We start from the raw sequence: 144,179 nt of genomic DNA on the forward strand, positions 1-144,179 counted from the left end.
TAACCACTGATATGTAACAACATTGATGGCAAAGGCCACAATGGCCATCATTAATACTCATTCAAAACAATCCTTTCCGATTGGTTTATGTACTGTCAGTCAACAGTTTTCTATTTTACTACTTTTGATGGGACCATCATGCAATAGTCTTCAACCAGGAAGCCAATTGGTCAAGAATATTCTTGTTATCAACCATCTTTGGCTGGTTTTGAAGGTTTTCAATTAGACTAGGGTGAGGAAGGACCTAAGTAAGTTATGGAGAGCAAATAAATTCCTTATGCAAATTAGTTTGGAAATTAGACCATCTGATTGGCTGATGCAATTCTCATTAGGGATGGCCATCGGCCATCGATGTTTATAAACCATCGATGGGTTATGGTCGATGTTCCTTAGTTTTGACATCGATCGGGTTGAACCAGATGGTTTCACACAATCAATGTCAAGCTCAAACTACTAGTTTTGTTTTGCTATTTCCTGGGACATGGAGCATAGCTCCACCCACGACACCAGTGAAGCCCCGCCCCCGTATTCTGATTGGCCCACAGGCCAGTCAGTCAAATATAATGAATGACCACTGATATGTAACAACATTGATGGCAAAGGCCACAATGGCCATCATTAATACTCATTCAAAACAATCCTTTCCGATTGGTTTATGTACTGTCAGTCAACAGTTTTCTATTTTACTACTTTTGATGGGACCATCATGCAATAGTCTTCAACCAGGAAGCCAATTGGTCAAGAATATTCTTGTTATCAACCATCTTTGGCTGGTTTTGAAGGTTTTCAATTAGACTAGGGTGAGGAAGGACCTAAGTAAGTTATGGAGAGCAAATAAATTCCTTATGCAAATTAGTTTGGATATTAGACCATCTGATTGGCTGATGCAATTCTCATTAGGGATGGCCATCGGCCATCGATGTTTATAAACCATCGATGGGTTATGGTCGATTTTCCTTAGTTTTGACATCGATCGGGTTGAACCAGATGGTTTCACACAATCAATGTCAAGCTCAAACTACTAGTTTTGTTTTGCTATTTCCTGGGACACGGTGCATAGCTCCACCCACGACACCAGTGAAGCCCCGCCCCCATATTCTGATTGGCCCACAGGCCAGTCAGTCAAATATAATGAATGACCACTGATATGTAACAACATTGATGGCAAAGGCCACAATGGCCATCATTAATACTCATTCAAAACAATCCTTTCCAATTGGTTTATGTACTGTCAGTCAACAGTTTTCTATTTTACTACTTTTGATGGGACCATCATGCAATAGTCTTCAACTAGGAAGCCAATTGGTCAAGAATGTTCTTGTTATCAACCATCTTTGGCTGATTTTGACTGTTTTCAAATAGACTAGGGTGAGGAAGGACCTAAGTAAGTTATGGAGAGCAAATAAATTCCTTATGCAAATTAGTTTGGAAATTAGACCATCTGATTGGCTGATGCAATTCTCATTAGGTATGGCCATCGGACATCGATGTTTATAAACCATCGATGGGTTATGGTCGATGTTCCTTAGTTTTGACATCGATCGGGTTGAACCAGATGGTTTCACACAATCAATGTCAAGCTCAAACTACTAGTTTTGTTTTGCTATTTCCTGGGACATGGAGCATAGCTCCACCCACGACACCAGTGAAGCCCCGCCCCCGTATTCTGATTGGCCCACAGGCCAGTCAGTCAAATATAATGAATGACCACTGATATGTAACAACATTGATGGCAAAGGCCACAATGGCCATCATTAATACTCATTCAAAACAATCCTTTCCGATTGGTTTATGTACTGTCAGTCAACAGTTTTCTATTTTACTACTTTTGATGGGACCATCATGCAATAGTCTTCAACCAGGAAGCCAATTGGTCAAGAATGTTCTTGTTATCAACCATTTTTGGCTGGTTGTGAAGGTTTTATATTAGACTAGGGTGAGGAAGGACCTAAGTAAGTTATGGAGAGCAAATAAATTCCTTATGCAAATTAGTTTGGAAATTAGAACATCTGATTGGCTGATGCAATTCTCATTAGGGATGGCCATCGGCCATCGATCTTTATAAACCATCGATGGGTTATGGTCGATGTTCCTTGGTTTTGACATCGATCGGGTTGAACCAGATGGTTTCACACAATCAATGTCAAGCTCAAACTACTAGTTTTGTTTTGCTATTTCCTGGGACACGGAGCATAGCTCCACCCACGACACCAGTGAAGCCCCGCCCCCGTATTCTGATTGGCCCACAGGCCAGTCAGTCAAATATAATGAATGACCACTGATATGTAACAACATTGATGGCAAAGGCCATCCTTAATACTCATTCAAAACAATCCTTTCCGATTGGTTTATGTACTGTCAGTCAACAGTTTTCTATTTTACTACTTTTGATGGGACCATCATGCAATAGTCTTCAACCAGGAAGCCAATTGGTCAAGAATATTCTTGTTATCAACCATCTTTGGCTGGTTTTGAAGGTTTTCAATTAGACTAGAGTGAGGAAGGACCTAAGTAAGTTATGGAGAGCAAATAAATTCCTTATGCAAATTAGTTTGGAAATTAGACCATCTGATTGGCTGATGCAATTCTCATTAGGGATGGCCATCGGCCATCGATGTTTATAAACCATCGATGGGTTATGGTCGATGTTCCTTAGTTTTGACATCGATCGGGTTGAACCAGATGGTTTCACACAATCAATGTCAAGCTCAAACTACTAGTTTTGTTTTGCTATTTCCTGGGACACGGAGCATAGCTCCACCCACGACACCAGTGAAGCCCCGCCCCCATATTCTGATTGGCCCACAGGCCAGTCAGTCAAATATAATGAATGACCACTGATATGTAACAACATTGATGGCAAAGGCCACAATGGCCATCATTAATACTCATTCAAAACAATCCTTTCCAATTGGTTTATGTACTGTCAGTCAACAGTTTTCTATTTTACTACTTTTGATGGGACCATCATGCAATAGTCTTCAACTAGGAAGCCAATTGGTCAAGAATGTTCTTGTTATCAACCATCTTTGGCTGGTTTTGTCTGTTTTCAAATAGACTAGGGTGAGGAAGGACCTAAGTAAGTTATGGAGAGCAAATAAATTCCTTATGCAAATTAGTTTGGAAATTAGACCATCTGATTGGCTGATGCAATTCTCATTAGGGATGGCCATCGGCCATCGATGTTTATAAACCATCGATGGGTTATGGTCGATGTTCCTTAGTTTTGACATCGATCGGGTTGAACCAGATGGTTTCACACAATCAATGTCAAGCTCAAACTACTAGTTTTGTTTTGCTATTTCCTGGGACACGGAGCATAGCTCCACCCACGACACCAGTGAAGCCCCGCCCCCATATTCTGATTGGCACACAGGCCAGTCAGTCAAATATAATGAATGACCACTGATATGTAACAACATTGATGGCAAAGGCCCCAATGGCCATCATTAATACTCATTCAAAACAATCCTTTCCAATTGGTTTATGTACTGTCAGTCAACAGTTTTCTATTTTACTACTTTTGATGGGACCATCATGCAATAGTCTTCAACTAGGAAGCCAATTGGTCAAGAATGTTCTTGTTATCAACCATCTTTGGCTGGTTTTGACTGTTTTCAATTAGACTAGGGTGAGGAAGGACCTAAGTAAGTTATGGAGAGCAAATAAATTCCTTATGCAAATTAGTTTGGAAATTAGAACATCTGATTGGCTGATGCAATTCTCATTAGGGATGGCCATCGGCCATCGATCTTTATAAACCATCGATGGGTTATGGTCGATGTTCCTTGGTTTTGACATCGATCGGGTTGAACCAGATGGTTTCACACAATCAATGTCAAGCTCAAACTACTAGTTTTGTTTTGCTATTTCCTGGGACACGGAGCATAGCTCCACCCACGACACCAGTGAAGCCCCGCCCCCGTATTCTGATTGGCCCACAGGCCAGTCAGTCAAATATAATGAATGACCACTGATATGTAACAACATTGATGGCAAAGGCCATCCTTAATACTCATTCAAAACAATCCTTTCCGATTGGTTTATGTACTGTCAGTCAACAGTTTTCTATTTTACTACTTTTGATGGGACCATCATGCAATAGTCTTCAACCAGGAAGCCAATTGGTCAAGAATATTCTTGTTATCAACCATCTTTGGCTGGTTTTGAAGGTTTTCAATTAGACTAGAGTGAGGAAGGACCTAAGTAAGTTATGGAGAGCAAATAAATTCCTTATGCAAATTAGTTTGGAAATTAGACCATCTGATTGGCTGATGCAATTCTCATTAGGGATGGCCATCGGCCATCGATGTTTATAAACCATCGATGGGTTATGGTCGATGTTCCTTAGTTTTGACATCGATCGGGTTGAACCAGATGGTTTCACACAATCAATGTCAAGCTCAAACTACTAGTTTTGTTTTGCTATTTCCTGGGACACGGAGCATAGCTCCACCCACGACACCAGTGAAGCCCCGCCCCCATATTCTGATTGGCCCACAGGCCAGTCAGTCAAATATAATGAATGACCACTGATATGTAACAACATTGATGGCAAAGGCCACAATGGCCATCATTAATACTCATTCAAAACAATCCTTTCCAATTGGTTTATGTACTGTCAGTCAACAGTTTTCTATTTTACTACTTTTGATGGGACCATCATGCAATAGTCTTCAACTAGGAAGCCAATTGGTCAAGAATGTTCTTGTTATCAACCATCTTTGGCTGGTTTTGTCTGTTTTCAAATAGACTAGGGTGAGGAAGGACCTAAGTAAGTTATGGAGAGCAAATAAATTCCTTATGCAAATTAGTTTGGAAATTAGACCATCTGATTGGCTGATGCAATTCTCATTAGGGATGGCCATCGGCCATCGGCCATCGATGTTTATAAACCATCGATGGGTTATGGTCGATGTTCCTTAGTTTTGACATCGATCGGGTTGAACCAGATGGTTTCACACAATCAATGTCAAGCTCAAACTACTAGTTTTGTTTTGCTATTTCCTGGGACACGGAGCATAGCTCCACCCACGACACCAGTGAAGCCCCGCCCCCATATTCTGATTGGCACACAGGCCAGTCAGTCAAATATAATGAATGACCACTGATATGTAACAACATTGATGGCAAAGGCCACAATGGCCATCATTAATACTCATTCAAAACAATCCTTTCCAATTGGTTTATGTACTGTCAGTCAACAGTTTTCTATTTTACTACTTTTGATGGGACCATCATGCAATAGTCTTCAACTAGGAAGCCAATTGGTCAAGAATGTTCTTGTTATCAACCATCTTTGGCTGGTTTTGACTGTTTTCAATTAGACTAGGGTGAGGAAGGACCTAAGTAAGTTATGGAGAGCAAATAAATTCCTTATGCAAATTAGTTTGGAAATTAGACCATCTGATTGGCTGATGCAATTCTCATTAGGTATGGCCATCGGCCATCGATGTTTATAAACCATCGATGGGTTATGGTCGATGTTCCTTAGTTTTGACATCGATCGGGTTGAACCAGATGGTTTCACACAATCAATGTCAAGCTCAAACTACTAGTTTTGTTTTGCTATTTCCTGGGACACGGATCATAGCTCCACCCACGACACCAGTGAAGCCCCGCCCCCGTATTCTGATTGGCCCACAGGCCAGTCAGTCAAATATAATAAATGACCACTGATATGTAACAACATTGATGGCAAAGGCCATCCTTAATACTCATTCAAAACAATCCTTTCCGATTGGTTTATGTACTGTCAGTCAACAGTTTTCTATTTTACTACTTTTGATGGGACCATCATGCAATAGTCTTCAACCAGGAAGCCAATTGGTCAAGAATATTCTTGTTATCAACCATCTTTGGCTGGTTTTGAAGGTTTTCAATTAGACTAGGGTGAGGAAGGACCTAAGTAAGTTATGGAGAGCAAATAAATTCCTTATGCAAATTAGTTTGGAAATTAGACCATCTGATTGGCTGAAGCAATTCTCATTAGGGATGGCCTTCGGCCATCGATGTTTATAAACCATCGATGGGTTATGGTCGATGTTCCTTAGTTTTGACATCGATCGAGTTGAACCAGATGGTTTCACACAATCAATGTCAAGCTCAAACTACTAGTTTTGTTTTGCTATTTCCTGGGACACGGAGCATAGCTCCACCCACGACACCAGTGAAGCCCCGCCCCCGTATTCTGATTGGCCCACAGGCCAGTCAGTCAAATATAATGAATGACCACTGATATGTAACAACATTGATGGCAAAGGCCACAATGGCCATCCTTAATACGCATTCAAAACAACCCTTTCCGATTGATTTATGTACTGTCAGTCAACAGTTTTCTATTTTACTACTTTTGATGGGACCATCATGCAATAGTCTTCAACCAGGAAGCCAATTGGTCAAGAATATTCTTGTTATCAACCATCTTTGGCTGGTTTTGAAGGTTTTCAATTAGACTAGGGGAGGAAGGACCTAAGTAAGTTATGGAGAGCAAATAAATTCCTTATGCAAATTAGTTTGGAAATTAGACCATCTGATTGGCTGATGCAATTCTCATTAGGGATGGCCATCGGCCATCGATGTTTATAAACCATCGATGGGTTATGGTCGATGTTCCTTAGTTTTGACATCGATCGGGTTGAACCAGATGGTTTCACACAATCAATGTCAAGCTCAAACTACTAGTTTTGTTTTGCTATTTCCTGGGACATGGAGCATAGCTCCACCCACGACACCAGTGAAGCCCCGCCCCCGTATTCTGATTGGCCCACAGGCCAGTCAGTCAAATATAATGAATGACCACTGATATGTAACAACATTGATGGCAAAGGCCACAATGGCCATCATTAATACTCATTCAAAACAATCCTTTCCGATTTGTTTATGTACTGTCAGTCAACAGTTTTCTATTTTACTACTTTTGATGGGACCATCATGCAATAGTCTTCAACCAGGAAGCCAATTGGTCAAGAATGTTCTTGTTATCAACCATTTTTGGCTGGTTGTGAAGGTTTTATATTAGACTAGGGTGAGGAAGGACCTAAGTAAGTTATGGAGAGCAAATAAAATCCTTATGCAAATTAGTTTGGAAATTAGAACATCTGATTGGCTGATGCAATTCTCATTAGGGATGGCCATCGGCCATCGATCTTTATAAACCATCGATGGGTTATGGTCGATGTTCCTTGGTTTTGACATCGATCGGGTTGAACCAGATGGTTTCACACAATCAATGTCAAGCTCAAACTACTAGTTTTGTTTTGCTATTTCCTGGGACACGGAGCATAGCTCCACCCACGACACCAGTGAAGCCCCGCCCCCGTATTCTGATTGGCCCACAGGCCAGTCAGTCAAATATAATAAATGACCACTGATATGTAACAACATTGATGGCAAAGGCCATCCTTAATACTCATTCAAAACAATCCTTTCCGATTGGTTTATGTACTGTCAGTCAACAGTTTTCTATTTTACTACTTTTGATGGGACCATCATGCAATAGTCTTCAACCAGGAAGCCAATTGGTCAAGAATATTCTTGTTATCAACCATCTTTGGCTGGTTTTGAAGGTTTTCAATTAGACTAGAGTGAGGAAGGACCTAAGTAAGTTATGGAGAGCAAATAAATTCCTTATGCAAATTAGTTTGGAAATTAGACCATCTGATTGGCTGATGCAATTCTCATTAGGGATGGCCATCGGCCATCGATCTTTATAAACCATCGATGGGTTATGGTCGATGTTCCTTAGTTTTGACATCGATCGGATTGAACCAGATGGTTTCACACAATCAATGTCAAGCTCAAACTACTAGTTTTGTTTTGCTATTTCCTGGGACACGGAGCATAGCTCCACCCACGACACCAGTGAAGCCCCGCCCCCGTATTCTGATTGGCCCACAGGCCAGTCAGTCAAATATAATGAATGACCACTGATATGTAACAACATTGATGGCAAAGGCCACAATGGCCATCATTAATACTCATTCAAAACAATCCTTTCTGATTGGTTTATGTACTGTCAGTCAACAGTTTTCTATTTTACTACTTTTGATGGGACCATCATGCAATAGTCTTCAACCAGGAAGCCAATTGGTCAAGAATGTTTTTGTTTTCAACCATCTTTGGCTGGTTTTGAAGGTTTTCAATTAGACTAGGGTGAGGAAGGACCTAAGTAAGTTATGGAGAGCAAATAAATTCCTTATGCAAATTAGTTTGGAAATTAGACCATCTGATTGGCTGATGCAATTCTCATTAGGGATGGCCATCGGCCATCGATGTTTATAAACCATCGATGGGTTATGGTCGATGTTCCTTAGTTTTGACATCGATCGGGTTGAACCAGATGGTTTCACACAATCAATGTCAAGCTCAAACTACTAGTTTTGTTTTGCTATTTCCTGGGACACGGAGCATAGCTCCACCCACGACACCAGTGAAGCCCCGCCCCCATATTCTGATTGGCCCATAGGCCAGTCAGTCAAATATAATGAATGACCACTGATATGTAACAACATTGATGGCAAAGGCCACAATGGCCATCATTAATACTCATTCAAAACAATCCTTTCCAATTGGTTTATGTACTGTCAGTCAACAGTTTTCTATTTTACTACTTTTGATGGGACCATCATGCAATAGTCTTCAACTAGGAAGCCAATTGGTCAAGAATGTTCTTGTTATCAACCATCTTTGGCTGGTTTTGACTGTTTTCAAATAGACTAGGGTGAGGAAGGACCTAAGTAAGTTATGGAGAGCAAATAAATTCCTTATGCAAATTAGTTTGGAAATTAGACCATCTGATTGGCTGATGCAATTCTCATTAGGTATGGCCATCGTCCATCGATGTTTATAAACCATCGATGGGTTATGGTCGATGTTCCTTAGTTTTGACATCGATCGGGTTGAACCAGATGGTTTCACACAATCAATGTCAAGCTCAAACTACTAGTTTTGTTTTGCTATTTCCTGGGACACGGAGCATAGCTCCACCCACGACACCAGTGAAGCCCCGCCCCCGTATTCTGATTGGCCCACAGGCCAGTCAGTCAAATATAATGAATGACCACTGATATGTAACAACATTGATGGCAAAGGCCACAATGGCCATCATTAATACTCATTCAAAACAATCCTTTCTGATTGGTTTATGTACTGTCAGTCAACAGTTTTCTATTTTACTACTTTTGATGGGACCATCATGCAATAGTCTTCAACCAGGAAGCCAATTGGTCAAGAATGTTTTTGTTATCAACCATCTTTGGCTGGTTTTGAAGGTTTTCAATTAGACTAGGGTGAGGAAGGACCTAAGTAAGTTATGGAGAGCAAATAAATTCCTTATGCAAATTAGTTTGGAAATTAGACCTTCTGATTGGCTGAAGCAATTCTCATTAGGGATGGCCATCGGCCATCGATGTTTATAAACCATCGATGGGTTATGGTCGATGTTCCTTAGTTTTGACATTGATCGGGTTGAACCAGATGGTTTCACACAATCAATGTCAAGCTCAAACTACTAGTTTTGTTTTGCTATTTCCTGGGACACGGAGCATAGCTCCACCCACGACACCAGTGAAGCCCCGCCCCCGTATTCTGATTGGCCCACAGGCCAGTCAGTCAAATATAATGAATGACCACTGATATGTAACAACATTGATGGCAAAGGCCACAATGGCCATCCTTAATACGCATTCAAAACAATCCTTTCCGATTGATTTATGTACTGTCAGTCAACAGTTTTCTATTTTACTACTTTTGATGGGACCATCATGCAATAGTCTTCAACCAGGAAGCCAATTGGTCAAGAATATTCTTGTTATCAACCATCTTTGGCTGGTTTTGAAGGTTTTCAATTAGACTAGGGTGAGGAAGGACCTAAGTAAGTTATGGAGAGCAAATAAATTCCTTATGCAAATTAGTTTGGAAATTAGACCATCTGATTGGCTGATGCAATTCTCATTAGGGATGGCCATCGGCCATCGATGTTTATAAACCATCGATGGGTTATGGTCGATGTTCCTTAGTTTTGACATCGATCGGGTTGAACCAGATGGTTTCACACAATCAATGTCAAGCTCAAACTACTAGTTTTGTTTTGCTATTTCCTGGGACATGGAGCATAGCTCCACCCACGACACCAGTGAAGCCCCGCCCCCGTATTCTGATTGGCCCACAGGCCAGTCAGTCAAATATAATGAATAACCACTGATATGTAACAACATTGATGGCAAAGGCCACAATGGCCATCATTAATACTCATTCAAAACAATCCTTTCCGTTTGGTTTATGTACTGTCAGTCAACAGTTTTCTATTTTACTACTTTTGATGGGACCATCATGCAATAGTCTTCAACCAGGAAGCCAATTGGTCAAGAATATTCTTGTTATCAACCATCTTTGGCTGGTTTTGAAGGTTTTCAATTAGACTAGGGTGAGGAAGGACCTAAGTAAGTTATGGAGAGCAAATAAATTCCTTATGCAAATTAGTTTGGAAATTAGACCATCTGATTGGCTGATGCAATTCTCATTAGGGATGGCCATCGGCCATCGATGTTTATAAACCATCGATGGGTTATGGTCGATGTTCCTTAGTTTTGACATCGATCGGGTTGAACCAGATGGTTTCACACAATCAATGTCAAGCTCAAACTACTAGTTTTGTTTTGCTATTTCCTGGGACATGGAGCATAGCTCCACCCACGACACCAGTGAAGCCCCGCCCCCGTATTCTGATTGGCCCACAGGCCAGTCAGTCAAATATAATGAATGACCACTGATATGTAACAACATTGATGGCAAAGGCCACAATGGCCATCATTAATACTCATTCAAAACAATCCTTTCCGATTGGTTTATGTACTGTCAGTCAACAGTTTTCTATTTTACTACTTTTGATGGGACCATCATGCAATAGTCTTCAACCAGGAAGCCAATTGGTCAAGAATGTTCTTGTTATCAACCATTTTTGGCTGGTTGTGAAGGTTTTATATTAGACTAGGGTGAGGAAGGACCTAAGTAAGTTATGGAGAGCAAATAAATTCCTTATGCAAATTAGTTTGGAAATTAGAACATCTGATTGGCTGATGCAATTCTCATTAGGGATGGCCATCGGCCATCGATCTTTATAAACCATCGATGGGTTATGGTCGATGTTCCTTGGTTTTGACATCGATCGGGTTGAACCAGATGGTTTCACACAATCAATGTCAAGCTCAAACTACTAGTTTTGTTTTGCTATTTCCTGGGACACGGAGCATAGCTCCACCCACGACACCAGTGAAGCCCCGCCCCCGTATTCTGATTGGCCCACAGGCCAGTCAGTCAAATATAATGAATGACCACTGATATGTAACAACATTGATGGCAAAGGCCATCCTTAATACTCATTCAAAACAATCCTTTCCGATTGGTTTATGTACTGTCAGTCAACAGTTTTCTATTTTACTACTTTTGATGGGACCATCATGCAATAGTCTTCAACCAGGAAGCCAATTGGTCAAGAATATTCTTGTTATCAACCATCTTTGGCTGGTTTTGAAGGTTTTCAATTAGACTAGAGTGAGGAAGGACCTAAGTAAGTTATGGAGAGCAAATAAATTCCTTATGCAAATTAGTTTGGAAATTAGACCATCTGATTGGCTGATGCAATTCTCATTAGGGATGGCCATCGGCCATCGATGTTTATAAACCATCGATGGGTTATGGTCGATGTTCCTTAGTTTTGACATCGATCGGGTTGAACCAGATGGTTTCACACAATCAATGTCAAGCTCAAACTACTAGTTTTGTTTTGCTATTTCCTGGGACACGGAGCATAGCTCCACCCACGACACCAGTGAAGCCCCGCCCCCATATTCTGATTGGCCCACAGGCCAGTCAGTCAAATATAATGAATGACCACTGATATGTAACAACATTGATGGCAAAGGCCACAATGGCCATCATTAATACTCATTCAAAACAATCCTTTCCAATTGGTTTATGTACTGTCAGTCAACAGTTTTCTATTTTACTACTTTTGATGGGACCATCATGCAATAGTCTTCAACTAGGAAGCCAATTGGTCAAGAATGTTCTTGTTATCAACCATCTTTGGCTGGTTTTGTCTGTTTTCAAATAGACTAGGGTGAGGAAGGACCTAAGTAAGTTATGGAGAGCAAATAAATTCCTTATGCAAATTAGTTTGGAAATTAGACCATCTGATTGGCTGATGCAATTCTCATTAGGGATGGCCATCGGCCATCGGCCATCGGCCATCGATGTTTATAAACCATCGATGGGTTATGGTCGATGTTCCTTAGTTTTGACATCGATCGGGTTGAACCAGATGGTTTCACACAATCAATGTCAAGCTCAAACTACTAGTTTTGTTTTGCTATTTCCTGGGACACGGATCATAGCTCCACCCACGACACCAGTGAAGCCCCACCCCCGTATTCTGATTGGCCCACAGGCCAGTCAGTCAAATATAATGAATGACCACTGATATGTAACAACATTGATGGCAAAGGCCACAATGGCCATCATTAATACTCATTCAAAACAATCCTTTCCGATTGGTTTATGTACTGTCAGTCAACAGTTTTCTATTTTACTACTTTTGATGGGACCATCATGCAATAGTCTTCAACCAGGAAGCCAATTGGTCAAGAATGTTCTTGTTATCAACCATTTTTGGCTGGTTGTGAAGGTTTTATATTAGACTAGGGTGAGGAAGGACCTAATTAAGTTATGGAGAGCAAATAAATTCCTTATGCAAATTAGTTTGGAAATTAGAACATCTGATTGGCTGATGCAATTCTCATTAGGGATGGCCATCGGCCATCGATCTTTATAAACCATCGATGGGTTATGGTCGATGTTCCTTGGTTTTGACATCGATCGGGTTGAACCAGATGGTTTCACACAATCAATGTCAAGCTCAAACTACTAGTTTTGTTTTGCTATTTCCTGGGACACGGAGCATAGCTCCACCCACGACACCAGTGAAGCCCCGCCCCCGTATTCTGATTGGCCCACAGGCCATTCAGTCAAATATAATGAATGACCACTGATATGTAACAACATTGATGGCAAAGGCCATCCTTAATACTCATTCAAAACAATCCTTTCCGATTGGTTTATGTACTGTCAGTCAACAGTTTTCTATTTTACTACTTTTGATGGGACCATCATGCAATAGTCTTTAACCAGGAAGCCAATTGGTCAAGAATATTCTTGTTATCAACCATCTTTGGCTGGTTTTGAAGGTTTTCAATTAGACTAGAGTGAGGAAGGACCTAAGTAAGTTATGGAGAGCAAATAAATTCCTTATGCAAATTAGTTTGGAAATTAGACCATCTGATTGGCTGATGCAATTCTCATTAGGTATGGCCATCGTCCATCGATGTTTATAAACCATCGATGGGTTATGGTCGATGTTCCTTAGTTTTGACATCGATCGGGTTGAACCAGATGGTTTCACACAATCAATGTCAAGCTCAAACTACTAGTTTTGTTTTGCTATTTCCTGGGACACGGAGCATAGCTCCACCCACGACACCAGTGAAGCCCCGCCCCCGTATTCTGATTGGCCCACAGGCCAGTCAGTCAAATATAATGAATGACCACTGATATGTAACAACATTGATGGCAAAGGCCACAATGGCCATCATTAATACTCATTCAAAACAATCCTTTCTGATTGGTTTATGTACTGTCAGTCAACAGTTTTCTATTTTACTACTTTTGATGGGACCATCATGCAATAGTCTTCAACCAGGAAGCCAATTGGTCAAGAATGTTTTTGTTATCAACCATCTTTGGCTGGTTTTGAAGGTTTTCAATTAGACTAGGGTGAGGAAGGACCTAAGTAAGTTATGGAGAGCAAATAAATTCCTTATGCAAATTAGTTTGGAAATTAGACCATCTGATTGGCTGAAGCAATTCTCATTAGGGATGGCCTTCGGCCATCGATGTTTATAAACCATCGATGGGTTATGGTCGATGTTCCTTAGTTTTGACATCGATCGAGTTGAACCAGATGGTTTCACACAATCAATGTCAAGCTCAAACTACTAGTTTTGTTTTGCTATTTCCTGGGACAAGGAGCATAGCTCCACCCACGACACCAGTGAAGCCCCGCCCCCGTATTCTGATTGGCCCACAGGCCAGTCAGTCAAATATAATGAATGACCACTGATATGTAACAACATTGATGGCAAAGGCCACAATGGCCATCCTTAATACGCATTCAAAACAATCCTTTCCGATTGATTTATGTACTGTCAGTCAACAGTTTTCTATTTTACTACTTTTGATGGGACCATCATGCAATAGTCTTCAACCAGGAAGCCAATTGGTCAAGAATATTCTTGTTATCAACCATCTTTGGCTGGTTTTGAAGGTTTTCAATTAGACTAGGGGAGGAAGGACCTAAGTAAGTTATGGAGAGCAAATAAATTCCTTATGCAAATTAGTTTGGAAATTAGACCATCTGATTGGCTGATGCAATTCTCATTAGGGATGGCCATCGGCCATCGATGTTTATAAACCATCGATGGGTTATGGTCGATGTTCCTTAGTTTTGACATCGATCGGGTTGAACCAGATGGTTTCACACAATCAATGTCAAGCTCAAACTACTAGTTTTGTTTTGCTATTTCCTGGGACATGGAGCATAGCTCCACCCACGACACCAGTGAAGCCCCGCCCCCGTATTCTGATTGGCCCACAGGCCAGTCAGTCAAATATAATGAATGACCACTGATATGTAACAACATTGATGGCAAAGGCCACAATGGCCATCATTAATACTCATTCAAAACAATCCTTTCCGATTGGTTTATGTACTGTCAGTCAACAGTTTTCTATTTTACTACTTTTGATGGGACCATCATGCAATAGTCTTCAACCAGGAAGCCAATTGGTCAAGAATGTTCTTGTTATCAACCATTTTTGGCTGGTTGTGAAGGTTTTATATTAGACTAGGGTGAGGAAGGACCTAAGTAAGTTATGGAGAGCAAATAAATTCCTTATGCAAATTAGTTTGGAAATTAGAACATCTGATTGGCTGATGCAATTCTCATTAGGGATGGCCATCGGCCATCGATCTTTATAAACCATCGATGGGTTATGGTCGATGTTCCTTGGTTTTGACATCGATCGGGTTGAACCAGATGGTTTCACACAATCAATGTCAAGCTCAAACTACTAGTTTTGTTTTGCTATTTCCTGGGACACGGAGCATAGCTCCACCCACGACACCAGTGAAGCCCCGCCCCCGTATTCTGATTGGCCCACAGGCCAGTCAGTCAAATATAATGAATGACCACTGATATGTAACAACATTGATGGCAAAGGCCACAATGGCCATCATTAATACTCATTCAAAACAATCCTTTCTGATTGGTTTATGTACTGTCAGTCAACAGTTTTCTATTTTACTACTTTTGATGGGACCATCATGCAATAGTCTTCAACCAGGAAGCCAATTGGTCAAGAATGTTTTTGTTATCAACCATCTTTGGCTGGTTTTGAAGGTTTTCAATTAGACTAGGGTGAGGAAGGACCTAAGTAAGTTATGGAGAGCAAATAAATTCCTTATGCAAATTAGTTTGGAAATTAGACCATCTGATTGGCTGAAGCAATTCTCATTAGGGATGGCCATCGGCCATCGATGTTTATAAACCATCGATGGGTTATGGTCGATGTTCCTTAGTTTTGACATCGATCGGGTTGAACCAGATGGTTTCACACAATCAATGTCAAGCTCAAACTACTAGTTTTGTTTTGCTATTTCCTGGGACACGGATCATAGCTCCACCCACGACACCAGTGAAGCCCCACCCCCGTATTCTGATTGGCCCACAGGCCAGTCAGTCAAATATAATGAATGACCACTGATATGTAACAACATTGATGGCAAAGGCCACAATGGCCATCATTAATACTCATTCAAAACAATCCTTTCTGATTGGTTTATGTACTGTCAGTCAACAGTTTTCTATTTTACTACTTTTGATGGGACCATCATGCAATAGTCTTCAACCAGAAAGCCAATTGGTCAAGAATGTTTTTGTTATCAACCATCTTTGGCTGGTTTTGAAGGTTTTCAATTAGACTAGGGTGAGGAAGGACCTAAGTAAGTTATGGAGAGCAAATAAATTCCTTATGCAAATTAGTTTGGAAATTAGACCATCTGATTGGCTGAAGCAATTCTCATTAGGGATGGCCTTCGGCCATCGATGTTTATAAACCATCGATGGGTTATGGTCGATGTTCCTTAGTTTTGACATCGATCGAGTTGAACCAGATGGTTTCACACAATCAATGTCAAGCTCAAACTACTAGTTTTGTTTTGCTATTTCCTGGGACACGGAGCATAGCTCCACCCACGACACCAGTGAAGCCCCGCCCCCGTATTCTGATTGGCCCACAGGCCAGTCAGTCAAATATAATGAATGACCACTGATATGTAACAACATTGATGGCAAAGGCCACAATGGCCATCCTTAATACGCATTCAAAACAATCCTTTCCGATTGATTTATGTACTGTCAGTCAACAGTTTTCTATTTTACTACTTTTGATGGGACCATCATGCAATAGTCTTCAACCAGGAAGCCAATTGGTCAAGAATATTCTTGTTATCAACCATCTTTGGCTGGTTTTGAAGGTTTTCAATTAGACTAGGGGAGGAAGGACCTAAGTAAGTTATGGAGAGCAAATAAATTCCTTATGCAAATTAGTTTGGAAATTAGACCATCTGATTGGCTGATGCAATTCTCATTAGGGATGGCCATCGGCCATCGATGTTTATAAACCATCGATGGGTTATGGTCGATGTTCCTTAGTTTTGACATCGATCGGGTTGAACCAGATGGTTTCACACAATCAATGTCAAGCTCAAACTACTAGTTTTGTTTTGCTATTTCCTGGGACATGGAGCATAGCTCCACCCACAACACCAGTGAAGCCCCGCCCCCGTATTCTGATTGGCCCACAGGCCAGTCAGTCAAATATAATGAATGACCACTGATATGTAACAACATTGATGGCAAAGGCCACAATGGCCATCATTAATACTCATTCAAAACAATCCTTTCCGATTGGTTTATGTACTGTCAGTCAACAGTTTTCTATTTTACTACTTTTGATGGGACCATCATGCAATAGTCTTCAACCAGGAAGCCAATTGGTCAAGAATGTTCTTGTTATCAACCATTTTTGGCTGGTTGTGAAGGTTTTATATTAGACTAGGGTGAGGAAGGACCTAAGTAAGTTATGGAGAGCAAATAAATTCCTTATGCAAATTAGTTTGGAAATTAGAACATCTGATTGGCTGATGCAATTCTCATTAGGGATGGCCATCGGCCATCGATCTTTATAAACCATCGATGGGTTATGGTCGATGTTCCTTGGTTTTGACATCGATCGGGTTGAACCAGATGGTTTCACACAATCAATGTCAAGCTCAAACTACTAGTTTTGTTTTGCTATTTCCTGGGACACGGAGCATAGCTCCACCCACGACACCAGTGAAGCCCCGCCCCCGTATTCTGATTGGCCCACAGGCCATTCAGTCAAATATAATGAATGACCACTGATATGTAACAACATTGATGGCAAAGGCCATCCTTAATACTCATTCAAAACAATCCTTTCCGATTGGTTTATGTACTGTCAGTCAACAGTTTTCTATTTTACTACTTTTGATGGGACCATCATGCAATAGTCTTTAACCAGGAAGCCAATTGGTCAAGAATATTCTTGTTATCAACCATCTTTGGCTGGTTTTGAAGGTTTTCAATTAGACTAGAGTGAGGAAGGACCTAAGTAAGTTATGGAGAGCAAATAAATTCCTTATGCAAATTAGTTTGGAAATTAGACCATCTGATTGGCTGATGCAATTCTCATTAGGTATGGCCATCGTCCATCGATGTTTATAAACCATCGATGGGTTATGGTCGATGTTCCTTAGTTTTGACATCGATCGGGTTGAACCAGATGGTTTCACACAATCAATGTCAAGCTCAAACTACTAGTTTTGTTTTGCTATTTCCTGGGACACGGAGCATAGCTCCACCCACGACACCAGTGAAGCCCCGCCCCCGTATTCTGATTGGCCCACAGGCCAGTCAGTCAAATATAATGAATGACCACTGATATGTAACAACATTGATGGCAAAGGCCACAATGGCCATCATTAATACTCATTCAAAACAATCCTTTCTGATTGGTTTATGTACTGTCAGTCAACAGTTTTCTATTTTACTACTTTTGATGGGACCATCATGCAATAGTCTTCAACCAGGAAGCCAATTGGTCAAGAATGTTTTTGTTATCAACCATCTTTGGCTGGTTTTGAAGGTTTTCAATTAGACTAGGGTGAGGAAGGACCTAAGTAAGTTATGGAGAGCAAATAAATTCCTTATGCAAATTAGTTTGGAAATTAGACCATCTGATTGGCTGAAGCAATTCTCATTAGGGATGGCCTTCGGCCATCGATGTTTATAAACCATCGATGGGTTATGGTCGATGTTCCTTAGTTTTGACATCGATCGAGTTGAACCAGATGGTTTCACACAATCAATGTCAAGCTCAAACTACTAGTTTTGTTTTGCTATTTCCTGGGACAAGGAGCATAGCTCCACCCACGACACCAGTGAAGCCCCGCCCCCGTATTCTGATTGGCCCACAGGCCAGTCAGTCAAATATAATGAATGACCACTGATATGTAACAACATTGATGGCAAAGGCCACAATGGCCATCCTTAATACGCATTCAAAACAATCCTTTCCGATTGATTTATGTACTGTCAGTCAACAGTTTTCTATTTTACTACTTTTGATGGGACCATCATGCAATAGTCTTCAACCAGGAAGCCAATTGGTCAAGAATATTCTTGTTATCAACCATCTTTGGCTGGTTTTGAAGGTTTTCAATTAGACTAGGGGAGGAAGGACCTAAGTAAGTTATGGAGAGCAAATAAATTCCTTATGCAAATTAGTTTGGAAATTAGACCATCTGATTGGCTGATGCAATTCTCATTAGGGATGGCCATCGGCCATCGATGTTTATAAACCATCGATGGGTTATGGTCGATGTTCCTTAGTTTTGACATCGATCGGGTTGAACCAGATGGTTTCACACAATCAATGTCAAGCTCAAACTACTAGTTTTGTTTTGCTATTTCCTGGGACATGGAGCATAGCTCCACCCACGACACCAGTGAAGCCCTGCCCCCGTATTCTGATTGGCCCACAGGCCAGTCAGTCAAATATAATGAATGACCACTGATATGTAACAACATTGATGGCAAAGGCCACAATGGCCATCATTAATACTCATTCAAAACAATCCTTTCCGATTGGTTTATGTACTGTCAGTCAACAGTTTTCTATTTTACTACTTTTGATGGGACCATCATGCAATAGTCTTCAACCAGGAAGCCAATTGGTCAAGAATGTTCTTGTTATCAACCATTTTTGGCTGGTTGTGAAGGTTTTATATTAGACTAGGGTGAGGAAGGACCTAAGTAAGTTATGGAGAGCAAATAAATTCCTTATGCAAATTAGTTTGGAAATTAGAACATCTGATTGGCTGATGCAATTCTCATTAGGGATGGCCATCGGCCATCGATCTTTATAAACCATCGATGGGTTATGGTCGATGTTCCTTGGTTTTGACATCGATCGGGTTGAACCAGATGGTTTCACACAATCAATGTCAAGCTCAAACTACTAGTTTTGTTTTGCTATTTCCTGGGACACGGAGCATAGCTCCACCCACGACACCAGTGAAGCCCCGCCCCCGTATTCTGATTGGCCCACAGGCCAGTCAGTCAAATATAATGAATGACCACTGATATGTAACAACATTGATGGCAAAGGCCACAATGGCCATCATTAATACTCATTCAAAACAATCCTTTCTGATTGGTTTATGTACTGTCAGTCAACAGTTTTCTATTTTACTACTTTTGATGGGACCATCATGCAATAGTCTTCAACCAGGAAGCCAATTGGTCAAGAATGTTTTTGTTATCAACCATCTTTGGCTGGTTTTGAAGGTTTTCAATTAGACTAGGGTGAGGAAGGACCTAAGTAAGTTATGGAGAGCAAATAAATTCCTTATGCAAATTAGTTTGGAAATTAGACCATCTGATTGGCTGAAGCAATTCTCATTAGGGATGGCCATCGGCCATCGATGTTTATAAACCATCGATGGGTTATGGTCGATGTTCCTTAGTTTTGACATTGATCGGGTTGAACCAGATGGTTTCACACAATCAATGTCAAGCTCAAACTACTAGTTTTGTTTTGCTATTTCCTGGGACACGGAGCATAGCTCCACCCACGACACCAGTGAAGCCCCGCCCCCGTATTCTGATTGGCCCACAGGCCAGTCAGTCAAATATAATGAATGACCACTGATATGTAACAACATTGATGGCAAAGGCCACAATGGCCATCCTTAATACGCATTCAAAACAATCCTTTCCGATTGATTTATGTACTGTCAGTCAACAGTTTTCTATTTTACTACTTTTGATGGGACCATCATGCAATAGTCTTCAACCAGGAAGCCAATTGGTCAAGAATATTCTTGTTATCAACCATCTTTGGCTGGTTTTGAAGGTTTTCAATTAGACTAGGGTGAGGAAGGACCTAAGTAAGTTATGGAGAGCAAATAAATTCCTTATGCAAATTAGTTTGGAAATTAGACCATCTGATTGGCTGATGCAATTCTCATTAGGGATGGCCATCGGCCATCGATGTTTATAAACCATCGATGGGTTATGGTCGATGTTCCTTAGTTTTGACATCGATCGGGTTGAACCAGATGGTTTCACACAATCAATGTCAAGCTCAAACTACTAGTTTTGTTTTGCTATTTCCTGGGACATGGAGCATAGCTCCACCCACGACACCAGTGAAGCCCCGCCCCCGTATTCTGATTGGCCCACAGGCCAGTCAGTCAAATATAATGAATGACCACTGATATGTAACAACATTGATGGCAAAAGCCACAATGGCCATCATTAATACTCATTCAAAACAATCCTTTCCGATTGGTTTATGTACTGTCAGTCAACAGTTTTCTATTTTACTACTTTTGATGGGACCATCATGCAATAGTCTTCAACCAGGAAGCCAATTGGTCAAGAATATTCTTGTTATCAACCATCTTTGGCTGGTTTTGAAGGTTTTCAATTAGACTAGGGTGAGGAAGGACCTAAGTAAGTTATGGAGAGCAAATAAATTCCTTATGCAAATTAGTTTGGAAATTAGACCATCTGATTGGCTGATGCAATTCTCATTAGGGATGGCCATCGGCCATCGATGTTTATAAACCATCGATGGGTTATGGTCGATGTTCCTTAGTTTTGACATCGATCGGGTTGAACCAGATGGTTTCACACAATCAATGTCAAGCTCAAACTACTAGTTTTGTTTTGCTATTTCCTGGGACACGGAGCATAGCTCCACCCACGACACCAGTGAAGCCCCGCCCCCATATTCTGATTGGCCCACAGGCCAGTCAGTCAAATATAATGAATGACCACTGATATGTAACAACATTGATGGCAAAGGCCACAATGGCCATCATTAATACTCATTCAAAACAATCCTTTCCAATTGGTTTATGTACTGTCAGTCAACAGTTTTCTATTTTACTACTTTTGATGGGACCATCATGCAATAGTCTTCAACTAGGAAGCCAATTGGTCAAGAATGTTCTTGTTATCAACCATCTTTGGCTGGTTTTGACTGTTTTCAAATAGACTAGGGTGAGGAAGGACCTAAGTAAGTTATGGAGAGCAAATAAATTCCGTATGCAAATTAGTTTGGAAATTAGACCATCTGATTGGCTGATGCAATTCTCATTAGGTATGGCCATCGGACATCGATGTTTATAAACCATCGATGGGTTATGGTCGATGTTCCTTAGTTTTGACATCGATCGGGTTGAACCAGATGGTTTCACACAATCAATGTCAAGCTCAAACTACTAGTTTTGTTTTGCTATTTCCTGGGACACGGAGCATAGCTCCACCCACGACACCAGTGAAGCCCCGCCCCCGTATTCTGATTGGCCCACAGGCCAGTCAGTCAAATATAATGAATGACCACTGATATGTAACAACATTGATGGCAAAGGCCACAATGGCCATCATTAATACTCATTCAAAACAATCCTTTCTGATTGGTTTATGTACTGTCAGTCAACAGTTTTCTATTTTACTACTTTTGATGGGACCATCATGCAATAGTCTTCAACCAGGAAGCCAATTGGTCAAGAATGTTTTTGTTATCAACCATCTTTGGCTGGTTTTGAAGGTTTTCAATTAGACTAGGGTGAGGAAGGACCTAAGTAAGTTATGGAGAGCAAATAAATTCCTTATGCAAATTAGTTTGGAAATTAGACCATCTGATTGGCTGAAGCAATTCTCATTAGTGATAGCCATCGGCCATCGATGTTTATAAACCATCGATGGGTTATGGTCGATGTTCCTTAGTTTTGACATCGATCGGGTTGAACCAGATGGTTTCACACAATCAATGTCAAGCTCAAACTACTAGTTTTGTTTTGCTATTTCCTGGGACATGGAGCATAGCTCCACCCACGACACCAGTGAAGCCCCGCCCCCGTATTCTGATTGGCCCACAGGCCAGTCAGTCAAATATAATGAATGACCACTGATATGTAACAACATTGATGGCAAAGGCCACAATGGCCATCATTAATACTCATTCAAAACAATCCTTTCTGATTGGTTTATGTACTGTCAGTCAACAGTTTTCTATTTTACTACTTTTGATGGGACCATCATGCAATAGTCTTCAACCAGGAAGCCAATTGGTCAAGAATGTTTTTGTTATCAACCATCTTTGGCTGGTTTTGAAGGTTTTCAATTAGACTAGGGTGAGGAAGGACCTAAGTAAGTTATGGAGAGCAAATAAATTCCTTATGCAAATTAGTTTGGAAATTAGACCATCTGATTGGCTGAAGCAATTCTCATTAGTGATAGCCATCGGCCATCGATGTTTATAAACCATCGATGGGTTATGGTCGATTTTCCTTAGTTTTGACATCGATCGGGTTGAACCAGATGGTTTCACACAATCAATGTCAAGCTCAAACTACTAGTTTTGTTTTGCTATTTCCTGGGACACGGAGCATAGCTCCACCCACGACACCAGTGAAGCCCCGCCCCCATATTCTGATTGGCCCACAGGCCAGTCAGTCAAATATAATGAATGACCACTGATATGTAACAACATTGATGGCAAAGGCCACAATGGCCATCATTAATACTCATTCAAAACAATCCTTTCCAATTGGTTTATGTACTGTCAGTCAACAGTTTTCTATTTTACTACTTTTGATGGGACCATCATGCAATAGTCTTCAACTAGGAAGCCAATTGGTCAAGAATGTTCTTGTTATCAACCATCTTTGGCTGGTTTTGACTGTTTTCAAATAGACTAGGGTGAGGAAGGACCTAAGTAAGTTATGGAGAGCAAATAAATTCCTTATGCAAATTAGTTTGGAAATTAGACCATCTGATTGGCTGATGCAATTCTCATTAGGTATGGCCATCGGACATCGATGTTTATAAACCATCGATGGGTTATGGTCGATGTTCCTTAGTTTTGACATCGATCGGGTTGAACCAGATGGTTTCACACAATCAATGTCAAGCTCAAACTACTAGTTTTGTTTTGCTATTTCCTGGGACATGGAGCATAGCTCCACCCACGACACCAGTGAAGCCCCGCCCCCGTATTCTGATTGGCCCACAGGCCAGTCAGTCAAATATAATGAATGACCACTGATATGTAACAACATTGATGGCAAAAGCCACAATGGCCATCATTAATACTCATTCAAAACAATCCTTTCCGATTGGTTTATGTACTGTCAGTCAACAGTTTTCTATTTTACTACTTTTGATGGGACCATCATGCAATAGTCTTCAACCAGGAAGCCAATTGGTCAAGAATATTCTTGTTATCAACCATCTTTGGCTGGTTTTGAAGGTTTTCAATTAGACTAGGGTGAGGAAGGACCTAAGTAAGTTATGGAGAGCAAATAAATTCCTTATGCAAATTAGTTTGGAAATTAGACCATCTGATTGGCTGATGCAATTCTCATTAGGGATGGCCATCGGCCATCGATGTTTATAAACCATCGATGGGTTATGGTCGATGTTCCTTAGTTTTGACATCGATCGGGTTGAACCAGATGGTTTCACACAATCAATGTCAAGCTCAAACTACTAGTTTTGTTTTGCTATTTCCTGGGACACGGAGCATAGCTCCACCCACGACACCAGTGAAGCCCCGCCCCCATATTCTGATTGGCCCACAGGCCAGTCAGTCAAATATAATGAATGACCACTGATATGTAACAACATTGATGGCAAAGGCCACAATGGCCATCATTAATACTCATTCAAAACAATCCTTTCCAATTGGTTTATGTACTGTCAGTCAACAGTTTTCTATTTTACTACTTTTGATGGGACCATCATGCAATAGTCTTCAACTAGGAAGCCAATTGGTCAAGAATGTTCTTGTTATCAACCATCTTTGGCTGGTTTTGACTGTTTTCAAATAGACTAGGGTGAGGAAGGACCTAAGTAAGTTATGGAGAGCAAATAAATTCCGTATGCAAATTAGTTTGGAAATTAGACCATCTGATTGGCTGATGCAATTCTCATTAGGTATGGCCATCGGACATCGATGTTTATAAACCATCGATGGGTTATGGTCGATGTTCCTTAGTTTTGACATCGATCGGGTTGAACCAGATGGTTTCACACAATCAATGTCAAGCTCAAACTACTAGTTTTGTTTTGCTATTTCCTGGGACACAGAGCATAGCTCCACCCACGACACCAGTGAAGCCCCGCCCCCGTATTCTGATTGGCCCACAGGCCAGTCAGTCAAATATAATGAATGACCACTGATATGTAACAACATTGATGGCAAAGGCCACAATGGCCATCATTAATACTCATTCAAAACAATCCTTTCTGATTGGTTTATGTACTGTCAGTCAACAGTTTTCTATTTTACTACTTTTGATGGGACCATCATGCAATAGTCTTCAACCAGGAAGCCAATTGGTCAAGAATGTTTTTGTTATCAACCATCTTTGGCTGGTTTTGAAGGTTTTCAATTAGACTAGGGTGAGGAAGGACCTAAGTAAGTTATGGAGAGCAAATAAATTCCTTATGCAAATTAGTTTGGAAATTAGACCATCTGATTGGCTGAAGCAATTCTCATTAGTGATAGCCATCGGCCATCGATGTTTATAAACCATCGATGGGTTATGGTCGATGTTCCTTAGTTTTGACATCGATCGGGTTGAACCAGATGGTTTCACACAATCAATGTCAAGCTCAAACTACTAGTTTTGTTTTGCTATTTCCTGGGACATGGAGCATAGCTCCACCCACGACACCAGTGAAGCCCCGCCCCCGTATTCTGATTGGCCCACAGGCCAGTCAGTCAAATATAATGAATGACCACTGATATGTAACAACATTGATGGCAAAGGCCACAATGGCCATCATTAATACTCATTCAAAACAATCCTTTCTGATTGGTTTATGTACTGTCAGTCAACAGTTTTCTATTTTACTACTTTTGAAGGGACCATCATGCAATAGTCTTCAACCAGGAAGCCAATTGGTCAAGAATGTTTTTGTTATCAACCATCTTTGGCTGGTTTTGAAGGTTTTCAATTAGACTAGGGTGAGGAAGGACCTAAGTAAGTTATGGAGAGCAAATAAATTCCTTATGCAAATTAGTTTGGAAATTAGACCATCTGATTGGCTGAAGCAATTCTCATTAGTGATAGCCATCGGCCATCGATGTTTATAAACCATCGATGGGTTATGGTCGATGTTCCTTAGTTTTGACATCGATCGGGTTGAACCAGATGGTTTCACACAATCAATGTCAAGCTCAAACTACTAGTTTTGTTTTGCTATTTCCTGGGACATGGAGCATAGCTCCACCCACGACACCAGTGAAGCCCCGCCCCCGTATTCTGATTGGCCCACAGGCCAGTCAGTCAAATATAATGAATGACCACTGATATGTAACAACATTGATGGCAAAGGCCACAATGGCCATCATTAATACTCATTCAAAACAATCCTTTCCGATTGGTTTATGTACTGTCAGTCAACAGTTTTCTATTTTACTACTTTTGATGGGACCATCATGCAATAGTCTTCAACCAGGAAGCCAATTGGTCAAGAATATTCTTGTTATCAACCATCTTTGGCTGGTTTTGAAGGTTTTCAATTAGACTAGGGTGAGGAAGGACCTAAGTAAGTTATGGAGAGCAAATAAATTCCTTATGCAAATTAGTTTGGAAATTAGACCATCTGATTGGCTGATGCAATTCTCATTAGGGATGGCCATCGGCCATCGATGTTTACAAACCATCGATGGGTTATGGTCGATGTTCCTTAGTTTTGACATCAATCGGGTTGAACCAGATGGTTTCACACAATCAATGTCAAGCTCAAACTACTAGTTTTGTTTTGCTATTTCCTGGGACACGGAGCATAGCTCCACCCACGACACCAGTGAAGCCCCGCCCCATATTCTGATTGGCCCACAGGCCAGTCAGTCAAATATAATGAATGACCACTGATATGTAACAACATTGATGGCAAAGGCCACAATGGCCATCATTAATACTCATTCAAAACAATCCTTTCCAATTGGTTTATGTACTGTCAGTCAACAGTTTTCTATTTTACTACTTTTGATGGGACCATCATGCAATAGTCTTCAACTAGGAAGCCAATTGGTCAAGAATGTTCTTGTTATCAACCATCTTTGGCTGGTTTTGACTGTTTTCAAATAGACTAGGGTGAGGAAGGACCTAAGTAAGTTATGGAGAGCAAATAAATTCCTTATGCAAATTAGTTTGGAAATTAGACCATCTGATTGGCTGATGCAATTCTCATTAGGTATGGCCATCGGACATCGATGTTTATAAACCATCGATGGGTTATGGTCGATGTTCCTTAGTTTTGACATCGATCGGGTTGAACCAGATGGTTTCACACAATCAATGTCAAGCTCAAACTACTAGTTTTGTTTTGCTATTTCCTGGGACATGGAGCATAGCTCCACCCACGACACCAGTGAAGCCCCGCCCCTGTATTCTGATTGGCCCACAGGCCAGTCAGTCAAATATAATGAATGACCACTGATATGTAACAACATTGATGGCAAAAGCCACAATGGCCATCATTAATACTCATTCAAAACAATCCTTTCCGATTGGTTTATGTACTGTCAGTCAACAGTTTTCTATTTTACTACTTTTGATGGGACCATCATGCAATAGTCTTCAACCAGGAAGCCAATTGGTCAAGAATATTCTTGTTATCAACCATCTTTGGCTGGTTTTGAAGGTTTTCAATTAGACTAGGGTGAGGAAGGACCTAAGTAAGTTATGGAGAGCAAATACATTCCTTATGCAAATTAGTTTGGAAATTAGACCATCTGATTGGCTGATGCAATTCTCATTAGGGATGGCCATCGGCCATCGATGTTTATAAACCATCGATGGGTTATGGTCGATGTTCCTTAGTTTTGACATCGATCGGGTTGAACCAGATGGTTTCACACAATCAATGTCAAGCTCAAACTACTAGTTTTGTTTTGCTATTTCCTGGGACACGGAGCATAGCTCCACCCACGACACCAGTGAAGCCCCGCCCCCATATTCTGATTGGCCCACAGGCCAGTCAGTCAAATATAATGAATGACCACTGATATGTAACAACATTGATGGCAAAGGCCACAATGGCCATCATTAATACTCATTCAAAACAATCCTTTCCAATTGGTTTATGTACTGTCAGTCAACAGTTTTCTATTTTACTACTTTTGATGGGACCATCATGCAATAGTCTTCAACTAGGAAGCCAATTGGTCAAGAATGTTCTTGTTATCAACCATCTTTGGCTGGTTTTGACTGTTTTCAAATAGACTAGGGTGAGGAAGGACCTAAGTAAGTTATGGAGAGCAAATAAATTCCTTATGCAAATTAGTTTGGAAATTAGACCATCTGATTGGCTGATGCAATTCTCATTAGGGATGGCCATCGGCCATCGATGTTTATAAACCATCGATGGGTTATGGTCGATGTTCCTTAGTTTTGACATCGATCGGGTTGAACCAGATGGTTTCACACAATCAATGTCAAGCTCAAACTACTAGTTTTGTTTTGCTATTTCCTGGGACACGGAGCATAGCTCCACCCACGACACCAGTGAAGCCCCGCCCCCATATTCTGATTGGCCCACAGGCCAGTCAGTCAAATATAATGAATGACCACTGATATGTAACAACATTGATGGCAAAGGCCACAATGGCCATCATTAATACTCATTCAAAACAATCCTTTCCAATTGGTTTATGTACTGTCAGTCAACAGTTTTCTATTTTACTACTTTTGATGGGACCATCATGCAATAGTCTTCAACTAGGAAGCCAATTGGTCAAGAATGTTCTTGTTATCTACCATCTTTGGCTGGTTTTGACTGTTTTCAAATAGACTAGGGTGAGGAAGGACCTAAGTAAGTTATGGAGAGCAAATAAATTCCTTATGCAAATTAGTTTGGAAATTAGACCATCTGATTGGCTGATGCAATTCTCACTAGGTATGGCCATCGGACATCGATGTTTACAAACCATCGATGGGTTATGGTCGATGTTCCTTAGTTTTGACATCGATCGGGTTGAACCAGATGGTTTCACACAATCAATGTCAAGCTCAAACTACTAGTTTTGTTTTGCTATTTCCTGGGACATGGAGCATAGCTCCACCCACGACACCAGTGAAGCCCCGCCCCCGTATTCTGATTGGCCCACAGGCCAGTCAGTCAAATATAATGAATGACCACTGATATGTAACAACATTGATGGCAAAAGCCACAATGGCCATCATTAATACTCATTCAAAACAATCCTTTCTGATTGGTTTATGTACTGTCAGTCAACAGTTTTCTATTTTACTACTTTTGATGGGACCATCATGCAATAGTCTTCAACCAGGAAGCCAATTGGTCAAGAATGTTTTTGTTATCAACCATCTTTGGCTGGTTTTGAAGGTTTTCAATTAGACTAGGGTGAGGAAGGACCTAAGTAAGTTATGGAGAGCAAATAAATTCCTTATGCAAATTAGTTTGGAAATTAGACCATCTGATTGGCTGAAGCAATTCTCATTAGTGATGGCCATCGGCCATCGATGTTTATAAACCATCGATGGGTTATGGTCGATGTTCCTTAGTTTTGACATCGATCGGGTTGAACCAGATGGTTTCACACAATCAATGTCAAGCTCAAACTACTAGTTTTGTTTTGCTATTTCCTGGGACACGGAGCATAGCTCCACCCACGACACCAGTGAAGCCCCGCCCCCGTATTCTGATTGGCCCACAGACCAGTCAGTCAAATATAATGAATGACCACTGATATGTAACAACATTGATGGCAAAGGCCACAATGGCCATCCTTAATACGCATTCAAAACAATCCTTTCCGATTGATTTATGTACTGTCAGTCAACAGTTTTCTATTTTACTACTTTTGATGGGACCATCATGCAATAGTCTTCAACCAGGAAGCCAATTGGTCAAGAATATTCTTGTTATCAACCATCTTTGGCTGGTTTTGAAGGTTTTCAATTAGACTAGGGTGAGGAAGGACCTAAGTAAGTTATGGAGAGCAAATAAATTCCTTATGCAAATTAGTTTGGAAATTAGACCATCTGATTGGCTGATGCAATTCTCATTAGGGATGGCCATCGGCCATCGATGTTTATAAACCATCGATGGGTTATGGTCGATGTTCCTTAGTTTTGACATCGATCGGGTTGAACCAGATGGTTTCACACAATCAATGTCAAGCTCAAACTACTAGTTTTGTTTTGCTATTTCCTGGGACATGGAGCATAGCTCCACCCACGACACCAGTGAAGCCCCGCCCCCGTATTCTGATTGGCCCACAGGCCAGTCAGTCAAATATAATGAATGACCACTGATATGTAACAACATTGATGGCAAAGGCCACAATGGCCATCATTAATACTCATTCAAAACAATCCTTTCCGATTGGTTTATGTACTGTCAGTCAACAGTTTTCTATTTTACTTCTTTTGATTGGACAATCATGCAATAGTCTTCAACCAGGAAGCCAATTGGTCAAGAATGTTCTTGTTATCAACCATCTTTGGCTGGTTTTGAAGGTTTTCAATAAGACTAGGGTGAGGAAGGACCTAAGTAAGTTATGGAGAGCAAATAAATTTCTTATGCAAATTAGTTTGGAAATTAGACCATCTGATTGGCTGATGCAATTCTCATTAGGGATGGCCATCGGCCATCGATGTTTATAAACCATCGATGGGTTATGGTCGATGTTCCTTAGTTTTGACATCGATCGGGTTGAACCAGATGGTTTCACACAATTAATGTCAAGCTCAAACTACTAGTTTTGTTTTGCTATTTCCTGGGACACGGAGCATAGCTCCGCCCCCGTATTCTGATTGGCCCACAGGCCAGTCAGTCAAATATAATGAATGACCACTGATATGTAACAACATTGATGGCAAAGGCCACAATAGCCATCCTTAATACTCATTCAAATCAATCCTTTCCGATTGGTTTATGTACTGTCAGTCAACAGTTTTCTATATTACTACTTTTGATGGGACCATCATGCAATAGTCTTCAACCAGGAAGCCAATTGGTCAAAAATGTTCTTGTTATCAACCATCTTTGGCTGGTTTTGAAGGTTTTCATTAGACTAGGGTGAGGAAGGACCTAAGAAAGTTATGGAGAGCAAATAAATTCCTTATGCAAATTAGTTTGGAAATTAGACCATCTGATTGGCTGATGCAATTCTCATTAAGGATGGCCATCGGCCATCGGCCATCGATGTTTATAAACCATCGATGGGTTATGGTCGATGTTCCTTAGTTTTGACATCGATCAGGTTGAACCAGATGGTTTCACACAATTAATGTCAAGCTCAAACTACTAGTTTTGTTTTGCTATTTCCTGGGACACGGAGCATAGCTCCGCCCCCGTATTCTGATTGGCCCACAGGCCAGTCAGTCAAATATAATGAATGACCACTGATATGTAACAACATTGATGGCAAAGGCCACAATGGCCATCCTTAATACTCATTCAAATCAATCCTTTCCGATTGGTTTATGTACTGTCAGTCAACAGCTTTCTATATTACTACTTTTGATGGGACCATCATGCAATAGTCTTCAACCAGGAAGCCAATTGGTCAAAAATGTTCTTGTTATCAACCATCTTTGGCTGGTTTTGAAGGTTTTCAATTAGACTAGGGTGAGGAAGGACCTAAGTAAGTTATGGAGAGCAAATAAATTCCTTATGCAAATTAGTTTGGAAATTAGACCATCTGATTGGCTGATGCAATTCTCATTAGGGATGGCCATCGGCCATCGATGTTTATAAACCATCGATGGGTTATGGTCGATGTTCCTTAGTTTTGACATCGATCGGGTTGAACCAGATGGTGGTTTCACACAATCAATGTGAAGCTCAAACTACTAGTTTTGTTTTGCTATTTCCTGGGACACGGAGCATAGCTCCACCCACGACACCAGTGAAGCCCCGCCCCCGTATTCTGATTGGCCCACAGGCCAGTCAGTCAAATATAATGAATGACCACTGATATGTAACAACATTGATGGCAAAGGCCACAATGGCCATCATTAATACTTATTCAAAACAATCCTTTCCGATTGGTTTATGTACTGTCAGTCAACAGTTTTCTATTTTACTACTTTTGATGGGACCATCATGCAATAATCTTCAACCAGGAAGCCAATTGGTCAAGAATGTTCTTGTTATCAACCATCTTTGGCTGGTTTTGAAGGTTTTCAATTAGACTAGGGTGAGGAAGGACATAAGTAAGTTATGGAGAGCAAATAAATTCCTTATGCAAATTAGTTTGGAAATTAGACCATCTGATTGGTTGATGCAATTCTCATTAGGGATGGCCATCGGCCATCGATGTTTATAAACCATCGATGGGTTATGGTCGATATTCCTTAGTTTTGACATCGATCGGGTTGAACCAGATGGTTTCACACAATCAATGTCAAGCTCAAACTACTAGTTTTGTTTTGCTATTTCCTGGGACACGGAGCATAGCTCCACCCACGACACCAGTGAAGCCCCGCCCCCGTATTCTGATTGGCCCACAGGCCAGTCAGTCAAATATAATGAATGACCACTGATATGTAACAACATTGATGGCAAAGGCCATCCTTAATACTCATTCAAAACAATCCTTTCCGATTGGTTTATGTACTGTCAGTCAACAGTTTTCTATTTTACTTCTTTTGATGGGACCATCATGCAATAGTCTTCAACCAGGAAGCCAATTGGTCAAGAATGTTTTTGTTATCAACCATCTTTGGCTGGTTTTGAAGGTTTTCAATTAGACTAGGGTGAGGAAGGACCTAAGTAAGTTATGGAGAGCAAATAAATTCCTTATGCAAATTAGTTTGGAAATTAGACCATCTGATTGGCTGAAGCAATTCTCATTAGGGATGGCTATCGGCCATCGATGTTTATAAACCATCGATGGGTTATGGTCGATGTTCCTTAGTTTTGACATCGATCGGGTTGAACCAGATGGTTTCACACAATCAATGTCAAGCTCAAACTACTAGTTTTGTTTTGCTATTTCCTGGGACACGGAGCATAGCTCCACCCACGACACCAGTGAAGCCCCGCCCTCGCATTCTGATTGGCCCACAGGCCAGTCAGTCAAATATAATGAATGACCACTTATATGTAACAACATTGATGGCAAAGGCCACAATGGCCATCATTAATACTCATTCAAAACAATCCTTTCCGATTGGTTTATGTACTGTCAGTCAACAGTTTTCTATTTTACTACTTTTGATGGGACCATCATGCAATAGTCTTCAACCAGGAAGCCAATTGGTCAAGAATGTTCTTGTTATCAACCATTTTTGGCTGGTTTTGAAGGTTTTCAATTAGACTAGGGTGAGGAAGGACCTAAGTAAGTTATGGAGAGCAAATAAATTTCTTATGCAAATTAGTTTGGAAATTAGACCATCTGATTGGCTGATGCAATTCTCATTAGGGATGGCCATCGGCCATCGGCCATCGTTGTTTATAAACCATCGATGGGTTATGGTCAATGTTCCTTAGTTTTGACATCGATCGGGTTGAACCAGATGGTTTCACACAATCAATGTCAAGCTCAAACTACTAGTTTTGTTTTGCTATTTCCTGGGACACAGAGCATAGCTCCACCCACGACACCAGTGAAGCCCCGCCCCCGTATTCTGATTGGCCCACAGGCCAGTCAGTCAAATATAATGAATGACCACTGATATGTAACAACATTGATGGCAAAGGCCACAATGGCCATCATTAATACTCATTCAAAACAATCCTTTCCAATTGGTTTATGTACTGTCAGTCAACAGTTTTCTATTTTACTACTTTTGATGGGACCATCATGCAATAGTCTTCAACTAGGAAGCCAATTGGTCAAGAATGTACTTGTTATCAAACATCTTTGGCTGGTTTTGACTGTTTTCAAATAGACTAGGGTGAGGAAGGACCTAAGTAAGTTATGAAGAGCAAATAAATTCCTTATGCAAATTAGTTTGGAAATTAGACCATCTGATTGGCTGATGCAATTCTCATTAGGGATGGCCATCGGCCATCGGCCATCAATGTTTATAAACCATCGATGGGTTATGGTCGATGTTCCTTAGTTTTGACATCGATCGGGTTGAACCAGATGGTTTCACACAATCAATGTCAAGCTCAAACTACTAGTTTTGTTTTGCTATTTCCTGGGACACGGAGCATAGCTCCACCCACGACACCAGTGATGCCCCGCCCCCGTATTCTGATTGGCCCACAGGCCAGTCAGTCAAATATAATGAATGACCACTGATATGTAACAACATTGATGGCAATGGACACAATGGCCATCATTAATACTCATTCAAAACAATCCTTTCCGATTGGTTTATGTACTGTCAGTCAACAGTTTTCTATTTTACTACTTTTGATGGGACCATCATGCAATAGTCTTCAACCAGGAAGCAAATTGGTCAAGAATATTCTTGTTATCAACCATCTTTGGCTGGTTTTGAAGGTTTTCAATTAGACTAGAGTGAGGAAGGACCTAAGTAAGTTATGGAGAGCAAATAAATTCCTTATGCAAATTAGTTTGGAAATTAGACCATCTGATTGGCTGATGCAATTCTCATTAGGGATGGCCATCGGCCATCGATGTTTATAAACCATCGATGGGTTATGGTCGATGTTCCTTAGTTTTGACATCGATCGGGTTGAACCAGATGGTTTCACACAATCAATGTCAAGCTCAAACTACTAGTTTTGTTTTGCTATTTCCTGGGACACGGAGCATAGCTCCACCCACGACACCAGTGAAGCCCCGCCCCCGTATTCTGATTGGCCCACAGGCCAGTCAGTCAAATATAATGAATGACCACTGATATGTAACAACATTGATGGCAAAGGCCACAATGGCCATCATTAATACTCATTCAAAACAATCCTTTCCGATTGGTTTATGTACTGTCAGTCAACAGTTTTCTATTTTACTACTTTTGATGGGACCATCATGCAATAGTCTTCAACCAGGAAGCAAATTGGTCAAGAATATTCTTGTTATCAACCATCTTTGGCTGGTTTTGAACGTTTTCAATTAGACTAGAGTGAGGAAGGACCTAAGTAAGTTATGGAGAGCAAATAAATTCCTTATGCAAATTAGTTTGGAAATTAGACCATCTGATTGGCTGATGCAATTCTCATTAGGGATGGCCATCGGCCATCGATGTTTATAAACCATCGATGGGTTATGGTCGATGTTCCTTAGTTTTGACATCGATCGGGTTGAACCAGATGGTTTCACACAATCAATGTCAAGCTCAAACTACTAGTTTTGTTTTGAAATTTCCTGGGACACGGAGCATAGCTCCACCCACGACACCAGTGAAGCCCCGCCCCCGTATTCTGATTGGCCCACAGGCCAGTCAGTCAAATATAATGAATGACCACTGATATGTAACAACATTGATGGCAAAGGCCACAATGGCCATCATTAATACTCATTCAAAACAATCCTTTCCGATTGGTTTATGTACGGTCAGTCAACAGTTTTCTATTTTACTACTTTTGATGGGACCATCATGCAATAGTCTTAAACCAGGAAGCCAATTGGTCAAGAATGTTCTTGTTATCAACCATCTTTGGCTGGTTTTGAAGGTTTTCAATTAGACTAGGGTGAGGAAGGACCTAAGTAAGTTATGGAGAGCAAATAAATTCCTTATGCAAATTAGTTTGGAAATTAGACCATCTGATTGGCTGATGCAATTCTCATTAGGGATGGCCATCGGCCATCGGCCATCGATGTTTATAAACCATCGATGGGTTATGGTCGATGTTCCTTAGTTTTGACATCGATCGGGTTAAACCAGATGGTTTCACACAATTAATGTCAAGCTCAAACTACTAGTTTTGTTTTGCTATTTCCTGGGACACGGAGCATAGCTCCGCCCCCGTATTCTGATTGGCCCACAGGCCAGTCAGTCAAATATAATGAATGACCACTGATATGTAACAACATTGATGGCAAAGGCCACAATGGCCATCCTTAATACTCATTCAAATCAATCCTTTCCGATTGGTTTATGTACTGTCAGTCAACAGTTTTCTATATTACTACTTTTGATGGGACCATCATGCAATAGTCTTCAACCAGGAAGCCAATTGGTCAAGAATGTTCTTGTTATCAACCATCTTTGGCTGGTTTTGAAGGTTTTCAATTAGACTAGGGTGAGGAAGGACCTAAGTAAGTTATGGAGAGCAAATAAATTCCTTATGCAAATTAGTTTGGAAATTAGACCATCTGATTGGCTGATGCAATTCTCATTAGGGATGGCCATCGGCCATCGGCCATCGATGTTTATAAACCATCGATGGGTTATGGTCAATGTTCCTTAGTTTTGACATCGATCGGGTTGAACCAGATGGTTTCACACAATCAATGTCAAGCTCAAACTACTAGTTTTGTTTTGCTATTTCCTGGGACACGGAGCATAGCTCCACCCACGACACCAGTGAAGCCCCGCCCCCGTATTCTGATTGGCCCACAGGCCAGTCAGTCAAATATAATGAATGACCACTGATATGTAACAACATTGATGGCAAAGGCCACAATGGCCATCATTAATACTCATTCAAAACAATCCTTTCTGATTGGTTTATGTACTGTCAGTCAACAGTTTTCTAATTTACTACTTTTGATGGGACCATCATGCAATAGTCTTCAACCAGGAAGCCAATTGGTCAAGAATGTTTTTGTTTTCAACCATCTTTGGCTGGTTCTGAAGGTTTTCAATTAGACTAGGGTGAGGAAGGACCTAAGTAAGTTATGGAGAGCAAATAAATCCCTTATGCAAATTAGTTTGGAAATTAGACCATCAGATTGGCTGAAGCAATTCTCATTAGGGATGGCCATCGGCCATCGATGTTTATAAACCATCGATGGCTTATGGTCGATGTTCCTTATTTTTGACATCGATCGGGTTGAACCAGATGGTTTCACACAATCAATGTCAAGCTCAAACTACTAGTTTTGTTTTGCTATTTCCTGGGACACGGAGCATAGCTCCACCCACGACACCAGTGAAGCCCCGCCCCCGTATTCTGATTGGCCCACAGGCCAGTCAGTCAAATATAATGAATGACCACTGATATGTAACAACATTGATGGCAAAGGCCACAATGGCCATCCTCAATACTCATTCAAAACAATCCTTTCCGATTGGTTTATGTACTGTCAGTCAACAGTTTTCTATTTTACTACTTTTGATGGGACCATCATGCAATAGTTTTCAACCAGGAAGCCAATTGGTCAAGAATATTCTTGTTATCAACCATCTTTGGCTGGTTTTGAAGGTTTTCAATTAGACTAGGGTGAGGAAGGACCTAAGTAAGTTATGGAGAGCAAATAAATTCCTTATGCAAATTAGTTTGGAAATTAGACCATCTGATTGGCTGATGCAATTCTCATTAGGGATGGCCATCGGCCATCGGCCATCAATGTTTATAAACCAGCGATGGGTTATGGTCGATGTTCCTTAGTTTTGACATCGATCGGGTTGAACCAGATGGTTTCACACAATCAATGTCAAGCTCAAACTACTAGTTTTGTTTTGCTATTTCCTGGGACACGGAGCATAGCTCCACCCACGACACCCGTGAAGCCCCGCCCCCGTATTCTGATTGGCCCACAGGCCAGTCAGTCAAATATAATGAATGACCGCTGATATGTAACAATATTGATGGCAAAGGCCACAATGGCCATCATTAATACTCATTCAAAACAATCCTTTCCGATTGGTTTATGTACGGTCAGTCAACAGTTTTCTATTTTACTACTTTTGATGGGACCATCATGCAATAGTCTTCAACCAGGAAGCCAATTGGTCAAGAATGTTCTTGTTATCAACCATCTTTGGCTGGTTTTGAAGGTTTTCAATTAGACTAGGGTGAGGAAGGACCTAAGTAAGTTATGGAGAGCAAATAAATTCCTTATGCAAATTAGTTTGGAAATTAGACCATCTGATTGGCTGATGCAATTCTCATTAGGGATGGCCATCGGCCATCGGCCATCGATGTTTATAAACCATCGATGGGTTATGGTCGATGTTCCTTAGTTTTGACATCGATCGGGTTGAACCAGATGGTTTCACACAATCAATGTCAAGCTCAAACTACTAGTTTTGTTTTGCTATTTCCTGGGACACGGAGCATAGCTCCACCCACGACACCAGTGAAGCCCCGCCCCCATATTCTGATTGGCCCACAGGCCAGTCAAATATAATGAATGACCACTGATATGTAACAACATTGATGGCAAAGGCCACAATGGCCATCATTAATACTCATTCAAAACAATCCTTTCCAATTGGTTTATGTACTGTCAGTCAACAGTTTTCTATTTTACTACTTTTGATGGGACCATCATGCAATAGTCTTCAACTAGGAAGCCAATTGGTCAAGAATGTTCTTGTTATCAACCATCTTTGGCTGGTTTTGACTGTTTTCAAATAGACTAGGGTGAGGAAGGACCTAAGTAAGTTATGGAGAGCAAATAAATTCCTTATGCAAATTAGTTTGGAAATTAGACCATCTGATTGGCTGAAGCAATTCTCATTAGGTATGGCCATCGGCCATCGATGTTTATAAACCATCGATGGGTTATGGTCGATGTTCCTTAGTTTTGACATCGATCGGGTTGAACCAGATGGTTTCACACAATCAATGTCAAGCTCAAACTACTAGTTTTGTTTTGCTATTTCCTGGGACACGGAGCATAGCTCCACCCACGACACCAGTGAAGCCCCGCCCCCGTATTCTGATTGGCCCACAGGCCAGTCAGTCAAATATAATGAATGACCACTGATATGTAACAACATTGATGGCAAAGGCCACAATGGCCATCATCAATACTCATTCAAAACAATCCTTTCTGATTGGTTTATGTACTGTCAGTCAACAGTTTTCTATTTTACTACTTTTGATGGGACCATCATGCAATAGTCTTCAACCAGGAAGCCAATTGGTCAAGAATGTTTTTGTTATCAACCATCTTTGGCTGGTTTTGAAGGTTTTCAATTAGACTAGGGTGAGGAAGGACCTAAGTAAGTTATGGAGAGCAAATAAATTCCTTATGCAAATTAGTTTGGAAATTAGACCATCTGATTGGCTGAAGCAATTCTCATTATGAATGGCCATCGGCCATCGATGTTTATAAACCATCGATGGGCTATGGTCGATGTTCCTTAGTTTTGACATCGATCGGGTTGAACCAGATGGTTTCACACAATCAATGTCAAGCTCAAACTACTAGTTTTGTTTTGCTATTTCCTGGGACATGGAGCATAGCTCCACCCACGACACCAGTGAAGCCCCGCCCCCGTATTCTGATTGGCCCACAGGCCAGTCAGTCAAATATAATGAATGACCACTGATATGTAACAACATTGATGGCAAAGGCCACAATGGCCATCATTAATACTCATTCAAAACAATCCTTTCCGATTGGTTTATGTACTGTCAGTCAACAGTTTTCTATTTTACTACTTTTGATGGGACCATCATGCAATAGTCTTCAACCAGGAAGCCAATTGGTCAAGAATATTCTTGTTATCAACCATCTTTGGCTGGTTTTGAAGGTTTTCAATTAGACTAGGGTGAGGAAGGACCTAAGTAAGTTATGGAGAGCAAATAAATTCCTTATGCAAATTAGTTTGGAAATTAGACCATCTGATTGGCTGAAGCAATTCTCATTAGGGATGGCCTTCGGCCATCGATGTTTATAAACCATCGATGGGTTATGGTCGATGTTCCTTAGTTTTGACATCGATCGGGTTGAACCAGATGGTTTCACACAATCAATGTCAAGCTCAAACTACTAGTTTTGTTTTGCTATTTCCTGGGACACGGAGCATAGCCCCGCCCCCGTATTCTGATTGGCCCACAGGCCAGTCAATCAAATATAATGAATGACCACTGATATGTAACAACATTGATGGCAAAGGCCACAATTGCCATCCTTAATACGCATTCAAAACAATCCTTTCCGATTGATTTATGTACTGTCAGTCAACAGTTTTCTATTTTACTACTTTTGATGGGACCATCATGCAATAGTCTTCAACCAGGAAGCCAATTGGTCAAGAATATTCTTGTTATCAACCATCTTTGGCTGGTTTTGAAGGTTTTCAATTAGACTAGGGTGAGGAAGGACCTAAGTAAGTTATGGAGAGCAAATAAATTCCTTATGCAAATTAGTTTGGAAATTAGACCATCTGATTGGCTGATGCAATTCTCATTAGGGATGGCCATCGGCCATCGATGTTTATAAACCATCGATGGGTTATGGTCGATGTTCCTTAGTTTTGACATCGATCGGGTTGAACCAGATGGTTTCACACAATCAATGTCAAGCTCAAACTACTAGTTTTGTTTTGCTATTTCCTGGGACATGGAGCATAGCTCCACCCACGACACCAGTGAAGCCCCGCCCCCGTATTCTGATTGGCCCACAGGCCAGTCAGTCAAATATAATGAATGACCACTGATATGTAACAACATTGATGGCAAAGGCCACAATGGCCATCATTAATACTCATTCAAAACAATCCTTTCCGATTGGTTTATGTACTGTCAGTCAACAGTTTTCTATTTTACTACTTTTGATGGGACCATCATGCAATAGTCTTCAACCAGGAAGCCAATTGGTCAAGAATATTCTTGTTATCAACCATCTTTGGCTGGTTTTGAAGGTTTTCAATTAGACTAGGGTGAGGAAGGACCTAAGTAAGTTATGGAGAGCAAATAAATTCCTTATGCAAATTAGTTTGGAAATTAGACCATCTGATTGGCTGATGCAATTCTCATTAGGGATGGCCATCGGCCATCGATGTTTATAAACCATCGATGGGTTATGGTCGATGTTCCTTAGTTTTGACATCGATCGGGTTGAACCAGATGGTTTCACACAATCAATGTCAAGCTCAAACTACTAGTTTTGTTTTGCTATTTCCTGGGACACGGAGCATAGCTCCACCCACGACACCAGTGAAGCCCCGCCCCCATATTCTGATTGGCCCACAGGCCAGTCAGTCAAATATAATGAATGACCACTGATATGTAACAACATTGATGGCAAAGGCCACAATGGCCATCATTAATACTCATTCAAAACAATCCTTTCCAATTGGTTTATGTACTGTCAGTCAACAGTTTTCTATTTTACTACTTTTGATGGGACCATCATGCAATAGTCTTCAACTAGGAAGCCAATTGGTCAAGAATGTTCTTGTTATCAACCATCTTTGGCTGGTTTTGACTGTTTTCAAATAGACTAGGGTGAGGAAGGACCTAAGTAAGTTATGGAGAGCAAATAAATTCCTTATGCAAATTAGTTTGGAAATTAGACCATCTGATTGGCTGATGCAATTCTCATTAGGTATGGCCATCGGACATCGATGTTTATAAACCATCGATGGGTTATGGTCGATGTTCCTTAGTTTTGACATCGATCGGGTTGAACCAGATGGTTTCACACAATCAATGTCAAGCTCAAACTACTAGTTTTGTTTTGCTATTTCCTGGGACACGGAGCATAGCTCCACCCACGACACCAGTGAAGCCCCGCCCCCGTATTCTGCTTGGCCCACAGGCCAGTCAGTCAAATATAATGAATGACCACTGATATGTAACAACATTGATGGCAAAGGCCACAATGGCCATCATTAATACTCATTCAAAACAATCCTTTCTGATTGGTTTATGTACTGTCAGTCAACAGTTTTCTATTTTACTACTTTTGATGGGACCATCATGCAATAGTCTTCAACCAGGAAGCCAATTGGTCAAGAATGTTTTTGTTATCAACCATCTTTGGCTGGTTTTGAAGGTTTTCAATTAGACTAGGGTGAGGAAGGACCTAAGTAAGTTATGGAGAGCAAATAAATTCCTTATGCAAATTAGTTTGGAAATTAGACCATCTGATTGGCTGAAGCAATTCTCATTAGTGATGGCCATCGGCCATCGATGTTTATAAACCATCGATGGGTTATGGTCGATGTTCCTTAGTTTTGACATCGATCGGGTTGAACCAGATGGTTTCACACAATCAATGTCAAGCTCAAACTACTAGTTTTGTTTTGCTATTTCCTGGGACACGGAGCATAGCTCCACCCACGACACCAGTGAAGCCCCGCCCCCGTATTCTGATTGGCCCACAGGCCAGTCAGTCAAATATAATGAATGACCACTGATATGTAACAACATTGATGGCAAAGGCCACAATGGCCATCCTTAATACGCATTCAAAACAATCCTTTCCGATTGATTTATGTACTGTCAGTCAACAGTTTTCTATTTTACTTCTTTTGATTGGACCATCATGCTATAGTCTTCAACCAGGAAGCCAATTGGTCAAGAATGTTCTTGTTATCAACCATCTTTGGCTGGTTTTGAAGGTTTTCAATAAGACTAGGGTGAGGAAGGACCTAAGTAAGTTATGGAGAGCAAATAAATTCCTTATGCAAATTAGTTTGGAAATTAGACCATCTGATTGGCTGATGCAATTCTCATTAGGGATGGCCATCGGCCATCGATGTTTATAAACCATCGATGGGTTATGGTCGATGTTCCTTAGTTTTGACATCGATCGGGTTGAACCAGATGGTTTCACACAATTAATGTCAAGCTCAAACTACTAGTTTTGTTTTGCTATTTCCTGGGACACGGAGCATAGCTCCGCCCCCGTATTCTTATTGGCCCACAGGCCAGTCAGTCAAATATAATGAATGACCACTGATATGTAACAACATTGATGGCAAAGGCCACAATAGCCATCCTTAATACTCATTCAAATCAATCCTTTCCGATTGGTTTATGTACTGTCAGTCAACAGTTTTCTATATTACTACTTTTGATGGGACCATCATGCAATAGTCTTCAACCAGGAAGCCAATTGGTCAAGAATGTTCTTGTTATCAACCATCTTTGGCTGGTTTTGAAGGTTTTCAATTAGACTAGGGTGAGGAAGGACCTAAGTAAGTTATGGAGAGCAAATAAATTCCTTATGCAAATTAGTTTGGAAATTAGACCATCTGATTGGCTGATGCAATTCTCATTAGGGATGGCCATCGGCCATCGGCCATCGATGTTTATAAACCATCGATGGGTTATGGTCGATGTTCCTTAGTTTTGACATCGATCAGGTTGAACCAGATGGTTTCACATAATTAATGTCAAGCTCAAACTACTAGTTTTGTTTTGCTATTTCCTGGGACACGGAGCATAGCTCCACCCACGACACCAGTGAAGCCCCGCCCCCGTATTCTGATTGGCCCACAGGCCAGTCAGTCAAATATAATGAATGACCACTGATATGTAACAACATTGATGGCAAAGGCCACAATGGCCATCATTAATACTCATTCAAAACAATCCTTTCCGATTGGTTTATGTACTGTCAGTCAACAGTTTTCTATTTTACTACTTTTGATGGGACCATCATGCAATAGTCTTCAACCAGGAAGCCAATTGGTCAAGAATGTTCTTGTTATCAACCATCTTTGGCTGGTTTTGAAGGTTTTCAATTAGACTAGGGTGAGGAAGGACATAAGTAAGTTATGGAGAGCAAATAAATTCCTTATGCAAATTAGTTTGGAAATTAGACCATCTGATTGGTTGATGCAATTCTCATTAGGGATGGCCATCGATGTTTATAAACCATCGATGGGTTATGGTCGATATTCCTTAGTTTTGACATCGATTGGGTTGAACCAGATGGTTTCACACAATCAATGTCAAGCTCAAACTACTAGTTTTGTTTTGCTATTTCCTGGGACACGGAGCATAGCTCCACCCATGACACCAGTGAAGCCCCGCCCCCGTATTCTGATTGGCCCACAGGCCAGTCAGTCAAATATAATGAATGACCACTGATATGTAACAACATTGATGGCAAAGGCCATCCTTAATACTCATTCAAAACAATCCTTTCCGATTGGTTTATGTACTGTCAGTCAACAGTTTTCTATTTTACTTCTTTTGATGGGACCATCATGCAATAGTCTTCAACCAGGAAGCCAATTGGTCAAGAATGTTTTTGTTATCAACCATCTTTGGCTGGTTTTGAAGGTTTTCAATTAGACTAGGGTGAGGAAGGACCTAAGTAAGTTATGGAGAGCAAATAAATTCCTTATGCAAATTAGTTTGGAAATTAGACCATCTGATTGGCTGAAGCAATTCTCATTAGGGATGGCCATCGGCCATCGATGTTTATAAACCATCGATGGGTTATGGTCGATGTTCCTTAGTTTTGACATCGATCAGGTTGAACCAGATGGTTTCACATAATTAATGTCAAGCTCAAACTACTAGTTTTGTTTTGCTATTTCCTGGGACACGGAGCATAGCTCCACCCACGACACCAGTGAAGCCCCGCCCCCGTATTCTGATTGGCCCACAGGCCAGTCAGTCAAATATAATGAATGACCACTGATATGTAACAACATTGATGGCAAAGGCCACAATGGCCATCATTAATACTCATTCAAAACAATCCTTTCCGATTGGTTTATGTACTGTCAGTCAACAGTTTTCTATTTTACTACTTTTGATGGGACCATCATGCAATAGTCTTCAACCAGGAAGCCAATTGGTCAAGAATGTTCTTGTTATCAACCATCTTTGGCTGGTTTTGAAGGTTTTCAATTAGACTAGGGTGAGGAAGGACATAAGTAAGTTATGGAGAGCAAATAAATTCCTTATGCAAATTAGTTTGGAAATTAGACCATCTGATTGGCTGATGCAATTCTCATTAGGGATGGCCAACGGCCATCGGCCATCAATGTTTATAAACCAGCGATGGGTTATGGTCGATGTTCCTTAGTTTTGACATCGATCGGGTTGAACCAGATGGTTTCACACAATCAATGTCAAGCTCAAACTACTAGTTTTGTTTTGCTATTTCCTGGGACACGGAGCATAGCTCCACCCACGACACCCGTGAAGCCCCGCCCCCGTATTCTGATTGGCCCACAGGCCAGTCAGTCAAATATAATGAATGACCGCTGATATGTAACAATATTGATGGCAAAGGCCACAATGGCCATCATTAATACTCATTCAAAACAATCCTTTCCGATTGGTTTATGTACGGTCAGTCAACAGTTTTCTATTTTACTACTTTTGATGGGACCATCATGCAATAGTCTTCAACCAGGAAGCCAATTGGTCAAGAATGTTCTTGTTATCAACCATCTTTGGCTGGTTTTGAAGGTTTTCAATTAGACTAGGGTGAGGAAGGACCTAAGTAAGTTATGGAGAGCAAATAAATTCCTTATGCAAATTAGTTTGGAAATTAGACCATCTGATTGGCTGATGCAATTCTCATTAGGGATGGCCATCGGCCATCGGCCATCGATGTTTATAAACCATCGATGGGTTATGGTCGATGTTCCTTAGTTTTGACATCGATCGGGTTGAACCAGATGGTTTCACACAATCAATGTCAAGCTCAAACTACTAGTTTTGTTTTGCTATTTCCTGGGACACGGAGCATAGCTCCACCCACGACACCAGTGAAGCCCCGCCCCCATATTCTGATTGGCCCACAGGCCAGTCAAATATAATGAATGACCACTGATATGTAACAACATTTATGGCAAAGGCCACAATGGCCATCATTAATACTCATTCAAAACAATCCTTTCCAATTGGTTTATGTACTGTCAGTCAACAGTTTTCTATTTTACTACTTTTGATGGGACCATCATGCAATAGTCTTCAACTAGGAAGCCAATTGGTCAAGAATGTTCTTGTTATCAACCATCTTTGGCTGGTTTTGACTGTTTTCAAATAGACTAGGGTGAGGAAGGACCTAAGTAAGTTATGGAGAGCAAATAAATTCCTTATGCAAATTAGTTTGGAAATTAGACCATCTGATTGGCTGAAGCAATTCTCATTAGGTATGGCCATCGGCCATCGATGTTTATAAACCATCGATGGGTTATGGTCGATGTTCCTTAGTTTTGACATCGATCGGGTTGAACCAGATGGTTTCACACAATCAATGTCAAGCTCAAACTACTAGTTTTGTTTTGCTATTTCCTGGGACACGGAGCATAGCTCCACCCACGACACCAGTGAAGCCCCGCCCCCGTATTCTGATTGGCCCACAGGCCAGTCAGTCAAATATAATGAATGACCACTGATATGTAACAACATTGATGGCAAAGGCCACAATGGCCATCATCAATACTCATTCAAAACAATCCTTTCTGATTGGTTTATGTACTGTCAGTCAACAGTTTTCTATTTTACTACTTTTGATGGGACCATCATGCAATAGTCTTCAACCAGGAAGCCAATTGGTCAAGAATGTTTTTGTTATCAACCATCTTTGGCTGGTTTTGAAGGTTTTCAATTAGACTAGGGTGAGGAAGGACCTAAGTAAGTTATGGAGAGCAAATAAATTCCTTATGCAAATTAGTTTGGAAATTAGACCATCTGATTGGCTGAAGCAATTCTCATTATGAATGGCCATCGGCCATCGATGTTTATAAACCATCGATGGGCTATGGTCGATGTTCCTTAGTTTTGACATCGATCGGGTTGAACCAGATGGTTTCACACAATCAATGTCAAGCTCAAACTACTAGTTTTGTTTTGCTATTTCCTGGGACATGGAGCATAGCTCCACCCACGACACCAGTGAAGCCCCGCCCCCGTATTCTGATTGGCCCACAGGCCAGTCAGTCAAATATAATGAATGACCACTGATATGTAACAACATTGATGGCAAAGGCCACAATGGCCATCATTAATACTCATTCAAAACAATCCTTTCCGATTGGTTTATGTACTGTCAGTCAACAGTTTTCTATTTTACTACTTTTGATGGGACCATCATGCAATAGTCTTCAACCAGGAAGCCAATTGGTCAAGAATATTCTTGTTATCAACCATCTTTGGCTGGTTTTGAAGGTTTTCAATTAGACTAGGGTGAGGAAGGACCTAAGTAAGTTATGGAGAGCAAATAAATTCCTTATGCAAATTAGTTTGGAAATTAGACCATCTGATTGGCTGAAGCAATTCTCATTAGGGATGGCCTTCGGCCATCGATGTTTATAAACCATCGATGGGTTATGGTCGATGTTCCTTAGTTTTGACATCGATCGGGTTGAACCAGATGGTTTCACACAATCAATGTCAAGCTCAAACTACTAGTTTTGTTTTGCTATTTCCTGGGACACGGAGCATAGCTCCACCCACGACACCAGTGAAGCCCCGCCCCCGTATTCTGATTGGCCCACAGGCCAGTCAATCAAATATAATGAATGACCACTGATATGTAACAACATTGATGGCAAAGGCCACAATTGCCATCCTTAATACGCATTCAAAACAATCCTTTCCGATTGATTTATGTACTGTCAGTCAACAGTTTTCTATTTTACTACTTTTGATGGGACCATCATGCAATAGTCTTCAACCAGGAAGCCAATTGGTCAAGAATATTCTTGTTATCAACCATCTTTGGCTGGTTTTGAAGGTTTTCAATTAGACTAGGGTGAGGAAGGACCTAAGTAAGTTATGGAGAGCAAATAAATTCCTTATGCAAATTAGTTTGGAAATTAGACCATCTGATTGGCTGATGCAATTCTCATTAGGGATGGCCATCGGCCATCGATGTTTATAAACCATCGATGGGTTATGGTCGATGTTCCTTAGTTTTGACATCGATCGGGTTGAACCAGATGGTTTCACACAATCAATGTCAAGCTCAAACTACTAGTTTTGTTTTGCTATTTCCTGGGACATGGAGCATAGCTCCACCCACGACACCAGTGAAGCCCCGCCCCCGTATTCTGATTGGCCCACAGGCCAGTCAGTCAAATATAATGAATGACCACTGATATGTAACAACATTGATGGCAAAGGCCACAATGGCCATCATTAATACTCATTCAAAACAATCCTTTCCGATTGGTTTATGTACTGTCAGTCAACAGTTTTCTATTTTACTACTTTTGATGGGACCATCATGCAATAGTCTTCAACCAGGAAGCCAATTGGTCAAGAATATTCTTGTTATCAACCATCTTTGGCTGGTTTTGAAGGTTTTCAATTAGACTAGGGTGAGGAAGGACCTAAGTAAGTTATGGAGAGCAAATAAATTCCTTATGCAAATTAGTTTGGAAATTAGACCATCTGATTGGCTGATGCAATTCTCATTAGGGATGGCCATCGGCCATCGATGTTTATAAACCATCGATGGGTTATGGTCGATGTTCCTTAGTTTTGACATCGATCGGGTTGAACCAGATGGTTTCACACAATCAATGTCAAGCTCAAACTACTAGTTTTGTTTTGCTATTTCCTGGGACACGGAGCATAGCTCCACCCACGACACCAGTGAAGCCCCGCCCCCATATTCTGATTGGCCCACAGGCCAGTCAGTCAAATATAATGAATGACCACTGATATGTAACAACATTGATGGCAAAGGCCACAATGGCCATCATTAATACTCATTCAAAACAATCCTTTCCAATTGGTTTATGTACTGTCAGTCAACAGTTTTCTATTTTACTACTTTTGATGGGACCATCATGCAATAGTCTTCAACTAGGAAGCCAATTGGTCAAGAATGTTCTTGTTATCAACCATCTTTGGCTGGTTTTGACTGTTTTCAAATAGACTAGGGTGAGGAAGGACCTAAGTAAGTTATGGAGAGCAAATAAATTCCTTATGCAAATTAGTTTGGAAATTAGACCATCTGATTGGCTGATGCAATTCTCATTAGGTATGGCCATCGGACATCGATGTTTATAAACCATCGATGGGTTATGGTCGATGTTCCTTAGTTTTGACATCGATCGGGTTGAACCAGATGGTTTCACACAATCAATGTCAAGCTCAAACTACTAGTTTTGTTTTGCTATTTCCTGGGACACGGAGCATAGCTCCACCCACGACACCAGTGAAGCCCCGCCCCCGTATTCTGCTTGGCCCACAGGCCAGTCAGTCAAATATAATGAATGACCACTGATATGTAACAACATTGATGGCAAAGGCCACAATGGCCATCATTAATACTCATTCAAAACAATCCTTTCTGATTGGTTTATGTACTGTCAGTCAACAGTTTTCTATTTTACTACTTTTGATGGGACCATCATGCAATAGTCTTCAACCAGGAAGCCAATTGGTCAAGAATGTTTTTGTTATCAACCATCTTTGGCTGGTTTTGAAGGTTTTCAATTAGACTAGGGTGAGGAAGGACCTAAGTAAGTTATGGAGAGCAAATAAATTCCTTATGCAAATTAGTTTGGAAATTAGACCATCTGATTGGCTGAAGCAATTCTCATTAGTGATGGCCATCGGCCATCGATGTTTATAAACCATCGATGGGTTATGGTCGATGTTCCTTAGTTTTGACATCGATCGGGTTGAACCAGATGGTTTCACACAATCAATGTCAAGCTCAAACTACTAGTTTTGTTTTGCTATTTCCTGGGACACGGAGCATAGCTCCACCCACGACACCAGTGAAGCCCCGCCCCCGTATTCTGATTGGCCCACAGGCCAGTCAGTCAAATATAATGAATGACCACTGATATGTAACAACATTGATGGCAAAGGCCACAATGGCCATCCTTAATACGCATTCAAAACAATCCTTTCCGATTGATTTATGTACTGTCAGTCAACAGTTTTCTATTTTACTTCTTTTGATTGGACCATCATGCAATAGTCTTCAACCAGGAAGCCAATTGGTCAAGAATGTTCTTGTTATCAACCATCTTTGGCTGGTTTTGAAGGTTTTCAATAAGACTAGGGTGAGGAAGGACCTAAGTAAGTTATGGAGAGCAAATAAATTCTTTATGCAAATTAGTTTGGAAATTAGACCATCTGATTGGCTGATGCAATTCTCATTAGGGATGGCCATCGGCCATCGATGTTTATAAACCATCGATGGGTTATGGTCGATGTTCCTTAGTTTTGACATCGATCGGGTTGAACCAGATGGTTTCACACAATTAATGTCAAGCTCAAACTACTAGTTTTGTTTTGCTATTTCCTGGGACACGGAGCATAGCTCCGCCCCCGTATTCTTATTGGCCCACAGGCCAGTCAGTCAAATATAATGAATGACCACTGATATGTAACAACATTGATGGCAAAGGCCACAATAGCCATCCTTAATACTCATTCAAATCAATCCTTTCCGATTGGTTTATGTACTGTCAGTCAACAGTTTTCTATATTACTACTTTTGATGGGACCATCATGCAATAGTCTTCAACCAGGAAGCCAATTGGTCAAGAATGTTCTTGTTATCAACCATCTTTGGCTGGTTTTGAAGGTTTTCAATTAGACTAGGGTGAGGAAGGACCTAAGTAAGTTATGGAGAGCAAATAAATTCCTTATGCAAATTAGTTTGGAAATTAGACCATCTGATTGGCTGATGCAATTCTCATTAGGGATGGCCATCGGCCATCGGCCATCGATGTTTATAAACCATCGATGGGTTATGGTCGATGTTCCTTAGTTTTGACATCGATCAGGTTGAACCAGATGGTTTCACATAATTAATGTCAAGCTCAAACTACTAGTTTTGTTTTGCTATTTCCTGGGACACGGAGCATAGCTCCACCCACGACACCAGTGAAGCCCCGCCCCCGTATTCTGATTGGCCCACAGGCCAGTCAGTCAAATATAATGAATGACCACTGATATGTAACAACATTGATGGCAAAGGCCACAATGGCCATCATTAATACTCATTCAAAACAATCCTTTCCGATTGGTTTATGTACTGTCAGTCAACAGTTTTCTATTTTACTACTTTTGATGGGACCATCATGCAATAGTCTTCAACCAGGAAGCCAATTGGTCAAGAATGTTCTTGTTATCAACCATCTTTGGCTGGTTTTGAAGGTTTTCAATTAGACTAGGGTGAGGAAGGACATAAGTAAGTTATGGAGAGCAAATAAATTCCTTATGCAAATTAGTTTGGAAATTAGACCATCTGATTGGTTGATGCAATTCTCATTAGGGATGGCCATCGATGTTTATAAACCATCGATGGGTTATGGTCGATATTCCTTAGTTTTGACATCGATTGGGTTGAACCAGATGGTTTCACACAATCAATGTCAAGCTCAAACTACTAGTTTTGTTTTGCTATTTCCTGGGACACGGAGCATAGCTCCACCCATGACACCAGTGAAGCCCCGCCCCCGTATTCTGATTGGCCCACAGGCCAGTCAGTCAAATATAATGAATGACCACTGATATGTAACAACATTGATGGCAAAGGCCATCCTTAATACTCATTCAAAACAATCCTTTCCGATTGGTTTATGTACTGTCAGTCAACAGTTTTCTATTTTACTTCTTTTGATGGGACCATCATGCAATAGTCTTCAACCAGGAAGCCAATTGGTCAAGAATGTTTTTGTTATCAACCATCTTTGGCTGGTTTTGAAGGTTTTCAATTAGACTAGGGTGAGGAAGGACCTAAGTAAGTTATGGAGAGCAAATAAATTCCTTATGCAAATTAGTTTGGAAATTAGACCATCTGATTGGCTGAAGCAATTCTCATTAGGGATGGCCATCGGCCATCGATGTTTATAAACCATCGATGGGTTATGGTCGATGTTCCTTAGTTTTGACATCGATCAGGTTGAACCAGATGGTTTCACATAATTAATGTCAAGCTCAAACTACTAGTTTTGTTTTGCTATTTCCTGGGACACGGAGCATAGCTCCACCCACGACACCAGTGAAGCCCCGCCCCCGTATTCTGATTGGCCCACAGGCCAGTCAGTCAAATATAATGAATGACCACTGATATGTAACAACATTGATGGCAAAGGCCACAATGGCCATCATTAATACTCATTCAAAACAATCCTTTCCGATTGGTTTATGTACTGTCAGTCAACAGTTTTCTATTTTACTACTTTTGATGGGACCATCATGCAATAGTCTTCAACCAGGAAGCCAATTGGTCAAGAATGTTCTTGTTATCAACCATCTTTGGCTGGTTTTGAAGGTTTTCAATTAGACTAGGGTGAGGAAGGACATAAGTAAGTTATGGAGAGCAAATAAATTCCTTATGCAAATTAGTTTGGAAATTAGACCATCTGATTGGCTGATGCAATTCTCATTAGGGATGGCCATCGGCCATCGGCCATCAATGTTTATAAACCAGCGATGGGTTATGGTCGATGTTCCTTAGTTTTGACATCGATCGGGTTGAACCAGATGGTTTCACACAATCAATGTCAAGCTCAAACTACTAGTTTTGTTTTGCTATTTCCTGGGACACGGAGCATAGCTCCACCCACGACACCCGTGAAGCCCCGCCCCCGTATTCTGATTGGCCCACAGGCCAGTCAGTCAAATATAATGAATGACCGCTGATATGTAACAATATTGATGGCAAAGGCCACAATGGCCATCATTAATACTCATTCAAAACAATCCTTTCCGATTGGTTTATGTACGGTCAGTCAACAGTTTTCTATTTTACTACTTTTGATGGGACCATCATGCAATAGTCTTCAACCAGGAAGCCAATTGGTCAAGAATGTTCTTGTTATCAACCATCTTTGGCTGGTTTTGAAGGTTTTCAATTAGACTAGGGTGAGGAAGGACCTAAGTAAGTTATGGAGAGCAAATAAATTCCTTATGCAAATTAGTTTGGAAATTAGACCATCTGATTGGCTGATGCAATTCTCATTAGGGATGGCCATCGGCCATCGGCCATCGGCCATCGATGTTTATAAACCATCGATGGGTTATGGTCGATGTTCCTTAGTTTTGACATCGATCGGGTTGAACCAGATGGTTTCACACAATCAATGTCAAGCTCAAACTACTAGTTTTGTTTTGCTATTTCCTGGGACACGGAGCATAGCTCCACCCACGACACCAGTGAAGCCCCGCCCCCATATTCTGATTGGCCCACAGGCCAGTCAAATATAATGAATGACCACTGATATGTAACAACATTGATGGCAAAGGCCACAATGGCCATCATTAATACTCATTCAAAACAATCCTTTCCAATTGGTTTATGTACTGTCAGTCAACAGTTTTCTATTTTACTACTTTTGATGGGACCATCATGCAATAGTCTTCAACTAGGAAGCCAATTGGTCAAGAATGTTCTTGTTATCAACCATCTTTGGCTGGTTTTGACTGTTTTCAAATAGACTAGGGTGAGGAAGGACCTAAGTAAGTTATGGAGAGCAAATAAATTCCTTATGCAAATTAGTTTGGAAATTAGACCATCTGATTGGCTGAAGCAATTCTCATTAGGTATGGCCATCGGCCATCGGCCATCGATGTTTATAAACCATCGATGGGTTATGGTCGATGTTCCTTAGTTTTGACATCGATCGGGTTGAACCAGATGGTTTCACACAATCAATGTCAAGCTCAAACTACTAGTTTTGTTTTGCTATTTCCTGGGACACGGAGCATAGCTCCACCCACGACACCAGTGAAGCCCCGCCCCCGTATTCTGATTGGCCCACAGGCCAGTCAGTCAAATATAATGAATGACCACTGATATGTAACAACATTGATGGCAAAGGCCACAATGGCCATCATCAATACTCATTCAAAACAATCCTTTCTGATTGGTTTATGTACTGTCAGTCAACAGTTTTCTATTTTACTACTTTTGATGGGACCATCATGCAATAGTCTTCAACCAGGAAGCCAATTGGTCAAGAATGTTTTTGTTATCAACCATCTTTGGCTGGTTTTGAAGGTTTTCAATTAGACTAGGGTGAGGAAGGACCTAAGTAAGTTATGGAGAGCAAATAAATTCCTTATGCAAATTAGTTTGGAAATTAGACCATCTGATTGGCTGAAGCAATTCTCATTATGAATGGCCATCGGCCATCGATGTTTATAAACCATCGATGGGCTATGGTCGATGTTCCTTAGTTTTGACATCGATCGGGTTGAACCAGATGGTTTCACACAATCAATGTCAAGCTCAAACTACTAGTTTTGTTTTGCTATTTCCTGGGACATGGAGCATAGCTCCACCCACGACACCAGTGAAGCCCCGCCCCCGTATTCTGATTGGCCCACAGGCCAGTCAGTCAAATATAATGAATGACCACTGATATGTAACAACATTGATGGCAAAGGCCACAATGGCCATCATTAATACTCATTCAAAACAATCCTTTCCGATTGGTTTATGTACTGTCAGTCAACAGTTTTCTATTTTACTACTTTTGATGGGACCATCATGCAATAGTCTTCAACCAGGAAGCCAATTGGTCAAGAATATTCTTGTTATCAACCATCTTTGGCTGGTTTTGAAGGTTTTCAATTAGACTAGGGTGAGGAAGGACCTAAGTAAGTTATGGAGAGCAAATAAATTCCTTATGCAAATTAGTTTGGAAATTAGACCATCTGATTGGCTGAAGCAATTCTCATTAGGGATGGCCTTCGGCCATCGATGTTTATAAACCATCGATGGGTTATGGTCGATGTTCCTTAGTTTTGACATCGATCGGGTTGAACCAGATGGTTTCACACAATCAATGTCAAGCTCAAACTACTAGTTTTGTTTTGCTATTTCCTGGGACACGGAGCATAGCTCCACCCACGACACCAGTGAAGCCCCGCCCCCGTATTCTGATTGGCCCACAGGCCAGTCAATCAAATATAATGAATGACCACTGATATGTAACAACATTGATGGCAAAGGCCACAATTGCCATCCTTAATACGCATTCAAAACAATCCTTTCCGATTGATTTATGTACTGTCAGTCAACAGTTTTCTATTTTACTACTTTTGATGGGACCATCATGCAATAGTCTTCAACCAGGAAGCCAATTGGTCAAGAATATTCTTGTTATCAACCATCTTTGGCTGGTTTTGAAGGTTTTCAATTAGACTAGGGTGAGGAAGGACCTAAGTAAGTTATGGAGAGCAAATAAATTCCTTATGCAAATTAGTTTGGAAATTAGACCATCTGATTGGCTGATGCAATTCTCATTAGGGATGGCCATCGGCCATCGATGTTTATAAACCATCGATGGGTTATGGTCGATGTTCCTTAGTTTTGACATCGATCGGGTTGAACCAGATGGTTTCACACAATCAATGTCAAGCTCAAACTACTAGTTTTGTTTTGCTATTTCCTGGGACATGGAGCATAGCTCCACCCACGACACCAGTGAAGCCCCGCCCCCGTATTCTGATTGGCCCACAGGCCAGTCAGTCAAATATAATGAATGACCACTGATATGTAACAACATTGATGGCAAAGGCCACAATGGCCATCATTAATACTCATTCAAAACAATCCTTTCCGATTGGTTTATGTACTGTCAGTCAACAGTTTTCTATTTTACTACTTTTGATGGGACCATCATGCAATAGTCTTCAACCAGGAAGCCAATTGGTCAAGAATATTCTTGTTATCAACCATCTTTGGCTGGTTTTGAAGGTTTTCAATTAGACTAGGGTGAGGAAGGACCTAAGTAAGTTATGGAGAGCAAATAAATTCCTTATGCAAATTAGTTTGGAAATTAGACCATCTGATTGGCTGATGCAATTCTCATTAGGGATGGCCATCGGCCATCGATGTTTATAAACCATCGATGGGTTATGGTCGATGTTCCTTAGTTTTGACATCGATCGGGTTGAACCAGATGGTTTCACACAATCAATGTCAAGCTCAAACTACTAGTTTTGTTTTGCTATTTCCTGGGACACGGAGCATAGCTCCACCCACGACACCAGTGAAGCCCCGCCCCCATATTCTGATTGGCCCACAGGCCAGTCAGTCAAATATAATGAATGACCACTGATATGTAACAACATTGATGGCAAAGGCCACAATGGCCATCATTAATACTCATTCAAAACAATCCTTTCCAATTGGTTTATGTACTGTCAGTCAACAGTTTTCTATTTTACTACTTTTGATGGGACCATCATGCAATAGTCTTCAACTAGGAAGCCAATTGGTCAAGAATGTTCTTGTTATCAACCATCTTTGGCTGGTTTTGACTGTTTTCAAATAGACTAGGGTGAGGAAGGACCTAAGTAAGTTATGGAGAGCAAATAAATTCCTTATGCAAATTAGTTTGGAAATTAGACCATCTGATTGGCTGATGCAATTCTCATTAGGTATGGCCATCGGACATCGATGTTTATAAACCATCGATGGGTTATGGTCGATGTTCCTTAGTTTTGACATCGATCGGGTTGAACCAGATGGTTTCACACAATCAATGTCAAGCTCAAACTACTAGTTTTGTTTTGCTATTTCCTGGGACACGGAGCATAGCTCCACCCACGACACCAGTGAAGCCCCGCCCCCGTATTCTGCTTGGCCCACAGGCCAGTCAGTCAAATATAATGAATGACCACTGATATGTAACAACATTGATGGCAAAGGCCACAATGGCCATCATTAATACTCATTCAAAACAATCCTTTCTGATTGGTTTATGTACTGTCAGTCAACAGTTTTCTATTTTACTACTTTTGATGGGACCATCATGCAATAGTCTTCAACCAGGAAGCCAATTGGTCAAGAATGTTTTTGTTATCAACCATCTTTGGCTGGTTTTGAAGGTTTTCAATTAGACTAGGGTGAGGAAGGACCTAAGTAAGTTATGGAGAGCAAATAAATTCCTTATGCAAATTAGTTTGGAAATTAGACCATCTGATTGGCTGAAGCAATTCTCATTAGTGATGGCCATCGGCCATCGATGTTTATAAACCATCGATGGGTTATGGTCGATGTTCCTTAGTTTTGACATCGATCGGGTTGAACCAGATGGTTTCACACAATCAATGTCAAGCTCAAACTACTAGTTTTGTTTTGCTATTTCCTGGGACACGGAGCATAGCTCCACCCACGACACCAGTGAAGCCCCGCCCCCGTATTCTGATTGGCCCACAGGCCAGTCAGTCAAATATAATGAATGACCACTGATATGTAACAACATTGATGGCAAAGGCCACAATGGCCATCCTTAATACGCATTCAAAACAATCCTTTCCGATTGATTTATGTACTGTCAGTCAACAGTTTTCTATTTTACTTCTTTTGATTGGACCATCATGCAATAGTCTTCAACCAGGAAGCCAATTGGTCAAGAATGTTCTTGTTATCAACCATCTTTGGCTGGTTTTGAAGGTTTTCAATAAGACTAGGGTGAGGAAGGACCTAAGTAAGTTATGGAGAGCAAATAAATTCTTTATGCAAATTAGTTTGGAAATTAGACCATCTGATTGGCTGATGCAATTCTCATTAGGGATGGCCATCGGCCATCGATGTTTATAAACCATCGATGGGTTATGGTCGATGTTCCTTAGTTTTGACATCGATCGGGTTGAACCAGATGGTTTCACACAATTAATGTCAAGCTCAAACTACTAGTTTTGTTTTGCTATTTCCTGGGACACGGAGCATAGCTCCGCCCCCGTATTCTTATTGGCCCACAGGCCAGTCAGTCAAATATAATGAATGACCACTGATATGTAACAACATTGATGGCAAAGGCCACAATAGCCATCCTTAATACTCATTCAAATCAATCCTTTCCGATTGGTTTATGTACTGTCAGTCAACAGTTTTCTATATTACTACTTTTGATGGGACCATCATGCAATAGTCTTCAACCAGGAAGCCAATTGGTCAAGAATGTTCTTGTTATCAACCATCTTTGGCTGGTTTTGAAGGTTTTCAATTAGACTAGGGTGAGGAAGGACCTAAGTAAGTTATGGAGAGCAAATAAATTCCTTATGCAAATTAGTTTGGAAATTAGACCATCTGATTGGCTGATGCAATTCTCATTAGGGATGGCCATCGGCCATCGGCCATCGATGTTTATAAACCATCGATGGGTTATGGTCGATGTTCCTTAGTTTTGACATCGATCAGGTTGAACCAGATGGTTTCACATAATTAATGTCAAGCTCAAACTACTAGTTTTGTTTTGCTATTTCCTGGGACACGGAGCATAGCTCCACCCACGACACCAGTGAAGCCCCGCCCCCGTATTCTGATTGGCCCACAGGCCAGTCAGTCAAATATAATGAATGACCACTGATATGTAACAACATTGATGGCAAAGGCCACAATGGCCATCATTAATACTCATTCAAAACAATCCTTTCCGATTGGTTTATGTACTGTCAGTCAACAGTTTTCTATTTTACTACTTTTGATGGGACCATCATGCAATAGTCTTCAACCAGGAAGCCAATTGGTCAAGAATGTTCTTGTTATCAACCATCTTTGGCTGGTTTTGAAGGTTTTCAATTAGACTAGGGTGAGGAAGGACATGAGTAAGTTATGGAGAGCAAATAAATTCCTTATGCAAATTAGTTTGGAAATTAGACCATCTGATTGGTTGATGCAATTCTCATTAGGGATGGCCATCGATGTTTATAAACCATCGATGGGTTATGGTCGATATTCCTTAGTTTTGACATCGATTGGGTTGAACCAGATGGTTTCACACAATCAATGTCAAGCTCAAACTACTAGTTTTGTTTTGCTATTTCCTGGGACACGGAGCATAGCTCCACCCATGACACCAGTGAAGCCCCGCCCCCGTATTCTGATTGGCCCACAGGCCAGTCAGTCAAATATAATGAATGACCACTGATATGTAACAACATTGATGGCAAAGGCCATCCTTAATACTCATTCAAAACAATCCTTTCCGATTGGTTTATGTACTGTCAGTCAACAGTTTTCTATTTTACTTCTTTTGATGGGACCATCATGCAATAGTCTTCAACCAGGAAGCCAATTGGTCAAGAATGTTTTTGTTATCAACCATCTTTGGCTGGTTTTGAAGGTTTTCAATTAGACTAGGGTGAGGAAGGACCTAAGTAAGTTATGGAGAGCAAATAAATTCCTTATGCAAATTAGTTTGGAAATTAGACCATCTGATTGGCTGAAGCAATTCTCATTAGGGATGGCCATCGGCCATCGATGTTTATAAACCATCGATGGGTTATGGTCGATGTTCCTTAGTTTTGACATCGATCGGGTTGAACCAGATGGTTTCACACAATCAATGTCAAGCTCAAACTACTAGTTTTGTTTTGCTATTTCCTGGGACACGGAGCATAGCTCCACCCACGACACCAGTGAAGCCCCGCCCTCGCATTCTGATTGGCCCACAGGCCAGTCAGTCAAATATAATGAATGACCACTTATATGTAACAACATTGATGGCAAAGGCCACAATGGCCATCATTAATACTCATTCAAAACAATCCTTTCCGATTGGTTTATGTACTGTCAGTCAACAGTTTTCTATTTTACTACTTTTGATGGGACCATCATGCAATAGTCTTCAACCAGGAAGCCAATTAGTCAAGAATGTTCTTGTTATCAACCATTTTTGGCTGGTTTTGAAGGTTTTCAATTAGACTAGGGTGAGGAAGGACCTAAGTAAGTTATGGAGAGCAAATAAATTTCTTATGCAAATTAGTTTGGAAATTAGACCATCTGATTGGCTGATGCAATTCTCATTAGGGATGGCCATCGGCCATCGATGTTTATAAACCATCGATGGGTTATGGTCGATGTTCCTTAGTTTTGACATCGATCGGGTTGAACCAGATGGTTTCACACAATCAATGTCTAGCTCAAACTACTAGTTTTGTTTTGCTATTTCCTGGGACACTGAGCATAGCTCCACCCACGACACCAGTGAAGCCCCGCCCCCATATTCTGATTGGCCCACAGGCCAGTCAGTCAAATATAATGAATGACCACTGATATGTAACAACATTGATGGCAAAGGCCACAATAGCCATCATTAATACTCATTCAAAACAATCCTTTCCAATTGGTTTATGTACTGTCAGTCAACAGTTTTCTATTTTACTACTTTTGATGGGACCATCATGCAATAGTCTTCAACTAGGAAGCCAATTGGTCAAGAATGTACTTGTTATCAAACATCTTTGGCTGGTTTTGACTGTTTTCAAATAGACTAGGGTGAGGAAGGACCTAAGTAAGTTATGGAGAGCAAATAAATTCCTTATGCAAATTAGTTTGGAAATTAGACCATCTGATTGGCTGATGCAATTCTCATTAGGGATGGCCATCGGCCATCAATGTTTATAAACCATTGATGGGTTATGGTCGATGTTCCTTAGTTTTGACATCGATCGGGTTGAACCAGATGGTTTCACACAATCAATGTCAAGCTCAAACTACTAGTTTTGTTTTGCTATTTTCTGGGACACGGAGCATAGCCCCGCCCCCATATTCTGATTGGCCCACAGGCCAGTCAGTCAAATATAATGAATGATCACTGATATGTAACAACATTGATGGCAAAGGACACAATGGCCATCATTAATACTCATTCAAAACAATCCTTTCCGATTGGTTTATGTACTGTCAGTCAACAGTTTTCTATTTTACTACTTTTGATGGGACCATCATGCAATAGTCTTCAACCAGGAAGCAAATTGGTCAAGAATATTCTTGTTATCAACCATCTTTGGCTGGTTTTGAAGGTTTTCAATTAGACTAGAGTGAGGAAGGACCTAAGTAAGTTATGGAGAGCAAATAAATTCCTTATGCAAATTAGTTTGGAAATTAGACCATCTGATTGGCTGATGCAATTCTCATTAGGGATGGCCATCGGCCATCGATGTTTATAAACCATCGATGGGTTATGGTCGATGTTCCTTAGTTTTGACATCGATCGGGTTGAACCAGATGGTTTCACACAATCAATGTCAAGCTCAAACTACTAGTTTTGTTTTGCTATTTCCTGGGACACGGAGCATAGCTCCACCCACGACACCCGTGAAGCCCCGCCCCCGTATTCTGATTGGCCCACAGGCCAGTCAGTCAAATATAATGAATGACCACTGATATGTAACAACATTGATGGCAAAGGCCACAATGGCCATCATTAATACTCATTCAAAACAATCCTTTCCGATTGGTTTATGTACTGTCAGTCAACAGTTTTCTATTTTACTACTTTTGATGGGACCATCATGCAATAGTCTTCAACCAGGAAGCAAATTGGTCAAGAATATTCTTGTTATCAACCATCTTTGGCTGGTTTTGAAGGTTTTCAATTAGACTAGAGTGAGGAAGGACCTAAGTAAGTTATGGAGAGCAAATAAATTCCTTATGCAAATTAGTTTGGAAATTAGAACATCTGATTGGCTGATGCAATTCTCATTAGGGATGGCCATCGGCCATCGATGTTTATAAACCATCGATGGGTTATGGTCGATGTTCCTTAGTTTTGACATCGATCGGGTTGAACCAGATGGTTTCACACAATCAATGTCAAGCTCAAACTACTAGTTTTGTTTTGAAATTTCCTGGGACACGGAGCATAGCTCCACCCACGACACAAGTGAAGCCCCGCCCCCATATTCTGATTGGCCCACAGGCCAGTCAGTCAAATATAATGAATGACCACTGATATGTAACAACATTGATGGCAAAGGCCACAATGGCCATCATTAATACTCATTCAAAACAATCCTTTCCAATTGGTTTATGTACTGTCAGTCAACAGTTTTCTATTTTACTACTTTTGATGGGACCATCATGCAATAGTCTTCAACTAGGAAGCCAATTGGTCAAGAATGTACTTGTTATCAACCATCTTTGGCTGGTTTTGACTGTTTTCAAATAGACTAGGGTGAGGAAGGACCTAAGTAAGTTATGGAGAGCAAATAAATTCCTTATGCAAATTAGTTTGGAAATTAGACCATCTGATTGGCTGATGCAATTCTCATTAGGGATGGCCATCGGCCATCGGCCATCAATGTTTATAAACCATCGATGGGTTATGGTCGATGTTCCTTAGTTTTGACATCGATCGGGTTGAACCAGATGGTTTCACACAATCAATGTCAAGCTCAAACTACTAGTTTTGTTTTGCTATTTCCTGGGACACGGAGCATAGCTCCACCCACGACACCAGTGAAGCCCCGCCCCCGTATTCTGATTGGCCCACAGGCCAGTCAGTCAAATATAATGAATGACCACTGATATGTAACAACATTGATGGCAAAGGCCACAATGGCCATCATTAATACTCATTCAAAACAATCCTTTCCGATTGGTTTATGTACGGTCAGTCAACAGTTTTCTATTTTACTACTTTTGATGGGACCATCATGCAATAGTCTTAAACCAGGAAGCCAATTGGTCAAGAATGTTCTTGTTATCAACCATCTTTGGCTGGTTTTGAAGGTTTTCAATTAGACTAGGGTGAGGAAGGACCTAAGTAAGTTATGGAGAGCAAATAAATTCCTTATGCAAATTAGTTTGGAAATTAGACCATCTGATTGGCTGATGCAATTCTCATTAGGGATGGCCATCGGCCATCGGCCATCGATGTTTATAAACCATCAATGGGTTATGGTCGATGTTCCTTAGTTTTGACATCGATCGGGTTGAACCAGATGGTTTCACACATTAATGTCAAGCTCAAACTACTAGTTTTGTTTTGCTATTTCCTGGGACACGGAGCATAGCTCCGCCCCCGTATTCTGATTGGCCCACAGGCCAGTCAGTCAAATATAATGAATGACCACTGATATGTAACAACATTGATGGCAAAGGCCACAATGGCCATCCTTAATACTTATTCAAATCAATCCTTTCCGATTGGTTTATGTACTGTCAGTCAACAGTTTTCTATATTACTACTTTTGATGGGACCATCATGCAATAGTCTTCAACCAGGAAGCCAATTGGTCAAGAATGTTCTTGTTATCAACCATCTTTGGCTGGTTTTGAAGGTTTTCAATTAGACTAGGGTGAGGAAGGACCTAAGTAAGTTATGGAGAGCAAATAAATTCCTTATGCAAATTAGTTTGGAAATTAGACCATCTGATTGGCTGATGCAATTCTCATTAGGGATGGCCATCGGCCATCGATGTTTATAAACCATCGATGGGTTATGGTCAATGTTCCTTAGTTTTGACATCGATCGGGTTGAACCAGATGGTTTCACACAATCAATGTCAAGCTCAAACTACTAGTTTTGTTTTGCTATTTCCTGGGACACGGAGCATAGCTCCACCCACGACACCAGTGAAGCCCCGCCCCCGTATTCTGATTGGCCCACAGGCCAGTCAGTCAAATATAATGAATGACCACTGATATGTAACAACATTGATGGCAAAGGCCACAATGGCCATCATTAATACTCATTCAAAACAATCCTTTCCGATTGGTTTATGTACGGTCAGTCAACAGTTTTCTATTTTACTACTTTTGATGGGACCATCATGCAATAGTCTTAAACCAGGAAGCCAATTGGTCAAGAATGTTCTTGTTATCAACCATCTTTGGCTGGTTTTGAAGGTTTTCAATTAGACTAGGGTGAGGAAGGACCTAAGTAAGTTATGGAGAGCAAATAAATTCCTTATGCAAATTAGTTTGGAAATTAGACCATCTGATTGGCTGATGCAATTCTCATTAGGGATGGCCATCGGCCATCGGCCATCGATGTTTATAAACCATCAATGGGTTATGGTCGATGTTCCTTAGTTTTGACATCGATCGGGTTGAACCAGATGGTTTCACACATTAATGTCAAGCTCAAACTACTAGTTTTGTTTTGCTATTTCCTGGGACACGGAGCATAGCTCCGCCCCCGTATTCTGATTGGCCCACAGGCCAGTCAGTCAAATATAATGAATGACCACTGATATGTAACAACATTGATGGCAAAGGCCACAATGGCCATCCTTAATACTTATTCAAATCAATCCTTTCCGATTGGTTTATGTACTGTCAGTCAACAGTTTTCTATATTACTACTTTTGATGGGACCATCATGCAATAGTCTTCAACCAGGAAGCCAATTGGTCAAGAATGTTCTTGTTATCAACCATCTTTGGCTGGTTTTGAAGGTTTTCAATTAGACTAGGGTGAGGAAGGACCTAAGTAAGTTATGGAGAGCAAATAAATTCCTTATGCAAATTAGTTTGGAAATTAGACCATCTGATTGGCTGATGCAATTCTCATTAGGGATGGCCATCGGCCATCGATGTTTATAAACCATCGATGGGTTATGGTCAATGTTCCTTAGTTTTGACATCGATCGGGTTGAACCAGATGGTTTCACACAATCAATGTCAAGCTCAAACTACTAGTTTTGTTTTGCTATTTCCTGGGACACGGAGCATAGCTCCACCCACGACACCAGTGAAGCCCCGCCCCCGTATTCTGATTGGCCCACAGGCCAGTCAGTCAAATATAATGAATGACCACTGATATGTAACAACATTGATGGCAAAGGCCACAATGGCCATCATTAATACTCATTCAAAACAATCCTTTCCGATTGGTTTATGTACTGTCAGTCAACAGTTTTCTATTTTACTACTTTTGATGGGACCATCATGCAATAGTCTTCAACCAGGAAGCCAATTGGTCAAGAATGTTCTTGTTATCAACCATCTTTGGCTGGTTTTGAAGGTTTTCAATTAGACTAGGGTGAGGAAGGACCTAAGTAAGTTATGGAGAGCAAATAAATTCCTTATGCAAATTAGTTTGGAAATTAGACCATCTGATTGGCTGATGCAATTCTCATTAGGGATGGCCATCGGCCATCGGCCATCGATGTTTATAAACCATCAATGGGTTATGGTCGATGTTCCTTAGTTTTGACATCGATCGGGTTGAACCAGATGGTTTCACACAATTAATGTCAAGCTCAAACTACTAGTTTTGTTTTGCTATTTCCTGGGACACGGAGCATAGCTCCGCCCCCGTATTCTGATTGGCCCACAGGCCAGTCAGTCAAATATAATGAATGACCACTGATATGTAACAACATTGATGGCAAAGGCCACCCTTAATACTCATTCAAATCAATCCTTTCCGATTGGTTTATGTACTGTCAGTCAACAGTTTTCTATATTACTACTTTTGATAGGACCATCATGCAATAGTCTTCAACCAGGAAGCCAATTGGTCAAGAATGTTCTTGTTATCAACCATCTTTGGCTGGTTTTGAAGGTTTTCAATTAGACTAGGGTGAGGAAGGACCTAAGTAAGTTATGGAGAGCAAATAAATTCCTTATGCAAATTAGTTTGGAAATTAGACCATCTGATTGGCTGATGCAATTCTCATTAGGGATGGCCATCGGCCATCGGCCATCGGCCATCGATGTTTATAAACCATCGATGGGTTATGGTCAATGTTCCTTAGTTTTGACATCGATCGGGTTGAACCAGATGGTTTCACACAATCAATGTCAAGCTCAAACTACTAGTTTTGTTTTGCTATTTCCTGGGACACGGAGCATAGCTCCACCCACGACACCAGTGAAGCCCCGCCCCCGTATTCTGATTGGCCCACAGGCCAGTCAGTCAAATATAATGAATGACCACTGATATGTAACAACATTGATGGCAAAGGCCATCCTTAATACTCATTCAAAACAATCCTTTCCGATTGGTTTATGTACTGTCAGTCAACAGTTTTCTATTTTACTACTTTTGATGGGACCATCATGCAATAGTCTTCAACCAGGAAGCAAATTGGTCAAGAATATTCTTGTTATCAACCATCTTTGGCTGGTTTTGAAGGTTTTCAATTAGACTAGAGTGAGGATTGACCTAAGTAAGTTATGGAGAGCAAATAAATTCCTTATGCAAATTAGTTTGGAAATTAGACCATCTGATTGGCTGATGCAATTCTCATTAGGGATGGCCATCGGCCATCGATGTTTATAAACCATCGATGGGTTATGGTCGATGTTCCTTAGTTTTGACATCGATCGGGTTGAACCAGATGGTTTCACACAATCAATGTCAAGCTCAAACTACTAGTTTTGTTTTGCTATTTCCTGGGACACGGAGCATAGCTCCACCCACGACACCAGTGAAGCCCCGCCCCCGTATTCTGATTGGCCCACAGGCCAGTCAGTCAAATATAATGAATGACCACTGATATGTAACAACATTGATGGCAAAGGCCACAATGGCCATCATTAATACTCATTCAAAACAATCCTTTCTGATTGGTTTATGTACTGTCAGTCAACAGTTTTCTAATTTACTACTTTTGATGGGACCATCATGCAATAGTCTTCAACCAGGAAGCCAATTGGTCAAGAATGTTTTTGTTTTCAACCATCTTTGGCTGGTTTTGAAGGTTTTCAATTAGACTAGGGTGCGGAAGGACCTAAGTAAGTTATGGAGAGCAAATAAATTCCTTATGCAAATTAGTTTGGAAATTAGACCATCTGATTGGCTGAAGCAATTCTCATTAGGGATGGCCATCGGCCATCGATGTTTATAAACCATCGATGGCTTATGGTCGATGTTCCTTAGTTTTGACATCGATCGGGTTGAACCAGATGGTTTCACACAATCAATGTCAAGCTCAAACTACTAGTTTTGTTTTGCTATTTCCTGGGACACGGAGCATAGCTCCACCCACGACACCAGTGAAGCCCCGCCCCCGTATTCTGATTGGCCCACAGGCCAGTCAGTCAAATATAATGAATGACCACTGATATGTAACAATATTGATGGCAAAGGCCACAATGGCCATCCTCAATACTCATTCAAAACAATCCTTTCCGATTGGTTTATGTACTGTCAGTCAACAGTTTTCTATTTTACTACTTTTGATGGGACCATCATGCAATAGTCTTCAACCAGGAAGCCAATTGGTCAAGAATATTCTTGTTATCAACCATCTTTGGCTGGTTTTGAAGGTTTTCAATTAGACTAGGGTGAGGAAGGACCTAAGTAAGTTATGGAGAGCAAATAAATTCCTTATGCAAATTAGTTTGGAAATTAGACCATCTGATTGGCTGATGCAATTCTCATTAGGGATGGCCATCGGCCATCAATGTTTATAAACCAGCGATGGGTTATGGTCGATGTTCCTTAGTTTTGACATCGATCGGGTTGAACCAGATGGTTTCACACAATCAATGTCAAGCTCAAACTACTAGTTTTGTTTTGCTATTTCCTGGGACACGGAGCATAGCTCCACCCACGACACCCGTGAAGCCCCGCCCCCGTATTCTGATTGGCCCACAGGCCAGTCAGTCAAATATAATGAATGACCGCTGATATGTAACAATATTGATGGCAAAGGCCACAATGGCCATCATTAATACTCATTCAAAACAATCCTTTCCGATTGGTTTATGTACGGTCAGTCAACAGTTTTCTATTTTACTACTTTTGATGGGACCATCATGCAATAGTCTTCAACCAGGAAGCCAATTGGTCAAGAATGTTCTTGTTATCAACCATCTTTGGCTGGTTTTGAAGGTTTTCAATTAGACTAGGGTGAGGAAGGACCTAAGTAAGTTACGGAGAGCAAATAAATTCCTTATGCAAATTAGTTTGGAAATTAGACCATCTGATTGGCTGATGCAATTCTCATTAGGGATGGCCATCGGCCATCGGCCATCGATGTTTATAAACCATCGATGGGTTATGGTCGATGTTCCTTAGTTTTGACATCGATCGGGTTGAACCAGATGGTTTCACACAATTAATGTCAAGCTCAAACTACTAGTTTTGTTTTGCTATTTCCTGGGACACGGAGCATAGCTCCGCCCCCGTATTCTGATTGGCCCACAGGCCAGTCAGTCAAATATAATGAATGACCACTGATATGTAACAACATTGATGGCAAAGGCCACAATGGCCATCATTAATACTCATTCAAAACAATCCTTTCCGATTGGTTTATGAACTGTCAGTCAACAGTTTTCTATTTTACTACTTTTGATCAGACCATCATGCAATAGTCTTCAAAAAGAAAGCCAATTGGTCAAGAATGTTCTTGTTATCAACCATCTTTGGCTGGTTTTGAAGGTTTTCAATTAGACTAGGATGAGAAAGGACCTAAGTAAGTTATGGAGAGCAAATAAATTCCTTATGCAAATTAGTTTGGAAATTAGATCATCTGATTGGCTGATACAATTCTCATTAGGGATGGCCATCGATGTTTATAAACCATCGATGGGTTATGGTCGATGTTCCTTAGTTTTGACATCGATCGGGTTGAACCAGATGGTTTCACACAATCAATGTCAAGCTCAAACTACTAGTTTTGTTTTGCTATTTCCTGGGACATGGAGCATAGCTCCACCCACAACACCAGTGAAGCCCCGCCCCCGAATTCTGATTGGCCCACAGGCCAGTCAGTCAAATATAATGAATGGCCACTGATATGTAACAACATTGATGGCAAAGGCCACAATGGCCATCATTAATACTCATTCAAAACAATCCTTTCCGATTGGTTTATGTACTGTCAGCCAACAGTTTTCTATTTTACTACTTTTGATCGGACCATCATGCAATAGTCTTCAAAAAGGAAGCCAATTGGTCAAGAATGTTCTTGTTATCAACCATCTTTGGCTGGTTTTGAAGGTTTTCAATTAGACTATGGTGAGGAAGGACCTAAGTAAGTTATGGAGAGCAAATAAATTCCTTATGCAAATTAGTTTGGAAATTAGACCATCTGATTGGCTGATGCAATTCTCATTAGGGATGGCCATCGGCCATCGGCCATCGGCCATCGATGTTTATAAACCATCGATGGGTTATGGTCGATGTTCCTTAGTTTTGACATTGATCGGGTTGAACCAGATGGTTTCACAAAATCAATGTCAAGCTCAAACTACTAGTTTTGTTTTGCTATTTCCTGGGACACGGAGCATAGCTCCACCCACGACACCAGTGAAGCCCCGTCCCCGTATTCTGATTGGCCCACAGGCCAGTCAGTCAAATATAATGAATGACCACTGATATGTAACAACATTGATGGCAAAGGCCACAATGGCCATCATTAATACTCATTCAAAACAATCCTTTCCGATTGGTTTATGTACTGTCAGTCAACAGTTTTCTATTTTACTACTTTTGATGGGACCATCATGCAATAGTCTTCAACCAGAAAGCCAATTGGTCAAGAATGTTCTTGTTATCAACCATCTTTGGCTGGTTTTGAAGGTTTTCAATTAGACTAGGGTGAGGAAGGACCTAAGTAAGTTATGGAGAGCAAATAAATTCCTTATGCAAATTAGTTTGGAAATTAGACCATCTGATTGGCTGATGCAATTCTCATTAGGGATGGCCATCGGCCATCGGCCATCGGCCATCGATGTTTATAAACCATCGATGGGTTATGGTCGATGTTCCTTAGTTTTGACATCGATCGGGTTGAACCAGATGGTTTCACAAAATCAATGTCAAGCTCAAACTACTAGTTTTGTTTTGCTATTTCCTGGGACACGGAGCATAGCTCCACCCACGACACCAGTGAAGCCCCGTCCCCGTATTCTGATTGGCCCACAGGCCAGTCAGTCAAATATAATGAATGACCACTGATATGTAACAACATTGATGGCAAAGGCCACAATGGCCATCATTAATACTCATTCAAAACAATCCTTTCCGATTGGTTTATGTACTGTCAGTCAACAGTTTTCTATTTTACTACTTTTGATGGGACCATCATGCAATAGTCTTCAACCAGGAAGCCAATTGGTCAAGAATGTTCTTGCTATCAACCATTTTTTGCTGGTTTTGAAGGTTTTATATTAGACTAGGGTGAGGAAGGACCTAAGTAAGTTATGGAGAGCAAATAAATTCCTTATGCAAATTAGTTTGGAAATTAGACCATCTGATTGGCTGATGCAATTCTCATTAGGGATGGCCATCGGCCATCGATGTTTATAAACTATCGATGGGTTATGGTCGATGTTCCTTAGTTTTGACATCGATCGGGTTGAACCAGATGGTTTCACACAATCAATGTCAAGCTCAAACTACTAGTTTTGTTTTGCTATTTCCTGGGACACGGAGCATAGCTCCACCCACGACACCAGTGAAGCCCCGCCCCCGTATTCTGATTGGCCCACAGGCCAGTCAGTCAAATATAATGAATGACCACTGATATGTAACAACATTGATGGCAAAGGCCACAATGGCCATCATTAATACTCATTCAAAACAATCCTTTCCGATTGGTTTATGTACTGTCAGTCAACAGTTTTCTATTTTACTACTTTTGATGGGACCATCATGCAATAGTCTTCAACCAGGAAGCCAATTGGTCAAGAATGTTCTTGTTATCAACCATCTTTGGCTGGTTTTGAAGGTTTTTCAATTAGACTAGGATGAGAAAGGACCTAAGTAAGTTATGGAGAGCAAATAAATTCCTTATGCAAATTAGTTTGGAAATTAGATCATCTGATTGGCTGATACAATTCTCATTAGGGATGGCCATCGATGTTTATAAACCATCGATGGGTTATGGTCGATGTTCCTTAGTTTTGACATCGATCGGGTTGAACCAGATGGTTTCACACAATCAATGTCAAGCTCAAACTACTAGTTTTGTTTTGCTATTTCCTGGGACATGGAGCATAGCTCCACCCACAACACCAGTGAAGCCCCGCCCCCGTATTCTGATTGGCCCACAGGCCAGTCAGTCAAATATAATGAATGACCACTGATATGTAACAACATTAATGGCAAAGGCCACAATGGCCATCATTAATACTCATTTAAAACAATCCTTTCCGATTGGTTTATGTACTGTCAGCCAACAGTTTTCTATTTTACCACTTTTGATGGGACCATCATGCAATAGTCTTCAACCAGGAAGCCAATTGGTCAAGAATGTTCTTGTTATCAACCATCTTTGGCTGGTTTTGAAGGTTTTCAATTAGACTATGGTGAGGAAGGACCTAAGTAAGTTATGGAGAGCAAATAAATTCCTTATGCAAATTAGTTTGGAAATTAGACCATCTGATTGGCTGATGCAATTCTCATTAGGGATGGCCATCGGCCATCGATGTTTATAAACCATCGATGGGTTATGGTCGATGTTCCTTAGTTTTGACATTGATCGGGTTGAACCAGATGGTTTCACAAAATCAATGTCAAGCTCAAACTACTAGTTTTGTTTTGCTATTTCCTGGGACACGGAGCATAGCTCCACCCACGACACCAGTGAAGCCCCGTCCCCGTATTCTGATTGGCCCACAGGCCAGTCAGTCAAATATAATGAATGACCACTGATATGTAACAACATTGATGGCAAAGGCCACAATGGCCATCATTAATACTCATTCAAAACAATCCTTTCCGATTGGTTTATGTACTGTCAGTCAACAGTTTTCTATTTTACTACTTTTGATGGGACCATCATGCAATAGTCTTCAACCAGAAAGCCAATTGGTCAAGAATGTTCTTGTTATCAACCATCTTTGGCTGGTTTTGAAGGTTTTCAATTAGACTAGGGTGAGGAAGGACCTAAGTAAGTTATGGAGAGCAAATAAATTCCTTATGCAAATTAGTTTGGAAATTCGACCATCTGATTGGCTGATGCAATTCTCATTAGGGATGGCCATCGGCCATCGATGTTTATAAACCATCAATGGGTTATGGTCGATGTTCCTTAGTTTTAAAATTGATCGGGTTGAACCAGATGGTTTCACACAATCAATGTCAAGCTCAAACTACTAGTTTTGTTTTGCTATTTCCTGGGACACGGAGCATAGCTCCACCCACGACACCAGTGAAGCCCCGCCCCCATATTCTGATTGGCCCACAGGCCAGTCAGTCAAATATAATGAATGACCACTGATATGTAACAACATTGATGGCAAAGGCCACAATGGCCATCATTAATACTCATTCAAAACAATCCTTTCCGATTGGTTTATGTACTGTCAGCCAACAGTTTTCTATTTTACTACTTTTGATCGGACCATCATGCAATAGTCTTCAAAAAGGAAGCCAATTGGTCAAGAATGTTCTTGTTATCAACCATCTTTGGCTGGTTTTGAAGGTTTTCAATTAGACTATGGTGAGGAAGGACCTAAGTAAGTTATGGAGAGCAAATAAATTCCTTATGCAAATTAGTTTGGAAATTAGACCATCTGATTGGCTGATGCAATTCTCATTAGGGATGGCCATCGGCCATCGATGTTTATAAACCATCGATGGGTTATGGTCGATGTTCCTTAGTTTTGACATCGATCGGGTTGAACCACATGGTTTCACAAAATCAATGTCAAGCTCAAACTACTAGTTTTGTTTTGCTATTTCCTGGGACACGGAGCATAGCTCCACCCACGACACCAGTGAAGCCCCGTCCCCGTATTCTGATTGGCCCACAGGCCAGTCAGTCAAATATAATGAATGACCACTGATATGTAACAACATTGATGGCAAAGGCCACAATGGCCATCATTAATACTCATTCAAAACAATCCTTTCCGATTGGTTTATGTACTGTCAGTCAACAGTTTTCTATTTTACTACTTTTGATGGGACCATCATGCAATAGTCTTCAACCAGGAAGCCAATTGGTCAAGAATGTTCTTGTTATCAACCATTTTTTGCTGGTTTTGAAGGTTTTATATTAGACTAGGGTGAGGAAGGACCTAAGTAAGTTATGGAGAGCAAATAAATTCCTTATGCAAATTAGTTTGGAAATTAGACCATCTGATTGGCTGATGCAATTCTCATTAGGGATGGCCATCGATGTTTATAAACCATCGATGGGTTATGGTCGATGTTCCTTAGTTTTGACATCGATCGGGTTGAACCAGATGGTTTCACACAATCAATGTCAAGCTCAAACTACTAGTTTTGTTTTGCTATTTCCTGGGACATGGAGCATAGCTCCACCCACAACACCAGTGAAGCCCCGCCCCCGTATTCTGATTGGCCCACAGGCCAGTCAGTCAAATATAATGAATGACCACTGATATGTAACAACATTAATGGCAAAGGCCACAATGGCCATCATTAATACTCATTTAAAACAATCCTTTCCGATTGGTTTATGTACTGTCAGCCAACAGTTTTCTATTTTACCACTTTTGATGGGACCATCATGCAATAGTCTTCAACCAGGAAGCCAATTGGTCAAGAATGTTCTTGTTATCAACCATCTTTGGCTGGTTTTGAAGGTTTTCAATTAGACTATGGTGAGGAAGGACCTAAGTAAGTTATGGAGAGCAAATAAATTCCTTATGCAAATTAGTTTGGAAATTAGACCATCTGATTGGCTGATGCAATTCTCATTAGGGATGGCCATCGGCCATCGATGTTTATAAACCATCGATGGGTTATGGTCGATGTTCCTTAGTTTTGACATTGATCGGGTTGAACCAGATGGTTTCACAAAATCAATGTCAAGCTCAAACTACTAGTTTTGTTTTGCTATTTCCTGGGACACGGAGCATAGCTCCACCCACGACACCAGTGAAGCCCCGTCCCCGTATTCTGATTGGCCCACAGGCCAGTCAGTCAAATATAATGAATGACCACTGATATGTAACAACATTGATGGCAAAGGCCACAATGGCCATCATTAATACTCATTCAAAACAATCCTTTCCGATTGGTTTATGTACTGTCAGTCAACAGTTTTCTATTTTACTACTTTTGATGGGACCATCATGCAATAGTCTTCAACCAGAAAGCCAATTGGTCAAGAATGTTCTTGTTATCAACCATCTTTGGCTGGTTTTGAAGGTTTTCAATTAGACTAGGGTGAGGAAGGACCTAAGTAAGTTATGGAGAGCAAATAAATTCCTTATGCAAATTAGTTTGGAAATTCGACCATCTGATTGGCTGATGCAATTCTCATTAGGGATGGCCATCGGCCATCGATGTTTATAAACCATCAATGGGTTATGGTCGATGTTCCTTAGTTTTAAAATTGATCGGGTTGAACCAGATGGTTTCACACAATCAATGTCAAGCTCAAACTACTAGTTTTGTTTTGCTATTTCCTGGGACACGGAGCATAGCTCCACCCACGACACCAGTGAAGCCCCGCCCCCATATTCTGATTGGCCCACAGGCCAGTCAGTCAAATATAATGAATGACCACTGATATGTAACAACATTGATGGCAAAGGCCACAATGGCCATCATTAATACTCATTCAAAACAATCCTTTCCGATTGGTTTATGTACTGTCAGCCAACAGTTTTCTATTTTACTACTTTTGATCGGACCATCATGCAATAGTCTTCAAAAAGGAAGCCAATTGGTCAAGAATGTTCTTGTTATCAACCATCTTTGGCTGGTTTTGAAGGTTTTCAATTAGACTATGGTGAGGAAGGACCTAAGTAAGTTATGGAGAGCAAATAAATTCCTTATGCAAATTAGTTTGGAAATTAGACCATCTGATTGGCTGATGCAATTCTCATTAGGGATGGCCATCGGCCATCGATGTTTATAAACCATCGATGGGTTATGGTCGATGTTCCTTAGTTTTGACATCGATCGGGTTGAACCACATGGTTTCACAAAATCAATGTCAAGCTCAAACTACTAGTTTTGTTTTGCTATTTCCTGGGACACGGAGCATAGCTCCACCCACGACACCAGTGAAGCCCCGTCCCCGTATTCTGATTGGCCCACAGGCCAGTCAGTCAAATATAATGAATGACCACTGATATGTAACAACATTGATGGCAAAGGCCACAATGGCCATCATTAATACTCATTCAAAACAATCCTTTCCGATTGGTTTATGTACTGTCAGTCAACAGTTTTCTATTTTACTACTTTTGATGGGACCATCATGCAATAGTCTTCAACCAGGAAGCCAATTGGTCAAGAATGTTCTTGTTATCAACCATTTTTTGCTGGTTTTGAAGGTTTTATATTAGACTAGGGTGAGGAAGGACCTAAGTAAGTTATGGAGAGCAAATAAATTCCTTATGCAAATTAGTTTGGAAATTAGACCATCTGATTGGCTGATGCAATTCTCATTAGGGATGGCCATCGGCCATCGGCCATCGATGCTTATAAACCATCGATGGGTTATGGTCGATGTTCCTTAGTTTTGACATCGATCGGGATGAACCAGATGGTTTCACACAATCAATGTCAAGCTCAAACTACTAGTTTTGTTTTGCTATTTCCTGGGACACGGAGCATAGCTCCACCCACGACACCAGTGAAGCCTCGCCCCCGTATTCTGATTGGCCCACAGTCCAGTCAGTCAAATATAATGAATGACCACTTATATGTATCAACATTGATGGCAAAGGCCACAATGGCCATCATTAATACTCATTCAAAACAATCCTTTCCGATTGGTTTATGTACTGTCAGTCAACAGTTTTCTATTTTACTACTTTTGATGGGACCATCATGCAATAGTCTTCAACCAGGAAGCCAATTGGTCAAGAATGTTTTTGTTATCAACCATCTTTGGCTGGTTTTAAAGGTTTTCAATTAGACTAGGGTGAGGAAGGACCTAAGTAAGTTATGGAGAGCAAATAAATTCCTTATGCAAATTAGTTTGGAAATTAGACCATCTGATTGGCTGATGCAATTCTCATTAGGGATGGCCATCGGCCATCGATGTTTATAAACTATCGATGGGTTATGGTCGATGTTCCTTAGTTTTGACATCGATCGGGTTGAACCAGATGGTTTCACACAATCAATGTCAAGCTCAAACTACTAGTTTTGTTTTGCTATTTCCTGGGACACGGAGCATAGCTCCACCCACGACACCAGTGAAGCCCCGTCCCCGTATTCTGATTGGCCCACAGTCCAGTCAGTCAAATATAATGAATGACCACTTATATGTAACAACATTGATGGCAAAGGCCACAATGGCCATCATTAATACTCATTCAAAACAATCCTTTCCGATTGGTTTATGTACTGTCAGCCAACAGTTTTCTATTTTACCACTTTTGATGGGACCATCATGCAATAGTCTTCAACCAGGAAGCCAATTGGTCAAGAATGTTCTTGTTATCAACCATCTTTGGCTTGTTTTGAAGGTTTTCAATTAGACTATGGTGAGGAAGGACCTAAGTAAGTTATGGAGAGCAAATAAATTCCTTATGCAAATTAGTTTGGAAATTAGACCATCTGATTGGCTGATGCAATTCTCATTAGGGATGGCCATCGGCCATCGGCCATCGGCCATCGATGTTTATAAACCATCGATGGGTTATGGTCGATGTTCCTTAGTTTTGACATTGATCGGGTTGAACCAGATGGTTTCACAAAATCAATGTCAAGCTCAAACTACTAGTTTTGTTTTGCTATTTCCTGGGACACGGAGCATAGCTCCACCCACGACACCAGTGAAGCCCCGTCCCCGTATTCTGATTGGCCCACAGGCCAGTCAGTCAAATATAATGAATGACCACTGATATGTAACAACATTGATGGCAAAGGCCACAATGGCCATCATTAATACTCATTCAAAACAATCCTTTCCGATTGGTTTATGTACTGTCAGTCAACAGTTTTCTATTTTACTACTTTTGATGGGACCATCATGCAATAGTCTTCAACCAGAAAGCCAATTGGTCAAGAATGTTCTTGTTATCAACCATCTTTGGCTGGTTTTGAAGGTTTTCAATTAGACTAGGGTGAGGAAGGACCTAAGTAAGTTATGGAGAGCAAATAAATTCCTTATGCAAATTAGTTTGGAAATTCGACCATCTGATTGGCTGATGCAATTCTCATTAGGGATGGCCATCGGCCATCGATGTTTATAAACCATCAATGGGTTATGGTCGATGTTCCTTAGTTTTAAAATTGATCGGGTTGAACCAGATGGTTTCACACAATCAATGTCAAGCTCAAACTACTAGTTTTGTTTTGCTATTTCCTGGGACACGGAGCATAGCTCCACCCACGACACCAGTGAAGCCCCGCCCCCATATTCTGATTGGCCCACAGGCCAGTCAGTCAAATATAATGAATGACCACTGATATGTAACAACATTGATGGCAAAGGCCACAATGGCCATCATTAATACTCATTCAAAACAATCCTTTCCGATTGGTTTATGTACTGTCAGCCAACAGTTTTCTATTTTACTACTTTTGATCGGACCATCATGCAATAGTCTTCAAAAAGGAAGCCAATTGGTCAAGAATGTTCTTGTTATCAACCATCTTTGGCTGGTTTTGAAGGTTTTCAATTAGACTATGGTGAGGAAGGACCTAAGTAAGTTATGGAGAGCAAATAAATTCCTTATGCAAATTAGTTTGGAAATTAGACCATCTGATTGGCTGATGCAATTCTCATTAGGGATGGCCATCGGCCATCGATGTTTATAAACCATCGATGGGTTATGGTCGATGTTCCTTAGTTTTGACATCGATCGGGTTGAACCAGATGGTTTCACAAAATCAATGTCAAGCTCAAACTACTAGTTTTGTTTTGCTATTTCCTGGGACACGGAGCATAGCTCCACCCACGACACCAGTGAAGCCCCGTCCCCGTATTCTGATTGGCCCACAGGCCAGTCAGTCAAATATAATGAATGACCACTGATATGTAACAACATTGATGGCAAAGGCCACAATGGCCATCATTAATACTCATTCAAAACAATCCTTTCCGATTGGTTTATGTACTGTCAGTCAACAGTTTTCTATTTTACTACTTTTGATGGGACCATCATGCAATAGTCTTCAACCAGGAAGCCAATTGGTCAAGAATGTTTTTGTTATCAACCATCTTTGGCTGGTTTTAAAGGTTTTCAATTAGACTAGGGTGAGGAAGGACCTAAGTAAGTTATGGAGAGCAAATAAATTCCTTATGCAAATTAGTTTGGAAATTAGACCATCTGATTGGCTGATGCAATTCTCATTAGGGATGGCCATCGGCCATCGATGTTTATAAACTATCGATGGGTTATGGTCGATGTTCCTTAGTTTTGACATCGATCGGGTTGAACCAGATGGTTTCACACAATCAATGTCAAGCTCAAACTACTAGTTTTGTTTTGCTATTTCCTGGGACACGGAGCATAGCTCCACCCACGACACCAGTGAAGCCCCGTCCCCGTATTCTGATTGGCCCACAGTCCAGTCAGTCAAATATAATGAATGACCACTTATATGTAACAACATTGATGGCAAAGGCCACAATGGCCATCATTAATACTCATTCAAAACAATCCTTTCCGATTGGTTTATGTACTGTCAGTCAACAGTTTTCTATTTTACTACTTTTGATGGGACCATCATGCAATAGTCTTCAACCAGGAAGCCAATTGGTCAAGAATGTTTTTGTTATCAACCATCTTTGGCTGGTTTTAAAGGTTTTCAATTAGACTATGGTGAGGAAGGACCTAAGTAAGTTATGGAGAGCAAATAAATTCCTTATGCAAATTAGTTTGGAAATTAGACCATCTGATTGGCTGATGCAATTCTCATTAGGGATGGCCATCGGCCATTGGCCATCGATGTTTATAAACCATCGATGGGTTATGGTCGATGTTCCTTAGTTTTGACATCGATCGGGTTGAACCAGATGGTTTCACTAAATCAATGTCAAGCTCAAACTACTAGTTTTGTTTTGCTATTTCCTGGGACACGGAGCATAGCTCCACCCACGACACCAGTGAAGCCCCGTCCCCGTATTCTGATTGGCCCACAGGCCAGTCAGTCAAATATAATGAATGACCACTGATATGTAACAACATTGATGGCAAAGGCCACAATGGCCATCATTAATACTCATTCAAAACAATCCTTTCCGATTGGTTTATGTACTGTCAGTCAACAGTTTTCTATTTTACTACTTTTGATGGGACCATCATGCAATAGTCTTCAACCAGGAAGCCAATTGGTCAAGAATGTTCTTGTTATCAACCATTTTTTGCTGGTTTTGAAGGTTTTATATTAGACTAGGGTGAGGAAGGACCTAAGTAAGTTATGGAGAGCAAATAAATTCCTTATGCAAATTAGTTTGGAAATTAGACCATCTGATTGGCTGATGCAATTCTCATTAGGGATGGCCATCGGCCATCGATGTTTATAAACCATCGATGGGTTATGGTCGATGTTCCTTAGTTTTGACATCGATCGGGTTGAACCAGATGGTTTCACACAATCAATGTCAAGCTCAAACTACTAGTTTTGTTTTGCTATTTCCTGGGACACGGAGCATAGCTCCACCCACGACACCAGTGAAGCCCCGCCCCCGTATTCTGATTGGCCCACAGGCCAGTCAGTCAAATATAATGAATGACCACTGATATGTAACAACATTGATGGCAAAGGCCACAATGGCCATCATTAATACTCATTCAAAACAATCCTTTCGAATTGGTTTATGTACTGCCAGTCAACAGTTTTCTATTTTACTACTTTTGATCGGACCATCATGCAATAGTCTTCAAAAAGAAAGCCAATTGGTCAAGAATGTTCTTGTTATCAACCATCTTTGGCTGGTTTTGAAGGTTTTCAATTAGACTAGGATGAGAAAGGACCTAAGTAAGTTATGGAGAGCAAATAAATTCCTTATGCAAATTAGTTTGGAAATTAGATCATCTGATTGGCTGATACAATTCTCATTAGGGATGGCCATCGATGTTTATAAACCATCGATGGGTTATGGTCGATGTTCCTTAGTTTTGACATCGATCGGGTTGAACCAGATGGTTTCACACAATCAATGTCAAGCTCAAACTACTAGTTTTGTTTTGCTATTTCCTGGGACATGGAGCATAGCTCCACCCACAACACCAGTGAAGCCCCGCCCCCGTATTCTGATTGGCCCACAGGCCAGTCAGTCAAATATAATGAATGACCACTGATATGTAACAACATTAATGGCAAAGGCCACAATGGCCATCATTAATACTCATTCAAAACAATCCTTTCCGATTGGTTTATGTACTGTCAGCCAACAGTTTTCTATTTTACCACTTTTGATGGGACCACCATGCAATAGTCTTCAACCAGGAAGCCAATTAGTCAAGAATGTTTTTGTTATCAACCATCTTTGGCTGGTTTTGAAGGTTTTCAATTAGACTAGGGTGAGGAAGGACCTAAGTAAGTTATGGAGAGCAAATAAATTCCTTATGCAAATTAGTTTGGAAATTAGACCATCTGATTGGCTGAAGCAATTCTCATTAGGGATGGCCATCGGCCATCGGCCATCGGCCATCGATGTTTATAAACCATCGATGGGTTATGGTCGATGTTCCTTAGTTTTGACATCGATCGGGTTGAACCAGATGGTTTCACACAATCAATGTCAAGCTCAAACTACTAGTTTTGTTTTGCTATTTCCTGGGACACGGAGCATAGCTCCACCCACGACACCAGTGAAGCCCCGCCCCCGTATTCTGATTGGCCCACAGGCCAGTCAGTCAAATATAATGAATGACCACTGATATGTAACAACATTGATGGCAAAGGCCACAATGGCCATCATTAATACTCATTCAAAACAATCCTTTCTGATTGGTTTATGTACTGTCAGTCAACAGTTTTCTATTTTACTACTTTTGATGGGACCATCATGCAATAGTCTTCAACCAGGAAGCCAATTGGTCAAGAATGTTTTTGTTATCAACCATCTTTGGCTGGTTTTGAAGGTTTTCAATTAGACTAGGGTGAGGAAGGACCTAAGTAAGTTATGGAGAGCAAATAAATTCCTTATGCAAATTAGTTTGGAAATTAGACCATCTGATTGGCTGAAGCAATTCTCATTAGGGATGGCCATCGGCCATCGGCCATCGATGTTTATAAACCATCGATGGGTTATGGTCGATGTTCCTTAGTTTTGACATCGATCGGGTTGAACCAGATGGTTTCACACAATAAATGTCAAGCTCAAACTACTAGTTTTGTTTTGCTATTTCCTGGGACACGGAGCATAGCTCCACCCACGACACCAGTGAAGCCTCGCCCCCATATTCTGATTGGCCCACAGGCCAGTCAGTCAAATATAATGAATGACCACTTATATGTAACAACATTGATGGCAAAGGCCACAATGGCCATCATTAATACTCATTCAAAACAATCCTTTCCGATTGGTTTATGTACTGTCAGTCAACAGTTTTCTATTTTACTACTTTTGATGGGACCATCATGCAATAGTCTTCAACCAGGAAGCCAATTGGTCAAGGATGTTTTTGTTATCAACCATCTTTGGCTGGTTTTAAAGGTTTTCAATTAGACTAGGGTGAGGAAGGACCTAAGTAAGTTATGGAGAGCAAATAAATTCCTTATGCAAATTAGTTTGGAAATTAGACCATCTGATTGGCTGATGCAATTCTCATTAGGGATGGCCATCGGCCATCGATGTTTATAAACTATCGATGGGTTATGGTCGATGTTCCTTAGTTTTGACATCGATCGGGTTGAACCAGATGGTTTCACACAATCAATGTCAAGCTCAAACTACTAGTTTTGTTTTGCTATTTCCTGGGACACGGAGCATAGCTCCGCCCCCGTATTCTGATTGGCCCACAGGCCAGTCAGTCAAATATAATGAATGACCACTGATATGTAACAACATTGATGGCAAAGGCCACAATGGCCATCCTTAATACTCATTCAAATCAATCCTTTCCGATTGGTTTATGTACTGTCAGTCAACAGTTTTCTATATTACTACTTTTGATGGGACCATCATGCAATAGTCTTCAACCAGGAAGCCAATTGGTCAAGAATGTTCTTGTTATCAACCATCTTTAGCTGGTTTTGAAGGTTTTCAATTAGACTAGGGTGAGGAAGGACCTAAGTAAGTTATGGAGAGCAAATAAATTCCTTATGCAAATTAGTTTGGAAATTAGACCATCTGATTGGCTGATGCAATTCTCATTAGGGATGGCCATCGGCCATCGATGTTTATAAACCATCGATGGGTTATGGTCGATGTTCCTTAGTTTTGACATCGATCGGGTTGAACCAGATGGTTTCACACAATCAATGTCAAGCTCAAACTACTAGTTTTGTTTTGCTATTTCCTGGGACACGGAGCATAGCTCCACCCACGACACCAGTGAAGCCCCGCCCCCGTATTCTGATTGGCCCACAGACCAGTCAGTCAAATATAATGAATGACCACTGATATGTAACAACATTGATGGCAAAGGCCACAATGGCCATCATTAATACTCATTCAAAACAATCCTTTCCAATTGGTTTATGTACTGTCAGTCAACAGTTTTCTATTTTACTACTTTTGATGGGACCATCATGCAATAGTCTTCAACTAGGAAGCCAATTGGTCAAGAATGTTCTTGTTATCAACCATCTTTGGCTGGTTTTGACTGTTTTCAAATAGACTAGGGTGAGGAAGGACCTAAGTAAGTTATGGAGAGCAAATAAATTCCTTATGCAAATTAGTTTGGAAATTAGACCATCTGATTGGCTGATGCAATTCTCATTAGGGATGGCCATCGGCCATCGGCCATCAATGTTTATAAACCATCGATGGGTTATGGTCGATGTTCCTTAGTTTTGACATCGATCGGGTTGAACCAGAAGGTTTCACACAATCAATGTCAAGCTCAAACTACTAGTTTTGTTTTGCTATTTCCTGGGACACGGAGCATAGCTCCACCCACGACACCAGTGAAGCCCCGCCCCCGTATTCTGATTGGCCCACAGGCCAGTCAGTCAAATATAATGAATGACCACTGATATGTAACAACATTGATGTCAAAGGCCACAATGGCCATCATTAATACTCATTCAAAACAATCCTTTCCGATTGGTTTATGTACTGTCAGTCAACAGTTTTCTATTTTACTACTTTTGATGGGACCATCATGCAATAGTCTTCAACCAGGAAGCAAATTGGTCAAGAATATTCTTGTTATCAACCATCTTTGGCTGGTTTTGAAGGTTTTCAATTAGACTAGAGTGAGGAAGGACCTAAGTAAGTTATGGAGAGCAAATAAATTCCTTATGCAAATTAGTTTGGAAATTAGACCATCTGATTGGCTGATGCAATTCTCATTAGGGATGGCCATCGGCCATCGGCCATCGATGTTTATAAACCATCGATGGGTTATGGTCGATGTTCCTTAGTTTTGACATCGATCGGGTTGAACCAGATGGTTTCACACAATCAATGTCAAGCTCAAACTACTAGTTTTGTTTTGCTATTTCCTGGGACACGGAGCATAGCTCCACCCACGACACCAGTGAGGCCCCGCCCCCGTATTCTGATTGGCCCGCAGGCCAGTCAGTCAAATATAATGAATGACCACTGATATGTAACAACATTGATGGCAAAGGCCACAATGGCCATCATTAATACTCATTCAAAACAACCCTTTCTGATTGGTTTATGTACTGTCAGTCAACAGTTTTCTATTTTACTACTTTTGATGGGACCATCATGCAATAGTCTTCAACCAGAAAGCCAATTGGTCAAGAATGTTTTTGTTTTCAACCATCTTTGGCTGGTTTTGAAGGTTTTCAATTAGACTAGGGTGAGGAAGGACCTAAGTAAGTTATGGAGAGCAAATAAATTCCTTATGCAAATTAGTTTGGAAATTAGACCATCTGATTGGCTGATGCAATTCTCATTAGGGATGGCCATCGGCCATCGATGTTTATAAACCATCGATGGGTTATGGTCGATGTTCCTTAGTTTTGACATCGATCGGGTTGAACCAGATGGTTTCACACAATCAATGTCTAGCTCAAACTACTAGTTTTGTTTTGCTATTTCCTGGGACACGGAGCATAGCTCCACCCACGACACCAGTGAAGCCCCGCCCCCATATTCTGATTGGCCCACAGGCCAGTCAGTCAAATATAATGAATGACCACTGATATGTAACAACATTGATGGCAAAGGCCACAATGGCCATCATTAATACTCATTCAAAACAATCCTTTCCAATTGGTTTATGTACTGTCAGTCAACAGTTTTCTATTTTACTACTTTTGATGGGACCATCATGCAATAGTCTTCAACTAGGAAGCCAATTGGTCAAGAATGTACTTGTTATCAACCATCTTTGGCTGGTTTTGACTGTTTTCAAATAGACTAGGGTGAGGAAGGACCTAAGTAAGTTATGGAGAGCAAATAAATTCCTTATGCAAATTAGTTTGGAAATTAGACCATCTGATTGGCTGATGCAATTCTCATTAGGGATGGCCATCGGCCATCGGCCATCAATGTTTATAAACCATCGATGGGTTATGGTCGATGTTCCTTAGTTTTGACATCGATCGGGTTGAACCAGATGGTTTCACACAATCAATGTCAAGCTCAAACTACTAGTTTTGTTTTGCTATTTCCTGGGACACGGAGCATAGCTCCACCCACGACACCAGTGAAGCCCCGCCCCCGTATTCTGATTGGCCCACAGGCCAGTCAGTCAAATATAATGAATGACCACTGATATGTAACAACATTGATGGCAAAGGCCACAATGGCCATCATTAATACTCATTCAAAACAATCCTTTCCGATTGGTTTATGTACGGTCAGTCAACAGTTTTCTATTTTACTACTTTTGATGGGACCATCATGCAATAGTCTTAAACCAGGAAGCCAATTTTTTTTTTTTTTTTTTTTTTTTTAAACCATTCAGGTTAGATACCAAGCATACTATGTCTAGAAAGACATAAACATAACGCAACCGAACCCACATACTTGGTATCTACTCATCATATCTGGTTTCCTCTTGCATAAAACAGAAAAAATACATATCACAAATATGACAAATATTTACAAGAAAAACAAAGTATAACTTACATGACTTCTGCTCAGTACATGCTATTTTCTCCTCCCTCTTTAAACTCTCAGGATAGAAATATTATCACATAACAAGAAAAAACAATCAAAAAGAATAATACAATTCTTGCCTTAAACCTCTATACCCACCAGCCCCTTTTACACTTTCACAACATGCTTCCATTTTTTTGTCTTCCAATATCCTTCCGCATCCGCACACCCACCACCAGTCTTGCAATCAAACAAATAACACACATACAATTTCCCAAGCACCATCCTTACACAATCTTTTACATCCAACTCATCTTTCCTAAACACACTCAAATTCCTAGCATCCCACAACACCTCCTTCACACATGCCACAATCAACCATAACAATCTTGCTTTCACACTTCCACATCCAGCCAATCCAAACATAGCTACCTTCCACGTCATATCATTAATACCACACACTTCTTTACATAAACCACCCACACCCTTCCATACTTTCCTTGCAAACCCACAATTCCAAAATAAATGTAGAACAGTCTCACTTGCACCACACCCCTCCCTCGGACACACATCCACCCGTACTAAATCACGTTTTTTCTGCACCTGTCTAACAGGCAAAACCCCATGTACACCCATCCATACGATATCTTTTTGTCTATTGGACATCCCTTTCATACTCATACTCTTCCACACCAATTTCTCTTCACTTGCATTCAAACAATCAATTCTACATACACTCTCTTTATCCTTCAGCATTCTCATCACTTTCTGTTTTTCTTTCAATTCATCCACCCTTAACCCACTCAAACCAGAATCTCTAATAAACTTCTCAACCTTACAATACCAGATTGGACAATTGGAGGCCACAGGCTTCCCCAAATCTCTCTTACACCACCCCAAACCATACAACATCCACCCTGCCATATACTTCATCATGCACGCTGCCTTACTCTCACTCTCATACAATCTTATCAGAGACACAACCCCATTCACACCCAAAAACACTTCAATATTTGGAAAATTAACACCACCCTTACTCCTTTCTTTCATCACACTCCCCCTTTTCAACCTCTCCATCTTACACCCCCAAAGAAACAAAAACAACAATCTTTTTACTTTCATTAAATTCCTAGCACTCACAGGAAACACACATGATACAAAAAGCAACAAAGGTAAAATAACACTCTTAATCACACACACCTTCCCAGTCATAGACAACTCGCACAATTTCCAGAAATTTAATTTCTTTACAATCTTCTCCCCGCATTCATCCCAACTCTCAGTCCCTTTCAAATCCTCTTCAAACTTAATTCCAAGCACTCTTAAACCCCCACTCACACATTCAACTCCCCTAACCTCCACACTACTATCCCCAAAACACTTAAATTTGCTCTTGTCCCAATTCACTTTAAATGCAGATGCACTACAAAAAAAACTCATTAATAACTTTACCCTATCCAAAGAAGCTGTATTCTCACACACCACAGTCACATCATCCATATATCCCATTACTTTAAAAACCTTCCCCCCACTACCAGGAATTAAAAACCCTTTCACCACTTTATCACACACAATCATTCGCAACAATGGCTCAATCACACAAATAAATAAAACAGGCGACAATGGACATCCCTGTCGCACACCTGATTCAACCCTAATCCTCTCAGACACACTTCCATTCACTAACACACTACATCCAGCACCCCCATACAAACTCCTAATCCTTTCCACAAACATACTTGGAAACCCCATCCGCACTAACACATTAAACATAAACTCATGCGAAACCCTATCATACGCTTTTTCAAAATCAATCGCCAATACCATACATCTCTTCTTTCGCCCCATACAATCATCAATCACATCCCTCAGTAAAATCAAATTATCAACCATTCTTCTCCCAGGCACCGCACACACCTGCTCTTCTCCAATCACTTCATTCACAACATACCTCATTCTATCCGTAATCAACTTTGCATATAACTTATAGTCAACGTTTAATAAAGTTATTGGCCTCCAATTGCCCAACCTTCTCTTATCACCCCTTTTATGGATTAAAACAACCAAAGCTTCATGCATAGATTCACTCACACATCCATTCTCCCACATATACTTAAAAAACATCCAATAATTGTTCCTTAATAATCTCCCAAAAACAAATATAGAACTCCACTGATAATCCATCCATACCAGGAGTCTTATTTCTCCCAGCAGCCATTAACACTTTCTTAACTTCATCCATACTAACTTCACACATCAGACATTCCTTTTCATTCTCACTCACTTTCTTCTCCAGCACACTTAACACTTCACTCACCATACTTGCATCACATTCCTTCCTTTTATACAACTCTCTATAAAAATCCTCAACTACACCCATCATCTCATTCCCATTCACTTCATTCTCATCTTTGCCAAACACCACCTCCATATCTTTCTTCCTTTGACACACTTTTTTAAAGAAAAATCTCGAACACATTTCATCTTTTTCCATTTTCTCAACTTTTGCTCTGAAAACAATCTCTCTCCCTTTAGCATACATACATTTCTTTAATACTTCTCTTTCACACCTAATTTCCTCCCTCACATCCACACCCATTCCTCTTAACTGAAACAAAAACTGCAGTCTCTTATTCACATTTGCATACTCCCTCCTTCTCCTTTGAGCTAATCTATAACCCCACTTTTTGAAGAAAGCTCTGATCCTATCTTTAACCCAATCCCACCAAACTAAAACATTTCCAAACTCATTCTTCCTATATACACACCTTTCATACATCACTTTAAAATCACTCTTCACTTCATCCACTTCCAATAACTTACTATTTAATTTCCACACTCCTCTCCCATACTTCACACCAGATACTCCACTCACGTCACACACAATACACTCATGGTCAGAAAAGCTAACCTTACTTTGCCTATAATTAGCAGCCCTCAACCCCTTAGCCACAAACAAATAATCCAGCCTTGAAGCTGACCTACCACTATCTGCCCAGTAAGTCACTGGCAGTGGTCTCACTCTACACATATCAGCAGCATCCGATAAAGAAAAATCCTCCACAATCTGTTTTAACAAATTCCCCGTAACATCTAACTTAGATACCCCCACCCCAAAACCCACCCCCTTATTAATTGTACAATTAAAGTCCCCAACTAAAAAAATGGGAACCCTCCCAGCAATAAAGAATTTAATTTTATCAAAAAAAATCTTCCTTTCATTTTTATCCGCCGAGGCATAGACGTTCATAACTCTAAACTCCCACCCCCGATATTCTAAACATAACAAAATACAACGTCCTGCCTCAATTTCCATAAATTCCTTAACAAAAATTTCGTTATTTCTAATAAGAATGCCCACCCCATCATTTCTATTCAAACTAGATCCAGACCAAAAGCAATTTGAAAAACAACCCTCTTTTTTACTTAAAGTACCAACAAAACCACATTCATGAAGGCACACAATGTCACCCCCAAGAGTCTCAAGTTCATCCAGAACTACCGCTCTTCTTGCTGTACTCTTAATAAGTCTGGAATTTGAAGATACGATAGCCAATGTAGGGTTGGCTAAAGGACATGAACCATTTGCCATATCGCACCCTAAATCTTAAGGTCCCCCTCACCCATTTCCATGCGAGTGGGATACCACCATCAACTCTGCACCTGCGTCGTCTTCGGGAAAACCCGCTCGCCCACCATGAGGGGACACAGGCCCTCCTGCCGGGCTCATACTCAAGTCCATTGCAAAAGGCTGTGCCTCATCACCCCCAAACTCAGGACCTGCAATTCTAGGCTTCTTCCTAGAACCTGCCGACACCTGGGTCTCAAGCCTGCGGGCCAACTGTACCGATCCAGAGTCTTCAGACCCTACACCTGGCACTTCTTCTGGTACATCCTGCCACGAATAACTCTCAGAGGTGGCAGATTCAGACAACACCTCTGCATTATCGATTACCAGGGACCTCGGGCTCATCACCTCCGAGCCATCAGAGACCTCACCCTCCACCAACTGTCGGGGCACTAGCTCTTTCCAAGCGCTGCCCTCCGTAGTACACACAGCGCTTCCACTTATATTACTATCCCGACTGTCATTTGCTGCGGTACACATTAGGCTCTCCCGCTGCCCAGCTGGCCGCACATCCGCCACCTCAGGGCTTCGTTCCCGCTGAACAATAGGCTGCACACCCGCCAACACCCGGCTTAGCTCCCGCTGCACGGACGCCAACGAAACCTGCTCAGTTGCAGCAGCATTCGCCTGATTGTCCGGCTCCTCCGTGCACTGAGCAGCCGCACCCCCCTCTCCCCGTGCAAGCTCACTGGCAAACTGCGCCATCCGCTCCATGCCTTCTGACCTTTTTTGCGCCTTATGCGCCATATACTCAGGGGTCCCATTACAACTCGCGCTGGAGTGCCCGGGCAAACCACACAGGTCACAGGTCCTCGGCTCAGGACATTCTCCAGCCATGTGTCCTTCACATTTGCAATTCCTGCACACCCCCGTTTTTTTGGAGCACTCCTCTGCTTTGTGTCCATACTCAAAGCACCTGCGACAGTATGTAGGCTGACCGGGGTAAAATAGGTATCCCCTATTCCCAGCCACAGTGAAATTTGCAGGGGGATGGAGCACGCCACCAATCCCCTCTTCATGTTTTTTAAGCTTGACAAAAAATTTCACCTTACTATTAAAGGTACCCACACAGTTTTTCAACCTTATACCTCCTCTCACCTGGGAGCAGTACCTAAAAAGGAAGGCTTTTATCTGCTCAATATCCTGGAAAGGATTATACAAATGAACAGTCAATGGTAATTCATGCATGGAAAAGAGAGGAATAACAGTCACCCCCAACAAAATGGGATCAAAGGTACCAGCCATAATCTTCAATTTTTCAAATACATTCAGGCAATCACCATGTTCATAAAAGGTGACGTCGTAGATCCCTTGCTTGGGAAAGTCCTGGATGCAATAAATGCACCTTGTAATGCTTACTCCCACATGATCTTGCACCAGATCTCTCGCAATAAACACCAAACCTTTAGAAGATCTTCTCTCCACATCAACATGAAAACGAATGGTGTTCTTCAATCCTTGAGCTGCCATAATGCAGAATAGCTTCTTCACTCCTCCGATGAAAAGAAAAAACGCTCCTCTCCAGCCAGGGTCCAGCGTAGTAGATCCCACAGAAAAGTTTCCCAACCTCACAACCTCAGGCCCAGACCTCAGTCCGGGCCAAAAGGCTGCGAAGCTCAGACAGTTGGTCAAGAATGTTCTTGTTATCAACCATCTTTGGCTGGTTTTGAAGGTTTTCAATTAGAATAGGGTGAGGAAGGACCTAACTAAGTTATGGAGAGCAAATAAATTCCTTATGCAAATTAGTTTGGAAATTAGACCATCTGATTGGCTGATGCAATTCTCATTAGGGATGGCCATCGGCCATCGATGTTTATAAACCATCGATGGGTTATGGTCGATGTTCCTTAGTTTTGACATCGATCGGGTTGAACCAGATGGTTTCACACAATTAATGTCAAGCTCAAACTACTAGTTTTGTTTTGCTATTTCCTGGGACACGGAGCATAGCTCCGCCCCCGTATTCTGATTGGCCCACAAGCCAGTCAGTCAAATATAATGAATGACCACTGATATGTAACAACATTGATGGCAAAGGCCACAATGGCCATCCTTAATACTCATTCAAATCAATCCTTTCCGATTGGTTCATGTACTGTCAGTCAACAGTTTTCTATATTACTACTTTTGATGGGACCATCATGCAATAGTCTTCAACCAAGAAGCCAATTGGTCACGAATGTTCTTGTTATCAACCATCTTTAGCTGGTTTTGAAGGTTTTCAATTAGACTAGGGTGAGGAAGGACCTAAGTAAGTTATGGAGAGCAAATAAATTCCTTATGCAAATTAGTTTGGAAATTAGACCATCTGATTGGCTGATGCAATTCTCATTAGGGATGGCCATCGGCCATCGATGTTTATAAACCATCGATGGGTTATGGTCGATGTTCCTTAGTTTTGACATCGATCGGGTTGAACCAGATGGTTTCACACAATTAATGTCAAGCTCAAACTACTAGTTTTGTTTTGCTATTTCCTGGGACACGGAGCATAGCTCCGCCCCCGTATTCTGATTGGCCCACAAGCCAGTCAGTCAAATATAATGAATGACCACTGATATGTAACAACATTGATGGCAAAGGCCACAATGGCCATCCTTAATACTCATTCAAATCAATCCTTTCCGATTGGTTCATGTACTGTCAGTCAACAGTTTTCTATATTACTACTTTTGATGGGACCATCATGCAATAGTCTTCAACCAAGAAGCCAATTGGTCACGAATGTTCTTGTTATCAACCATCTTTAGCTGGTTTTGAATGTTTTCAATTAGACTAGGGTGAGGAAGGACCTAAGTAAGTTATGGAGAGCAAATAAATTCCTTATGCAAATTAGTTTGGAAATTAGACCATCTGATTGGCTGATGCAATTCTCATTAGGGATGGCCATCGGCCATCGATGTTTATAAACCATCGATGGGTTATGGTCAATGTTCCTTAGTTTTGACATCGATCGGGTTGAACCAGATGGTTTCACACAATCAATGTCAAGCTCAAACTACTAGTTTTGTTTTGCTATTTCCTGGGACACGGAACATAGCTCCACCCACGACACCAGTGAAGCCCCGCCCCCGTATTCTGATTGGCCCACAGGCCAGTCAGTCAAATATAATGAATGACCACTGATATGTAACAACATTGATGGCAAAGGCCATCCTTAATACTCATTCAAAACAATCCTTTCCGATTGGTTTATGTACTGTCAGTCAACAGTTTTCTATTTTACTACTTATGATGGGACCATCATGCAATAGTCTTCAACCAGGAAGCAAATTGGTCAAGAATATTCTTGTTATCAACTATCTTTGGCTGGTTTTGAAGGTTTTCAATTAGACTAGAGTGAGGAAGGACCTAAGTAAGTTATGGAGAGCAAATAAATTTCTTATGCAAATTAGTTTGGAAATTAGACCATCTGATTGGCTGATGCAATTCTCATTAGGGATGGCCATCGGCCATTGGCCATCGATGTTTATAAACCATCGATGGGTTATGGTCGATGTTCCTTAGTTTTGACATCGATCGGGTTGAACCAGATGGTTTCACACAATCAATGTCAAGCTCAAACTACTAGTTTTGTTTTGCTATTTCCTGGGACACGGAGCATAGCTCCACCCACGACACCAGTGAATCCCCGCCCCCGTATTCTGATTGGCCCACAGGCCAGTCAGTCAAATATAATGAATGACCACTGATATGTAACAACATTGATGGCAAAGGCCACAATGGCCATCATTAATACTCATTCAAAACAATCCTTTCTGATTGGTTTATGTACTGTCAGTCAACAGTTTTCTAATTTACTACTTTTGATGGGACCATCATGCAATAGTCTTCAACCAGGAAGCCAATTGGTCAAGAATGTTTTTGTTTTCAACCATCTTTGGCTGGTTTTGAAGGTTTTCAATTAGACTAGGGTGAGGAAGGACCTAAGTAAGTTATGGAGAGCAAATAAATTCCTTATGCAAATTAGTTTGGAAATTAGACCATCTGATTGGCTGAAGCAATTCTCATTAGGGATGGCCATCGGCCATCGATGTTTATAAACCATCGATGGCTTATGGTCGATGTTCCTTAGTTTTGACATCGATCGGGTTGAACCAGATGGTTTCACACAATCAATGTCAAGCTCAAACTACTAGTTTTGTTTTGCTATTTCCTGGGACACGGAGCATAGCTCCACCCACGACACCAGTGAAGCCCCGCCCCCATATTCTGATTGGCCCACAGGCCAGTCAGTCAAATATAATGAATGACCACTGATATGTAACAACATTGATGGCAAAGGCCACAATGGCCATCATTAATACTCATTCAAAAAAATCCTTTCCGATTGGTTTATGAACTGTCAGTCAACAGTTTTCTATTTTACTACTTTTGATCGGACCATCATGCAATAGTCTTCAAAAAGAAAGCCAATTGGTCAAGAATGTTCTTGTTATCAACCATCTTTGGCTGGTTTTGAAGGTTTTCAATTAGACTATGGTGAGGAAGGACCTAAGTAAGTTATGGAGAGCAAATAAATTCCGTATGCAAATTAGTTTGGAAATTAGACCATCTGATTGGCTGATGCAATTCTCATTAGGGATGGCCATCGGCCATCGATGTTTATAAACTATCGATGGGTTATGGTCGATGTTCCTTAGTTTTGACATCGATCGGGTTGAACCAGATGGTTTCACACAATCAATGTCAAGCTCAAACTACTAGTTTTGTTTTGCTATTTCCTGGGACACGGAGCATAGCTCCACCCACGACACCAGTGAAGCCCCGCCCCCGTATTCTGATTGGCCCACAGGCCAGTCAGTCAAATATAATGAATGACCACTGATATGTAACAACATTGATGGCAAAGGCCACAATGGCCATCATTAATACTCATTCAAAACAATCCTTTCCGATTGGTTTATGTACTGTCAGCCAACAGTTTTCTATTTTACTACTTTTGATGGGACCATCATGCAATAGTCTTCAACCAGGAAGCCAATTGGTCAAGAATGGTCTTGTTATCAACCATCTTTGGCTGGTTTTGAAGGTTTTCAATTAGACTATGGTGAGGAAGGACCAAAGTAAGTTATGGAGAGCAAATAAATTCCTTATGCAAATTAGTTTGGAAATTAGACCATCTGATTGGCTGATGCAATTCTCATTAGGGATGGCCATCGGCCATCGATGTTTATAAACCATCGATGGGTTATGGTCGATGTTCCTTAGTTTTGACATCGATCGGGTTGAACCAGATGGTTTCACAAAATCAATGTCAAGCTCAAACTACTAGTTTTGTTTTGCTATTTCCTGGGACACGGAGCATAGCTCCACCCACGACACCAGTGAAGCCCCGTCCCCGTATTCTGATTGGCCCACAGGCCAGTCAGTCAAATATAATGAATGACCACTGATATGTAACAACATTAATGGCAAAGGCCACAATGGCCATCATTAATACTCATTCAAAACAATCCTTTCCGATTGGTTTATGTACTGTCAGTCAACAGTTTTCTATTTTACTACTTTTGATGGGACCATCATGCAATAGTCTTCAACCAGGAAGCCAATTGGTCAAGAATGTTCTTGTTATCAACCATCTTTGGCTGGTTTTGAAGGTTTTCAATTAGACTAGGGTGAGGAAGGACCTAAGTAAGTTATGGAGAGCAAATAAATTCCTTATGCAAATTAGTTTGGAAATTAGACCATCTGATTGGCTGATGCAATTCTCATTAGGGATGGCCATCGGCCATCGATGTTTATAAGCCATCGATGGGTTATGGTCGATGTTCCTTAGTTTTGACATCGATCGGGTTGAACCAGATGGTTTCACAAAATCAATGTCAAGCTCAAACTACTAGTTTTGTTTTGCTATTTCCTGGGACACGGAGCATAGCTCCACCCACGACACCAGTGAAGCCCCGTCCCCGTATTCTGATTGGCCCACAGGCCAGTCAGTCAAATATAATGAATGACCACTGATATGTAACAACATTGATGGCAAAGGCCACAATGGCCATCATTAATACTCATTCAAAACAATCCTTTCCGATTGGTTTATGTACTGTCAGTCAACAGTTTTCTATTTTACTACTTTTGATGGGACCATCATGCAATAGTCTTCAACCAGGAAGCCAATTGGTCAAGAATGTTCTTGTTATCAACCATTTTTTGCTGGTTTTGAAGGTTTTATATTAGACTAGGGTGAGGAAGGACCTAAGTAAGTTATGGAGAGCAAATAAATTCCTTATGCAAATTAGTTTGGAAATTAGACCATCTGATTGGCTGATGCACTTCTCATTAGGGATGGCCATCGGCCATCGATGTTTATAAACCATCGATGGGTTATGGTCGATGTTCCTTAGTTTTGACATCGATCGGGTTGAACCAGATGGTTTCACACAATCAATGTCAAGCTCAAACTACTAGTTTTGTTTTGCTATTTCCTGGGACACGGAGCATAGCTCCACCCACGACACCAGTGAAGCCCCGCCCCCGTATTCTGATTGGCCCACAGGCCAGTCAGTCAAATATAATGAATGACCACTGATATGTAACAACATTGATGGCAAAGGCCACAATGGCCATCATTAATACTCATTCAAAACAATCCTTTCCGATTGTTTTATGTACTGTCAGTCAACAGTTTTCTATTTTACTACTTTTGATGGGACCATCATGCAATAGTCTTCAAAAAGGAAGCCAATTGGTCAAGAATGTTCTTGTTATCAACCATCTTTGGCTGGTTTAGAAGGTTTTCAATTAGACTAGGGTGAGGAAGGACCTAAGTAAGTTATGGAGAGCAAATAAATTCCTTATGCAAATTAGTTTGGAAATTAGACCATCTGATTGGCTGATGCAATTCTCATTAGGGATGGCCATCGGCCATCGATGTTTATAAACCATCGATGGGTTATGGTCAATGTTCCTTAGTTTTGACATCGATCGGGTTGAACCAGATGGTTTCACACAATCAATGTCAAGCTCAAACTACTAGTTTTGTTTTGCTATTTCCTGGGACACGGAGCATAGCTCCACCCACGACACCAGTGAAGCCCCGCCCCCGTATTCTGATTGGCCCACAGGCCAGTCAGTCAAATATAATGAATGACCACTGATATGTAACAACATTGATGGCAAAGGCCATCCTTAATACTCATTCAAAACAATCCTTTCCGATTGGTTTATGTACTGTCAGTCAACAGTTTTCTATTTTACTACTTATGATGGGACCATCATGCAATAGTCTTCAACCAGGAAGCAAATTGGTCAAGAATATTCTTGTTATCAACTATCTTTGGCTGGTTTTGAAGGTTTTCAATTAGACTAGAGTGAGGAAGGACCTAAGTAAGTTATGGAGAGCAAATAAATTTCTTATGCAAATTAGTTTGGAAATTAGACCATCTGATTGGCTGATGCAATTCTCATTAGGGATGGCCATCGGCCATTGGCCATCGATGTTTATAAACCATCGATGGGTTATGGTCGATGTTCCTTAGTTTTGACATCGATCGGGTTGAACCAGATGGTTTCACACAATCAATGTCAAGCTCAAACTACTAGTTTTGTTTTGCTATTTCCTGGGACACGGAGCATAGCTCCACCCACGACACCAGTGAATCCCCGCCCCCGTATTCTGATTGGCCCACAGGCCAGTCAGTCAAATATAATGAATGACCACTGATATGTAACAACATTGATGGCAAAGGCCACAATGGCCATCATTAATACTCATTCAAAACAATCCTTTCTGATTGGTTTATGTACTGTCAGTCAACAGTTTTCTAATTTACTACTTTTGATGGGACCATCATGCAATAGTCTTCAACCAGGAAGCCAATTGGTCAAGAATGTTTTTGTTTTCAACCATCTTTGGCTGGTTTTGAAGGTTTTCAATTAGACTAGGGTGAGGAAGGACCTAAGTAAGTTATGGAGAGCAAATAAATTCCTTATGCAAATTAGTTTGGAAATTAGACCATCTGATTGGCTGAAGCAATTCTCATTAGGGATGGCCATCGGCCATCGATGTTTATAAACCATCGATGGCTTATGGTCGATGTTCCTTAGTTTTGACATCGATCGGGTTGAACCAGATGGTTTCACACAATCAATGTCAAGCTCAAACTACTAGTTTTGTTTTGCTATTTCCTGGGACACGGAGCATAGCTCCACCCACGACACCAGTGAAGCCCCGCCCCCGTATTCTGATTGGCCCACAGGCCAGTCAGTCAAATATAATGAATGACCACTGATATGTAACAACATTGATGGCAAAGGCCACAATGGCCATCATTAATACTCATTCAAAAAAATCCTTTCCGATTGGTTTATGAACTGTCAGTCAACAGTTTTCTATTTTACTACTTTTGATCGGACCATCATGCAATAGTCTTCAAAAAGAAAGCCAATTGGTCAAGAATGTTCTTGTTATCAACCATCTTTGGCTGGTTTTGAAGGTTTTCAATTAGACTATGGTGAGGAAGGACCTAAGTAAGTTATGGAGAGCAAATAAATTCCGTATGCAAATTAGTTTGGAAATTAGACCATCTGATTGGCTGATGCAATTCTTATTAGGGATGGCCATCGGCCATCGATGTTTATAAACTATCGATGGGTTATGGTCGATGTTCCTTAGTTTTGACATCGATCGGGTTGAACCAGATGGTTTCACACAATCAATGTCAAGCTCAAACTACTAGTTTTGTTTTGCTATTTCCTGGGACACGGAGCATAGCTCCACCCACGACACCAGTGAAGCCCCGCCCCCGTATTCTGATTGGCCCACAGGCCAGTCAGTCAAATATAATGAATGACCACTGATATGTAACAACATTGATGGCAAAGGCCACAATGGCCATCATTAATACTCATTCAAAACAATCCTTTCCGATTGGTTTATGTACTGTCAGCCAACAGTTTTCTATTTTACTACTTTTGATGGGACCATCATGCAATAGTCTTCAACCAGGAAGCCAATTGGTCAAGAATGTTCTTGTTATCAACCATCTTTGGCTGGTTTTGAAGGTTTTCAATTAGACTATGGTGAGGAAGGACCAAAGTAAGTTATGGAGAGCAAATAAATTCCTTATGCAAATTAGTTTGGAAATTAGACCATCTGATTGGCTGATGCAATTCTCATTAGGGATGGCCATCGGCCATCGATGTTTATAAACCATCGATGGGTTATGGTCGATGTTCCTTAGTTTTGACATCGATCGGGTTGAACCAGATGGTTTCACAAAATCAATGTCAAGCTCAAACTACTAGTTTTGTTTTGCTATTTCCTGGGACACGGAGCATAGCTCCACCCACGACACCAGTGAAGCCCCGTCCCCGTATTCTGATTGGCCCACAGGCCAGTCAGTAAAATATAATGAATGACCACTGATATGTAACAACATTAATGGCAAAGGCCACAATGGCCATCATTAATACTCATTCAAAACAATCCTTTCCGATTGGTTTATGTACTGTCAGTCAACAGTTTTCTATTTAACTACTTTTGATGGGACCATCATGCAATAGTCTTCAACCAGGAAGCCAATTGGTCAAGAATGTTCTTGTTATCAACCATCTTTGGCTGGTTTTGAAGGTTTTCAATTAGACTAGGGTGAGGAAGGACCTAAGTAAGTTATGGAGAGCAAATAAATTCCTTATGCAAATTAGTTTGGAAATTAGACCATCTGATTGGCTGATGCAATTCTCATTAGGGATGGCCATCGGCCATCGATGTTTATAAGCCATCGAAGGGTTATGGTCGATGTTCCTTAGTTTTGACATCGATCGGGTTGAACCAGATGGTTTCACAAAATCAATGTCAAGCTCAAACTACTAGTTTTGTTTTGCTATTTCCTGGGACACGGAGCATAGCTCCACCCACGACACCAGTGAAGCCCCGTCCCCGTATTCTGATTGGCCCACAGGCCAGTCAGTCAAATATAATGAATGACCACTGATATGTAACAACATTGATGGCAAAGGCCACAATGGCCATCATTAATACTCATTCAAAACAATCCTTTCCGATTGGTTTATGTACTGTCAGTCAACAGTTTTCTATTTTACTACTTTTGATGGGACCATCATGCAATAGTCTTCAACCAGGAAGCCAATTGGTCAAGAATGTTCTTGTTATCAACCATTTTTTGCTGGTTTTGAAGGTTTTATATTAGACTAGGGTGAGGAAGGACCTAAGTAAGTTATGGAGAGCAAATAAATTCCTTATGCAAATTAGTTTGGAAATTAGACCATCTGATTGGCTGATGCACTTCTCATTAGGGATGGCCATCGGCCATCGATGTTTATAAACCATCGATGGGTTATGGTCGATGTTCCTTAGTTTTGACATCGATCGGGTTGAACCAGATGGTTTCACACAATCAATGTCAAGCTCAAACTACTAGTTTTGTTTTGCTATTTCCTGGGACACGGAGCATAGCTCCACCCACGACACCAGTGAAGCCCCGCCCCCGTATTCTGATTGGCCCACAGGCCAGTCAGTCAAATATAATGAATGACCACTGATATGTAACAACATTGATGGCAAAGGCCACAATGGCCATCATTAATACTCATTCAAAACAATCCTTTCCGATTGTTTTATGTACTGTCAGTCAACAGTTTTCTATTTTACTACTTTTGATGGGACCATCATGCAATAGTCTTCAAAAAGGAAGCCAATTGGTCAAGAATGTTCTTGTTATCAACCATCTTTGGCTGGTTTAGAAGGTTTTCAATTAGACTAGGGTGAGGAAGGACCTAAGTAAGTTATGGAGAGCAAATAAATTCCTTATGCAAATTAGTTTGGAAATTAGACCATCTGATTGGCTGATGCAATTCTCATTAGGGATGGCCATCGGCCATCGATGCTTATAAACCATCGATGGGTTATGGTCGATGTTCCTTAGTTTTGACATCGATCGGGTTGAACCAGATGGTTTCACACAATCAATGTCAAGCTCAAACTACTAGTTTTGTTTTGCTATTTCCTGGGACACGGAGCATAGCTCCACCCACGACACCAGTGAAGCCCCGCCCCCGTATTCTGATTGGCCCACAGGCCAGTCAGTCAAATATAATGAATGACCACTGATATGTAACAACATTGATGGCAAAGGCCACAATGGCCATCATTAATACTCATTCAAAACAATCCTTTCCGATTGGTTTATGTACTGTCAGTCAACAGTTTTCTATTTTACTACTTTTGATGGGACCATCATGCAATAGTCTTCAACCAGGAAGCCAATTGGTCAAGAATGTTTTTGTTATCAACCATCTTTGGCTGGTTTTAAAGGTTTTCAATTAGACTATGGTGAGGAAGGACCTAAGTAAGTTATGGAGAGCAAATAAATTCCTTATGCAAATTAGTTTGGAAATTAGACCATCTGATTGGCTGATGCAATTCTCATTAGGGATGGCCATCGGCCATCGATGTTTATAAACTATCGATGGGTTATGGTCGATGTTCCTTAGTTTTGACATCGATCGGGTTGAACCAGATGGTTTCACACAATCAATGTCAAGCTCAAACTACTAGTTTTGTTTTGCTATTTCCTGGGACACGGAGCATAGCTCCACCCACGACACCAGTGTAGCCCCGCCCCCGTATTCTGATTGGCCCACAGGCCAGTCAGTCAAATATAATGAATGACCACTGATATGTAACAACATTGATGGCAAAGGCCACAATGGCAATCACTAATACTCATTCAAAACAATCCTTTCCGATTGGTTTATGTACTGTCAGTCAACAGTTTTCTATTTTACTACTTTTGATGGGACCATCATGCAATAGTCTTCAACCAGGAAGCCAATTGATCAAGAATGTTCTTGTTATCAACCATTTTTGGCTGGTTTTGAAGGTTTTATATTAGACTAGGGTGAGGAAGGACCTAAGTAAGTTATGGAGAGCAAATAAATTCCTTATGCAAATTAGTTTGGAAATTAGACCATCTGATTGGCTGATGCAATTCTCATTAGGGATGGCCATCGGCCATCGGCCATCGGCCATCGATGTTTATAAACCATCGATGGGTTATGGTCGATGTTCCTTAGTTTTGACATCGATCGGGTTGAACCAGATGGTTTCACAAAATCAATGTCAAGCTCAAACTACTAGTTTTGTTTTGCTATTTCCTGGGACACGGAGCATAGCTCCACCCACGACACCAGTGAAGCCCCGTCCCCGTATTCTGATTGGCCCACAGGCCAGTCAGTCAAATATAATGAATGACCACTGATATGTAACAACATTGATGGCAAAGGCCACAATGGCCATCATTAATACTCATTCAAAACAATCCTTTCCGATTGGTTTATGTACTGTCAGTCAACAGTTTTCTATTTTACTACTTTTGATGGGACCATCATGCAATAGTCTTCAACCAGGAAGCCAATTGGTCAAGAATGTTCTTGTTATCAACCATTTTTTGCTGGTTTTGAAGGTTTTATATTAGACTAGGGTGAGGAAGGACCTAAGTAAGTTATGGAGAGCAAATAAATTCCTTATGCAAATTAGTTTGGAAATTAGACCATCTGATTGGCTGATGCAATTCTCATTAGGGATGGCCATCGGCCATCGATGCTTATAAACCATCAATGGGTTATGGTCGATGTTCCTTAGTTTTGACATCGATCGGGATGAACCAGATGGTTTCACACAATCAATGTCAAGCTCAAACTACTAGTTTTGTTTTGCTATTTCCTGGGACACGGAGCATAGCTCCACCCACGACACCAGTGAAGCCCCGCCCCCGTATTCTGATTGGCCCACAGGCCAGTCAGTCAAATATAATGAATGACCACTGATATGTAACAACATTGATGGCAAAGGCCACAATGGCCATCATTAATACTCATTCAAAACAATCCTTTCCGATTGGTTTATGTACTGTCAGTCAACAGTTTTCTATTTTACTACTTTTGATCGGACCATCATGCAATAGTCTTCAAAAAGAAAGCCAATTGGTCAAGAATGTTCTTGTTATCAACCATCTTTGGCTGGTTTTGAAGGTTTTCAATTAGACTAGGATGAGAAAGGACCTAAGTAAGTTATGGAGAGCAAATAAATTCCTTATGCAAATTAGTTTGTAAATTAGATCATCTGATTGGCTGATACAATTCTCATTAGGGATGGCCATCGATGTTTATAAACCATCGATGGGTTATGGTCGATGTTCCTTAGTTTTGACATCGATCGGGTTGAACCAGATGGTTTCACACAATCAATGTCAAGCTCAAACTACTAGTTTTGTTTTGCTATTTCCTGGGACATGGAGCATAGCTCCACCCACAACACCAGTAAAGCCCCGCCCCCGTATTCTGATTGGCCCACAGGCCAGTCAGTCAAATATAATGAATGACCACTGATATGTAACAACATTAATGGCAAAGGCCACAATGGCCATCATTAATACTCATTCAAAACAATCCTTTCCGATTGGTTTATGTACTGTCAGCCAACAGTTTTCTATTTTACCACTTTTGATGGGACCATCATGCAATAGTCTTCAACCAGGAAGCCAATTGGTCAAGAATGTTTTGTTATCAACCATCTTTGGCTGGTTTTGAAGGTTTTCAATTAGACTAGGGTGAGGAAGGACCTAAGTAAGTTATGGAGAGCAAATAAATTCCTTATGCAAATTAGTTTGGAAATTAGACCATCTGATTGGCTGATGCAATTCTCATTAGGGATGGCCATCGGCCATCGATGTTTATAAACTATCGATGGGTTATGGTCGATGTTCCTTAGTTTTGACATCGATCGGGTTGAACCAGATGGTTTCACACAATCAATGTCAAGCTCAAACTACTAGTTTTGTTTTGCTATTTCCTGGGACACGGAGCATAGCTCCACCCACGACACCAGTGAAGCCCCGCCCCCATATTCTGATTGGCACACAGGCCAGTCAGTCAAATATAATGAATGACCACTGATATGTAACAACATTGATGGCAAAGGCCACAATGGCCATCATTAATACTCATTCAAAACAATCCTTTCCAATTGGTTTATGTACTGTCAGTCAACAGTTTTCTATTTTACTACTTTTGATGGGACCATCATGCAATAGTCTTCAACCAGGAAGCCAATTGGTCAAGAATGTTTTTGTTATCAACCATCTTTGGCTGGTTTTGAAGGTTTTCAATTAGACTAGGGTGAGGAAGGACCTAAGTAAGTTATGGAGAGCAAATAAATTCCTTATGCAAATTAGTTTGGAAATTAGACCATCTGATTGGCTGATGCAATTCTCATTAGGGATGGCCATCGGCCATCGGCCATCGGCCATCGATGTTTATAAACCATCGATGGGTTATGGTCGATGTTCCTTAGTTTTGACATCGATCGGGTTGAACCAGATGGTTTCACAAAATCAATGTCAAGCTCAAACTACTAGTTTTGTTTTGCTATTTCCTGGGACATGGAGCATAGCTCCACCCACGACACCAGTGAAGCCCCGTCCCCGTATTCTGATTGGCCCACAGGCCAGTCAGTCAAATATAATGAATGACCACTGATATGTAACAACATTAATGGCAAAGGCCACAATGGCCATCATTAATACTCATTCAAAACAATCCTTTCCGATTGGTTTATGTACTGTCAGTCAACAGTTTTCTATTTTACTACTTTTGATGGGACCATCATGCAATAGTCTTCAACCAGGAAGCCAATTGGTCAAGAATGTTCTTGTTATCAACCATCTTTGGCTGGTTTTGAAGGTTTTCAATTAGACTAGGGTGAGGAAGGACCTAAGTAAGTTATGGAGAGCAAATAAATTCCTTATGCAAATTAGTTTGGAAATTAGACCATCTGATTGGCTGATGCAATTCTCATTAGGGATGGCCATCGGCCATCGATGTTTATAAACCATCGATGGGTTATGGTCGATGTTCCTTAGTTTTGACATCGATCGGGTTGAACCAGATGGTTTCACACAATCAATGTCAAGCTCAAACTACTAGTTTTGTTTTGCTATTTCCTGGGACACGGAGCATAGCTCCACCCACGACACCAGTGAAGCCCCGCCCCCGTATTCTGATTGGCCCACAGGCCAGTCAGTCAAATATAATGAATGACCACTGATATGTAACAACATTGATGGCAAAGGCCACAATGGCCATCATTAATACTCATTCAAAACAATCCTTTCCGATTGTTTTATGTACTGTCAGTCAACAGTTTTCTATTTTACTACTTTTGATGGGACCATCATGCAATAGTCTTCAAAAAGGAAGCCAATTGGTCAAGAATGTTCTTGTTATCAACCATCTATGGCTGGTTTAGAAGGTTTTCAATTAGACTAGGGTGAGGAAGGACCTAAGTAAGTTATGGAGAGCAAATAAATGCCTTATGCAAATTAGTTTGGAAATTAGACCATCTGATTGGCTGATGCAATTCTCATTAGGGATGGCCATCGGCCATCGATGTTTATAAACTATCGATGGGTTATGGTCGATGTTCCTTAGTTTTGACATCGATCGGGTTGAACCAGATGGTTTCACACAATCAATGTCAAGCTCAAACTACTAGTTTTGTTTTGCTATTTCCTGGGACACGGAGCATAGCTCCACCCACGACACCAGTGAAGCCCCGCCCCCGTATTCTGATTGGCCCACAGGCCAGTCAGTCAAATATAATGAATGACCACTGATATGTAACAACATTGATGGCAAAGGCCACAATGGCCATCATTAATACTCATTCAAAACAATCCTTTCCGATTGGTTTATGTACTGTCAGTCAACAGTTTTCTATTTTACTACTTTTGATGGGACCATCATGCAATAGTCTTCAACCAGGAAGCCAATTGGTCAAGAATGTTCTTGTTATCAACCATTTCTTGCTGGTTTTGAAGGTTTTATATTAGACTAGGGTGAGGAAGGACCTAAGTAAGTTATGGAGAGCAAATAAATTCCTTATGCAAATTAGTTTGGAAATTAGACCATCTGATTGGCTGATGCAATTCTCATTAGGGATGGCCATCGGCCATCGATGCTTATAAACCATCGATGGGTTATGGTCGATGTTCCTTAGTTTTGACATCGATCGGGTTGAACCAGATGGTTTCACACAATCAATGTCAAGCTCAAACTACTAGTTTTGTTTTGCTATTTCCTGGGACACGGAGCATAGCTCCACCCACGACACCAGTGAAGCCCCGCCCCCGTATTCTGATTGGCCCACAGGCCAGTCAGTCAAATATAATGAATGACCACTGATATGTAACAACATTGATGGCAAAGGCCACAATGGCCATCATTAATACTCATTCAAAACAATCCTTTCCGATTGGTTTATGTACTGTCAATCAACAGTTTTCTATTTTACTACTTTTGATCGGACCATCATGCAATAGTCTTCAAAAAGAAAGCCAATTGGTCAAGAATGTTCTTGTTATCAACCATCTTTGGCTGGTTTTGAAGATTTTCAATTAGACTAGGATGAGAAAGGACCTAAGTAAGTTATGGAGAGCAAATAAATTCCTTATGCAAATTAGTTTGGAAATTAGATCATCTGATTGGCTGATACAATTCTCATTAGGGATGGCCATCGATGTTTATAAACCATCGATGGGTTATGGTCGATGTTCCTTAGTTTTGACATCGATCGGGTTGAACCAGATGGTTTCACACAATCAATGTCAAGCTCAAACTACTAGTTTTGTTTTGCTATTTCCTGGGACATGGAGCATAGCTCCACCCACAACACCAGTGAAGCCCCGCCCCCGTAATCTGATTGGCCCACAGGCCAGTCAGTCAAATATAATGAATGACCACTGATATGTAACAACATTAATGGCAAAGGCCACAATGGCCATCATTAATACTCATTCAAAACAATCCTTTCCGATTGGTTTATGTACTGTCAGCCAACAATTTTCTATTTTACCACTTTTGATGGGACCATCATGCAATAGTCTTCAACCAGGAAGCCAATTGGTCAAGAATGTTTTGTTATCAACCATCTTTGGCTGGTTTTGAAGGTTTTCAATTAGACTAGGGTGAGGAAGGACCTAAGTAAGTTATGGAGAGCAAATAAATTCCTTATGCAAATTAGTTTGGAAATTAGACCATCTGATTGGCTGATGCAATTCTCATTAGGGATGGCCATCGGCCATCGATGTTTATAAACTATCGATGGGTTATGGTCGATGTTCCTTAGTTTTGACATCGATCGGGTTGAACCAGATGGTTTCACACAATCAATGTCAAGCTCAAACTACTAGTTTTGTTTTGCTATTTCCTGGGACACGGAGCATAGCTCCACCCACGACACCAGTGAAGCCCCGCCCCCGTATTCTGATTGGCCCACAGGCCAGTCAGTCAAATATAATGAATGACCACTGATATGTAACAACATTGATGGCAAAGGCCACAATGGCCATCATTAATACTCATTCAAAACAATCCTTTCCGATTGGTTTATGTACTGTCAGTCAACAGTTTTCTATTTTACTACTTTTGATGGGACCATCATGCAATAGTCTTCAACCAGGAAGCCAATTGGTCAAGACTGTTCTTGTTATCAACCATCTTTGGCTGGTTTTGAAGGTTTTCAATTAGACTATGGTGAGGAAGGACCTAAGTAAGTTATGGAGAGCAAATAAATTCCTTATGCAAATTAGTTTGGAAATTAGACCATCTGATTGGCTGATGCAATTCTCATTAGGGATGGCCATCGGCCATCGGCCATCGATGTTTATAAACCATCGATGGGTTATGGTCGATGTTCCTTAGTTTTGACATCGATCGGGTTGAACCAGATGGTTTCACAAAATCAATGTCAAGCTCAAACTACTAGTTTTGTTTTGCTATTTCCTGGGACACGGAGCATAGCTCCACCCACGACACCAGTGAAGCCCCGCCCCCGTATTCTGATTGGCCCACAGGCCAGTCAGTCAAATATAATGAATGACCACTGATATGTAACAACATTGATGGCAAAGGCCACAATGGCCATCATTAATACTCATTCAAAACAGTCCTTTCCAATTGGTTTATGTACTGTCAGTCAACAGTTTTCTATTTTACTACTTTTGATCGGACCATCATGCAATAGTCTTCAAAAAGAAAGCCAATTGGTCAAGAATGTTCTTGTTATCAACCATCTTTGTCTGGTTTTGAAGGTTTTCAATTAGACTAGGATGAGAAAGGACCTAAGTAAGTTATGGAGAGCAAATAAATTCCTTATGCAAATTAGTTTGGAAATTAGATCATCTGATTGGCTGATACAATTCTCATTAGGGATGGCCATCGATGTTTATAAACCATCGATGGGTTATGGTCGATGTTCCTTAGTTTTGACATCGATCGGGTTGAACCAGATGGTTTCACACAATCAATGTCAAGCTCAAACTACTAGTTTTGTTTTGCTATTTCCTGGGACATGGAGCATAGCTCCACCCACAACACCAGTGAAGCCCCGCCCCCGTATTCTGATTGGCCCACAGGCCAGTCAGTCAAATATAATGAATGACCACTGATATGTAACAACATTAATGGCAAAGGCCACAATGGCCATCATTAATACTCATTCAAAACAATCCTTTCCGATTGGTTTATGTACTGTCAGCCAACAGTTTTCTATTTTACCACTTTTGATGGGACCACCATGCAATAGTCTTCAACCAGGAAGCCAATTGGTCAAGAATGTTTTTGTTATCAACCATCTTTGGCTGGTTTTGAAGGTTTTCAATTAGACTAGGGTGAGGAAGGACCTAAGTAAGTTATGGAGAGCAAATAAATTCCTTATGCAAATTAGTTTGGAAATTAGACCATCTGATTGGCTGAAGCAATTCTCATTAGGGATGGCCATCGGCCATCGATGTTTATAAACCATCGATGGGTTATGGTCGATGTTCCTTAGTTTTGACATCGATCGGGTTGAACCAGATGGTTTCACACAATCAATGTCAAGCTCAAACTACTAGTTTTGTTTTGCTATTTCCTGGGACACGGAGCATAGCTCCACCCACGACACCAGTGAAGCCTCGCCCCCGTATTCTGATTGGCCCACAGGCCAGTCAGTCAAATATAATGAATGACCACTTATATGTAACAACATTGATGGCAAAGGCCACAATGGCCATCATTAATACTCATTCAAAACAATCCTTTCCGATTGGTTTATGTACTGTCAGTCAACAGTTTTCTATTTTACTACTTTTGATGGGACCATCATGCAATAGTCTTCAACCAGGAAGCCAATTGGTCAAGAATGTTTTTGTTATCAACCATCTTTGGCTGGTTTTAAAGGTTTTCAATTAGACTAGGGTGAGGAAGGACCTAAGTAAGTTATGGAGAGCAAATAAATTCCTTATGCAAATTAGTTTGGAAATTAGACCATCTGATTGGCTGATGCAATTCTCATTAGGGATGGCCATCGGCCATCGATGTTTATAAACTATCGATGGGTTATGGTCGATGTTCCTTAGTTTTGACATCGATCGGGTTGAACCAGATGGTTTCACACAATCAATGTCAAGCTCAAACTACTAGTTTTGTTTTGCTATTTCCTGGGACATGGAGCATAGCTCCGCCCCCGTATTCTGATTGGCCCACAGGCCAGTCAGTCAAATATAATGAATGACCACTGATATGTAACAACATTGATGGCAAAGGCCACAATGGCCATCCTTAATACTCATTCAAATCAATCCTTTCCGATTGGTTTATGTACTGTCAGTCAACAGTTTTCTATATTACTACTTTTGATGGGACCATCATGCAATAGTCTTCAACCAGGAAGCCAATTGGTCAAGAATGTTCTTGTTATCAACCATCTTTAGCTGGTTTTGAAGGTTTTCAATTAGACTAGGGTGAGGAAGGACCTAAGTAAGTTATGGAGAGCAAATAAATTCCTTATGCAAATTAGTTTGGAAATTAGACCATCTGATTGGCTGATGCAATTCTCATTAGGGATGGCCATCGGCCATCGATGTTTATAAACCATCGATGGGTTATGGTCGATGTTCCTTAGTTTTGACATCGATCGGGTTGAACCAGATGGTTTCACACAATCAATGTCAAGCTCAAACTACTAGTTTTGTTTTGCTATTTCCTGGGACACGGAGCATAGCTCCACCCACGACACCAGTGAAGCCCCGCCCCCGTATTCTGATTGGCCCACAGGCCAGTCAGTCAAATATAATATATGACCACTGATATGTAACAACATTGATGGCAAAGGCCATCCTTAATACTCATTCAAAACAATCCTTTCTGATTGGTTTATGTACTGTCAGTCAACAGTTTTCTATTTTACTACTTTTGATGGGACCATCATGCAATAGTCTTCAACCAGGAAGCCAATTGGTCAAGAATATTCTTGTTATCAACCATCTTTGGCTGGTTTTGAAGGTTTTCAATTAGACTATGGTGAGGAAGGACCAAAGTAAGTTATGGAGAGCAAATAAATTCCTTATGCAAATTAGTTTGGAAATTAGACCATCTGATTGGCTGATGCAATTCTCATTAGGGATGGCCATCGGCCATCGGCCATCGGCCATCGATGTTTATAAACCATCGATGGGTTATGGTCGATGTTCCTTAGTTTTGACATCGATCGGGTTGAACCAGATGGTTTCACACAATCAATGTCAAGCTCAAACTACTAGTTTTGTTTTGCTATTTCCTGGGACACGGAGCATAGCCCCGCCCCCGTATTCTGATTGGCCCACAGGCCAGTCAGTCAAATATAATGAATGACCACTGATATGTAACAACATTGATGGCAAAGGCCACAATGGCCATCATTAATACTCATTCAAAACAATCCTTTCCGATTGGTTTATGTACTGTCAGTCAACAGTTTTCTATTTTACTACTTTTGATCGGACCATCATGCAATAGTCTTCAAAAAGAAAGCCAATTGGTCAAGAATGTTCTTGTTATCAACCATCTTTGGCTGGTTTTGAAGGTTTTCAATTAGACTAGGATGAGAAAGGACCTAAGTAAGTTATGGAGAGCAAATAAATTCCTTATGCAAATTAGTTTGGAAATTAGATCATCTGATTGGCTGATACAATTCTCATTAGGGATGGCCATCGATGTTTATAAACCATCGATGGGTTATGGTCGATGTTCCTTAGTTTTGACATCGATCGGGTTGAACCAGATGGTTTCACACAATCAATGTCAAGCTCAAACTACTAGTTTTGTTTTGCTATTTCCTGGGACATGGAGCATAGCTCCACCCACAACACCAGTGAAGCCCCGCCCCCGTATTCTGATTGGCCCACAGGCCAGTCAGTCAAATATAATGAATGACCACTGATATGTAACAACATTAATGGCAAAGGCCACAATGGCCATCATTAATACTCATTCAAAACAATCCTTTCCGATTGGTTTATGTACTGTCAGCCAACAGTTTTCTATTTTACCACTTTTGATGGGACCACCATGCAATAGTCTTCAACCAGGAAGCCAATTGGTCAAGAATGTTTTTGTTATAAACCATCTTTGGCTGGTTTTGAAGGTTTTCAATTAGACTATGGTGAGGAAGGACCAAAGTAAGTTATGGAGAGCAAATAAATTCCTTATGCAAATTAGTTTGGAAATTAGACCATCTGATTGGCTGATGCAATTCTCATTAGGGATGGCCATCGGCCATCGGCCATCGGCCATCGATGTTTATAAACCATCGATGGGTTATGGTCGATGTTCCTTAGTTTTGACATCGATCGGGTTGAACCAGATGGTTTCACACAATCAATGTCAAGCTCAAACTACTAGTTTTGTTTTGCTATTTCCTGGGACACGGAGCATAGCCCCGCCCCCGTATTCTGATTGGCCCACAGGCCAGTCAGTCAAATATAATGAATGACCACTGATATGTAACAACATTGATGGCAAAGGCCACAATGGCCATCATTAATACTCATTCAAAACAATCCTTTCCGATTGGTTTATGTACTGTCAGTCAACAGTTTTCTATTTTACTACTTTTGATCGGACCATCATGCAATAGTCTTCAAAAAGAAAGCCAATTGGTCAAGAATGTTCTTGTTATCAACCATCTTTGGCTGGTTTTGAAGGTTTTCAATTAGACTAGGATGAGAAAGGACCTAAGTAAGTTATGGAGAGCAAATAAATTCCTTATGCAAATTAGTTTGGAAATTAGATCATCTGATTGGCTGATACAATTCTCATTAGGGATGGCCATCGATGTTTATAAACCATCGATGGGTTATGGTCGATGTTCCTTAGTTTTGACATCGATCGGGTTGAACCAGATGGTTTCACACAATCAATGTCAAGCTCAAACTACTAGTTTTGTTTTGCTATTTCCTGGGACATGGAGCATAGCTCCACCCACAACACCAGTGAAGCCCCGCCCCCGTATTCTGATTGGCCCACAGGCCAGTCAGTCAAATATAATGAATGACCACTGATATGTAACAACATTAATGGCAAAGGCCACAATGGCCATCATTAATACTCATTCAAAACAATCCTTTCCGATTGGTTTATGTACTGTCAGCCAACAGTTTTCTATTTTACCACTTTTGATGGGACCACCATGCAATAGTCTTCAACCAGGAAGCCAATTGGTCAAGAATGTTTTTGTTATAAACCATCTTTGGCTGGTTTTGAAGGTTTTCAATTAGACTAGGGTGAGGAAGGACCTAAGTAAGTTATGGAGAGCAAATAAATTCCTTATGCAAATTAGTTTGGAAATTAGACCATCTGATTGGCTGAAGCAATTCTCATTAGGGATGGCCATCGGCCATCGATGTTTATAAACCATCGATGGGTTATGGTCGATGTTCCTTAGTTTTGACATCGATCGGGTTGAACCAGATGGTTTCACACAATCAATGTCAAGCTCAAACTACTAGTTTTGTTTTGCTATTTCCTGGGACACGGAGCATAGCTCCACCCACGACACCAGTGAAGCCTCGCCCCCGTATTCTGATTGGCCCACAGGCCAGTCAGTCAAATATAATGAATGACCACTTATATGTAACAACATTGATGGCAAAGGCCACAATGGCCATCATTAATACTCATTCAAAACAATCCTTTCCGATTGGTTTATGTACTGTCAGTCAACAGTTTTCTATTTTACTACTTTTGATGGGACCATCATGCAATAGTTTTCAACCAGGAAGCCAATTGGTCAAGAATGTTTTTGTTATCAACCATCTTTGGCTGGTTTTAAAGGTTTTCAATTAGACTAGGGTGAGGAAGGACCTAAGTAAGTTATGGAGAGCAAATAAATTCCTTATGCAAATTAGTTTGGAAATTAGACCATCTGATTGGCTGATGCAATTCTCATTAGGGATGGCCATCGGCCATCGATGTTTATAAACTATCGATGGGTTATGGTCGATGTTCCTTAGTTTTGACATCGATCGGGTTGAACCAGATGGTTTCACACAATCAATGTCAAGCTCAAACTACTAGTTTTGTTTTGCTATTTCCTGGGACACTGAGCATAGCTCCACCCACGACACCAGTGAAGCCCCGCCCCCGTATTCTGATTGGCCCACAGGCCAGTCAGTCAAATATAATGAATGACCACTGATATGTAACAACATTGATGGCAAAGGCCACAATGGCCATCATTAATACTCATTCAAAACAATCCTTTCCGATTGGTTTATGTACTGTCAGTCAACAGTTTTCTATTTTACTACTTTTGATGGGACCATCATGCAATAGTCTTCAACCAGGAAGCCAATTGGTCAAGAATGTTCTTGTTATCAACCATTTTTTGCTGGTTTTGAAGGTTTTATATTAGACTAGGGTGAGGAAGGACCTTAGTAAGTTATGGAGAGCAAATAAATTCCTTATGCAAATTAGTTTGGAAATTAGACCATCTGATTGGCTGATGCAATTCTCATTAGGGATGGCCATCGGCCATCGATGTTTATAAACCATCGATGGGTTATGGTCGATGTTCCTTAGTTTTGACATCGATCGGGTTGAACCAGATGGTTTCACACAATCAATGTCAAGCTCAAACTACTAGTTTTGTTTTGCTATTTCCTGGGACACGGAGCATAGCTCCGCCCCCGTATTCTGATTGGCCCACAGGCCAGTCAGTCAAATATAATGAATGACCACTGATATGTAACAACATTGATGGCAAAGGCCACAATGGCCATCCTTAATACTCATTCAAATCAATCCTTTCCGATTGGTTTATGTACTGTCAGTCAACAGTTTTCTATATTACTACTTTTGATGGGACCATAATGCAATAGTCTTCAACCAGGAAGCCAATTGGTCAAGAATGTTCTTGTTATCAACCATCTTTAGCTGGTTTTGAAGGTTTTCAATTAGACTAGGGTGAGGAAGGACCTAAGTAAGTTATGGAGAGCAAATAAATTCCTTATGCAAATTAGTTTGGAAATTAGACAATCTGATTGGCTGATGCAATTCTCATTAGGGATGGCCATCGGCCATCGGCCATCGATGTTTATAAACCATCGATGGGTTATGGTCGATGTTCCTTAGTTTTGACATCGATCGGGTTGAACCAGATGGTTTCACACAATTAATGTCAAGCTCAAACTACTAGTTTTGTTTTGCTATTTCCTGGGACACGGAGCATAGCTCCGCCCCCATATTCTGATTGGCCCACAGGCCAGTCAGTCAAATATAATGAATGACCACTGATATGTAACAACATTGATGGCAAAGGCCACAATGGCCATCCTTAATACTCATTCAAATCAATCCTTTCCGATTGGTTTATGTACTGTCAGTCAACAGTTTTCTATATTACTACTTTTGATGGGACCATCATGCAATAGTCTTCAACCAGGAAGCCAATTGGTCAAGAATGTTCTTGTTATCAACCATCTTTAGCTGGTTTTGAAGGTTTTCAATTAGACTAGGGTGAGGAAGGACCTAAGTAAGTTATGGAGAGCAAATAAATTCCTTATGCAAATTAGTTTGGAAATTAGACCATCTGATTGGCTGATGCAATTCTCATTAGGGATGGCCATCGGCCATCGGCCATCGGCCATCGATGTTTATAAACCATCGATGGGTTATGGTCGATGTTCCTTAGTTTTGACATCGATCGGGTTGAACCAGATGGTTTCACACAATCAATGTCAAGCTCAAACTACTAGTTTTGTTTTGCTATTTCCTGGGACACGGAGCATAGCCCCGCCCCCGTATTCTGATTGGCCCACAGGCCAGTCAGTCAAATATAATGAATGACCACTGATATGTAACAACATTAATGGCAAAGGCCACAATGGCCATCATTAATGGTTTCACACAATCAATGTCAAGCTCAAACTACTAGTTTTGTTTTGCTATTTCCTGGGACACGGAGCATAGCTCCACCCACGACACCAGTGAAGCCCCGCCCTCGTATTCTGATTGGCCCACAGGCCAGTCAGTCAAATATAATGAATGACCACTTATATGTAACAACATTGATGGCAAAGGCCACAATGGCCATCATTAATACTCATTCAAAACAATCCTTTCCGATTGGTTTATGTACTGTCAGTCAACAGTTTTCTATTTTACTACTTTTGATGGGACCATCATGCAATAGTCTTCAACCAGGAAGCCAATTGGTCAAGAATGTTTTTGTTATCAACCATCTTTGGCTGGTTTTGAAGGTTTTCAATTAGACTAGGGTGAGGAAGGACCTAAGTAAGTTATGGAGAGCAAATAAATTCCTTATGCAAATTAGTTTGGAAATTAGACCATCTGATTGGCTGAAGCAATTCTCATTAGGGATGGCCATCGGCCATCGATGTTTATAAACCATCGATGGGTTATGGTCGATGTTCCTTAGTTTTGACATCGATCGGGTTGAACCAGATGGTTTCACACAATCAATGTCAAGCTCAAACTACTAGTTTTGTTTTGCTATTTCCTGGGACACGGAGCATAGCTCCACCCACGACACCAGTGAAGCCCCGCCCTCGTATTCTGATTGGCCCACAGGCCAGTCAGTCAAATATAATGAATGACCACTTATATGTAACAACATTGATGGCAAAGGCCACAATGGCCATCATTAATACTCATTCAAAACAATCCTTTCCGATTGGTTTATGTACTGTCAGTCAACAGTTTTCTATTTTACTACTTTTGATGGGACCATCATGCAATAGTCTTCAACCAGGAAGCCAATTGGTCAAGAATGTTCTTGTTATCAACCATCTTTGGCTGGTTTTGAAGGTTTTCAATTAGACTAGGGTGAGGAAGGACCTAAGTAAGTTATGGAGAGCAAATAAATTCCTTATGCAAATTAGTTTGGAAATTAGACCATCTGATTGGCTGATGCAATTCTCATTAGGGATGGCCATCGGCCATCGATGTTTATAAACTATCGATGGGTTATGGTCGATGTTCCTTAGTTTTGACATCGATCGGGTTGAACCAGATGGTTTCACACAATCAATGTCAAGCTCAAACTACTAGTTTTGTTTTGCTATTTCCTGGGACACTGAGCATAGCTCCACCCACGACACCAGTGAAGCCCCGCCCCCGTATTCTGATTGGCCCACAGGCCAGTCAGTCAAATATAATGAATGACCACTGATATGTAACAACATTGATGGCAAAGGCCACAATGGCCATCATTAATACTCATTCAAAACAATCCTTTCCGATTGGTTTATGTACTGTCAGTCAACAGTTTTCTATTTTACTACTTTTGATGGGACCATCATGCAATAGTCTTCAACCAGGAAGCCAATTGGTCAAGAATGTTTTTGTTATCAACCATCTTTGGCTGGTTTTGAAGGTTTTCAATTAGACTAGGGTGAGGAAGGACCTAAGTAAGTTATGGAGAGCAAATAAATTCCTTATGCAAATTAGTTTGGAAATTAGACCATCTGATTGGCTGAAGCAATTCTCATTAGTGATAGCCATCGGCCATCGATGTTTATAAACCATCGATGGGTTATGGTCGATGTTCCTTAGTTTTGACATCGATCGGGTTGAACCAGATGGTTTCACACAATCAATGTCAAGCTCAAACTACTAGTTTTGTTTTGCTATTTCCTGGGACATGGAGCATAGCTCCACCCACGACACCAGTGAAGCCCCGCCCCCGTATTCTGATTGGCCCACAGGCCAGTCAGTCAAATATAATGAATGACCACTGATATGTAACAACATTGATGGCAAAGGCCACAATGGCCATCATTAATACTCATTCAAAACAATCCTTTCCGATTGGTTTATGTACTGTCAGTCAACAGTTTTCTATTTTACTACTTTTGATGGGACCATCATGCAATAGTCTTCAACCAGGAAGCCAATTGGTCAAGAATATTCTTGTTATCAACCATCTTTGGCTGGTTTTGAAGGTTTTCAATTAGACTAGGGTGAGGAAGGACCTAAGTAAGTTATGGAGAGCAAATAAATTCCTTATGCAAATTAGTTTGGAAATTAGACCATCTGATTGGCTGATGCAATTCTCATTAGGGATGGCCATCGGCCATCGATGTTTATAAACCATCGATGGGTTATGGTCGATGTTCCTTAGTTTTGACATCGATCGGGTTGAACCAGATGGTTTCACACAATCAATGTCAAGCTCAAACTACTAGTTTTGTTTTGCTATTTCCTGGGACATGGAGCATAGCTCCACCCACGACACCAGTGAAGCCACGCCCCCGTATTCTGATTGGCCCACAGGCCAGTCAGTCAAATATAATGAATGACCACTGATATGTAACAACATTGATGGCAAAGGCCACAATGGCCATCATTAATACTCATTCAAAACAATCCTTTCCGATTGGTTTATGTACTGTCAGTCAACAGTTTTCTATTTTACTACTTTTGATGGGACCATCATGCAATAGTCTTCAACCAGGAAGCAAATTGGTCAAGAATATTCTTGTTATCAACCATCTTTGGCTGGTTTTGAAGGTTTTCAATTAGACTAGGGTGAGGAAGGACCTAAGTAAGTTATGGAGAGCAAATAAATTCCTTATGCAAATTAGTTTGGAAATTAGACCATCTGATTGGCTGATGCAATTCTCATTAGGGATGGCCATCGGCCATCGATGTGTATAAACCATCGATGGGTTATGGTCGATGTTCCTTAGTTTTGACATCGATCGGGTTGAACCAGATGGTTTCACACAATCAATGTCAAGCTCAAACTACTAGTTTTGTTTTGCTATTTCCTGGGACACGGAGCATAGCTCCACCCACGACACCAGTGAAGCCCCGCCCCCATATTCTGATTGGCCCACAGGCCAGTCAGTCAAATATAATGAATGACCACTGATATGTAACAACATTGATGGCAAAGGCCACAATGGCCATCATTAATACTCATTCAAAACAATCCTTTCCAATTGGTTTATGTACTGTCAGTCAACAGTTTTCTATTTTACTACTTTTGATGGGACCATCATGCAATAGTCTTCAACTAGGAAGCCAATTGGTCAAGAATGTTCTTGTTATCAACCATCTTTGGCTGGTTTTGACTGTTTTCAAATAGACTAGGGTGAGGAAGGACCTAAGTAAGTTATGGAGAGCAAATAAATTCCTTATGCAAATTAGTTTGGAAATTAGACCATCTGATTGGCTGATGCAATTCTCATTAGGGATGGCCATCGGCCATCGATGTTTATAAACCATCGATGGGTTATGGTCGATGTTCCTTAGTTTTGACATCGATCGGGTTGAACCAGATGGTTTCACACAATCAATGTCAAGCTCAAACTACTAGTTTTGTTTTGCTATTTCCTGGGACACGGAGCATAGCTCCACCCACGACACCAGTGAAGCCCCGCCCCCATATTCTGATTGGCCCACAGGCCAGTCAGTCAAATATAATGAATGACCACTGATATGTAACAACATTGATGGCAAAGGCCACAATGGCCATCATTAATACTCATTCAAAACAATCCTTTCTGATTGGTTTATGTACTGTCAGTCAACAGTTTTCTATTTTACTACTTTTGATGGGACCATCATGCAATAGTCTTCAACCAGGAAGCCAATTGGTCAAGAATGTTTTTGTTATCAACCATCTTTGGCTGGTTTTGAAGGTTTTCAATTAGACTAGGGTGAGGAAGGACCTAAGTAAGTTATGGAGAGCAAATAAATTCCTTATGCAAATTAGTTTGGAAATTAGACCATCTGATTGGCTGAAGCAATTCTCATTAGTGATGGCCATCGGCCATCGATGTTTATAAACCATCGATGGGTTATGGTCGATGTTCCTTAGTTTTGACATCGATCGGGTTGAACCAGATGGTTTCACACAATCAATGTCAAGCTCAAACTACTAGTTTTGTTTTGCTATTTCCTGGGACACGGAGCATAGCTCCACCCACGACACCAGTGAAGCCCCGCCCCCGTATTCTGATTGGCCCACAGGCCAGTCAGTCAAATATAATGAATGACCACTGATATGTAACAACATTGATGGCAAAGGCCACAATGGCCATCCTTAATACGCATTCAAAACAATCCTTTCCGATTGATTTATGTACTGTCAGTCAACAGTTTTCTATTTTACTACTTTTGATGGGACCATCATGCAATAGTCTTCAACCAGGAAGCCAATTGGTCAAGAATATTCTTGTTATCAACCATCTTTGGCTGGTTTTGAAGGTTTTCAATTAGACTAGGGTAAGGAAGGACCTAAGTAAGTTATGGAGAGCAAATAAATTCCTTATGCAAATTAGTTTGGAAATTAGACCATCTGATTGGCTGATGCAATTCTCATTAGGGATGGCCATCGGCCATCGATGTTTATAAACCATCGATGGGTTATGGTCGATGTTCCTTAGTTTTGACATCGATCGGGTTGAACCAGATGGTTTCACACAATCAATGTCAAGCTCAAACTACTAGTTTTGTTTTGCTATTTCCTGGGACATGGAGCATAGCTCCACCCACGACACCAGTGAAGCCCCACCCCCGTATTCTGATTGGCCCACAGGCCAGTCAGTCAAATATAATGAATGACCACTGATATGTAACAACATTGATGGCAAAGGCCACAATGGCCATCATTAATACTCATTCAAAACAATCCTTTCCAATTGGTTTATGTACTGTCAGTCAACAGTTTTCTATTTTACTACTTTTGATGGGACCATCATGCAATATTCTTCAACTACGAAGCCAATTGGTCAAGAATGTTCTTGTTATCAACCATCTTTGGCTGGTTTTGACTGTTTTCAAATAGACTAGGGTGAGGAAGGACCTAAGTAAGTTATGGAGAGCAAATAAATTCCTTATGCAAATTAGTTTGGAAATTAGACTATCTGATTGGCTGATGCAATTCTCATTAGGGATGGCCATCGGCCATCGATGTTTATAAACCATCGATGGGTTATGGTCGATGTTCCTTAGTTTTGACATCGATCGGGTTGAACCAGATGGTTTCACACAATCAATGTCAAGCTCAAACTACTAGTTTTGTTTTGCTATTTCCTGGGACACGGAGCATAGCTCCACCCACGACACCAGTGAAGCCCCGCCCCCATATTCTGATTGGCCCACAGGCCAGTCAGTCAAATATAATGAATGACCACTGATATGTAACAACATTGATGGCAAAGGCCACAATGGCCATCATTAATACTCATTCAAAACAATCCTTTCTGATTGGTTTATGTACTGTCAGTCAACAGTTTTCTATTTTACTACTTTTGATGGGACCATCATGCAATAGTCTTCAACCAGGAAGCCAATTGGTCAAGAATGTTTTTGTTATCAACCATCTTTGGCTGGTTTTGAAGGTTTTCAATTAGACTAGGGTGAGGAAGGACCTAAGTAAGTTATGGAGAGCAAATAAATTCCTTATGCAAATTAGTTTGGAAATTAGACCATCTGATTGGCTGAAGCAATTCTCATTAGTGATGGCCATCGGCCATCGATGTTTATAAACCATCGATGGGTTATGGTCGATGTTCCTTAGTTTTGACATCGATCGGGTTGAACCAGATGGTTTCACACAATCAATGTCAAGCTCAAACTACTAGTTTTGTTTTGCTATTTCCTGGGACACGGAGCATAGCTCCACCCACGACACCAGTGAAGCCCCGCCCCCGTATTCTGATTGGCCCACAGGCCAGTCAGTCAAATATAATGAATGACCACTGATATGTAACAACATTGATGGCAAAGGCCACAATGGCCATCCTTAATACGCATTCAAAACAATCCTTTCCGATTGATTTATGTACTGTCAGTCAACAGTTTTCTATTTTACTACTTTTGATGGGACCATCATGCAATAGTCTTCAACCAGGAAGCCAATTGGTCAAGAATATTCTTGTTATCAACCATCTTTGGCTGGTTTTGAAGGTTTTCAATTAGACTAGGGTAAGGAAGGACCTAAGTAAGTTATGGAGAGCAAATAAATTCCTTATGCAAATTAGTTTGGAAATTAGACCATCTGATTGGCTGATGCAATTCTCATTAGGGATGGCCATCGGCCATCGATGTTTATAAACCATCGATGGGTTATGGTCGATGTTCCTTAGTTTTGACATCGATCGGGTTGAACCAGATGGTTTCACACAATCAATGTCAAGCTCAAACTACTAGTTTTGTTTTGCTATTTCCTGGGACATGGAGCATAGCTCCACCCACGACACCAGTGAAGCCCCACCCCCGTATTCTGATTGGCCCACAGGCCAGTCAGTCAAATATAATGAATGACCACTGATATGTAACAACATTGATGGCAAAGGCCACAATGGCCATCATTAATACTCATTCAAAACAATCCTTTCCGATTGGTTTATGTACTGTCAGTCAACAGTTTTCTATTTTACTTCTTTTGATTGGACCATCATGCAATAGTCTTCAACCAGGAAGCCAATTGGTCAAGAATGTTCTTGTTATCAACCATCTTTGGCTGGTTTTGAAGGTTTTCAATAAGACTAGGGTGAGGAAGGACCTAAGTAAGTTATGGAGAGCAAATAAATTTCTTATGCAAATTAGTTTGGAAATTAGACCATCTGATTGGCTGATGCAATTCTCATTAGGGATGGCCATCGGCCATCGATGTTTATAAACCATCGATGGGTTATGGTCGATGTTCCTTAGTTTTGACATCGATCGGGTTGAACCAGATGGTTTCACACAATTAATGTCAAGCTCAAACTACTAGTTTTGTTTTGCTATTTCCTGGGACACGGAGCATAGCTCCGCCCCCGTATTCTGATTGGCCCACAGGCCAGTCAGTCAAATATAATGAATGACCACTGATATGTAACAACATTGATGGCAAAGGCCACAATAGCCATCCTTAATACTCATTCAAATCAATCCTTTCCGATTGGTTTATGTACTGTCAGTCAACAGTTTTCTATATTACTACTTTTGATGGGACCATCATGCAATAGTCTTCAACCAGGAAGCCAATTGGTCAAAAATGTTCTTGTTATCAACCATCTTTGGCTGGTTTTGAAGGTTTTCAATTAGACTAGGGTGAGGAAGGACCTAAGTAAGTTATGGAGAGCAAATAAATTCCTTATGCAAATTAGTTTGGAAATTAGACCATCTGATTGGCTGATGCAATTCTCATTAAGGATGGCCATCGGCCATCGGCCATCGATGTTTATAAACCATCGATGGGTTATGGTCGATGTTCCTTAGTTTTGACATCGATCAGGTTGAACCAGATGGTTTCACACAATTAATGTCAAGCTCAAACTACTAGTTTTGTTTTGCTATTTCCTGGGACACGGAGCATAGCTCCGCCCCCGTATTCTGATTGGCCCACAGGCCAGTCAGTCAAATATAATGAATGACCACTGATATGTAACAACATTGATGGCAAAGGCCACAATGGCCATCCTTAATACTCATTCAAATCAATCCTTTCCGATTGGTTTATGTACTGTCAGTCAACAGTTTTCTATATTACTACTTTTGATGGGACCATCATGCAATAGTCTTCAACCAGGAAGCCAATTGGTCAAGAATGTTCTTGTTATCAACCATCTTTAGCTGGTTTTGAAGGTTTTCAATTAGACTAGGGTGAGGAAGGACCTAAGTAAGTTATGGAGAGCAAATAAATTCCTTATGCAAATTAGTTTGGAAATTAGACCATCTGATTGGCTGATGCAATTCTCATTAGGGATGGCCATCGGCCATCGATGTTTATAAACCATCGATGGGTTATGGTCGATGTTCCTTAGTTTTGACATCGATCGGGTTGAACCAGATGGTTTCACACAATCAATGTGAAGCTCAAACTACTAGTTTTGTTTTGCTATTTCCTGGGACACGGAGCATAGCTCCACCCACGACACCAGTGAAGCCCCGCCCCCGTATTCTGATTGGCCCACAGGCCAGTCAGTCAAATATAATGAATGACCACTGATATGTAACAACATTGATGGCAAAGGCCACAATGGCCATCATTAATACTCATTCAAAACAATCCTTTCCGATTGGTTTATGTACTGTCAGTCAACAGTTTTCTATTTTACTACTTTTGATGGGACCATCATGCAATAATCTTCAACCAGGAAGCCAATTGGTCAAGAATGTTCTTGTTATCAACCATCTTTGGCTGGTTTTGAAGGTTTTCAATTAGACTAGGGTGAGGAAGGACATAAGTAAGTTATGGAGAGCAAATAAATTCCTTATGCAAATTAGTTTGGAAATTAGACCATCTGATTGGTTGATGCAATTCTCATTAGGGATGGCCATCGGCCATCGGCCATCGATGTTTATAAACCATCGATGGGTTATGGTCGATATTCCTTAGTTTTGACATCGATTGGGTTGAACCAGATGGTTTCACACAATCAATGTCAAGCTCAAACTACTAGTTTTGTTTTGCTATTTCCTGGGACACGGAGCATAGCTCCACCCACGACACCAGTGAAGCCCCGCCCCCGTATTCTGATTGGCCCACAGGCCAGTCAGTCAAATATAATGAATGACCACTGATATGTAACAACATTGATGGCAAAGGCCATCCTTAATACTCATTCAAAACAATCCTTTCCGATTGGTTTATGTACTGTCAGTCAACAGTTTTCTATTTTACTTCTTTTGATGGGACCATCATGCAATAGTCTTCAACCAGGAAGCCAATTGGTCAAGAATGTTTTTGTTATCAACCATCTTTGGCTGGTTTTGAAGGTTTTCAATTAGACTAGGGTGAGGAAGGACCTAAGTAAGTTATGGAGAGCAAATAAATTCCTTATGCAAATTAGTTTGGAAATTAGACCATCTGATTGGCTGAAGCAATTCTCATTAGGGATGGCCATCGGCCATCGATGTTTATAAACCATCGATGGGTTATGGTCGATGTTCCTTAGTTTTGACATCGATCGGGTTGAACCAGATGGTTTCACACAATCAATGTCAAGCTCAAACTACTAGTTTTGTTTTGCTATTTCCTGGGACACGGAGCATAGCTCCGCCCCCGTATTCTGATTGGCCCACAGGCCAGTCAGTCAAATATAATGAATGACCACTGATATGTAACAACATTGATGGCAAAGGCCACAATGGCCATCCTTAATACTCATTCAAATCAATCCTTTCCGATTGGTTTATGTACTGTCAGTCAACAGTTTTCTATATTACTACTTTTGATGGGACCATCATGCAATAGTCTTCAACCAGGAAGCCAATTGGTCAAGAATGTTCTTGTTATCAACCATCTTTAGCTGGTTTTGAAGGTTTTCAATTAGACTAGGGTGAGGAAGGACCTAAGTAAGTTATGGAGAGCAAATAAATTCCTTATGCAAATTAGTTTGGAAATTAGACAATCTGATTGGCTGATGCAATTCTCATTAGGGATGGCCATCGGCCATCGGCCATCGATGTTTATAAACCATCGATGGGTTATGGTCGATGTTCCTTAGTTTTGACATCGATCGGGTTGAACCAGATGGTTTCACACAATTAATGTCAAGCTCAAACTACTAGTTTTGTTTTGCTATTTCCTGGGACACGGAGCATAGCTCCGCCCCCATATTCTGATTGGCCCACAGGCCAGTCAGTCAAATATAATGAATGACCACTGATATGTAACAACATTGATGGCAAAGGCCACAATGGCCATCCTTAATACTCATTCAAATCAATCCTTTCCGATTGGTTTATGTACTGTCAGTCAACAGTTTTCTATATTACTACTTTTGATGGGACCATCATGCAATAGTCTTCAACCAGGAAGCCAATTGGTCAAGAATGTTCTTGTTATCAACCATCTTTAGCTGGTTTTGAAGGTTTTCAATTAGACTAGGGTGAGGAAGGACCTAAGTAAGTTATGGAGAGCAAATAAATTCCTTATGCAAATTAGTTTGGAAATTAGACCATCTGATTGGCTGATGCAATTCTCATTAGGGATGGCCATCGGCCATCGATGTTTATAAACCATCGATGGGTTATGGTCGATGTTCCTTAGTTTTGACATCGATCGGGTTGAACCAGATGGTTTCACACAATCAATGTCAAGCTCAAACTACTAGTTTTGTTTTGCTATTTCCTGGGACACGGAGCATAGCTCCACCCACGACACCAGTGAAGCCCCGCCCCCGTATTCTGATTGGCCCACAGGCCAGTCAGTCAAATATAATATATGACCACTGATATGTAACAACATTGATGGCAAAGGCCATCCTTAATACTCATTCAAAACAATCCTTTCTGATTGGTTTATGTACTGTCAGTCAACAGTTTTCTATTTTACTACTTTTGATGGGACCATCATGCAATAGTCTTCAACCAGGAAGCCAATTGGTCAAGAATATTCTTGTTATCAACCATCTTTGGCTGGTTTTGAAGGTTTTCAATTAGACTATGGTGAGGAAGGACCAAAGTAAGTTATGGAGAGCAAATAAATTCCTTATGCAAATTAGTTTGGAAATTAGACCATCTGATTGGCTGATGCAATTCTCATTAGGGATGGCCATCGGCCATCGGCCATCGGCCATCGATGTTTATAAACCATCGATGGGTTATGGTCGATGTTCCTTAGTTTTGACATCGATCGGGTTGAACCAGATGGTTTCACACAATCAATGTCAAGCTCAAACTACTAGTTTTGTTTTGCTATTTCCTGGGACACGGAGCATAGCCCCGCCCCCGTATTCTGATTGGCCCACAGGCCAGTCAGTCAAATATAATGAATGACCACTGATATGTAACAACATTAATGGCAAAGGCCACAATGGCCATCATTAATGGTTTCACACAATCAATGTCAAGCTCAAACTACTAGTTTTGTTTTGCTATTTCCTGGGACACGGAGCATAGCTCCACCCACGACACCAGTGAAGCCCCGCCCTCGTATTCTGATTGGCCCACAGGCCAGTCAGTCAAATATAATGAATGACCACTTATATGTAACAACATTGATGGCAAAGGCCACAATGGCCATCATTAATACTCATTCAAAACAATCCTTTCCGATTGGTTTATGTACTGTCAGTCAACAGTTTTCTATTTTACTACTTTTGATGGGACCATCATGCAATAGTCTTCAACCAGGAAGCCAATTGGTCAAGAATGTTTTTGTTATCAACCATCTTTGGCTGATTTTGAAGGTTTTCAATTAGACTAGGGTGAGGAAGGACCTAAGTAAGTTATGGAGAGCAAATAAATTCCTTATGCAAATTAGTTTGGAAATTAGACCATCTGATTGGCTGAAGCAATTCTCATTAGGGATGGCCATCGGCCATCGATGTTTATAAACCATCGATGGGTTATGGTCGATGTTCCTTAGTTTTGACATCGATCGGGTTGAACCAGATGGTTTCACACAATCAATGTCAAGCTCAAACTACTAGTTTTGTTTTGCTATTTCCTGGGACACGGAGCATAGCTCCACCCACGACACCAGTGAAGCCCCGCCCTCGTATTCTGATTGGCCCACAGGCCAGTCAGTCAAATATAATGAATGACCACTTATATGTAACAACATTGATGGCAAAGGCCACAATGGCCATCACTAATACTCATTCAAAACAATCCTTTCCGATTGGTTTATGTACTGTCAGTCAACAGTTTTCTATTTTACTACTTTTGATGGGACCATCATGCAATAGTCTTCAACCAGGAAGCCAATTGGTCAAGAATGTTCTTGTTATCAACCATCTTTGGCTGGTTTTGAAGGTTTTCAATTAGACTAGGGTGAGGAAGGACCTAAGTAAGTTATGGAGAGCAAATAAATTCCTTATGCAAATTAGTTTGGAAATTAGACCATCTGATTGGCTGATGCAATTCTCATTAGGGATGGCCATCGATGTTTATAAACTATCGATGGGTTATGGTCGATGTTCCTTAGTTTTGACATCGATCGGGTTGAACCAGATGGTTTCACACAATCAATGTCAAGCTCAAACTACTAGTTTTGTTTTGCTATTTCCTGGGACACTGAGCATAGCTCCACCCACGACACCAGTGAAGCCCCGCCCCCGTATTCTGATTGGCCCACAGGCCAGTCAGTCAAATATAATGAATGACCACTGATATGTAACAACATTGATGGCAAAGGCCACAATGGCCATCATTAATACTCATTCAAAACAATCCTTTCCGATTGGTTTATGTACTGTCAGTCAACAGTTTTCTATTTTACTACTTTTGATGGGACCATCATGCAATAGTCTTCAACCAGGAAGCCAATTGGTCAAGAATGTTTTTGTTATCAACCATCTTTGGCTGGTTTTGAAGGTTTTCAATTAGACTAGGGTGAGGAAGGACCTAAGTAAGTTATGGAGAGCAAATAAATTCCTTATGCAAATTAGTTTGGAAATTAGACCATCTGATTGGCTGAAGCAATTCTCATTAGTGATAGCCATCGGCCATCGATGTTTATAAACCATCGATGGGTTATGGTCGATGTTCCTTAGTTTTGACATCGATCGGGTTGAACCAGATGGTTTCACACAATCAATGTCAAGCTCAAACTACTAGTTTTGTTTTGCTATTTCCTGGGACATGGAGCATAGCTCCACCCACGACACCAGTGAAGCCCCGCCCCCGTATTCTGATTGGCCCACAGGCCAGTCAGTCAAATATAATGAATGACCACTGATATGTAACAACATTGATGGCAAAGGCCACAATGGCCATCATTAATACTCATTCAAAACAATCCTTTCCGATTGGTTTATGTACTGTCAGTCAACAGTTTTCTATTTTACTACTTTTGATGGGACCATCATGCAATAGTCTTCAACCAGGAAGCCAATTGGTCAAGAATATTCTTGTTATCAACCATCTTTGGCTGGTTTTGAAGGTTTTCAATTAGACTAGGGTGAGGAAGGACCTAAGTAAGTTATGGAGAGCAAATAAATTCCTTATGCAAATTAGTTTGGAAATTAGACCATCTGATTGGCTGATGCAATTCTCATTAGGGATGGCCATCGGCCATCGATGTTTATAAACCATCGATGGGTTATGGTCGATGTTCCTTAGTTTTGACATCGATCGGGTTGAACCAGATGGTTTCACACAATCAATGTCAAGCTCAAACTACTAGTTTTGTTTTGCTATTTCCTGGGACATGGAGCATAGCTCCACCCACGACACCAGTGAAGCCACGCCCCCGTATTCTGATTGGCCCACAGGCCAGTCAGTCAAATATAATGAATGACCACTGATATGTAACAACATTGATGGCAAAGGCCACAATGGCCATCATTAATACTCATTCAAAACAATCCTTTCCGATTGGTTTATGTACTGTCAGTCAACAGTTTTCTATTTTACTACTTTTGATGGGACCATCATGCAATAGTCTTCAACCAGGAAGCAAATTGGTCAAGAATATTCTTGTTATCAACCATCTTTGGCTGGTTTTGAAGGTTTTCAATTAGACTAGGGTGAGGAAGGACCTAAGTAAGTTATGGAGAGCAAATAAATTCCTTATGCAAATTAGTTTGGAAATTAGACCATCTGATTGGCTGATGCAATTCTCATTAGGGATGGCCATCGGCCATCGATGTTTATAAACCATCGATGGGTTATGGTCGATGTTCCTTAGTTTTGACATCGATCGGGTTGAACCAGATGGTTTCACACAATCAATGTCAAGCTCAAACTACTAGTTTTGTTTTGCTATTTCCTGGGACACGGAGCATAGCTCCACCCACGACACCAGTGAAGCCCCGCCCCCATATTCTGATTGGCCCACAGGCCAGTCAGTCAAATATAATGAATGACCACTGATATGTAACAACATTGATGGCAAAGGCCACAATGGCCATCATTAATACTCATTCAAAACAATCCTTTCCAATTGGTTTATGTACTGTCAGTCAACAGTTTTCTATTTTACTACTTTTGATGGGACCATCATGCAATAGTCTTCAACTAGGAAGCCAATTGGTCAAGAATGTTCTTGTTATCAACCATCTTTGGCTGGTTTTGACTGTTTTCAAATAGACTAGGGTGAGGAAGGACCTAAGTAAGTTATGGAGAGCAAATAAATTCCTTATGCAAATTAGTTTGGAAATTAGACCATCTGATTGGCTGATGCAATTCTCATTAGGTATGGCCATCGGACATCGATGTTTATAAACCATTGATGGGTTATGGTCGATGTTCCTTAGTTTTGACATCGATCGGGTTGAACCAGATGGTTTCACACAATCAATGTCAAGCTCAAACTACTAGTTTTGTTTTGCTATTTCCTGGGACACGGAGCATAGCTCCACCCACGACACCAGTGAAGCCCCGCCCCCGTATTCTGATTGGCCCACAGGCCAGTCAGTCAAATATAATGAATGACCACTGATATGTAACAACATTGATGGCAAAGGCCACAATGGCCATCCTTAATACGCATTCAAAACAATCCTTTCCGATTGATTTATGTACTGTCAGCCAACAGTTTTCTATTTTACTACTTTTGATGGGACCATCATGCAATAGTCTTCAACCAGGAAGCCAATTGGTCAAGAATATTCTTGTTATCAACCATCTTTGGCTGGTTTTGAAGGTTTTCAATTAGACTAGGGTAAGGAAGGACCTAAGTAAGTTATGGAGAGCAAATAAATTCCTTATGCAAATTAGTTTGGAAATTAGACCATCTGATTGGCTGATGCAATTCTCATTAGGGATGGCCATCGGCCATCGATGTTTATAAACCATCGATGGGTTATGGTCGATGTTCCTTAGTTTTGACATCGATCGGGTTGAACCAGATGGTTTCACACAATCAATGTCAAGCTCAAACTACTAGTTTTGTTTTGCTATTTCCTGGGACATGGAGCATAGCTCCACCCACGACACCAGTGAAGCCCCGCCCCCGTATTCTGATTGGCCCACAGGCCAGTCAGTCAAATATAATGAATGACCACTGATATGTAACAACATTGATGGCAAAGGCCACAATGGCCATCATTAATACTCATTCAAAACAATCCTTTCCGATTGTTTTATGTACTGTCAGTCAACAGTTTTCTATTTTACTTCTTTTGATTGGACCATCATGCAATAGTCTTCAACCAGGAAGCCAATTGGTCAAGAATGTTCTTGTTATCAACCATCTTTGGCTGGTTTTGAAGGTTTTCAATAAGACTAGGGTGAGGAAGGACCTAAGTAAGTTATGGAGAGCAAATAAATTTCTTATGCAAATTAGTTTGGAAATTAGACCATCTGATTGGCTGATGCAATTCTCATTAGGGATGGCCATCGGCCATCGATGTTTATAAACCATCGATGGGTTATGGTCGATGTTCCTTAGTTTTGACATCGATCGGGTTGAACCAGATGGTTTCACACAATTAATGTCAAGCTCAAACTACTAGTTTTGTTTTGCTATTTCCTGGGACACGGAGCATAGCTCCGCCCCCGTATTCTGATTGGCCCACAGGCCAGTCAGTCAAATATAATGAATGACCACTGATATGTAACAACATTGATGGCAAAGGCCACAATAGCCATCCTTAATACTCATTCAAATCAATCCTTTCCGATTGGTTTATGTACTGTCAGTCAACAGTTTTCTATATTACTACTTTTGATGGGACCATCATGCAATAGTCTTCAACCAGGAAGCCAATTGGTCAAAAATGTTCTTGTTATCAACCATCTTTGGCTGGTTTTGAAGGTTTTCAATTAGACTAGGGTGAGGAAGGACCTAAGTAAGTTATGGAGAGCAAATAAATTCCTTATGCAAATTAGTTTGGAAATTAGACCATCTGATTGGCTGATGCAATTCTCATTAAGGATGGCCATCGGCCATCGGCCATGGATGTTTATAAACCATCGATGGGTTATGGTCGATGTTCCTTAGTTTTGACATCGATCAGGTTGAACCAGATGGTTTCACACAATTAATGTCAAGCTCAAACTACTAGTTTTGTTTTGCTATTTCCTGGGACACGGAGCATAGCTCCGCCCCCGTATTCTGATTGGCCCACAGGCCAGTCAGTCAAATATAATGAATGACCACTGATATGTAACAACATTGATGGCAAAGGCCACAATGGCCATCCTTAATACTCATTCAAATCAATCCTTTCCGATTGGTTTATGTACTGTCAGTCAACAGTTTTCTATATTACTACTTTTGATGGGACCATCATGCAATAGTCTTCAACCAGGAAGCCAATTGGTCAAGAATGTTCTTGTTATCAACCATCTTTAGCTGGTTTTGAAGGTTTTCAATTAGACTAGGGTGAGGAAGGACCTAAGTAAGTTATGGAGAGCAAATAAATTCCTTATGCAAATTAGTTTGGAAATTAGACCATCTGATTGGCTGATGCAATTCTCATTAGGGATGGCCATCGGCCATCGATGTTTATAAACCATCGATGGGTTATGGTCGATGTTCCTTAGTTTTGACATCGATCGGGTTGAACCACATGGTTTCACACAATCAATGTGAAGCTCAAACTACTAGTTTTGTTTTGCTATTTCCTGGGACACGGAGCATAGCTCCACCCACGACACCAGTGAAGCCCCGCCCCCGTATTCTGATTGGCCCACAGGCCAGTCAGTCAAATATAATGAATGACCACTGATATGTAACAACATTGATGGCAAAGGCCACAATGGCCATCATTAATACTCATTCAAAACAATCCTTTCCGATTGGTTTATGTACTGTCAGTCAACAGTTTTCTATTTTACTACTTTTGATGGGACCATCATGCAATAATCTTCAACCAGGAAGCCAATTGGTCAAGAATGTTCTTGTTATCAACCATCTTTGGCTGGTTTTGAAGGTTTTCAATTAGACTAGGGTGAGGAAGGACATAAGTAAGTTATGGAGAGCAAATAAATTCCTTATGCAAATTAGTTTGGAAATTAGACCATCTGATTGGTTGATGCAATTCTCATTAGGGATGGCCATCGGCCATCGGCCATCGGCCATCGGCCATCGGCCATCGATGTTTATAAACCATCGATGGGTTATGGTCGATATTCCTTAGTTTTGACATCGATTGGGTTGAACCAGATGGTTTCACACAATCAATGTCAAGCTCAAACTACTAGTTTTGTTTTGCTATTTCCTGGGACACGGAGCATAGCTCCACCCACGACACCAGTGAAGCCCCGCCCCCGTATTCTGATTGGCCCACAGGCCAGTCAGTCAAATATAATGAATGACCACTGATATGTAACAACATTGATGGCAAAGGCCATCCTTAATACTCATTCAAAACAATCCTTTCCGATTGGTTTATGTACTGTCAGTCAACAGTTTTCTATTTTACTTCTTTTGATGGGACCATCATGCAATAGTCTTCAACCAGGAAGCCAATTGGTCAAGAATGTTTTTGTTATCAAACATCTTTGGCTGGTTTTGAAGGTTTTCAATTAGACTAGGGTGAGGAAGGACCTAAGTAAGTTATGGAGAGCAAATAAATTCCTTATGCAAATTAGTTTGGAAATTAGACCATCTGATTGGCTGAAGCAATTCTCATTAGGGATGGCCATCGGCCATCGATGTTTATAAACCATCGATGGGTTATGGTCGATGTTCCTTAGTTTTGACATCGATCGGGTTGAACCAGATGGTTTCACACAATCAATGTCAAGCTCAAACTACTAGTTTTGTTTTGCTATTTCCTGGGACACGGAGCATAGCTCCACCCACGACACCAGTGAAGCCCCGCCCTCGCATTCTGATTGGCCCACAGGCCAGTCAGTCAAATATAATGAATGACCACTTATATGTAACAACATTGATGGCAAAGGCCACAATGGCCATCATTAATACTCATTCAAAACAATCCTTTCCGATTGGTTTATGTACTGTCAGTCAACAGTTTTCTATTTTACTACTTTTGATGGGACCATCATGCAATAGTCTTCAACCAGGAAGCCAATTGGTCAAGAATGTTCTTGTTATCAACCATTTTTGGCTGGTTTTGAAGGTTTTCAATTAGACTAGGGCGAGGAAGTACCTAAGTAAGTTATGGAGAGCAAATAAATTCCTTATGCAAATTAGTTTGGAAATTAGACCATCTGATTGGCTGAAGCAATTCTCATTAGGTATGGCCATCGGCCATCGATGTTTATAAACCATCGATGGGTTATGGTCGATGTTCCTTAGTTTTGACATCGATCGGGTTGAACCAGATGGTTTCACACAATCAATGTCAAGCTCAAACTACTAGTTTTGTTTTGCTATTTCCTGGGACACGGAGCATAGCTCCACCCACGACACCAGTGAAGCCCCGCCCCCATATTCTGATTGGCCCACAGGCCAGTCAGTCAAATATAATGAATGACCACTGATATGTAACAACATTGATGGCAAAGGCCACAATGGCCATCATCAATACTCATTCAAAACAATCCTTTCTGATTGGTTTATGTACTGTCAGTCAACAGTTTTCTATTTTACTACTTTTGATGGGACCATCATGCAATAGTCTTCAACCAGGAAGCCAATTGGTCAAGAATGTTTTTGTTATCAACCATCTTTGGCTGGTTTTGAAGGTTTTCAATTAGACTAGGGTGAGGAAGGACCTAAGTAAGTTATGGAGAGCAAATAAATTCCTTATGCAAATTAGTTTGGAAATTAGACCATCTGATTGGCTGAAGCAATTCTCATTATGGATGGCCATCGGCCATCGATGTTTATAAACCATCGATGGGTTATGGTCGATGTTCCTTAGTTTTGACATCGATCGGGTTGAACCAGATGGTTTCACACAATCAATGTCAAGCTCAAACTACTAGTTTTGTTTTGCTATTTCCTGGGACATGGAGCATAGCTCCACCCACGACACCAGTGAAGCCCCGCCCCCGTATTCTGATTGGCCCACAGGCCAGTCAGTTAAATATAATGAATGACCACTTATATGTAACAACATTGATGGCAAAGGCCACAATGGCCATCATTAATACTCATTCAAAACAATCCTTTCCGATTGGTTTATGTACTGTCAGTCAACAGTTTTCTATTTTACTACTTTTGATGGGACCATCATGCAATAGTCTTCAACCAGGAAGCCAATTGGTCAAGAATGTTCTTGTTATCAACCATTTTTGGCTGGTTTTGAAGGTTTTCAATTAGACTAGGGTGAGGAAGTACCTAAGTAAGTTATGGAGAGCAAATAAATTCCTTATGCAAATTAGTTTGGAAATTAGACCATCTGATTGGCTGAAGCAATTCTCATTAGGTATGGCCATCGGCCATCGATGTTTATAAACCATCGATGGGTTATGGTCGATGTTCCTTAGTTTTGACATCGATCGGGTTGAACCAGATGGTTTCACACAATCAATGTCAAGCTCAAACTACTAGTTTTGTTTTGCTATTTCCTGGGACACGGAGCATAGCTCCACCCACGACACCAGTGAAGCCCCGCCCCCATATTCTGATTGGCCCACAGGCCAGTCAGTCAAATATAATGAATGACCACTGATATGTAACAACATTGATGGCAAAGGCCACAATGGCCATCATCAATACTCATTCAAAACAATCCTTTCTGATTGGTTTATGTACTGTCAGTCAACAGTTTTCTATTTTACTACTTTTGATGGGACCATCATGCAATAGTCTTCAACCAGGAAGCCAATTGGTCAAGAATGTTTTTGTTATCAACCATCTTTGGCTGGTTTTGAAGGTTTTCAATTAGACTAGGGTGAGGAAGGACCTAAGTAAGTTATGGAGAGCAAATAAATTCCTTATGCAAATTAGTTTGGAAATTAGACCATCTGATTGGCTGAAGCAATTCTCATTATGGATGGCCATCGGCCATCGATGTTTATAAACCATCGATGGGTTATGGTCGATGTTCCTTAGTTTTGACATCGATCGGGTTGAACCAGATGGTTTCACACAATCAATGTCAAGCTCAAACTACTAGTTTTGTTTTGCTATTTCCTGGGACATGGAGCATAGCTCCACCCACGACACCAGTGAAGCCCCGCCCCCGTATTCTGATTGGCCCACAGGCCAGTCAGTCAAATATAATGAATGACCACTGATATGTAACAACATTGATGGCAAAGGCCACAATGGCCATCATTAATACTCATTCAAAACAATCCTTTCCGATTGGTTTATGTACTGTCAGTCAACAGTTTTCTATTTTACTACTTTTGATGGGACCATCATGCAATAGTCTTCAACCAGGAAGCCAATTGGTCAAGAATATTCTTGTTATCAACCATCTTTGGCTGGTTTTGAAGGTTTTCAATTAGACTAGGGTGAGGAAGGACCTAAGTAAGTTATGGAGAGCAAATAAATTCCTTATGCAAATTAGTTTGGAAATTAGACCATCTGATTGGCTGATGCAATTCTCATTAGGGATGGCCATCGGCCATCGATGTTTATAAACCATCGATGGGTTATGGTCGATGTTCCTTAGTTTTGACATCGATCGGGTTGAACCAGATGGTTTCACACAATCAATGTCAAGCTCAAACTACTAGTTTTGTTTTGCTATTTCCTGGGACACAGAGCATAGCTCCACCCACGACACCAGTGAAGCCCCGCCCCCATATTCTGATTGGCCCACAGGCCAGTCAGTCAAATATAATGAATGACCACTGATATGTAACAACATTGATGGCAAAGGCCACAATGGCCATCATTAATACTCATTCAAAACAATCCTTTCTGATTGGTTTATGTACTGTCAGTCAACAGTTTTCTATTTTACTACTTTTGATGGGACCATCATGCAATAGTCTTCAACCAGGAAGCCAATTGGTCAAGAATGTTTTTGTTATCAACCATCTTTGGCTGGTTTTGAAGGTTTTCAATTAGACTAGGGTGAGGAAGGACCTAAGTAAGTTATGGAGAGCAAATAAATTCCTTATGCAAATTAGTTTGGAAATTAGACCATCTGATTGGCTGAAGCAATTCTCATTAGGGATGGCCTTCGGCCATCGATGTTTATAAACCATCGATGGCTTATGGTCGATGTTCCTTAGTTTTGACATCGATCGGGTTGAACCAGATGGTTTCACACAATCAATGTCAAGCTCAAACTACTAGTTTTGTTTTGCTATTTCCTGGGACACGGAGCATAGCTCCACCCACGACACCAGTGAAGCCCCGCCCCCGTATTCTGATTGGCCCACAGGCCAGTCAATCAAATATAATGAATGACCACTGATATGTAACAACATTGATGGCAAAGGCCACAATTGCCATCCTTAATACGCATTCAAAACAATCCTTTCCGATTGATTTATGTACTGTCAGTCAACAGTTTTCTATTTTACTACTTTTGATGGGACCATCATGCAATAGTCTTCAACCAGGAAGCCAATTGGTCAAGAATATTCTTGTTATCAACCATCTTTGGCTGGTTTTGAAGGTTTTCAATTAGACTAGGGTGAGGAAGGACCTAAGTAAGTTATGGAGAGCAAATAAATTCCTTATGCAAATTAGTTTGGAAATTAGACCATCTGATTGGCTGATGCAATTCTCATTAGGGATGGCCATCGGCCATCGATGTTTATAAACCATCGATGGGTTATGGTCGATGTTCCTTAGTTTTGACATCGATCGGGTTGAACCAGATGGTTTCACACAATCAATGTCAAGCTCAAACTACTAGTTTTGTTTTGCTATTTCCTGGGACATGGAGCATAGCTCCACCCACGACACCAGTGAAGCCCCGCCCCCGTATTCTGATTGGCCCACAGGCCAGTCAGTCAAATATAATGAATGACCACTGATATGTAACAACATTGATGGCAAAGGCCACAATGGCCATCATTAATACTCATTCAAAACAATCCTTTCAGATTGGTTTATGTACTGTCAGTCAACAGTTTTCTATTTTACTACTTTTGATGGGACCATCATGCAATAGTCTTCAACCAGGAAGCCAATTGGTCAAGAATATTCTTGTTATCAACCATCTTTGGCTGGTTTTGACTGTTTTCAAATAGACTAGGGTGAGGAAGGACCTAAGTAAGTTATGGAGAGCAAATAAATTCCTTATGCAAATTAGTTTGGAAATTAGACCATCTGATTGGCTGATGCAATTCTCATTAGGTATGGCCATCGGACATCGATGTTTATAAACCATCGATGGGTTATGGTCGATGTTCCTTAGTTTTGACATCGATCGGGTTGAACCAGATGGTTTCACACAATCAATGTCAAGCTCAAACTACTAGTTTTGTTTTGCTATTTCCTGGGACACGGAGCATAGCTCCACCCACGACACCAGTGAAGCCCCGCCCCCGTATTCTGATTGGCCCACAGGCCAGTCAGTCAAATATAATGAATGACCACTGATATGTAACAACATTGATGGCAAAGGCCACAATGGCCATCCTTAATACGCATTCAAAACAATCCTTTCCGATTGATTTATGTACTGTCAGTCAACAGTTTTCTATTTTACTACTTTTGATGGGACCATCATGCAATAGTCTTCAACCAGGAAGCCAATTGGTCAAGAATATTCTTGTTATCAACCATCTTTGGCTGGTTTTGAAGGTTTTCAATTAGACTAGGGTGAGGAAGGACCTAAGTAAGTTATGGAGAGCAAATAAATTCCTTATGCAAATTAGTTTGGAAATTAGACCATCTGATTGGCTGATGCAATTCTCATTAGGAATGTCCATCGGCCATCGATGTTTATAAACCATCGATGGGTTATGGTCGATGTTCCTTAGTTTTGACATCGATCGGGTTGAACCAGATGGTTTCACACAATCAATGTCAAGCTCAAACTACTAGTTTTGTTTTGCTATTTCCTGGGACATGGAGCATAGCTCCACCCACGACACCAGTGATGCCCCGCCCCCGTATTCTGATTGGCCCACAGGCCAGTCAGTCAAATATAATGAATGACCACTGATATGTAACAACATTGATGGCAAAGGCCACAATGGCCATCATTAATACTCATTCAAAACAATCCTTTCCGATTGGTTTATGTACTGTCAGTCAACAGTTTTCTATTTTACTTCTTTTGATTGGACCATCATGCAATAGTCTTCAACCAGGAAGCCAATTGGTCAAGAATGTTCTTGTTATCAACCATCTTTGGCTGGTTTTGAAGGTTTTCAATAAGACTAGGGTGAGGAAGGACCTAAGTAAGTTATGGAGAGCAAATAAATTCCTTATGCAAATTAGTTTGGAAATTAGACCATCTGATTGGCTGATGCAATTCTCATTAGGGATGGCCATCGGCCATCGATGTTTATAAACCATCGATGGGTTATGGTCGATGTTCCTTAGTTTTGACATCGATCGGGTTGAACCAGATGGTTTCACACAATTAATGTCAAGCTCAAACTACTAGTTTTGTTTTGCTATTTCCTGGGACACGGAGCATAGCTCCGCCCCCGTATTCTTATTGGCCCACAGGCCAGTCAGTCAAATATAATGAATGACCACTGATATGTAACAACATTGATGGCAAAGGCCACAATAGCCATCCTTAATACTCATTCAAATCAATCCTTTCCGATTGGTTTATGTACTGTCAGTCAACAGTTTTCTATATTACTACTTTTGATGGGACCATCATGCAATAGTCTTCAACCAGGAAGCCAATTGGTCAAGAATGTTCTTGTTATCAACCATCTTTGGCTGGTTTTGAAGGTTTTCAATTAGACTAGGGTGAGGAAGGACCTAAGTAAGTTATGGAGAGCAAATAAATTCCTTATGCAAATTAGTTTGGAAATTAGACCATCTGATTGGCTGATGCAATTCTCATTAGGGATGGCCATCGGCCATCGGCCATCGATGTTTATAAACCATCGATGGGTTATGGTCGATGTTCCTTAGTTTTGACATCGATCAGGTTGAACCAGATGGTTTCACATAATTAATGTCAAGCTCAAACTACTAGTTTTGTTTTGCTATTTCCTGGGACACGGAGCATAGCTCCACCCACGACACCAGTGAAGCCCCGCCCCCGTATTCTGATTGGCCCACAGGCCAGTCAGTCAAATATAATGAATGACCACTGATATGTAACAACATTGATGGCAAAGGCCACAATGGCCATCATTAATACTCATTCAAAACAATCCTTTCCGATTGGTTTATGTACTGTCAGTCAACAGTTTTCTATTTTACTACTTTTGATGGGACCATCATGCAATAGTCTTCAACCAGGAAGCCAATTGGTCAAGAATGTTCTTGTTATCAACCATCTTTGGCTGGTTTTGAAGGTTTTCAATTAGACTAGGGTGAGGAAGGACATAAGTAAGTTATGGAGAGCAAATAAATTCCTTATGCAAATTAGTTTGGAAATTAGACCATCTGATTGGTTGATGCAATTCTCATTAGGGATGGCCATCGGCCATCGATGTTTATAAACCATCGATGGGTTATGGTCGATATTCCTTAGTTTTGACATCGATTGGGTTGAACCAGATGGTTTCACACAATCAATGTCAAGCTCAAACTACTAGTTTTGTTTTGCTATTTCCTGGGACACGGAGCATAGCTCCACCCATGACACCAGTGAAGCCCCGCCCCCGTATTCTGATTGGCCCACAGGCTAGTCAGTCAAATATAATGAATGACCACTGATATGTAACAACATTGATGGCAAAGGCCATCCTTAATACTCATTCAAAACAATCCTTTCCGATTGGTTTATGTACTGTCAGTCAACAGTTTTCTATTTTACTTCTTTTGATGGGACCATCATGCAATAGTCTTCAACCAGGAAGCCAATTGGTCAAGAATGTTTTTGTTATCAACCATCTTTGGCTGGTTTTGAAGGTTTTCAATTAGACTAGGATGAGGAAGGACCTAAGTAAGTTATGGAGAGCAAATAAATTCCTTATGCAAATTAGTTTGGAAATTAGACCATCTGATTGGCTGAAGCAATTCTCATTAGGGATGGCCATCGGCCATCGATGTTTATAAACCATCGATGGGTTATGGTCGATGTTCCTTAGTTTTGACATCGATCGGGTTGAACCAGATGGTTTCACACAATCAATGTCAAGCTCAAACTACTAGTTTTGTTTTGCTATTTCCTGGGACACGGAGCATAGCTCCACCCACGACACCAGTGAAGCCCCGCCCTCGCATTCTGATTGGCCCACAGGCCAGTCAGTCAAATATAATGAATGACCACTTATATGTAACAACATTGATGGCAAAGGCCACAATGGCCATCATTAATACTCATTCAAAACAATCCTTTCCGATTGGTTTATGTACTGTCAGTCAACAGTTTTCTATTTTACTACTTTTGATGGGACCATCATGCAATAGTCTTCAACCAGGAAGCCAATTAGTCAAGAATGTTCTTGTTATCAACCATTTTTGGCTGGTTTTGAAGGTTTTCAATTAGACTAGGGTGAGGAAGGACCTAAGTAAGTTATGGAGAGCAAATAAATTTCTTATGCAAATTAGTTTGGAAATTAGACCATCTGATTGGCTGATGCAATTCTCATTAGGGATGGCCATCGGCCATCGATGTTTATAAACCATCGATGGGTTATGGTCGATGTTCCTTAGTTTTGACATCGATCGGGTTGAACCAGATGGTTTCACACAATCAATGTCAAGCTCAAACTACTAGTTTTGTTTTGCTATTTTCTGGGACACGGAGCATAGCCCCGCCCCCATATTCTGATTGGCCCACAGGCCAGTCAGTCAAATATAATGAATGACCACTGATATGTAACAACATTGATGGCAAAGGACACAATGGCCATCATTAATACTCATTCAAAACAATCCTTTCCGATTGGTTTATGTACTGTCAGTCAACAGTTTTCTATTTTACTACTTTTGATGGGACCATCATGCAATAGTCTTCAACCAGGAAGCAAATTGGTCAAGAATATTCTTGTTATCAACCATCTTTGGCTGGTTTTGAAGGTTTTCAATTAGACTAGAGTGAGGAAGGACCTAAGTAAGTTATGGAGAGCAAATAAATTCCTTATGCAAATTAGTTTGGAAATTAGACCATCTGATTGGCTGATGCAATTCTCATTAGGGATGGCCATCGGCCATCGATGTTTATAAACCATCGATGGGTTATGGTCGATGTTCCTTAGTTTTGACATCGATCGGGTTGAACCAGATGGTTTCACACAATCAATGTCAAGCTCAAACTACTAGTTTTGTTTTGCTATTTTCTGGGACACGGAGCATAGCCCCGCCCCCATATTCTGATTGGCCCACAGGCCAGTCAGTCAAATATAATGAATGACCACTGATATGTAACAACATTGATGGCAAAGGACACAATGGCCATCATTAATACTCATTCAAAACAATCCTTTCCGATTGGTTTATGTACTGTCAGTCAACAGTTTTCTATTTTACTACTTTTGATGGGACCATCATGCAATAGTCTTCAACCAGGAAGCAAATTGGTCAAGAATATTCTTGTTATCAACCATCTTTGGCTGGTTTTGAAGGTTTTCAATTAGACTAGAGTGAGGAAGGACCTAAGTAAGTTATGGAGAGCAAATAAATTCCTTATGCAAATTAGTTTGGAAATTAGACCATCTGATTGGCTGATGCAATTCTCATTAGGGATGGCCATCGGCCATCGATGTTTATAAACCATCGATGGGTTATGGTCGATGTTCCTTAGTTTTGACATCGATCGGGTTGAACCAGATGGTTTCACACAATCAATGTCAAGCTCAAACTACTAGTTTTGTTTTGCTATTTCCTGGGACACGGAGCATAGCTCCACCCACGACACCAGTGAAGCCCCGCCCCCGTATTCTGATTGGCCCACAGGCCAGTCAGTCAAATATAATGAATGACCACTGATATGTAACAACATTGATGGCAAAGGCCACAATGGCTATCATTAATACTCATTCAAAACAATCCTTTCCAATTGGTTTATGTACTGTCAGTCAACAGTTTTCTATTTTACTACTTTTGATGGGACCATCATGCAATAGTCTTCAACTAGGAAGCCAATTGGTCAAGAATGTACTTGTTATCAAACATCTTTGGTTGGTTTTGACTGTTTTCAAATAGACTAGGGTGAGGAAGGACCTAAGTAAGTTATGGAGAGCAAATAAATTCCTTATGCAAATTAGTTTGGAAATTAGACCATCTGATTGGCTGATGCAATTCTCATTAGGGATGGCCATCGGCCATCAATGTTTATAAACCATCGATGGGTTATGGTCGATGTTCCTTAGTTTTGACATCGATCGGGTTGAACCAGATGGTTTCACACAATCAATGTCAAGCTCAAACTACTAGTTTTGTTTTGCTATTTCCTGGGACACGGAGCATAGCTCCACCCACGACACCAGTGAAGCCCCGCCCCCGTATTCTGATTGGCCCACAGGCCAGTCAGTCAAATATAATGAATGACCACTGATATGTAACAACATTGATGGCAAAGGCCACAATGGCCATCATTAATACTCATTCAAAACAATCCTTTCCGATTGGTTTATGTACTGTCAGTCAACAGTTTTCTATTTTACTACTTTTGATGGGACCATCATGCAATAGTCTTCAACCAGGAAGCAAATTGGTCAAGAATATTCTTGTTATCAACCATCTTTGGCTGGTTTTGAAGGTTTTCAATTAGACTAGAGTGAGGAAGGACCTAAGTAAGTTATGGAGAGCAAATAAATTCCTTATGCAAATTAGTTTGGAAATTAGACCATCTGATTGGCTGATGCAATTCTCATTAGGGATGGCCATCGGCCATCGATGTTTATAAACCATCGATGGGTTATGGTCGATGTTCCTTAGTTTTGACATCGATCGGGTTGAACCAGATGGTTTCACAAAATCAATGTCAAGCTCAAACTACTAGTTTTGTTTTGAAATTTCCTGGGACACGGAGCATAGCTCCACCCACGACACAAGTGAAGCCCCGCCCCCATATTCTGATTGGCCCACAGGCCAGTCAGTCAAATATAATGAATGACCACTGATATGTAACAACATTGATGGCAAAGGCCACAATGGCCATCATTAATACTCATTCAAAACAATCCTTTCCAATTGGTTTATGTACTGTCAGTCAACAGTTTTCTATTTTACTACTTTTGATGGGACCATCATGCAATAGTCTTCAACTTCTAAAGCCAATTGGTCAAGAATGTACTTGTTATCAACCATCTTTGGCTGGTTTTGACTGTTTTCAAATAGACTAGGTTGAGGAAGGACCTAAGTAAGTTATGGAGAGCAAATAAATTCCTTATGCAAATTAGTTTGGAAATTAGACCATCTGATTAGCTGATGCAATTCTCATTAGGGATGGCCATCGGCCATCGGCCATCAATGTTTATAAACCATCGATGGGTTATGGTCGATGTTCCTTAGTTTTGACATCGATCGGGTTGAACCAGATGGTTTCACACAATCAATGTCAAGCTCAAACTACTAGTTTTGTTTTGCTATTTCCTGGGACACGGAGCATAGCTCCACCCACGACACCAGTGAAGCCCCGCCCCCGTATTCTGATTGGCCCACAGGCCAGTCAGTCAAATATAATGAATGACCACTGATATGTAACAACATTGATGGCAAAGGCCACAATGGCCATCATTAATACTCATTCAAAACAATCCTTTCCGATTGGTTTATGTACGGTCAGTCAACAGTTTTCTATTTTACTACTTTTGATGGGACCATCATGCAATAGTCTTAAACCAGGAAGCCAATTGGTCAAGAATGTTCTTGTTATCAACCATCTTTGGCTGGTTTTGAAGGTTTTCAATTAGACTAGGGTGAGGAAGGACCTAAGTAAGTTATGGAGAGCAAATAAATTCCTTATGCAAATTAGTTTGGAAATTAGACCATCTGATTGGCTGATGCAATTCTCATTAGGGATGGCCATCGGCCATCGGCCATCGGCCATCGATGTTTATAAACCATCAATGGGTTATGGTCGATGTTCCTTAGTTTTGACATCGATCGGGTTGAACCAGATGGTTTCACACATTAATGTCAAGCTCAAACTACTAGTTTTGTTTTGCTATTTCCTGGGACACGGAGCATAGCTCCGCCCCCGTATTCTGATTGGCCCACAGGCCAGTCAGTCAAATATAATGAATGACCACTGATATGTAACAACATTGATGGCAAAGGCCACAATGGCCATCCTTAATACTCATTCAAATCAATCCTTTCCGATTGGTTTATGTACTGTCAGTCAACAGTTTTCTATATTACTACTTTTGATGGGACCATCATGCAATAGTCTTCAACCAGGAAGCCAATTGGTCAAGAATGTTCTTGTTTTCAACCATCTTTGGCTGGTTTTGAAGGTTTTCAATTAGACTAGGGTGAGGAAGGACCTAAGTAAGTTATGGAGAGCAAATAAATTCCTTATGCAAATTAGTTTGGAAATTAGACCATCTGATTGGCTGATGCAATTCTCATTAGGGATGGCCATCGGCCATCGGCCATCGATGTTTATAAACCATCGATGGGTTATGGTCAATGTTCCTTAGTTTTGACATCGATCGGGTTGAACCAGATGGTTTCACACAATCAATGTCAAGCTCAAACTACTAGTTTTGTTTTGCTATTTCCTGGGACACGGAGCATAGCTCCACCCACGACACCAGTGAAGCCCCGCCCCCGTATTCTGATTGGCCCACAGGCCAGTCAGTCAAATATAATGAATGACCACTGATATGTAACAACATTGATGGCAAAGGCCACAATGGCCATCATTAATACTCATTCAAAACAATCCTTTCCGATTGGTTTATGTACGGTCAGTCAACAGTTTTCTATTTTACTACTTTTGATGGGACCATCATGCAATAGTCTTAAACCAGGAAGCCAATTGGTCAAGAATGTTCTTGTTATCAACCATCTTTGGCTGGTTTTGAAGGTTTTCAATTAGACTAGGGTGAGGAAGGACCTAAGTAAGTTATGGAGAGCAAATAAATTCCTTATGCAAATTAGTTTGGAAATTAGACCATCTGATTGGCTGATGCAATTCTCATTAGGGATGGCCATCGGCCATCGGCCATCGGCCATCGGCCATCGATGTTTATAAACCATCAATGGGTTATGGTCGATGTTCCTTAGTTTTGACATCGATCGGGTTGAACCAGATGGTTTCACACAATTAATGTCAAGCTCAAACTACTAGTTTTGTTTTGCTATTTCCTGGGACACGGAGCATAGCTCCGCCCCCGTATTCTGATTGGCCCACAGGCCAGTCAGTCAAATATAATGAATGACCACTGATATGTAACAACATTGATGGCAAAGGCCACAATGGCCATCCTTAATACTCATTCAAATCAATCCTTTCCGATTGGTTTATGTACTGTCAGTCAACAGTTTTCTATATTACTACTTTTGATGGGACCATCATGCAATAGTCTTCAACCAGGAAGCCAATTGGTCAAGAATGTTCTTGTTATCAACCATCTTTGGCTGGTTTTGAAGGTTTTCAATTAGACTAGGGTGAGGAAGGACCTAAGTAAGTTATGGAGAGCAAATAAATTCCTTATGCAAATTAGTTTGGAAATTAGACCATCTGATTGGCTGATGCAATTCTCATTAGGGATGGCCATCGGCCATCGATGTTTATAAACCATCGATGGGTTATGGTCGATGTTCCTTAGTTTTGACATCGATCGGGTTGAACCAGATGGTTTCACACAATCAATGTCAAGCTCAAACTACTAGTTTTGTTTTGCTATTTCCTGGGACACGGAGCATAGCTCCACCCACGACACCAGTGAAGCCCCGCCCCCGTATTCTGATTGGCCCACAGGCCAGTCAGTCAAATATAATGAATGACCACTGATATGTAACAACATTGATGGCAAAGGCCACAATGGCCATCATTAATACTCATTCAAAACAATCCTTTCCGATTGGTTTATGAAGTCAGTCAACAGTTTTCTATTTTACTACTTTTGATCAGACCATCATGCAATAGTCTTCAAAAAGAAAGCCAATTAGTCAAGAATGTTCTTGTTATCAACCATCTTTGGCTGGTTTTGAAGGTTTTCAATTAGACTAGGATGAGAAAGGACCTAAGTAAGTTATGGAGAGCAAATAAATTCCTTATGCAAATTAGTTTGGAAATTAGATCATCT

This window comes from Crinia signifera, chromosome 7 (genome assembly GCF_055691185.1).
Source record: "Crinia signifera chromosome 7, ASM5569118v1, whole genome shotgun sequence".
Classification (NCBI taxonomy): domain Eukaryota; kingdom Metazoa; phylum Chordata; class Amphibia; order Anura; family Myobatrachidae; genus Crinia; species Crinia signifera.